This window comes from Leptonotus elevatus, chromosome 14, assembly GCF_054856555.1.
Source record: "Leptonotus elevatus isolate MCC_2025b chromosome 14, RoL_Lele_1.0, whole genome shotgun sequence".
NCBI classification, from domain to species: Eukaryota; Metazoa; Chordata; class Actinopteri; order Syngnathiformes; family Syngnathidae; genus Leptonotus; species Leptonotus elevatus.
This window is the reverse complement of record NC_141252.1, coordinates 8,443,007-8,578,372: the sequence shown is the minus strand read 5'-3', so window position 1 is coordinate 8,578,372 and position 135,366 is coordinate 8,443,007. Positions and strand designations below refer to the sequence as shown.

At 39.6% G+C, this 135,366-nt stretch overlaps 6 protein-coding genes, 1 long non-coding RNA gene and 1 pseudogene across 9 annotated transcripts in view; 6 read left to right on the top strand and 2 right to left on the bottom strand.

Moving 5' to 3' along the window:
* Positions 1-2,545: 2,545 nt before the first annotated feature.
* vsx2 (visual system homeobox 2) lies at positions 2,546-11,095 on the top strand. 2 transcript variants are annotated; one of them, XM_086094730.1, is made up of 5 exons: positions 2,546-3,376; positions 3,584-3,668; positions 3,957-4,080; positions 7,463-7,643; positions 9,344-11,095. In XM_086094730.1, exons 1-5 carry the CDS (start codon positions 2,935-2,937, stop codon positions 9,715-9,717), a joined length of 1,206 nt encoding a protein of 401 aa, XP_085950856.1. In that variant the 5' UTR covers positions 2,546-2,934; the 3' UTR covers positions 9,718-11,095. The 2 variants fall into 2 exon arrangements, with proteins under 2 accessions (XP_085950856.1, XP_085950857.1); XM_086094731.1 differs by having other exon boundaries at positions 2,548-3,376; positions 9,407-11,095.
* Positions 11,096-13,817: 2,722 nt separating this feature from the next.
* On the top strand, positions 13,818-20,029 carry LOC147162852 (uncharacterized). Its single transcript, XR_015097142.1, has 3 exons — positions 13,818-13,896; positions 14,053-14,186; positions 18,794-20,029. It is a non-coding gene; the product is annotated as an uncharacterized LOC147162852 (long non-coding RNA).
* Positions 20,030-20,697: 668 nt separating this feature from the next.
* LOC147162851 (synapse differentiation-inducing gene protein 1-like) lies at positions 20,698-32,976 on the bottom strand. The gene is made up of 4 exons (XM_086094899.1): positions 32,390-32,976; positions 30,046-30,511; positions 21,931-22,068; positions 20,698-21,458 (listed from the first exon to the last, which is right to left on the bottom strand). Exons 2-4 carry the CDS (start codon positions 30,457-30,459, stop codon positions 21,300-21,302), a joined length of 711 nt encoding a protein of 236 aa, XP_085951025.1. The 5' UTR covers positions 30,460-30,511; positions 32,390-32,976; the 3' UTR covers positions 20,698-21,299.
* Positions 32,977-48,978: 16,002 nt separating this feature from the next.
* LOC147162850 (RAS guanyl-releasing protein 1-like) lies at positions 48,979-73,017 on the bottom strand. The gene is made up of 17 exons (XM_086095491.1): positions 72,763-73,017; positions 70,742-70,917; positions 65,265-65,373; positions 62,549-62,611; positions 62,334-62,465; positions 61,029-61,182; positions 60,710-60,883; positions 59,021-59,137; positions 57,351-57,626; positions 56,925-57,005; positions 55,923-56,027; positions 55,219-55,328; positions 54,782-54,926; positions 54,653-54,689; positions 53,131-53,265; positions 50,930-51,240; positions 48,979-50,696 (listed from the first exon to the last, which is right to left on the bottom strand). The coding sequence occupies exons 1-17, from the start codon at positions 72,897-72,899 to the stop codon at positions 50,562-50,564; spliced, it is 2,397 nt and encodes a 798-aa protein (XP_085951617.1). The 5' UTR covers positions 72,900-73,017; the 3' UTR covers positions 48,979-50,561.
* Positions 73,018-75,992: 2,975 nt separating this feature from the next.
* On the top strand, positions 75,993-80,088 carry exd1 (exonuclease 3'-5' domain containing 1). Its single transcript, XM_086094898.1, is given in 11 exon segments — positions 75,993-76,259; positions 76,409-76,477; positions 76,545-76,578; positions 76,647-76,717; positions 76,787-76,857; positions 76,971-77,057; positions 77,473-77,577; positions 77,645-77,795; positions 77,798-77,958; positions 78,037-78,225; positions 79,398-80,088. Coding segments are annotated over 11 exon segments (1,536 nt in total). The 5' UTR covers positions 75,993-76,129; the 3' UTR covers positions 79,866-80,088.
* Positions 80,089-105,633: 25,545 nt separating this feature from the next.
* LOC147162848 (delta-like protein 4) lies at positions 105,634-118,231 on the top strand. The gene is made up of 11 exons (XM_086095755.1): positions 105,634-106,009; positions 106,094-106,345; positions 106,877-106,931; positions 108,286-108,549; positions 110,095-110,155; positions 112,155-112,285; positions 112,359-112,528; positions 112,781-113,000; positions 114,272-114,989; positions 115,960-116,068; positions 116,901-118,231. The coding sequence occupies exons 1-11, from the start codon at positions 105,956-105,958 to the stop codon at positions 116,904-116,906; spliced, it is 2,040 nt and encodes a 679-aa protein (XP_085951881.1). The 5' UTR covers positions 105,634-105,955; the 3' UTR covers positions 116,907-118,231.
* Positions 118,232-119,940: 1,709 nt separating this feature from the next.
* Positions 119,941-122,014, top strand: LOC147162847 (glutathione-specific gamma-glutamylcyclotransferase 1-like). Its single transcript, XM_086095109.1, has 3 exons — positions 119,941-120,252; positions 120,341-120,376; positions 121,524-122,014. Exons 1-3 carry the CDS (start codon positions 120,082-120,084, stop codon positions 121,890-121,892), a joined length of 576 nt encoding a protein of 191 aa, XP_085951235.1. The 5' UTR covers positions 119,941-120,081; the 3' UTR covers positions 121,893-122,014.
* A 9,500-nt stretch (positions 122,015-131,514) lies between these two features.
* LOC147162846 (rho-related GTP-binding protein RhoU-like) overlaps positions 131,515-135,366 on the top strand; it is a 5,615-nt pseudogene continuing 1,763 nt past the window's right edge. Inside the window, exons 1-4 of the transcript XR_015097114.1 lie at positions 131,515-131,564; positions 134,728-134,995; positions 135,055-135,113; positions 135,188-135,366. The exon at positions 135,188-135,366 is cut by the window's right edge and continues 206 nt beyond it. The product of XR_015097114.1 is annotated as a rho-related GTP-binding protein RhoU-like (transcript). The remainder of the gene's footprint in view (positions 131,565-134,727; positions 134,996-135,054; positions 135,114-135,187) is intronic.

The following is a 135,366-nucleotide window of genomic DNA, read 5'->3' as shown; positions in this document are numbered from 1 at the left end:
AAGTTTTCTTTTTTTTTAATCTTTTTTTTTTGCAGTCTTAGACAAGTTTTAAAAGTAATACGTGATCAGCACTGCATAAAGGTTCCCAGTTTTGAGTCCAGGTCTGAACAACCAAGTTACAGAGTTTTCCCCACAAAATTTGCAGTTACAAGTTGAGCAAGTCGGACACTTATTGATTGATAGCGGATGTACGCGGATCACGCCACATGCAGCGCTGACATGAAGCTACAATGACACCATCAATGTGTCCTGTCACCACCTTTGGCTGTGTCAGTGTCCGCAGGGCCTGCTCATGCAGGCAGACAGCCTGCATGGCGGGTTTGCTTCAAGCCTTAACCCCACATACCCTCTGAGCCCCAACAAATGTCAGTCCGATGTGCCCCCCCCCCCCCAGTCCTTAAATTAGCCGCCAATTAGTGCAAATTAATCAAGTCCTCGCCTAATTAAGCAATGTCTGCGGGCAGCTACCAAACATGGCATTAATTGCGGTAGGGCCATGAGAAAGCTGCTGACCTTGCAAAAACTTTTTTTTTCTTTTTTTAGGGGGAAAGGGGGGAGGGTGGCATCTTTGGGAAAGCAGCGGACCGCTTTCTGACTCTGCTCCACATGGGTGCTGTCATCAAGTTGAAGCCGTCTCACTGCACCATCATCATCATCATCATCATCATCCGTGCTGATCTTATTCCTATTCCGATTTTTTAGTCACAACAGCTGTTTATTTCTTAATCTGCATGCTCTTGATGGACACCGCCATGTAGCTACTGTAAATCTTAATCTGGATCTTTATTAGTCTGCGTCTCCTCCGCATGCAAGAGATTGGTACAAGCCGAATAGTGTTGTCCATCAACAAATAAACAAGACGCTTCTTAAATGCAATAAAAAGCGCTGGGGGGGCACTAAGTTGTCTGTAATTGACAGGCCATCCGGACATGGCAACCCCCCCCCCCGCCCCCATCCCTTTCCATGTTAATAAATGGCTGCAACCCAACAGGCTGAGGTGTTATTAGCATACCCTAATAACATTGATTTCTTCGTTAATGGAATTTCCACTAAATAGGCCCTAATTACTTTGAACGGGCGCAGCACTAATTGGAGCAGCAATATGTTCCTGCCTCCAAATCAGCGTCTCATTTCCAAATGTTTGATGTGAATTACGACTTTGTTAGCGGATCAGTGGATGCGCACGCAGCGATGGCTCTATAAGTCAATATTGCACTTTATCAGGTGTACGTGCTCAAGATGATATGGTAATGTATGCAACGGAGCACCTGAGGTCAGTATTATAGTAAATAAATACTGTGCCTGCATGCATTTAAATGCGCTGTTAATTCTCAACAGGATTGCTTTGCCCAACAAAGCATTGACGTGTCCCGTCTCTGCCAAGTGAGTCAAAACACATTAGGAGGCACGTTTTACTGCACAGAGTGTTTTAAAAGTCAACATAGATAATACACACGTTTCGTATCGCCTACTGTTATTATTATAACTACTTCAATTAGGCTATTGCTGGCAATAGTATAGTAGAAGATGTGTAAAAAAAAATGTTTTTTTTGCCATCAGGCTCAGTTTCAGTTTTTTTTAATCAAAATCCGAAAGGGACTCCCCCAAAAAAGGCCATCCAAATAATCATATAATATATTAACCTTCCGGCCCCCCCCCCCCCCAATAAAAACAGAAATGTTTAATGTTTTTGGGAGGCAAAGTAAAAAAAATTTTTTTACATTTTCCCCCCAAATTAGTGTTCATTTTATATTCCAAATTATATTCCTTTTTTTCCCAATTAGTTGAGAAATATATTTGATACATAGGCTATTGTGTGTCTGTGTGTGTTTTTTTAAAAAATATTTTATTTATATTTGGTCGAAACAATTGGTAAGGGGCCAAAAAAAGAAGAAGTTTTTTGCATAGGCCTATATTTTTGATCCTGGAAACACAGGACTGCTATGAGGCAGATGTATTATCAATTTTCCCACCAATTTTTTTTGTCAACGGTGCAATGAGATAAGTTTCGTTTTACATATTATGCAATTGCAGTCAAATATTTCGGGAATGTGTTTTTTCCCACTAGTTTGGTGAGAAAAAAACATTTGGGAATAGGCCAAATTAAGATGACCAAAACCTTTTACTTTATCCTTTCGCTATTGAGGAGCATTTTGACATTTTCATGCTATTTCTTGGTGAATATAATCTTCAACGAAAATACATGTGGTGAGTAAATCAGCCTAATTCATATTATCATTATTATTATTATGCTATTATTATGTGACGTGGTTTGGCCATTTTCCATCCTCTTTTTTCCCCCCCCACTCAGCCTGCACGTGTCTCATCATCTTTTCTGTCCGCGGAGAGTTTCCTGCTCTTTAATCTGCTGCTGTGGGATTACCGCGCGACGCGGGGCCCACGCATGCAGCAAACAAGCACAAAGAACTCACTGGCTCCTCCACGCCGTCAGTCCACCTGTCGTTTTTGTGCGCGTGTGCGTGTGTGTGTGTGTGTGTTTGTGTGTGTGGAGGGCCTTTGATTATTTGACAGATGAATTGTGCGTCGATGAGCTGCAGAAAAAAAACAACATAGCGATGATTTTCCATTAAGAATGTGATGGTTACATGTACCTAATTCAAAAGGATATTTACTTTCCTATCGTAAAATGTTAGTGTGTTTCTAGTCATATAAGATTTAATGAGTGATGAGGAAGGGCGTCTGTCTAAATGCATCCGTGCAGATCCACAGGAATCCTGAATCCTCGCTGCTGATTGGCTGCTGGGCCCTGCCTCTCGTCGGGATGGACCTGTTGGATAAAGGGACCATTTTGTAAAGAAACCACCGCATGCACTTGTGCACAGAGGACCATGCACTGGGGAGCAGACTGTTACTTCCACTAAAAAAAAAATAATTAAATTTTTTTTAAAAAGTCCGTGCTGAAGCCAAGCCACCATGACGGGCAAACAAGGCGCGGTGTTGTCAGCAATGTTGAACCCCGCGGAGACGAGAAGACCTCCTCTGGGTGCAAATGGAGGCGGCGGCATCAACAACCACAACCAGCAGCATCCCGCCAAAACCACCGTCATCCACCCGCCCAGCAGGTGCACGGGCTTCGGCATCCAGGAGATCCTGGGGCTCAACAAGGAGCCGTCCGCGGCCCCCCGGAGCCCGCTGAGCTCCTTGCCGGCAGGGGCGCATTTCATCGCGGCTCGGTCGGTGCTCGGCCACGCCGGCGTGGGTGTCGGCATGGGATTAATCGGCCCCGCTGGGATTCCCGCGTTTTACCGCCAGCCTGCATTTTTGGAGGGCGTGCTGGACCCGCAGGATGTTCACCTGCAGCCGCGCGACAACTCATCTGCGGGGCGTATGGACGCCGGGCAGTCAGCAAGCTCCGGTCAGCCTCTATTTTGTTGAATATGGAAATCGGACCACTTATGCCTTAAAAAAAATGAATGTGAAGAGACACGTTAAAACATAAACATTCGAGCATAATGCTGTTTTGATTTGTGCTGTACTAAATTTCACTCCACACCCCCCTCACGTTGAAGCAAATATATGCTATTTCATGTGTGATCAAAATATTGCCATTTTCCGTGTCCAGATTCTGAGGATTTGTCTTCCAGTGAAAGAAAGATGTCCAAGTCTTCAATAGCTCAGAGCAAGAAACGCAAGAAAAGACGTCACAGGTCAGATTTGTCAGTTTTTAAAATCTGCATTCATAAGATAAAAAGATAAAAGAATTCAATGGCAGTTGCAGCGTTATTTAATTTTGCACTATTGCGCCATTTTGAAGAACTAGAATAACTCAATTAGCCATTTAAAAAAAATGCTAAATATAATCAACCCTTGCCTAATAAAATGTGTCTGTACGACGAGTCCAATTGTGATCTTTAGGATTTTTGTTGAATTCAACAAAAATCGGAGTTGATTTGTTGTGCCTGAATTGAGCGTGGCTGTATTTTCCTGACAAACAGGACCATATTCACATCGTACCAACTGGAGGAGCTGGAGAAGGCCTTCAATGAGGCCCATTATCCAGATGTGTACGCCCGAGAGATGTTGGCCATGAAGACAGAATTACCTGAAGACAGAATACAGGTCAGACTAATTCAGAATGTTCCAGAATGTTACCTAATCATTTGGAATCTTCCCTACAGTTTCACATTTAACATTTTCCCACTATTTGCACCGACTTTGTCTCAAATAAATGTTTTTTTTAAATTTTATATTAGCCTCGAATTTTGAGCTAATTTTATATTTTTTTTTTTGCTGTATTATGAATTCTCCAGACACCTGTTAATGTAGGCTATTTTGAATTCAAGTCACATGTTTTTTTGTTGTTGCCTATACTCCTATATAGCAACCATGTATTTTTTTTATTGTGCAATGATTAATCGATAATCGAAATAATCAATTGCCAAATGAATTGATAATTGTTTTTGATAACCAACTGTTTCAGCCTCTCAACACTCAATATTCTCAGATATTCCTCCATGAAACTAATTATCCTTGTGTTGGATCAAAATTAGATAATTGCAAATATCTGCTTTAACCATGGCAAGCAATGATCAACGTTTTTTTTGTGCCCAATTTCTGACATGCTACACACTAAAATAACTGAATCTGAATTTTGTTGCATTTTCAATAAATGGATGGGGAAAAAAATCTGGTTCATTGATTAGTCAACAAAATAACTATACGTTAATTGTGTGTTAAATTGTTAGTTGCAGCCCTAATACTGCTTTTATTTATTTATATTTTAGCGAATTAGGCCTATTTTTTTTTAAAGCGTATACATCTTTGCCAAAGGGATTTAATTGAAATTGTGCTATATGAATGTGTGTTTAAAAACAAACTAAAACATTTGCCTCTTTTTTGTGTGGAAAATAATTGCATGAAGTGTATCGAAGGTACATTCAACACTTTTATTAAAAACTAGCATTTGCACGAGATGATATAGTGCATGCAATCGACCTTTTATAGCATAATTTTCCCGTTTGGGTGTTTTTATTGTGGATATAACTCTCTACGTCACCAGCATCAACTATTTCAAATTGTGCCTATATAAGAGGAGCAAACGTCAAGCGCAATACTAAACATGGCAAACATTTAAAAACATATCTTTCACAAAGTGTACCTAATGGTATGGCCTCGTACACGTCACACGTTTTTTTTGGATGCGACGTTTGCACACGTTCCCGCTTGCCCACGTGACGTCGCCGCTCATCTCTCCGAGGGCTGAGTGATGCCTTCCCCCGGCCCAGGCAGGCAGGGACACATCGTTTCTCATCAGGCTCAACTCGGAAAGTGAAACAATTTGTTGTGTGGAAGCAGACACTAACGACCTAATCAGGCGATCAAGGCGGGAGAAGATTGCGGTGTGACCCCTGCACCATCCATCTGCCTGCTCACGAGCACGCCTTTTAATCTTGTTTCTCATTAAGGGCCCGCAACATCTCCCAATAAATAATAACACATGCAAATAAATAAATAAATAAATAAATAAATAAATAAATAAATAAAGGATCGGCCTGCCCCCCCCCCCCCCCCCCGCTAAATGAAAATTAACACCCAATTTTTTGCTCATTGAGCATAATTAGTTAAATGAGACCGGCTCGGGGGCTGCAGGCGTGGAGAGAGCTCAAATGAAATAACTACATTGAATTTATTAGCGCAGGTCAATAGTGTTGCTCCCCCCCCCCCCCCCCCAGGAGTCCCGCTAGTTTAATTTCCCGTGATATTTGCCCGCCTGGCTGCCATCGATCGGGCCTGAAATTAACTTATTTTTCAATCAGACGGCGGTGTGCCCCAGGGTAGCGTGGCTAACTGCTCTCTTTGACGTCCAGCTCCGTACCTTTGACGTCATCCTCACGTAGTGTTGACACAAACATTTGACATTAGAACAAATGTTGCCATACCTCTAAAGGAAAATGTCACGTGGGCATTTGACATCAATAGAAACACCCTGAATGTCAATGGCATTCTTTAAAAAAAAAACAAAAAAAGTTATTAAAAAAATGTCATGTGCAGGTGCTACAAAGTTTGTGTGCACTGGGGCTGTTTTAAGTAAAAATTGATCTGTCAACTAAAATGGAGTCCGATTTAAGGTGGAGATCTTGATTCTTGAAACTGTTTGCACAGGTTCCTGCAGAAAAACAAAACATCTGTTGGTCTTTTAATGGTCATGGGGGAAATCTCAAAACTGCAAAAGTAAAAGAGCATAAAAATGATCTCACATACTTAAGTAGAAATACTGATACTTGAAAGACTGGTATAAGTGGAAATATTGATTAAACGAATTAATTGAAATAAAAAATACAAACAGCCTCTTATTGGTTGTTTTTCCTCAGGCAGAGCGGTTTAATGTAAATAAAATGAAAGGCATAAGGTAATTCCAGAGATGGCTGTTTTTTTTCCCTCAGATAATATTCTTTATGTACTCCTGTTGAACATAAAACAAAATGTGATTTAAAAAAAGTACAAAAGTCAAAAGTACTCTTTTTTCTCTCTTGTTAATTTTTTTACCCCCCCCCCCCAAATAAAAATAAATAAAGGAAGAAACATTTTTTGCTTTCCAACTCACTGCTGCGACTCTAAATAGTATCATTTGTCTATAAATCTTCTGTAAGTACTCCTTTTGCGCACTCTCTGACAATGAGAGCGCCACTGCCACCTACTGTAGTGGATGTGCAATTACACTTTATTCTACCAGGGCAAAAAAAAAACGAAATAAAGTTCCCTGGTGTTACATCTGAAGAAAACAAGTAGACGAGACTGTCGTCCAACTAAACAAATTCACATTAAAGACAACACTTGGAAAAAGTTAACGTATACCATCTTCACTCCTGTTGAGAAATGTGAGGACGAATGATGACTTTATTTAATCTCCCTGCTAATTCGACTGGTTTGGGCAAACTCGTTCTCATTCATTTTTCATCTGATTGTACAAATTGCAATTGAAGGAGAAACTGACACAGTGAACGTTACAAACTCCTGCTTCTATCTCAATGTTGTATTGAGCAGAAAAATCAGGAGCACCTTTGCTGTTTCCAACCAAGTAGCGCGCTCCATTTTGCCTCAATTGCTTCGCGACACGATCAATCAACAATTCATTTCGCACAATGGAACTAATCAGTTAATGGACTAATTGGTCATTATGTCTTTCTCCAGCGTGGACAACTTTTAACAGGTCCATCATTGTTAATGAGTTCAACATTGCTGTTTCCATAATGATTGAGAATGTACTTATCACTACCATATTGAACACACTTTATCATCTACTGGACTTGGGGGACTCGAGTCACATGATTTAACTCGAGTCACGTGACTTAACTCGAGTCCGACTTGAGTTGGCAGTTTTGGAATTTAGGACTCGAGGGGGCGGACTGTGAATCGAGATTTTATTCAACCCGCTCTAAAAAGCAACAAAGTGCAGTTGTGAACTACAAGCACAGTAAGGAACGCGTTTGTGTCGTTCCAGGTGTGGTTTCAGAACCGCAGAGCCAAGTGGAGGAAGAGAGAGAAGTGCTGGGGTCGCAGCACCGTCATGGCCGAGTACGGCCTGTACGGGGCCATGGTCCGCCATTCCATCCCTCTGCCGGAGTCCATCCTCAAGTCAGCGAAGGACGGCATCATGGAGTCGTGTGCCCCCTGGTTGCTCGGTGGGTCGCCTTCTTCGTCGTCATCCTCTTCCTCATCCTTTGCGCGGTCAACCATCCGAGCTGCGTTTACTCCCTTTCTGTCCTTCCTTCCTACGTATCGGCTGTAATTTGCTCTCGTTTGTATGAAAATGGAACTGGTTACCTCTGTGATATGCTCCTTGTCTTTGTTTTTGTCATTTTGCATTCGCTTTTGACAACCCTACATCGCTTACCATTTTTTTCCACGCCATTCACAAATCCACAAAGGTTTTTTGGAGACACTTACCGGAGGAGAAGCAGCATTCTATATGGAGAATAGAAAGGCAATGTTTGACAGCAAAGACTTTAGAACTCCGTCCCCTTCCGGTTCATCTCGCAAACCTACAGTTCAGCTTCTCCTCACTTTGTACATTCTGCCACTCCCTGCTTCACTGAAACGGCACTACAGGAATGTTTGGACTGCAGTGACTGGAGTGTCTTTGGACAAACAGTACGGACACCGTAACATCGTTGTGATTTTGTGAGGACATTTGTGTCCCCACGAAAGTGTTCTGCTCATTCATCAGTAACTAAGTGTGCTTGACTGCCAAACTTGGACAACTCAGGAAGTCTAAGCAGGACGCCTCTTGAAGTGGGAACCGAGAACTGTAACTTAAAGGCCCAAAACCAGCTGAGGAAGAAAATTAACTTCGCAGGAGAAGCTGTACAAGAACCATACAAACAAATAACCCCCACCCCCCAAAACGCGCCAGGTTAAGGTGGATTGATGAATTTTAATCCTGAAATTTTAACACTCTAATTTTCGCTGCAAACTTTTCTGCACTGGTTTAATACAGCGTTATCACTACTTTCGTTTCCATTACAGTTTTTCGCAAAAATAAAAGTGATATTGTACCATTTCGATAAAGTACAATTTCAATTTGCCAGCGTTTCCATTGAAGAGCGTTTTCCTTCTGGGGCGCAATTCTCGTAATGTCCAGTCTCGCGAGATCTCGCAGTTCCGCAGGAAACGCTCACGATGTTTACGGCAGACAGACGCCCGGAGTTCTTAATATTACTTTATAAACATCTCCCTCATTCCATCGGGTGGATTCGGGCATTTTGTGTTGGAGTTGTGTGTGCGCGCGCTTATAACTCGTGTTATGGTGCGGACGGATGGATTTCAACGACGACGTGCGCCATATGTTGCTGGTTTGCTCGTTGCCCGGGGCAACGGCCATTTCTCATGCAACGATATGGAACGTGCATTGAACGGCGGCATGTTGGCTCCATAGCTGAATCGCTTTGTGCTTAAAACGACTTGTTATCCCCTCCGACACGAAAGCGAGTGGCCCCGTACTTCCTACTTCCTTTCCTCCGTGCCGGGCGGGGGTCACGTGACTACAGGGAATGCGCAAAAAGTGTTTCCATTACACTTTTGCGAAATACTCAAAAACCACCTCATGAGAGCGTAATTTTTTTTTTTTGTTTTTTTTTTTTTGGGGGGGGGGGCGATATTTGAGGGGGAGTTCTTCTTTCGAAAATCACGTGTTTCAATTACCGGCAACTTTTACGAACGCACCTAATAATGGCACGCCTACCACACCGTCGTGTATGTTTTCAGCAAAACATTCCACATTCTCCATTCCATGAAATACGCTCACCCTCTAAACTTGTTCCTTCACTGCTGTTGTCTTTTTGCAACATTCTAAACCACAACCTTCTTTGCTTACTGTTTTCAGTTCAAGATGGCTTACCAATCAACAGACGCTATTCTAAATCTGAATGCCCGCAACTCTTTGCAGGGATGCACAAAAAGTCCATGGAGACCCCGGCGCCCCCTCAGCCGGCGGCCGCCAAGTGCGACGAGCCACCGCCGTCGCGGCCCAACTCTCAGAGGGCCGAAGAGTCTGAGGCGGAGGAGAGGAGGTCGAAGGGCGAGTCGGCCATTTCTAAAGAGGAACTGAGAGAGAACAGCATCGCTGCCCTCAGGGCCAAAGCGCAGGAGCACAGCGCCAAAGTGCTCGGGACGGTTTGTCACGACAGAGTGGACGAGGCCGAGCAGGAGAAGACCTGCGCTCCTCTCAGTCCGGTCGAGGAGGCCCACAGCCCTTAAGACTGAACACTCAATGCGGGGCGATCACCTCTCACCTGCTCTTCTATGGCAGTCGTCATCTGGACTCTCGTGAGGATGATTCACTGCTACACAGAAGATGCCAACGCACTTTTTTTTTTTGGGGAGGGGGTCTACTTCCAAACATTTCACATTTTACATCCTGAATGGTGACATTTTCAATGCAAACCATCCTGCCGGGTCCTCTCATAAGAGGAGGAATGTAATTGTTGTTCTGTGTTCTGCTCAATGTCAGGGACTCGTGACAGTGTAAAAAAAAAAAAAAGAAGAAGAAGAAGAAGAAGGATCCCCTCATAATCATGACACCATTGAACTATATCTACATGAGCCATGGGAGTTTCTTTTGAAAATCTTTTTCAAGCAAAATTATGACCTGAATTCAATTCAGTATTTGTCCATTCTAACTATCTTAGACTGACTGTTTACATTTGTAACACGGCAATCACACAGTGTTGCCATCGTTGTGAGTTGTATGCAATATTTCGCAACTTTTCTGCGACTGTTTAAAAAAAAATATGACTTGCAAATGTAATTCCAACTAAGAGAAACACGATATGAATGGGATCATTTTCCCAAATGTTTTCGCATGACAGCAAAAAAGCCCAGGTGAAGGTAATCACTGAGTCAATAGTGCTAAAAATTGCCAAAGACAATTGGGGGCTTTTTGAAGATTGTCGGAATTGACATGTCATTAACTCATTCACTGCAATTGACGGCTATAAACGTCAAAAATTCATTAAAAATTTTTTCCACTTTTTGTTAACAAGAGTATGAAAACCTAGAAAAAAAATATTGTACATTTAGAACAGATATAACATGTGTGATTAATCGTAAGTTAACTAGCGAAGTCATGCGATTAATTACAATTTAAAAAATGTAATCGCCCGACGAGATGATTATTAAAAATTAGGGGCGTCAGGTGATTCAAATTTGTAATCGTAATTAATCACATGACTTCAATAGTTAACTCACGATTAAGCACAAATGTTATATCTGTTCTAAATGTACAATAAAAAAAAGTCTACATTTTCATACTCTTGTTAACAAAAGTAGAAAAAAATGTTAAACTAATAGAAATAGTTGAAATGATTTTTTGACGTTTATAACCGTCAATGGCGGAATTAGTTAATTGGCTCAAAGATGAGGTTGGCAGGAATAATCGATATTAAACTGTATGTTCATTTTATTGGCACAACAGTCCCCATATGAAGGAAGAAAAAAAAATCTAATTATTTTGTGGACCCCATTTACAGCTCATGGACCTCCCGGAGTCACCGACCCTCAATTTGAGTACGACTGCTGTATATAACTGATGTATTTCATGGAACAATTTGTGATCCACTTCCAAAAATGTATCACTCACAAAGCATCAAGAAGAAATGGTCTTTTATTATTAAATGTGACTTTCTTGGTGTCCGTCGTGGAACTCTACTTCTGCCTCAAGTGGTCTGACAGTGCAAATCACCTCTTCGGTGCAGAAGCTACTTGTTGATGCTCTGTTGGCTCGCCTCATTAGCACCAGCCCCTCCAGCCCCACCAGCCCCACCCCCCCTGTTGCATGCCTGGGTTAGCTCCTATAATCCGTCGCATTTGAGAGCCTTCAATTTCAGATGAAATTGGAGGGGAGGGGGAGGGGATGTGCAACGAGAGTGAAAGCAGCCACAAGCAGAGAATGTCTGATTTGAAATCACTTTAACAGCCAACACTTAAGCCGCTCATCTGTCCCTCTTATCTACATCCAAAGACTGACAGCTTGACTTCACACGGCTCCCGGTCCTGAGTGTTCAAATATCTTGTATCAAGCTACTTGAAGGCCACTTGCACTCACATAATAAAAGTGACCTGGAACTTCACATTGCAAAATCTTAAACACTCGGAAAAAGTAGCAATGAGCTTTGGGTAAGTATGCACACACAGCCGCCCTACAAATAAATTATAAATAAATAAAATATTGTAATATTTAAATGCCATAATAATAATAATAATAATAAATTATAATAAAGAACATTTAATATTTTTGAGACATTTATTCCTTTACAATTCAACATAATAAAAAAGGCAGTAATAACAGCTATTTTAATATAAATATTTTAAATTTTATTTTTTATTTGTTTTTGTGTATAAAATGTGTAATATTAAAATGATTAATATTCATTGTACTGATGTAAGACACTTGCATCTCAAATCACCTTTCCCCATCGAAATGAATAGAAATTAATATTTTCAAAAATCACCAGAAAAACACCTACATGTGTTTTAGCCCCCCCCCCAAAAAAAATACATTAAAAAATAAATAATAATAATAATAATAAATAATAATATATATATATATACATACATTCTACTGCAAGGAAACCAATGTGAGTTGATGGTGGCTATATGTTGTGAAGTTTGCTATTACCATCTAGTGGTAGGTGTCTGAAGCACACGCTTATCACGAAAATATTCTCGTCTCTCAAGACAATGATAATAATAATAATTATTAATAATAATAATAGTAATAATAATCAGACAAGTGACTTCGTATTTCATAAAAGTCGTAAGTCAAGGGACCTCAAGGCATTACTGTAGTCTTAATTAAATTTAATCTGCACACTAAAAGCTAATGTATCAAAACAAACAAACAAATAAATAAATACATAAACGAAACTACGATTGCCATGGAAGCATCTTAGCATTTTTTTTACTGTAAAAAAACAACAACCCACAAATATAAAAATACAGTAAAAAGCTAAACAATATATGTTGTAGAGGGTCGACTATTCCGTTTTTTTTATTTATTATCAGAGTTTTTCGAAACATTTGCAAAGTTCCATCCAAATTCATCTATTGAGGCCAAGACATGCAACTGAGTGAGGATTAGTCCTCTAAGTGCAAATCTATTTAATCCTCTGAGAGAGAGAAAGAGGAAGAGGTTATGATAGATCAGATTTGTGTAAGATCCAGCTGTTTACAGTGCAAGCCACGAGGTCATTCACAGCGCTGTGTGTTTTGCAAAAGACCACCACAAGATCATCTCAATCCATGCAGAGTGAGTGAGATCAGGGGAGGGTTTAAGAGAAGATTTTACACTAATGCAATATTAACATTCAATTTGCCTCGGGGCAATATGATTGACATTGGTGAGATTAATAAGTGCATGCAGCTCATTTTGGGAAGCTCCTCAGCTCGAGTCTCATCAAAATAGAAACGTACTGTTGCTGGGATGACGTGAGGGTGCTACAAAGTGGTGTTATATTGCCCTCTACTGCTTGTATCGATAACTGCATATATATGTATTATATATTTTTTTAATTTTAATCATATTGCTATATTTTTTTTAAAGTGTGGGTGCTTGACCAAATGCATTAACACAACACAACATCTAGGCTACGTAATACAGTGAATTATGTTTTTTTTAAATTTATTTTTTTAACATTGGGACGTCTCAAAAGCACCTTATTGTGATATTGACTCATTTGGTAAATATTAACTAAATATTGGAATTAAAATGTCCATTAAACATTTTTTTTTGTTAAAGGAGGAACCATAAACTTGATCAAAAGAATGAATCAAAAATACAAAATAAATACAATGAAAATAAATGCAATGTAGTAAATAAATATATATAACACAAAATAGATTAAATAAATAATAATAGTGTATAAACTGGTATGTATTGTGTGTGTGTGGGGTGGGGGCTATGTCTTGAAAAATGTTTTTTATTTTTATTTTTTATTTTTTTGGGGCTCCAGAATAGACAGTTTGCAACTCAGAAGCATGAATTTTTAGCGGTAAGCTTAAATTGCAAGTGGCCATAGACTGTAATTGATGATGTCACGCTATCTCATTTCTGATTGGTCAAACTAAGGGTGTTACGACAATCCCTTTATTACAACACTCCCCGGTCTCCCCCAAATACATATATACACACACATATATATATATATAATTTTAATTATTTTGTATTTATGTATTTTATTTTTTACTACAGTGTATTAACCAGTTATGTATCGTACTTGCACTTTTGTGCTTTTACTTCTATCAGAGGTAAAATAAACATTAGGTTGCCTTTTGGTGCAATACAATAGTAAACCACATGAGGGCAATGTTGCGTCAGCATTACCAGAAAAAAATGCATACACCGCCACACTGCTCAAAACGAACATCAGCATTTGGCGTGTAAGTATAAGTTTACATGTACTGTATATTCGAGTTGATTTACTTTTTACAAGCGAAAGGGCAATCTTGAAATAGAAAGACTTACACTTAAGTCGTTCTAGTGTTGAGAAAAGACATGATGTAATGTGTTGATCAATGTTTGTCATGTGTCGTCAGGCCTGCAGAGACGAGACTGTCTGCTGTGTGTGGATTAATGGCGGCGGTGAGGAGACTGTGGCTAAATGATCAATCCTGACTTGGAGGGAATGAGTCCATCATCCATCAGGATTCGACCTTTCCAAAATCAACAGGTAACACTCGCCAAAAACTGGGCTTAAAAAAATAATAGTAAAAGAAAAAAGGTAACGAAATGAGGGATAGGTGACTTAATTGAAGCAAAATCAATGATCTGACGTTAGTACAGGCAAATTACATTTGGCGTGAATCCACATAACAATAAACAAGCTCACCTGCCACCATAATGAGGATTAATGCCACAGAAAATGGATGGATGGATGGAAATGTGAGTTGTGTTATGAAATGTCAGTTTGGGTTTGCACCAGTTGTAAAAGTGGATGTAATTACAGCCACCTAGTGGCACCCATCTTTCCTCAGGCAAAATTGGAAAAAAACAAAAAACCCATCAGTTTGACAATTTGAAGAATGCATTTATTTGTTCATTTGCATAACATATCCATCAATCTGTTAGATTGGAATTGGAATTCAATTACACATAACAAGAGCGTATTCATTGGCTTTCAGTTGAGTCCAAATGACAGTTTGCTATCGTGTGGATTAACGATGTCCGCTCTGTCGTGTCCCCGGGTTGGCCTTTCAGCCGCCCCAGGTGGACTTGAGAGCGAGTCTCAGAAAGATTTATGATGCACAACCCGCACGTCAGCAGCCTCCAGAGCTCCGACTTGGGTCGAGGGATGTGAAATTAGTCAACAAAACAAGGCGTGTGGCAAGTCTGAAGTCCTTCGAGTTGAGCGTTGTGAACCAGAAGTAATTCAACTATCTGCTAAAGTGACACAATAAGAAAAAAAGATTACGTCAGAACAAAGGTTCCTTTAGGAAATAATGTTTAACTCTTACGTTTTTTTGTTTTCAGAAAATATGACTTGAAATGGTTGCGGATGAATTGTGCAGACAACCACACCGACTTCACAAGTAATCTTCTTCATCTGTTCGTTTGCGCTTCATATTCTCGGCCAATTAAAATGACATCACCTCTTCCTGTGAAAAGCCCAAAAGCAATTAACAGCCTGCCAGTCTTACCCCCCCCCCCCCCATTGAAAATAAGTGAAGCCCCGCCCACCTAGCACCTCCTAAATGTAGCCACTGTGTACTTATCAAGTTAATATTCAACGCTCCAAGTGATAAGTGAACCACAAGATGAGGCCTCTTATCAGAGCGGAGAGCAAACAGTGTGTGGCTCCGCCGTGGGGAGCCACGTTGCTGTGTGACGAAGGTGCGAGGCTAGATAAGTGTGTGTTTGATCATGCGCTTGACTATATGGAAAAAAAAACGTGTAGGAAATCGTGACATGTTGACTTAAAGCTGCCGAAGCAAAGGACAACATGATTTACTTCAACAGTCACACTGATATGTTGATCACCGGTAACGCAGGATTATGTTAAAGATTGAAAATAAGGATCTTTGTTGTTCCAATTTATACTCACAATCCATCTTAAGTATGTGAAAATAATGCCGCATAACACTAAATAATGCAGTGCCTTAGAGCAGCATGCTTGCTACTTGTTGCCATTGCCAATATATCGGCAGGCGAGGGATGTGCATTTGGAACCCGAGCCTTCAGTGGGAATTTCCCAACGATGTTACAGAACAAAACAACATACAACTGAACCACATACCACCTCCAGTTCAGAATTTCAAAACGTTTTTCAACTCAAGGCTCGGGGGCCATTTGTGGCCCACCGCATAGTTTTATGCGGTTGTAAAAACAAATGTGATCCTTGCTTAAAACCTGTGTCAAAATTTCAAAAGGTCACGTGTGACTATTAAACAATAATTGAACAAACTATTATCCTTGACTTCTGCTTTCAAAACTAGCAATCTATCTGTTGTATATTGTCGGCGATCTGTTTTTTTCTTCTTCTTTAAATTTTTTATTTTTTTTACATTTATACATAAATGTAATGAAACTGAATGCAGACATCCCCAAAATGTAAAAAAAACCCTAAAACATAAAAATAAAAGACAAATGTTTTTCACAGGACAGCGACGATATGGAAAACAATGCGCCAATTATTTTTTTTAATTTGGTTTCACTGTCATAAAGAACCTCAGAGGGAAGCCGTAACTACAAAGTGGCCCGAGACAAAAATGAGTTTGACGCCCCTGCCGAAGATCCACCTACGCATACTAGAACCAGTGCAGGCTAGAGAAATGTTTAGAAATGAAGACAATAATAGACTGTTAGCATTAAAGTAATACAGTTTAACAAACATTGTATGTATTAGAATTTAGATTGTAAATATAGATTTATTTGAATCTCCACACAACGCCATATTATATGTAACATTATATATGTATGCACAGTTGCAAAGCATACCGGTTAGATTACATTTATGTCACTGAATGTAGCGTATACGTTGCGGTGAACAGAACATCACTTGAGGGAACGGCATCATAGATTTCACTAAGACAATTTCAGAGGCGGGGGCTGGAAGTGGTGGTGCTGGGGTGGGCTGTGGTACTTAAGAAGAGTCTGTCACCAAACGTCTGGAGTTTGTTGTTTCCAGACTATTAAGCACTATATTCCGAGGGAGGGCGGGGGGGGGGGGGGGGGGGGGGGGGGGTGGGGGGGGGGGGGCTGCAAAAGTCTATCTCAGAAAGTGGCACATGGACTGATGGGAACCCATTTCACGAATGCTTATATTTTATTTCATTTCAAACGTAGTCATCCATTACAGAGCCCCAAGAGAACTAGAGCATTACAGTGAATCTAACTACACAGAATCATCTGTATTTGACTCTGGTGAATTGAATGCTGAGTAAGTGCCCCCCCCCCCCCTCCCCCCCCCCCCCCCCTACCCCCTATTCATTGTTAGTGGACTCACTGGTGCTGACCTAGAAAGTCTCTCTGGAATAATCAAATATACATTAAATGTATCTGCGTGCATGCAGGAATAATCTCTGGATCAGCTTCAAACAGCATGTGCGTATGTGTTATCTACGAGATTAAATGAGGGATTTTAATTGAAAAGATTGTACACAGTATGGAGCTGAGCGGTTTGATGTTTTTTTTAAATATATTATTTCCGCAAGACGCATTCCAAAAACATGCATCTATCTATCTATCTATCTATCTATCTATCTATCTATCTATCTATCTATCTATCTCGCTAGCTAGCTAGCTCGCTAGCTAGCTTGCTAGCTAGCTAACAAACATCACATGACCAAACCCAGAAAACAGGTGAGCTACGATTGGTTGTAACTTGTTACCTGATTCGTTTGGCACTTTGATGTCATTGTCAGTCATGACAAAATGGCCGCCCCCTGAGATGGATAAAAACGGGTGGATTTTGCCACTTAATTCATATTCTACAAATGCAGTTTTATTCAGAATGCCGTGTTTAGACTAGTGGCGGAGCATTGAATATATTATTGTACTTTGGCTTGATTTCCCCTTTTGGTACAATTGAATCTTTAAATTTAGAATTAATAATATAATATAATATAATATAATAAAAAATGAATCTTTCAAAACTGTATTTAGTAAGTAACAAGTATTTATTTACACCCAAATTATACATTGGAATTGAATCATTAAGTATAGTTTTTTATTTTTTTATTTTTTATTTCTCTAAGCACAAAACTCTTCATAATACTAAAGTGCCTTACAATAATGCCAAATGCACTTTTTAGGAATAAAACCTCTACTTTGCTTTGGATTTACACTCGAGCCTACTGTATTTCAATTTTGATTATGATAGCAGTACTTGGTCTCAAAAGTTTTACAACCACTGTCCATTTGTTTTAAAAATATAAATATGGCCCTCTGGTACAAAATGTGCCCTCCCATCATCACTATGCCACTGAACTAATTACAATTTCTAATATCCCAAACAACTGCAAAAGTTAGCGTTCTTCTCTTGACTAGTACATCTTTGTCAAAATATTTGGCGGCTTGGAGTTTTAATTTAAAACCACAAATGCGCCGATTTGTTTTGTGCAGCAGTTTGCAACAAGTCATGCGTATTGTTGATGCGTATATTGTCTTCAGGCTCGCTGACAGGTATTTAATTTGAGCGGCGATAGGAATCGAAGGAATGTCTTTCAGACGAGCGAGCGGCGTGCTCGCTCCTTATAAATGTAGCACTCGGCTCTAATCTCATTTCCTCTTCCCGATGCGTTACGCTTTATCAACTTCACCTCAGCCCATTCATCACCGTTTTCCTCTTCTGCCCTAATGTCTGTCATTATCAAGATGTCGCATTTGCCGTCGCGATGGCAAGATGTCGAGTAAGTCGCCAGTTGCAAAAGCTCGGGACTAGCTTGGCTAAAAATTGATGAAAGACTCAACTTGGCTTGGTATTCTTGTTACATGATTTACTTGAACTGGCATGTTTACATCATCAGAATCACTCAGTCAACACAGATGCTAATTGTTAGCACGTGTGCTAATGGAGTTTAGGGAGATCAAACATATCCACTTTCCCGCGTATATTGTTTTCTTGCTTGAACCAAGTATGATTCGATTTGACTTGAAGTTTTGTAGCGACTTGCTTGACTTTTGCCTGCTGTGACTTGTAACTTGTACGTGAACTTTGAAAGGTAAGACTTATGACTTTTGACACACATTTGATGAAAAACAGACGAGATGATCACATTTTCAACGCTGAAATCCTGCAAAGGCTTAAGGCCTCGTTGCGCTGCTGTTATATATTTGCAGAGGTTGTGATCTGACGGTGCAGCTGCAAGTGTTGTGTTCACTCGGGGGTGGATGACTAATAGGAGCGGCCTAGCGAGCGTGGGTGAAGCCTCCTCCTGAATCCACAACGCCGAGGGAGAGAAAACACGCCGGCGAACGAGCCCACTCCAGCGCCCCGTCGAGCTCCCGCTGACGCGAGCGCCACTGTCAACCCCCCCCCCCCCCCCCTTCCCCCCACCGAGTCACATTTCACGCTTGTTTGGAGAGACGACAACATGAACATCTTCTTTAAGGCGCACCGGACCTCTCACTGGATGTTTAAGAGATGCTCACATACGGTCTAAATTTCGAGGATTAAATAAAAACGAATGTCAGCATTACCGTGAAAGTTTGCGTTGCATTTTCCGAGGCAAACTTTGTGACTGGCTGTCAGTGTCAGGTGGTGCAAAAAAATGCAAATTGCTGAGTCCGACTGCTGGGAGGGAATAAAGTGCATCCTGACATCCTAACTGCTGAGAGCAGTCATTGTTCCCGAGGCGCTGCCAAAGTCACCTCAAGCGTTGACAGTGAGTGATGCCAAAAGATTGCCGGCAAACAATATCAGCATGACGGTCATCCAGGATGTCTCGAGCTCACTGCAGCGACCTCAGACAAGGGTACAAATAAATGTCTTACAAAGATAGTCATATGTGGTGTTTGCAGAGTTACTCAAAAACTTTCCATCACATTTTGTAGAGGTTTGGTGAAACACATTACAGAGCCACCATTTTATGTTGCCCTCGCTTTGCGATGTTGTCTTTTACATTCCCACCGACTAATCCATGATGGGCAACTCGGTGGGCCTTGAGGTTACACACGAATACTTCTGAGGTTCTGGGTTCAAATCTTGACTCCGATCTTTTTTAACTGTACTCTTGCTTCCATTCACGTTCCCAAAAACTTTAAAAAAAAAAATGATTGAAGACTGCAAATGATTCTCAAAGTGTGGTACAGGTGCTGCAAGTGGCACACGGGCTCCCTCTTGTGGTACACAAAATAATCACATCTTACGTACAGCTAACTTTATTATATTGAATGTTTGAAACGGTTGGCTTTCAAATATTTATTAAGGTACAATTCTAATCAAAATCTTATGTGTAATACATCTCAATTACGTCATTATTTAAATGAAATGCTGTACTTAAATAATTATTCAATTTAAATGTATTGCAAATAAAAGTTAAATAAACTGTTCTTAAAGATAAAATGTATTTACTATTTTACAGTTAAATACAATTGAATTGTACTTGGGAAGTGATTATTTCGTGTACCACTAGAGGGAGCCCAAATACCACTAGTGGTACACATACTAATATACAAAACTCAACACATAATAATAATAATAATAATAATGTTGCAAGCATCACCGTGTGTGATTTCTCATGAGACTTCAAGTCAGTGAGCTTCTGAAGGATGAACATAGCAAGCGTTTAGTTTTTTTTTCTTAGCGACCACAAAAGAATACCATTGTTTTCGTGTCACCCATGTGTCGAGCAGGTAGTTTTACTTTTTTGCACAATAGTTCTCGTTGCCTGTACATCATTTCTCATACTTAAGTAATTGTTTTTTTTTTTAATGGGTTTTTATACAGTATACTTACTTACTGATGCCCTCACATGTGGGAAAGGAGAGCCACACGCACTGATGTCACATTCCCCGCCTCTTAAAGGGACATGCGCGTACACACGTACTGTATTTTTTGGAACAATATATGCTTACAATTAGTTTTTTTTCCCAAAATATTTTTACAAAGTGTGTTTCAAAGTGATAAACACATATTTTAGGTTAATGTGGTGGATCTGGAATGTATGCCCCATGACAATTGGGGAGGGGAGGGGGGGGGTAGGTACTGTCCAGTTAATAAAGGTTTTATGACACTTTGAGAGTGGAATAATTCACCTTCCTTTATTTCCTATAGGAGCAATAGTTATGAAAGGAGAATAACTTGCATCACGGAACAGATTGTGTTTGACTGTCATTTACAGTCAATTAGAATTTTTTTGCTTCTTCTGCTTTTGTTTTTCAATTAAAAATAATGAATGGCGTAAACATTACCGTACAAATGACATCACATGCGTACCAAGAGGAGAAGATGAATTTAGTTTCATTATTCATGCCGAAACTGTTTATTTAATTTGGTGTACAGTACAGAATAAACACAAATATCCCTAGCGACCACTGCTCAGCAGCTTTGTCCACACAAAGACATTCTAAAATCATGTTTTTTCTTCATCCGGACATTATAAAAACTATAATTTTTTGGACTCTGCAATTGTATTGAGATGGGAATACATCAATTATAAATGAAGTAGGGAAAGATAGTAGGTCCTTTCTTCTTTTAGGAAGCGTCCATCCCCAAAAATTCAAGATCAATATTTAGTCCAAAACAGCCTTGAAATCCCTTCTTGTTCTTCATCTTATTCTGCCGGCAAGAGTGATGAAGTCCGTCCCCTCCTCTCCTCCCATTTGTCTGCCTCAATTGTCAGTGTTATACATGTCCGGGTTTGGACAGGTAGGCGATGAGGGCCACCACCACCCCCACGTACATGCCTGTGCCGATGGTAATGGAAAGAGCAGCCAGGAAAAGGGCTCTCCTGGAGCTCATTCCCGCTCTGGAGAAGTCTCCCTTAGCGACGGCCTTGCCGGTCTGACAAAAAAAGAAAGAAATAAATAAAATAAATCAGAGAGTGAAATGAGTTAGTCATCATCCGCGGCGAGTGCATGAGTAGGTGTGTTTTGGTCCACAGTTAGCGGAGAGAAAACAAGAAATCTCTCTCTGCTATTTGTTGCCATGGCAATTAGGTCATGGCTCTGACAGTGACGAATGGCTTGTTTGGGTGTTTTTGTGAGCCATGAAAAAAATATGCCCTCCATTCTAATTGTCACTGTGCGGTTATACAGGAGGGAAACACTCCGGGTACGTCTTGCTTTGCAAAGTTGCGGCTAATGCCCGCAGCTACTCACTATTCATCACACATTAGTATTAGCCGTTCAGCGTTAATACTGCCCACGCTGTAACATAATCAATCATGCGGAGCGAAAGGAAGGTACTTGGGTCTGCAGTGTGACCCGGAACGCAATAACAGGCTGTAAAGACATGCTGGAGGTCATCTTTCTACCTTGTGAGAGTAGCAGAAGGCAACAATGCCCAAAGGCCAGAAGCAGCAGAGCATGGAGAAGATGGTCAAGCCCAAGTAGTCCCGAGGAGGAAGCACCAGGAAGTTGTCCTCGCTCTCGCTCTCACTCGAGCTGTCGCTCTGCGGGAACACAACAGGAAATATCATCTGGATTATGTTTTTATTTGCTTTTTTTTTTTTTTTTTTGCTTGCAGTCAGCAATCTTCACTGTCAAAAGAGCCATTTTAGGCGAAATAAACAACCAAATCTGTCTGGAGCCGCAAAACATTTGAAGATTGTGATTCGTGTTAGTCTAACGTACTGAGGGCCAAAGAGTTAATTAATCAGAGTTGCACCATAACACAAAATGACAGCAGCATCTGGTACGTAGACACAAATTTTCTTCTACCTTTCTTGGACTTTTTCGTTGTTGTAATTTTTTTTGTAATGTTGTTTTTAATAAAAAAAAATTACTTTTCTGCCTGTCTGTCAATTAAAAAAAAAAATTCTTTACATTTTTATTTTATTTCCAATTTATTTAACATTTGTTGGCAATTTTATAGACATATGGTCATTTTCTGCCTTTCTTCCTTTATTGGGGGAGATTTTTTTGACATTTTCCTCCCTGTCTTTCAAGCAATTATTATTTTTTTGACATTTTTGGCAATTTTGTGGACATTGTATGGTAATTTTGGGGATTTCTTGTGTTTTTAGACGTTGTATAGTTACCTTTAGAACATTTTCTTGGCTGCCTTTTACTTAATCAATTGTCTGTTTTGTTGTTGTTGAATTTTTAAAATACATCTTATGGTCATTTTCTGCTTTCTTTCTTTTGTTTTTAGACATATTATGGTTTTGGAACATTTTCTTTTCTGCCTTTTTTATTCAATGTACCAGTTTGTTACAGTTGGACATTTTATGCTAATGTTCTGCTTTTCCCTTTTGGACATTTTTAGGTAATTAAAAAAAACTTTTCATCTACCTTTCATCTCTCCTTTTCTTACAACTTTTGGACTCTGACATTTTTTGAATAATTAATTATTCATTGTTTATTCTAATCATTAATTCATTTAATGAATATTTTATATTAAAAAAACAAAAATAAATATGTACAAAAATATTACTTTCTACTACGGTGTCATTACATTTTTTAATCATAATTTATCACATTACTTTAATAGTTAACTCATGATGAAATTAATTAAGTTTCACACTCTGTTTTACATAAAAGTGGAAAAAAATGTTAAACTAACAGAAATATGGCTGCATCCTTTAGTTATAGATACAGTAATTTTATAATAATTCATAAATTGAGTTAAAATTAAAAAGATGTACTGTAAAAAAAACATGTGCTATTGATTTGCGTTGGTCATTTTTCTGCCACTAGATGGCATAATTGTATTTGTAAGATGTTGGTGACACCCCCAGTGCATTTTGCTTTTCAAATGAAGACCTATCTAATCTTTACGTAACCTGTGAAATTCGGCACACTTTTAAAATACAACTTGAAGCCCAGTCTCCACAAATATATGCATTATTATTAAATTTATAAATACTACATTTACGTGGACATGTCTTTCCAAGTGAGTATTATTCGTGCGTAAAAAAAAAATAGTGGTGTTAAAGGAACTTCAAATTAACTCAGAATGCCTGACGACAGAGTCTATCCTGCCCTTGTTGCTGGACCACCAACACAGGACGCTCTTAGCCCACCGGAGTGGATTTGGAGCATCGAACTGGCCGTGAGCCGGCTGACAGATAAGGCGAGATTAACGAATTGTTCCGTCATTGCGAGGTGACAGGGACACCGCCGGAGGACAGTGCCATTTATGTGCTAAATTGCTTCTCCGGCGTGACCCCCCCGCCACTCCTCCGTCGTCATCGTCGTCCACCCCGTCGCAACGTACAGCCCGACAGCCAAAGACTCCCAGAGAGCGAGCGGGGCTAATTAATGACAGACAGACATCGATCGGAGAGAGGAGAGCGAAATGAGGATGGAGACGCGAATGCCGGGGGTGACCTTTGAAGAGGTCGCAGCCTTTGCTTGCCTCAGCTGTGGCGCACGCACGGCGAAGGATTGCACACATCCAAAAGTAGAGAGCGGCTTTCATTAGTTCCACCGCCTGCAGCCATCAGTCAAGGTGCGAGCAACATACAGTGGAAAGTGTCGGTGCTACAAAACCTCAGATGATGTACAATCGTCTGTTATTGATCAATGTCGGCATTTTCATTAGACAACGGTGGGAGGTCATGAAGAATAAAAAGGCTACTTTAGATTTTCCAGTTGTCCTAAATGTACTGGTGTATTTATTTTTCAGATATCCTTTCACTTTTAATCCTTACATTTGAAAAAGATAGACTGTATGTATATTTTCTCCCCCTTGCTTTGTCAAAATAAGATTGCTACTTTTTTTTTCAACTTCCATGGATGATTGATAATATGACAAGAAAGATGTCAAAAGAGGTCAAAGTCAACCAAAGTTACGAAACAGGGACAGCAGCACCGTTGAGGGTCGTGAAGCAGGGATGGCAACAGATTCAGAGATCCAGCGAAGGTGTTTTTTTTTTCTTCCACTTAGTATCATTAGCTAATCAAATTTTTGGGGGGTTTTGCTTTGCTTATGCAAGACGTGTTTTGTCATCATCTGCTTTTTGTTGACGTTTTTGATTTGCTAAGTTTTGATCGGATTTGATTTTGTTTCCCGTTGGCCTGTTTGTGCTGATCCTGTCTGGTCATTATGTCTTCTTTTCTCATGTTTGTATTTAGCAGTGTTGCCGCAGTTACCTAAAAAAAAAAGTAGCTTAGTTACTTTTTTTGATTACTTGAGTTTAAAAGTAACTCAGTTACTAGACTGAATATTTGACTATAAATGTAAACTAGTTATTTTAAAAGTAACTTAGCTGCAGTACTGATTACTTGATTTTAATTGTAAACTAGTTTTTTTTAAGTAACGTAGTTACTGTATTGATTACTTGACTTTAAAAGTAACTTATGCTTTACTGATTACTTGATTTTAAAAGTAACTTATGCTTTACTGATTACTTGACTTTAAGTTAAAAGGTAGATTATAAATTATTTTATTAGTTACATTCAGCTGATTAAATAGCAAAAATAAAAAACTTAGTTTTGATTTAACATAAGTAATTTTTTTAAATTAGTCTATGGATTATTTACGATTTGCTTTTAAGTATTTCTAGACCTTTCTAGACACTTATTATTAATATTTTGAGTCTGTTTTGGAAAAACCTAAGATTTTTTTTTATTGTATTTTTTTCTGGAGAGCTCAGTTCATTCGGTAGTTTTACCGATTTGACATGTCATCATCATTGCGCTTTATTTAAAAAAAAATTATTTATAGATTTTTAATACATTTTTTTTTTGTATGTGGGTGTGTATGTGCATGTGCATGTGAGTGTGTATGTATTAGTTCACCTAAAACCTATTTAAAAATCCCATACCGCTCACCTAAACCGAACACAGAATCCAGCCTAAGATTTATAATGTACATTGTTTACATAGGGGACCTCTAACAGTCACACAACCTTGTGGTCTTTCTCTATAAGCTTGAATGCTGCGATCCATATTATGTATGTGTGTGTGTGTTTTTTTTAATGCTCTGGTAGTTAAAATACATTCCAAGAATATTGACCAGAAAATGTCACCTTCCATTCCACTCCACAATAAATGAGCTCCATTGTGACCATGACTCATATTTATTTAGACACTGAAGCGCTAGGCTAAATCATGCAGACTTGTTTCCCCAACAGCTGCCCCTGTGCCAAAACAAGATTACGAGGCTCCCCGTTATCTGCTTTATGAACACGCCGCACCTGGACAGGCGGCTGTGATCCATCACCACGGCGACTGCTCATAACCACTCCACGATGTGACACCCCATGAATAAAGCAGCGAGCACACAGTAGCCCTAATCTACCTTTATCTGGTGAGCCGCGCCGGATAAGGACCCCGAGTGACTGTTGCATCGGAGGCCACTGACACAGACGGGAGACGCACTCCTGCCGCGCTTGTTTGTTTGCCAATGCGGCCGCTTCTCTTGTCAAGACACGTGTCATCCTGAGCCAACACTGTCACAGGACTCTCGGATATAACAGTCTGTTGGCTTTTAACCACAATGTCACTCAGTAGAGAATTCTGTCAAGGTGGGACTGTCATAACAAAAGCTGCGACACGTGGCATTTATCAATCCGAAATTTTTTACAAATGCCGACAGGTGAGACATATCAGGACGAAATTGAGCAAACTTGAGCAAAGTCAAGCTCCGTATTGACCTCCAAAAAAAATCGCAAGTTTTCAACACATGGCTGGGTATGCAAACATTTTGAATATTGTTTAGTAGCAATTAAATTACAACAAAACTGCTAGGAACATCGAGCTCAAGTTTGTTTTGATTTCCTCTACCTGACTCAGATCTAACCATAAGAAAATTGAATAGTCTATTGCATGGGAAGGACAAATCATTTTTAAAGATAATTGTGACAGTTTGGCCTTGCGCTGACTTTGATGACAATGGAGAGCAAATGTTCAAATTTTGTTTGATTATCAGTATGTGCATACCCTGTTTTAGTTAGCAGGCTACTTCAAGGTGACAAAACTATACAATTTTCATGACTGGATGCAGGGGAGAATGGTTCCATGTGAAACATTAAAAACAATTTGTGTAAGAATTTTGTGAAAAGCTGAATTGTGCATTCATATTTTGCCCATTAACGTTCATAGAGAATCACGAAAGAAGAAAAGACGAATTGGTCGCTACCATTTTAAAATCTGCTCCATGATGAATATCATCTTTTCACATTTTCCTTTTTATTTGCACCGTGGTACACCTTTTATGTTTTTTTTCCATTTGCATTGTAAACAAAACGGTACCTTTCATCTTTGTGCTTGGCAGAGGTACAGTGAAGTAAAAAGTATAGCCTGTGGACCACATACAGCCAGTTCCAATTTTTATGGCCCAACCAGCATTTACTTGACTCATTATCAAAAGCCCTGAAATATTTGTTGTATTAATGTAGCCATTTTGACATATATACATTATACAACACATACAACTTGGACGTTGGACCAGAGAGACAAAGTCTCTCAGGTTAGCTTAGCGCTAGCTAGCTATGTAGCTAGCGCTAAGCTAACCTGAGATACTTTGTAGCTATGTAGCTAGTGATGAGTTATTAACATTGTTTTTTAGTTTTAATTTATATTTTAGCCGTTTTGGATTTAGTTGACTCAGTGTAGGCTCAATGAATTGTATTCTTGTCTGTGTTACTTTCATGAGGAAGGGCAACGAGTTCAAACATTCATTCGCTATCTCTAAATGGGAGGGCCGGTCTCTACTGGTCGGAAGGGAGTCAGGCTTATTATTATTGTATTTTTTCTAATCTGATTTATACCCATGGGAACAGATTCTCTTGTATTTGCTGAGTTGTGGATGGGTGTGTTGTGGGCTGATGGGAGGAGACTTCTAGTCTCCCACTTTTTTGAATAAGTATTGATGCCCCACGTTGGACGAGACAGACAACCTGATAGAACACGGCTTCAGTGTCATCAGCCTTTTGTCCTCAGAAGCTTCTGATAATTATTTACCTTTGCAAAGGGACTTCTTCACCAGAATCTCACCATTCAGTTAATTGAACACGCAAAGAGTACAATACTTAATATTGTCTACTCTAACACTAGCTAGCTGCATGGTATGACAGAACACGGATGAATTCAAAACGTTACCAAAATCGGAAAGAAAAGAAAACACCCTAGGTTCTGCCGGTGTACAATGAGGCATCCCTGAGATTAAATTAAGTGGTTTTACACTAAAAAAGAAAACCTTTCTATTGGCTGACGGGGCTGGGTTATAGATAAAGTGCTACGTAAACTCACTCAATTCATAATTTACTATATTGAGAAAATTAGATTTGACATTTTTGGGACTATGATGTGTTAGAGAGAGATTTTACACACACATTTGACCTTATTCATGTATATTTTTTTTTTATTGGCTCATCTATTTGTATTAGAAATCAGTGGCCCTTGAGCACAGAGTTTCTTCACTACAATATGTAATATATCATTCGTTGGCGAATTCATTTCGACTGCACAGGTGAGCTACCGCAGGCTGAAGATAAAGGTCAGTGGCCACACCAGAAGCTGGAAAGGCAACTCTTACTCGGCCACAGTTGGTCTGAAGAATTTACTCGGTTGAATTGACGGAATAACCTCAGCCAGTGGCCACCTGCTCCGGGGACTCTTAATGCACAAACTGCATTACTTGCAGCAATGCCACATCTCTATCTGTGCGCCAGAGGAAAAGGAGAGCTCTGATCAGGGCGCGTGAGTGAAATGAGATTTCTCGCACATCTAAAATGACTTTGCTGCTTTGTTTTCATGACTTTTCTTTCATGCTAGTCACCCCGTAGAACAATAGCCCGGATGGGGGGGGGGGAGGGGATCACATTTTGGCAATTACAAAGCCCAGAAAACTTGAAAGACTTGCAGTGAAATGACCTTTCTGAAGAGAAGGGAATGCAAACGGAGTGCGAATGTCTGCTCCGGTCTCTTAGGTTGTTAAAATAATGTAAATGACAAAACACCCCCATGGCCGCCTGGCTGCACAGAGTCGGGCTGACCCCTTATAACTTATTGTTAATGAACTAACTGACTTGCCGGAAAGCATTCTTCTATCCCTGTGCACCAAGGCAGCCAGTGAACTTCAGAAAATGTAAACTGTCTTATTAGGAACTCACTTCTGCCTTTGAGCTCATTACCCTTTAAAATGAACCTACTTGTATTTTTTTCTTTTTTTAATCTCTAGTGATTGTGGAAAATAACATTTTTGACAATTTTCAGACTTTAAGGCCAGCGGTCTGTAACCTGCGGCTCTGGAGCCACATTTGGCTCTTTAGTCTCTCTTCTGTGGCTCCCTGTGGATCTTTAAAAAAAGTTGTATAAATATTATTTTTTACATACTTATAATACTGTAATTTAATGAATGATTTATATAGATTTTTAAGTTGTCAGGAAACAAGAGACAAAAGGTAAATGAAAGAGTTTTTTAAAATTACCTAAAAATGCCCAAAAAGTGACCATAAAATGTCCCAAAACAAAAGTATAAATCCCCAAAACTACCATACAATGTACACAAAATTGCAAAAAAATTCTGAAATTTCATTTTTAAAAAAGGCAGAAAAGTCCATCCATCCATTTTCTTAACCGCTTATTCCTCACAAGGGTCGCGGGGTGCTGGAGCCTATCCCAGCCGACATGGGCAGTAGGTGTGGTTCACCCTGAACTGGTTGCCAGCCGACCCAGGGCACACAGAGACAAACACCTACTCACAATCACACCTACGGACAATTAGGTTCAATTAACCTGCTGCCCATATATTTGGAATGTGGGAGGAAACTGGAGAATCCAGAGAAAACTCACGCAGGCACGGGGAGAGTATGCAAACTTCACCCAGGAAGCCCGGATTTTATCTCACGTGCTATAACCAGTCAGCCACCAATTTGTAATTTTTTTTTGTTTTGGTCCAAAAAGTAACTAAAATGTCCAAAACCAAAAAGGAGTACCAAAAATTAAAATAAAATTTAAACAAAAATTGCCAAAAAGGTCAGAAAAAAGAGGGGGTTGGGTTGGGGGGTGGTTGAGTTTAAAAAAATCGTCATAAAGTGTCCAAAAAAGGAAGAAGAGGCAGAAAATGATAATATGTCTGTAAAATTGTCCAAAATGTAAGAAATTTGACAGAAAGGCAGAAAATTCTAAAAATTTATGAAAACGAAATATGAAAAAAATTAATTTAATCCAAAAACGGAAGACGAAAGGTCGAAGAAACTGAACCTCAAAGTTTGTTGTATATTTTTCTGCAAAGGTGCAGCTTTAATGAGCTCTTTGGCTAACATGAACACACGGTTTCGTTCATCACAATGTTCGAATGTTTTGTGGATCCAAACAGATTATTTGTTATTTGGCCTGAAGTGGCTCTTTTGAAGAGTAAAGGTTTTAGGCTATAGGGGCGGGGTCCACCCTGGACGGGAACAGAACATTTAGAAAACCAAGCATTCACTGCCAGACAATTTAAAGACATTATTTAAAGATATGATGATGTGACTGACCTCATACTCAGGAACCCGCTCATCCTCCACCTCATACGACACCGTCTGGATCTTCTCGTCCTTCTCTTCTTGCGTGCTCCCCAACCGTGCCTCTACGCCGTCATCACCTGGCGCCGCGTCCTTATTCTCGGTGAAGGTGGTCTCCAAACTTTCGCTCTTGGAGTCTTTGCTGTGCAGGCTGACGTCGTCCTTGCACAGGATCAAGTCGGGCTTGTAGAAGGCCTCCACCGCCAGATGCAGCGAGGTGGCGTCCAGGAATTGTTGGGACTTGTGCTCGTCATGGCTGCCGCTGTACAGGAAGCCCGCAAGGCCGTTCTGCTGCTGCTGGCTTGGGTAGTCGCCATGGTAACCCTGGACGAGGTGTTTGCTGCTTTTGTTCAGAAGAGGATTTTGGAGCTCACTGAGACTCTCCATAGTGATCCTGATCACACGGTTGCAGTCCAAGGGGACTTAGGCAGTCTGGAAGCTGAAATGACACATATGACGAATATTTGCAACTGACAACATAAAAACTTGCGTGAGCTGAGATCCTTATTCCAGCACTTTTCATAGCATTTTTATTTGGATAAAGGTTCTTCTTGTTTGTCTCTCTCTCTCTCTCTCTCTCTCTCTCTCTCTCTCTCTCTCTCTCTCTCTCTCTCTCTCTCTCTCTCTCTCTCTCTCTCTCTCTCTCTCATCAACATGAAAAAGAGAACATCCTCAGTCCACAGTGATAAGCAGCAGTCGTTTGCAGGCGCTGAATTTGGATTGGTTTTATCTGCGGAGTCACTGTTACGAGCATTAGCTGAAGAAGTACGGTATATATGATCAAATGCATACCATATATACTAGGGGTGTGCCCCCCAAAAACCGATTCTCATAAGAATCGCGATTCTCATTTAGCACAATTCAGAATCGATTTTAAATGTCCCAAAACCGATTTTATTTAAATTATTTTATACTGGAGCGCTGTTCATGTTGTACCCGGTTTGGCCACTTAGGAGCAGTGTGGTTCCACGCGGTCTAATACACTTAAGTTGTAGCCACATTAGAGAGTAGAAGGAAAAAGTCACGATCAAGTTATTCCAATAAAAAAAAATAATTCTCAGTGTGGAGCCGTTCTTTTGAGTGCTAAAAGTGTCGCGAGTAGTGCGCTAATTAGCATTAGCGAGTCAGACTGGAGAAGATACAATTCCTTGCACATCAATAGATTGAAGCAAAAATCATTGTCAATCAAATCATTTTGAATCAAAAATCGTTCTAATCGAAAATCGAGTCTGAATAGAATCGCAGACCCAAAAATCGGAATAGAATCGAATCAGATTAATCAAATACAATAGATCCTCGGAAAAAGTCACAGGACTCCGGCCCTCAAGGACAGAGTTTGCCCACCACTGGTCTAGAACATAGGTCTCAAACTCAGGTCCTCGAGGGCTGTAGTCCTGCATGTTTTTGAGATTTCCCTCCTCCAACACACCTGAATCAAATGATCAGAATCATTATCAGTTGTCTGCAGAGCTTGCTGATGAGCTGAACCTTTGAGTCAGGTGTGTTGGATAAGGAAAACCTCTAAATCGTGCAGCACTGCGGCCCTCGAGGTCTGGAGTTTGAAACCTATGGTCTAGAAACAAACCCTTGCCTGAATTCGACAATGTCTAGCGGTAAAATGAGGTCATAAATCCCAAAAGTAGCTGCATCACACTTTGGAATTAGGCAGCAAATTGCTTGCATTGTTGTTAGGGTTGTAAGCCAATAAAAAGTGCATAATAGAGATTTATTTTCTTTTTCTTGTTTTTTTCCCCCCCAGGAGGAGGGGGGGGGGGTACCCCATCAGTAGCAACACAGATATGCATATTGAGTTCCCATGTGACTGTTAGTGTGCTACCATGTGTGATGGCATGCTTGCAGCCAAGCTTGTGGCCTCTGCGCACAACACAATAACAGCACCAGACGCAAATGTTCTGCCTGGACAAGCGCGAACGATGTGGAAAACGTTGTTCGTGTGAATGTGAACACGCACACACGCGCGCGCACAGACTCACTTATCTTGGACACACACACTTCCATTACACACAACATTAGACAACAAAATCCCATCTCACGTGCGCAAATAATTCATCAAAACACCAACGATGTGCACTTAGCAGGTACGTGCGCGCGCGCGTGTGTTCCTCGGTTATGAATAATACATGCTCTCGATCTCTGCCATCTCTTTCCCTCATCCAAAGCACACTTTAAAAAAAAAATGTAACTCTAGATGGCATCACACCTGTTAAACGCCAATAACAACAACAAAGAATCTCGGGTAATCAGCTGAACGCAAAAACAACTGAGTACAGTAGTAGCCTGCTAAAGTGTCTCTCACCTTGGTTTAAATGTCCTCCCGCAGCCTCGCTCAGCATCCTTCCTCCGCTTGTGACTTCACATCATCATTTCGGGGGAAGCCGCCATGCACGCTGCAGCTGCCACTCGTTAAAAGCAAGTTTGCCCGTCGGTGTGTGAGAGGAGTGTGCAGCAGCGCCGCGCCGCGCACGCACACGGCTCCATTTTACGCATGCACGCCCACCGGGGAGGCTCACGTAGGGATCCCGATCACGACCTATTTTGCGTGATCTGACTCTAGGAGCCGGCTGGTTGGCAAGGATGTCAACTCTCGACTGGGGATGATCGCGGATTTTGGCCGAAGTTCCTCCCCTGTTGCATCATGGGTTGGATCCGGTTTTACGCATCGGTGCGTGGAGTGCTCATCAGTGGAACAGGTTGGGTGGGGGTGGAGGAGCTTCTCCGAATAAATTGCAACAATCAACACGACAATTTTTTGTTTGTTTGTTTCTTTTCAGCGGTGGCCAACGTCTACTCACACTGTACTCAAGTAGAAGTATAGCTAAATATATGTGCAAAAAAGAAAGAAAGAAGAAACAATCAGAAATATAAGTCAACCTAAAATGTTTCTTTACAATAATATGTTGTAGACAGCCCTACTAGTTTAAACACGTTATTGCGTTTGTGGAAATACACCCGATATATCCATCTCAGGGGCAGCCATTTTGCCACTTGCCGTCAACTGAAAATGACATCACAGCTCAAGGCCGGTAACAACCAATCACGGCTCAGCTTCAGAAACAGGTCAGTCGTGATTGATTTTTGAAAAAAAAAAAAAAACTGTTTTTGGATAGCCTTCTCCTCTAAGTAAAAGAGTGCAGACTCTAAAATGAACAAAAGTAATAAATAAATACATAAATAAATAAATAATTGTTTTCCTAAACGTTTTTCCTCATGGGTGGGTCAAAATAAATAAATCATTTTACACACAAAAGGTGTATTTGCTTATAACTGCCACAAGATGGTGAAAAAACACTTTTTTTCAAGGCTATGGCCAGACTAAATGAAAGTCCTCCCCAAAATTAAAAAAAAGACTGCGCCAAAGCAATATTTTAGACATGGCTTTGACCTGAGCTCAAAGACAGCAAAAGAGACGATATAGTTTACCCCAAAATGTGATTAATTAACAGCTGAGTTTACATGAAGCTTTGTATTCCAATTAGAATGAAACCAAATGACCAAACGGAATGAAAAGACCAAATTGAGTTTAATTCAGAGTCACAGGTGGGGTAGTATATATTCCTTTTGCCAATCAGAACAAACGTCATGTAAGCATTTCACTCACACCAGCCAGTCTGCTGGAGCCTATCCCAGCTGGCTTCGGGCAGTAGGCGGGGTACACCCTGAACTGGTTGCCAGCCAATGGTCAGAGATCTTCTGTTGTAATGACAAAAAAAGGGTAAACCGGGCTACTATGAACTGGATAAAAGAAAAAGGAGGGAAAAAAAGCGAAATTTGCTAACGAAAATTCCTGAAAAAAGATGTGTTTTTACAAAAGGGTGCCCCATGGCTAAGCTAGCATACATTGCTAAAAACATACATCTCTGTGATCAGACTCTAAATATAACACACAAAGAAACATACATAAATTCATTGCTTCATTCATATTTGATGAATATTTTCGACAATTCCATGCATTTATCATGAGCCTGCCTATTTGGTTGTGGCTTTACAGCGTCCTCTGCAAAGCGTCTTATGTTTTATGTCACCATAAGCATTTATCACCATAAACACACTTTACATAACATTCATATAAATCGCCCGCAAATAGATGTGTGGCAAAATAGATTAATCCGTCAGCCTAATTTATTTGGCTTCCGCCAGTGAATAATTATGACATAATCAAAGTATTTAAAGGGCTACAATCTGTGGATTAAACACAGTCAGGATGAGTGATGTGATGAGTGATCGTCAGCCACGCGGTGGACACATATCTTATGCAGAAGAGCACACTTGTGCGTTGCCCAGGCTCATAAAAACGTCTGGAGTTAATAATGTGCAAAGGCGAGGCTCTGTCACTTTCAGTGGGAGATGCATTAAGGCCCTGATGGACACGTTACAGCAGGAACATGGGCTTGCATTTTACACGAGCGCGACTTGCGCCATGTAACGTGCCATAACAGCGCTGCCGTCTCCATGATGGATACCGCTCCCTCCGGGGACGGGGATATTGGAAGTGGAGGCTGGAGAGGCGGTGGAGGGCTTGGGGTCAAAACCATGTAGTTTCTCTTCTCATCAGCCTTCTACAGCGGAATACCAAGATTTTTTTTTACATTGGCATCAAAATAAAAACGTGTGTTTTTTTTTTTTTTTTTTGAAATTTGTGGTGATATTGTAGATTCATCAAGTTGAGATCTTCCATGTATAGAGCACAGGATTTATTTTTAATCAAATTGAAATTTCATGGAACGATTATGATAATTGATGCTGGAAATGTAGGTCAGTGCTTCTGATAGTGTTAAGGCCAGCAAAGAAGGCCTTATGGACTTGAGTGTGTGAGTGAATAATTTTCAATAGTGAGAGCATTTCTATAATTAATGTGAGAGCATTTCAATAGAGTGTGTTTCATTATGGTGTGTGAGGAAATACAATTTTCAGTAGAGTGTGTGTGAGAGTGTGTTAATAGTGTGAAACAATTTTAGCGGTGTGTGAGAATTTTCCCCCCAAACTTGTGTATGAGAGCATTTCCGTGGTGCTGTTGACTGTTCTAGTCATGCATGTGAGAGCGTTTAAATAGTGTATTTAAGCAAACACCTTTTCAATAGCGTATATGAGAGCACTTCAGTAGTACATGTGAGTGAATAATTTTCAGTAGTAAATGAGAGAATTTTAGAACATGAACGTGAGAGTATTTCAATAGTTTTTGTGAGAGTGTTTCATAAGGGTGTGTGAGGAAATACATTTTTCAGGAGTGTGTGTGAGACTGTTTCAATAGAGGGAGAGCATTTCAGTAGTGTGTGTTTTGGTGGATCATTTTTCAGAGGTGAGTATAAGAGCATTATGGTAGTGTTTGTGAGCAAAAAAAAATTCAGTAGTAAGTATGAGAGCATTTCACTGGTACTGATGAGAGACATGCACGTGAGTGTTACAATAGTGTATTTAAGCAAACACACTTTTTCAGTAGTGTGTGTGAGAACACTTTAGTTGTATGTGTGAGTGAATATTTTCCTGTAGTAAGTGAGAGCATTTCCATCATTAATGTGGGAGCATTTCAACAGTGTGTGTGAGAGTGTTTGATTATGGTGTGTGAGCATATATTGTATCACTCGTGTGTATGATAGCGTTTCAGTAATGTATGTAAACAAATACTTTTTCAGTAGTTTGTGTGAGAGTATTTCAGTGTACCTACTAGTCAATGAGAGCAATGTTTGAGAGCAAATCATTTCTGGTAGTATGCGAGTGTTTTTGTCAAATGTGAGAACGATTCAATAATGAGAGTGAAATCTTTTTCAGCAATGCGTATGAGAATGTTTCAGTGGGATTTGACAGCATTTCAGTAGTGTGTGAGAGCGAATAATGTTTGTGTAGTTTGTGAGTGGGTTTTATTCGAATGTGAGAGTATTTCATTAGTGTGCATGAGCGAATACTATTTCAGTAGTGCATGTGAGAGTTTTGCAGTCATTTCAGTAGCGTGTGAGAGGTAAACATTAGGGTTAGGGGTTGATGGTTTCGCATAGTACGGACCCTTAGTAGAATGTACATAAAAGCACTGCACAAACACAACCACAACAGCACCATGTAGAGGTCCTAAAAAACTGGGTGTCGTAAAAGGCAAACAAACACGAAGTTCCTCTTTTGGTGTTTTTGTTTGGATTTAAGTCACGAGTGCATCCGCACATAAAAGTGAGCCGCATGTGAGCCCTCCTGTGTGTAGCCAGACTGTGAATATTTATGGTCCTCACTGTGCCCTTTTCCTCCGTTCCATTTTCCACTCTATATTTAGCCGTCATGTCACCACAGCGCATGCATCACGCTTGTCCATGATTGTTATACCGCCAGCATTCATCGCAAAAATATCAATTAGCTCTTGATTGGGTGCTAATTAGAAAAAGCAGCTCACCGGTATTATGACGTCCGTGAAGCTCGGTTTTTGAACGAGAGTGGCTGCAAATTAGCTTCAATTATGTCTACGCTCGTGGGAATGAGTCAGTTTTAATCCGATGGGTGTGGAAAGTAGCAAAGCACTTAAATTGATCTGCAGGAGGTGGAGCAACAAGTCATTTATGAAGCTTTTCACACATGGCGCTTCTGTACGTTATTACCTGCATGATGCCTTTAAGGAGAAATGTAGAAATGTGGCAAATGTTTCAAAGATAGAAGTCAACATTAAACATTTCTTGACAATAGTATGTTATATGTGACTTTACTAGCACACACATGACATTCTGACTAATATTACAATATTACATTTGTGGAATAAGAGTTATGAAGGCAAATCCAGCCACTTTTATCCATCTCAGGGGGCGGCCATTTTGCCACTTGCTGTCGACTGAAGATGACATCAATGTTGCTCAGGTCTATTAGGTAACAACCAATCACAACTCTGCTTTAGAAAACAACGACCAATCACAGCTCACCTGTTTTCTGAAGCAGAGCCGTGATTGGTTGTTACCTGAGACCTGAACAAAATTGATGTCATCTTCAGTCGACAGCAAGTGGCAAAATGGCCGCCCCTGAAATGGATAAAAACGGCTGAATTTGACTGCTTAACTCATTTTCCACTAACACATTAACCAGAATACCATATTTAGACCAATGGGGCTGCATAGAACAAATTATTGTCACATTTTTTTAATTTTGGGGTGTGGGGGTTGACTTCCCCTTTAAATACAAAATATTGATCGATTTTCCAATTATGACTTAAAATCACTCGCAGAATATTTACTTGGTTCAATTTCGCACTGGAGCCGATCCCGGCTGACTTTGGGCGAGAGGCAGGCTACACCCTAGGCTGGTTGTCGTAGAATTCAGGAGTAGATTCGGATATTAATTATTTATATTTCAAGTCAACTAAAAAAATTCTACCGAAAGTAAACATTCAACTCCAGAGAGATGAAATGTGCAGACAAACAACATTGTCTATGTCCACACCTCCGAATGGATCGGCAATGATAATCCATTTGGACAGCCGCGCTTCTGCGCCATGAATAAATAAAGCGGCCTCAAGGTTGTTAATATGACGGAATTCCTTTCATGTGGACACACTCTGCTAGAAGTCCACACTTAGGAAAACAACTATATACATTGCGTGCACGGCTGATTTGTCGATGGAAGTTTCATACCGTTTGACACGTAATGGCGCGGCACCACTTAACGGTTTTAAAGGAGTCTTGTAAAAGCAGCTATGATGTTCTCGGGTCAATCTGCTGGCTGACCCCTGGCTGATAGGAAAGTAAAGTAGTAATTGATGTCAAGGAAGTGATACATATGGACTGAGAGACTAAAAATCTTTCTATGTTACGAACCCCTCTTACCGACACAGCAGGCAGTGGCTATATAGTAGAAAACTTCACTCTGCCTGACCAGAGTCCCGACAGCACATTAAAAATAAAAAAGAGTTCCCCGGAGAGCTTTAAAGACACCAGGATGGTACCGCGTTCCGCTTCCTCTGCAGCTCTGCTGGATTGCAGCCACTTGATTGATGGCCGCGTATTCACCGAGGAAGTAGACATCCGTTATCAGCATGCAACACATGATTATGCTGTCATGCAGTAGACAACATCATCTTCCGCGCCGTATTGCGGAGCGGAGAACAACATACTTTACTCCAAGTAGCTTTTTGTTTTATGTGTTTTTATGTGCCCCTGCATCCACTTCAGGATTCAATCAATACTTTTCTTTATGTTGCTCTTTAATTCTTCCCACCGAGGTGCACTTCCAGGTCTGCTGCCCATGCCCTCTTTAAAAGAAAAAAGAAAAGAAAAAGAAGCCATTCTCAGTGTACATGGTGCACTTGAGAGCAGTAAACAACCTCGTAGAGGCTTTGGGATTCCGGTGGGTGGGGGAGGGGGGCTCAAAAAGGAAAGGAGGTCAGGGAGGGGTTCAATCTAAACCCTGCCTCACTTTTTGCAAAGCCTCAAATGGACAATTAGGAGACTCGTTTCCAGAGTGAAGAACCAAGTGGGACATAATTACGGCGCGCCACATGCTGCACCATCGTTTTTTTTTGTTGTGACTGCTTCACTGGATGTGTATTGATCTGAACAGCATATTGACAGCATCAGTGCCCGTGTACTCATCATGACTGTGTGGTATCCATCACTTTGCAGGACCAAAAATCTTGTCAGGTGAACAAAACATCAGGCCCTCAAAAAAAAAGAAAAAAGGAAACATATTAATTTGGGTTTTTGCTGTTTCTTCAAATAGTCGAGCAGTTTAACTCATTTACTGCCATAGACGGCTATAGACGTCAAAGATCCAATTTAGCAATTCAGTGAATGACACCATTGGGATTTCATCATCTACGGTCCATAAAGATTCAGAGAATCTGGCAAAATCTCCTCAGGGAAGCGGCAAGGTTGCAAACCACCATCGAATACCCTTGACTTTTGATCTTTCATTCCCGACTGCATTAAAAACGGACATCATTGTGTAGAGGATATTTCCACATGGGCACAGGATCGCTTCAGAAAACCAGTTAACACAGTTCATTGCTACATCTATGAATGTATAGCCATATAAACTATACCCAGAAACCCTGCTGGATTCTCTGGATCTGCATCTGACAAGTGTGTCGTGGTCTGACGAGTCCACATTTCAAATTGTTTTTGAAAATAATGGAAGACATCTAAGAAGGAAAAGGACCGCATGCTAACCTCTTATACAGGAACATCCCAGATTATTTCAGCCAGACAATACCAAGCCACATTCTAAACATGTCAGAGTGGCTTCGTAGTAAGAGAATACTAGATTGGCCTGCCAGCAGTCCAGACCTGTCACCCGTTAAAAATGTGTGGCATTGATAAAGCCGTGAGTTTTTAGAACCGTGGTCCATTTAACATTTCCGTTGGCACACGATGGCAGGTGTAGATAATTACTGAAAACAAAGCTGATTTCAGAAAATAAATAATAACCGCTCCATAGATCATATTTATTTCACAACATGTCTGCACTACCCCCGTCTCTTGTCAAGCCTAATAATACATGTCCCGCGGTGCATAATTAATCAGAAGTAGCAGTATTTGGAGCGTCCCCCCACCCCACCCTCCCTCCCATCCATCGAGTTGACCGTGTAGTTGTTTGTTGTCATCATAAAGTGAAAAATGGAGGCCATCAACAGAATGTCATGACAACATCACCGCCCGGTGATTACATTTTGTGTACAGAATTCAATCGCGGTATTTTGGAGAGTTTCATTTAGATAAACATCCGTCAAAGTATTAAGAATGTATACAAACTGAACATTCATTAGGCTACTTGTGTATTGAATTGCTTTAGATTGTTCAGGCAGTCTTAAAAAAAAAATCAATACAAATCATTGCCTCTACGCAGAAGTACAGTATGCATATTTTATTGCCATATGTAAGTGTACAATTAAATGCTCATAATGTTGACTGACGACTCATGGGGAGATTTAATTACATCCACTTAGCTTCCCATTCATCTAACAGAGATTTCTCACGCTGCGCTTTTTTTGTCAAAGGACGCTTTAGAAAAATACAACCAGATTTTTGTTGACATATTTCCATTATTTTTATCTCGTCAAATTGTGTTGTTTGCGGTTACACACTGCATGGAGATTTTATCATTAAATAGTACAAGGACGTGTGCTCTCATCCACTCGTGTGGCCAAAAATATACTCAAAAGGGCGTCAAAGTTAAAAGTTATGCAAGTCTAAAGTATCCGCATGACCAACTCCCTCCTACAATTTCTGTACGTGTGTGTGTGTGTGCGTGTAGTACAGTGGATGATTATAGTTTCTTAAAATAGGTTGACAAAATGACACCTAAGGTAGCCATGGTTACCAAGTAGGTAGAGGAAGAGCTTGCGGAGGAAACGCATGGATGGCTTTTTTTGTGGCTTACACTTTCTTAACTCATTAGAGACCGTGGAAAGATATGTAAAGTGTGTACACGACAAGGTGTGTGCTGGATGATATGCATGCATTTAACACACTTTAAACCACTTGAAGGCAGTTGACTTTCCTCGTTTTCAAGTCATCGTTTCTGCGTGGAGGAACCTGACACAATGCAATAGTGTGCGAGGGAAAGTGTGTGCGCGTGAGACAGGAAGTCACAATAATCGCACAGACGTGTAGGCAAGCAACACATTTGTGTTTTCACACAAACATCTCCAGACAGCCTGGCGATAAGACTAATAAGTACTGCAATCTATTTACACGCCATTAACTCTTAACTTCTTTTTAACAGAGATTGGCAGAAGTGGAAGGCAGCGAAGCAGCAGATTTGAAAGGTTTCTAATTACATGCTCTGACGTGAAATATTTATCTTTATCAATAAATGCAGTTGTATGGATAAAGTTATGTCGTCATCATCATCATTATCATTATTATTATTATTATTGTTGTTAGATACAACCTACATACGGTACATTTTGTGTGGCTGCTTACGTATATTTATGAGGAAAATAAAGTAACCATATTTGGGACCTTAAGTTCCATGGACTATACTGTATTTGGTACCATAACTATGAGGAAATGAGCCTATTTCAGTGCTTTAAGTACAAGGAAAGGAACCATATTTGGTATCTTAAATCTCAGCAAAAGAAATTTGGTATATTTCACATCTGTAAATGAAGCATATTTGGTACCTTAACTGTACTGTAAGTACCAGGAAAGGAACCACTTTTGGTACCCGATGATCAGAACAGAAACCACCTTTGGTACTTCATGTTTCAGGGACTACACACACATTTTGTACATTGACTATCTGGAAAGGAATGATATTTGATATCTTATGATTACTCAGGATAGTAATTATATATTTTTTTTGAGGAAAGTAACCATATTTGGTACCGTGATGATCAGGGAAGAAACCATATTTGGTACCTTAAGTAGTAATCATATTTTCTACTGTATGTATCAAGGACCATATTTGGTACCTTAAGTCTTGGGAAAGGAAGCAAATTCGGTTCTGTTTGTTTGGTAACTGTGAGAAAAGTAACGACATTTGGTACCGTAGGTTTCAGGACAGCAGCCTTGTTTGGGACCATGGGCCATATTTAGTACCTCAACTACCAGGAAAGTAACCGTATTTGGTACCGTGATGATCAGGGAAGAAACCATATTTGGTACCTTAAGTAGTAATCACATTTTCTACTGTATGTATTAGGGACCATATTTGGTACCTTTAGTCTTGGGAAAGGAAGCAAATTTGGTTCCGTAAATGAGCCCTATTTGTTACCTTAACTGTGAGGAAAGTAACCATATTTGGTACCGTGATGATCAGGGAAGAAACCATATTTGGTACCTTAAGTAGTAATCATTTGCTCTATTGTATGTATTAGGGACCACATTTGGTACCTTAAATTTCGGAAAACGGTTTTTTTTGTCAGGGCTTTGCCACACAGGTAATAAACCACAAGTAGCTGCTGGCGAGGAAAACTGTACCAATTGTCCCGACTACCTTCTAATGGAATTGACGCCTCAGAGCAACGACTACACGTCTGACCTTTTAACGTGACGTATCGGCACCCGGCAGTGAGCCATTTCCGGGGTTATGATGTGTCTTTGTATCTTTGGGGCATTTCAGGCTGAGAGCTTTTTCAAGCCAAAAGTGTCTGAGGTCGCTAAGGAAGGCGACGGAGGGTGGTCACTGGTCAGCCAACAGCAGAGCCTTTAAACAGCTCTAACGTTCTCCATTTAAGTCCCGTGGCTTTAACGGCTGCCGCTAATGGGGAAGCAACTAAGTGTCGGCGTGAGGAAACGGAGATAGGCTACCCAACTTTGTGAAAAATAGCCAAAAGCAACATGGTCTGCACAGCGGTGTAGAGGTTAGCACGTAAGTTTTGATGTTCGGGTTTCGGTTCTGGGTCAGGCTTCCTTCCACATTCCATTTGGACATGTAGAGAAAAATCAACCATTCGTACTTTTACTTACTAGATAGAAAGCATCGGAAGAACATACAAAACCCCACACAGGAGGACCCGAGCTGAGATTCGAACCTAAGAAGCTTTTGAAGTGCTGCCCTCAATGCAGACATAAAACATAACTGAAAGATGAGATTTAATTTGAGTTTCATTTGACTTTATTTTTACACGCACAGTTATTACATCCCTCAGTTTTATTCATAATGTGCTCTGAAATGCTCTTTGCACATGTAAAAGTATCCATTTGAATTTTAATGCCACTTTTATTTGCCTTCTGATGTGGAGCCTAATGCGGCCTAACGGATCATTAAAGTTCTTGTGAATTCAACATTAAAAAATGTCAATCATACACAACCACTGCTACATTAAAAAAATATATTTATGAATGTTTTGTTTTTTTTGATTAATACCTAACAGCTCAACAAGCATCTAAATACTTTTAATTAATAATAATTACATCGTTTCATCATACTACAATAAAGAGACTCAATACCTCTCTGACAGTGTCAATGTAAAATCATTATCTTTGTAAATGATGATTAATGTAACTATATTGGATTTTGTGAAGTACCTCATTGTTCTGTTTTGGTGTTTTACATTGGTAACATGAATTGCATCATATACCGTATTATTGATAAATATTTTCTATCCATTATTTTATTCATATTGTGGAGCGTTCATATATTGCGATGATCGGTGTTTGGGGACTTTTGCATTCTTTTCAATAGATTTAGTTTTGTTAAATATTTCATGTTGTTTCTCTATGTAACGATTTCATGTCTGGTTTGCCTTGTTAGGTTTTCTCTTCCGCCTGCTCGTCAGCCTTGTTCTTTGTGTCTACCAATCAGCTCACTCCGGTCACTGCTGTCCTTGTCGAGGTGTGCCTTGTCATCCTCGTCAATTTGTTTGTATTTTAGTTCACTGTTTTCTTTCTCATAATGTAATGCAATTGGAAAGTGGATGTGGTTTTGAATTTATTATTTACTTTACATTATTGCATTAAAAAAAGAAAAAACGCCTCATCTACAAATGACCTGGGCCCTCTTATCCATCTCTTTGAAAAAACAACAAATGCATTTCACCAAAACTTGGCAAATAACATCCACACTTGAATTTATTCCTTCTTCCTGCGGAATTCTCTGTTGGGCTGACTTTGTCCCATCATCCTGACCTTCTGTTTCTGACAATTCTTCACTATAGACTTTTATCTTGAAATGTGTGTATGTGTGTGTGTGTGTGTGTGTAGTTTCAGTCCATATTTGCATGCATAAGCTCATCTTCGCTCAGCACTCCTTTTTTTATTACTCAACTCTGATGTTATGCTTACTTGTTCTAAGATACTGTATCCACCCCATCTCTTGGCAGGGATGAGCAACTTTTACACTTTGAAATCGATTTGTTTTGATTTAGGCACATTGGTATCGCGCCATGTGTTGGCAGGCGCCGCTGCACAATACAAAACAAAGCAGTCTGCTTTATGATTCAGCTCAACTACGATTGCGAATATGCATCATTGTGTATTCCTGTTTTGGGCTTGGAATGCATGATGGGAGCAAAAATATTAGCATCAATCAACAAGTCAAATATGAAATTTGCATGCACCTATTATTAAATAAACTAAATATTTTTTTTCCTGGTGCCTATCTCAGCTGACTTTGAACAAGTCACACTCACATTCATGCCTATGGACAATTTAGAGTCTTCAAGGACCATATAACTAATAACTATGCATGTTTTTGGAATGTGGGACGGTGTTGTGGGACGGAACGCAGCCGACTCCTGGCAAATTGAAGCAGCTCCCCTCATTCCCATTCAAATAAGGGAAGTGCACAATGTGGAAGCAGACATTGACGTGCATGAGATTGGCGCATGCAAAGTGTGTTAATACGAATGGAAACCTTTTTTTTCCTTCAAATTGAGCCGTCCTTGAATCATTTCGTACCACATATATCGAAAACCGTATCAAATCGTCTTTTGTGGAGAGACACATAGCCCTAATATTGATAATAATGTGTTCAATGAATTGATTTGTACAATGATTCTGAGAGATGGTTGTCATATTTATGAATGAAATATGATGACATACACCACACATGTCTGTGGAGCGTCAAATCTGTCTGCCTGTGGCTTGCTTAAATCCACCAAAATCTCATTACACCACCTGCACTCTAAAAAAAGAATTGTTGAACCAATTTAAGTTTAGATAGAGAATTGTTGACCAACTTAAAAAAAAATTGCTTCAAGTGGTAAAACGCGATTGAATTTAAGACAAACATTGGATTAACATCAAATTTAATATATTTACTTTGGATTAACTTAATTACCACTTGAAACTTTTTTTTTTTTTAAATTGGTCAACAATTCAATTTGTAATCCTAAATTCTAAGTGCATTGCAGTTTTCATAAATAAAAAAAAACGCCCAAGGAGATGTACTGTAGTGTGTCTACCAAAGTTCCAAATATGCTAAACTGGACTTGCCCAAGCACGTAAATGAAGATGTTTCGGGCCGCAAGATTCAAACCCCCAACCTCAGAATTGTGAGGCAGGTGTTTCACCATGCTGCCCTTTCACATAAACAATATACACAACATTACTGCGCAAAAGTATGGGGCATCATTACATCTGTTTGCCATAATAACCACAGAGAATTCAAAGCGCTCATTTCGCAGAACTCTGAACTGTTAACAAGCACACAAGCAAGCGTTTGAGTTTGTTTGTTCATCAGTTTATAAAGCAGACTACTTCCTTCCTACATGGAGGATGTTGAACAGACAGAGTGACCTAATGATTGTTTCCATAAAACATCCACAATGATTTGTGGAAAAAGTTTGCATAATCCTCCTCTCCGCCCAATTACTTACTCATTGTCAAAATGATTGCTCCGAAAAGGGATCATTAAAACAACAAAGCTCGTGCCTGCCAAAGAGCTTTGCACAGTACCCGCGCATACTATATAAAAAGTAACCACAAAATGCGACGGATGTAAACAGTGAGCGATGTCGCCATGCCAAATGACAAACGGAAATGAAATGGCTAAATGGCATCATGATTTACAGCAAATTCACAGCTTTTGCATTTCACCATCCCTAATTACTTCATTTTTGCACTTTTCCTCCTCTAGCACTTCTCTGACACGCGCGTCAAATCCCATAATTATATTCAAATGAGATACGCCGATGTTTCTCTTGGCGGACAACCTCTTCATCCCAATAAGGTTAATTAAAACATTTCCATGTCTTCATGCAATTCTGCTTCTTTTCAAGTAATTCTTCTTTTGATTATCACTTCAGGCTCCCTCTGCGGTGCCCGCGCGGCTCCTTCGACCATCATTAAGAACCTAATGAACTCACTTTCATAATCAAGAGAATTAGAGCAGCTTGGCAACACCCCGCAGTCACTGTTGTTCTTTTGTGTTCAAATGTGTGTTAAAGGTACTTTGTTGTCATGGTGTTTTGTGTGCCAGGGGGACACAATGACAATTTTGCCTAATTAGTTTAAGAACGCATTCATTCGATGACTGTTAACTTGCGAATGTTTCCCACTAGCTCAATTCCACAAGCGCAGTGGCACCAAGAAACACAGTGCAGTGAGCTGGTTGACTTTCAAGTTGCTCTAATTTACAAAACTCTCATAGGGAATAATGTACAATGGTGCCTTGAGATTGACCCCCACTTATGAGTACGCCCATTTTTTGGCTTTGACTTTTGAGCAAAAATGTGTTTAATGCCACTCCAAGTTAGTTTGCTGGCAAACTAATCATAAAACAAATAGATTCCATGTTGTGTATCTAAAACATCCATATAACGTCTTTAAGTAAAAAAACAAAGGAGATATAACGCAAACAAATTGTAATGTTAGCATTGAACGAATTTTTGAACATTTCTTGGCGTGTATGATAGATAATAAATTAACATGAATCCAATATATTCATTACATCAAAGGTGACATTTCTAAAACAATAGCATTGAGTTGAGCTATCTTTTAAATCAAAAGGCCTTTTACACCATTTATTATTCTTTGATTTTCTATCGTACTGTGTGGGGGTCGATTAAACAAGAAATGCAATTGTGGTTTTGCAAAAACAATTTGTATGTAGCCTATTATTAACTCTATCACTGCCATTGACGGCTATAGACGTCAATTTTTTTTAAAAATTATTTCTATTAGTTTAACATTTTTTCTGTTAACAAGAGTATGAAAACCTAGAAAAAAATGTATTGTACATTTAATTTGTGATTAATCGTGAGTTAACTATTGAAGTCATGCGATTAATTACAATTAAACATTTTAATCGCCTGACGCCCCTAATTTTAACAAACTCCCCCCCTCCCCCTAAAAAATATATATATATTAAAAAATGTCTAGGTTTTCATACTCTTGTTAACAAAAATGGAAAAAAAATTTAAACTAATAGAAATAGTTAAAATGAATTTTTGCCGTTTATAGGCGTTTTAATTTTTTTTTATCAAAGCAAATATATGTTTGTTATAAAAACTGAAAACTAACCCCCCCCCCCAAAAAAAACAAAAAAAACAAAAACAACAACTGTCCAGGCTTAAATAAGATTGTACTTCTTCTTCTACTGCCATTTCTGTCATGTATGATGACTGAATAAAAATGTCTAAGTTTTCATACTCTTGTTAACAAAAATGGGGAAAAATGTTAAACTAATAGAAATAGCTCAAATGAGTTTTTGCCGTTTATAGGCGTCAATGGCAGTGAATGAGTTAATAGGACTTATTATGCTTACTGACCCACTTTTAATTATTATTATTATTTTAATCAAAGCAAATATATGTTTGTTATAAAAACTGAAAACTACTTCTACTGCCATTTCTGTCATGTATGATGACTGAATAAAAATATACTACTTCTAAGCTGCTGGAGGTCGGACTCCAAATTGTTCCGCTTTCAGGGTGTTAGAAAGGAGGTTCCTCTACACACAGATGTCTTGGTGATAAGTCCTGTGTCTGTCTGTCTGTAATTAGGCAGCCTGTTGGCTGTTTTATAATGCAAGTTTCATTTAGCCAACATATGTCCTTCAGGCTAAACCATAATGACTTGTCTGGGTTGTGGGTTGAATATTGATTTTTCAACTGACTGATTTGTCAATAGATCCAGTAAATTCTCATCTTCAGCATGGTGTAACAGCCTTTTAAAGATGTCTTGAAAAGACCCCGCACCCTATGAGCCAGCATGATATTGGAATCTATTCAGTATTTAGTGTGCATACAGCATGCTGGACTGGACTCGGGCTTGTGTTATTTCCCTCTTTCCCATTCAAATGGAACTAAATGAGCTGTCAGTGGCGCGATAGGCTTGGGAGGCGCTGCAATACACCTCAGAGGCAATTCTGCACACGGCATTGCAAGAAATGCACACACAATGACTTTCAATGAGAGCTTTCTTTCGTTTATGGGATGAATGTCTCCGGTAGGCAATGCAAAAGACAAAAGGATAATTCACTTGGGGCATCTGATGTAAAAAATAAATACAAATAAAATAATAATAAAGTAACTATTTGTCAATTTGAAAAGGTTTCTTCAAAAGCAAACCAAAACTGATGGGATAAACACAGCCTAGGATTTTATGAGGCTTTAGTGCCCCCCACTGATGAAATGGAGTGACACAAGTAATGCTTTTTTTACACTGAATGCCCAGCAATTATTATTATTATTATTTTTTTAAACAAAAAGCTCACAGTATTGTCATGAAAGATGAGCAGGTAGGTAACACAACCACAATTCCCATTTACAACACTGGCCATAAAACTAGAAAAGTAGAGATATGCCATGCACAGATAAGCAAAAAATACATCTAACAGTACCAAAATACAAAAAAAAAAATTTCACACTTCATATGAACTGTGTAGTGTTTTACATAACTAAAAGATGCACTAAAAGTAGGTAATTAGGTGTCATTCTACTGCAATTATAACCCAATACGAATAAATATTTTTACACTATTATACATATTCCACAGGCATGTGAGTCTCAAAATCAATTGAATATAAATATCTTGTTTTTCCCTTTACATTATGGCACACTTTTTTCCAGTGTAGTACTACAGTGCATGACTTTAATGTCCATAATTTGATACTAATAGCACCTGACCAGTTACCAGTTAAAAAAAAGTACAATGGCACCTCCAAAGTTGAATGGCGTATGGCATTTTCGACAGCGTAAGTCTTCACGTGGTAAAAGAAGGCACACCCAGTTTGCACCATGTTTACAGTTTTTTTTATTGGATTGTTTTATATTTGTGACCTCAATGTGTTTTTCATATATATATATATATATATATATATATATATATATATATATATATATATTTTTTTTTTTTTAACGGTATGACTTTATGACTTTTTTACTGCATTAGTGTAGGTTAGTGATAAACTATGACACAAATTAGGGTTAAAATCCCCGCCTCAGGAAGCGTGAAATATTTACGTAATGTCACATCCCAGGGCAAAATTGTCTTTTACTTGGGGATCCCCCCCCCCCCCCCCCCATTTTGACAGGCATGAGTCATTAATGCTTGGGATGTTAATGCATCTTCCAGCGGCATTTAAACAGATGCTCACATCCAAAATACAATTGTTGTTTTTATAGCATATTTATTCTGATAGTGTGTTATACGGCTGTTTTGGTCTGCAACCTTCATTTCCTAAAATGAAGATGATTGATGTTGCATTTTCCTAAAAAGATTCTAAGGTAATCTGAAAGGCAATTTGAATATTTACGCATGTGTAGTCATGCATGAAAAAAATATTTTTTTCATTGGAACATTATATGTTCCTTATTGTCATGGGTCATGATTTTGCAATATAGGCAAATGCAGGTGGCAACTGGATTAATTGAAATTAACATAAGTGTGATTTGCTTTTTTGCCACCAAGGGGATGAGCATTCAATCAGAGCTGGGACTCAGTGTGGCATACATTCAGAAAGAATCTGCCGGTTCAGTACAATCCCAGCAATAATATTAATTGAGAATTTAGAATCAGGTTTTATTAATTCAGGCAACCGACACTAGGTGACAGTATCACTCTGCAAACTACTTCCTGTTCACTCTCCATTACTGTCTGTACTCTAGTGTCCTCAAAGGGAAAGGGCTTTTACTATAGAGTAGCCTATTTTAGAAGCAGTTAGATTGTTACTGAAAACATTACCTGTATAGCTAATTAAGGATTTGATGATTACGGAAGCGTATTGCATTCACTTAAAAAAAAACATAAAAACAGTTTTTCTGACTAATTTTGGGGGGGGGAGCTTTGTTTTTTTGAGTATTTTTTTTTTATTAAAATTTCAGTTATTCTGAATATTTTTTTCTGTTTAACTTACTTTTTTTTTTTTGTCCAAAAAAATTCTGAAAAACCGGCTGAAAAAAATAATTCAGAAAAACAGGGGGGAAATTATTTTTTTAAACTTGAATAAAAAAAAAAAAATCCGAAAAAAAGAGCTGGTGTTTTGTTTTTCTGACAATTATTTTTTTTTGACCTCTGAACTCCAAGTGATTAGCAGACTCGCTAATAGCGGAAGCGGACGCTTTCCCGCATATACTGTATTGTGGTTTGTTCTCTAATCTCTAAAGGGAAAAAAATATATGCAGAAAAACAACAACAAAAATATTCAGGAAAACTGAAAAATTATTATTTTATAAAACAGGGAAAATTATTCAGAAAAACTGAGTAAAATAAAAAAACATTTAAACCGAATTTATTTTACAAAAAAAACAGGGAAGAAAAATATTCAATAAAACAGAAAAAAACTCAAAAAAACAAAGCTCCCCCCCCAAAATTTGTCAGAAAAACAGGACTATATATTTTTTCAAGTGAATGCAATACGCTTCCGTAGATCATGGCTAGTTTCTATTACACTTTAATGACACTATTTCCTGTACGGGAAACAACTTGGAAGTCAGCCTCACACAGTCACTTGTTTTCAGCTTTGGAGGTTTCACTGCTTCATTAAACTTTATCAATTGTTTGTATGTATTAGGTGCAAGTACTGATAACTGCATTCTGTGGCAATGTTTCATCTAAAAACTAAATATAAAACAACATAACTGGCCGTGTGCATCTGATACTGTATTGTACTTGTTGTTTCTAGTAGGATTCGTCCTCCTCCACAGGATGGAGCGCGTGCCTCTTGAGCAGCAACTTTAACATCTCCACTTCCTGCTCGGTCTCCTTCAACTTCCTGTGTAGTGTCTCGTTGGCTTTTTGGAGCCTGTCATTATCCTGATTAAAATAAATAAAGAAATATTATAAATGAGTAGCAACGCGTGAGTACCGATAAGCGACACTCGCAATGGTCAAGAACGAGAAATTAGAAGAATAGAAAATCGCCCTTAATTTTAAGCTAAAATGCTATACGCAAGAGTTGAGTACTCACGCTGTAAAAAAAAAAAAAAAAAAGCGGTATCAAACATCCCAACAAATGAGATTATAACGACATGTGGTGCCACACTCACTGATTGCAGGGCTTCAGTGACGGATTTGTTGTCCTCTTCTGGCTCTCGGGGCTTCTGTACAACAGAAACTCGGTTCTCCCACTTGGCACAGTGGCGCAGTTTCCTCTGGGGCAGCGGGCTGGGACACGTCGTCGAGGGAGCGGGCGCCGACGGCATCAGCAGGGAGGGGTGAGGGTGAGCGGCATCGGGGGACAGCGGCGGACCCTCGGTCTGAGTGGCGCTGTGGACCTGGTTAAGCCTCAAATGGGAGGTGACTGGAGAGTCTGGACTCCAGTCTTCAGACGGGTAGTGGAAAGGACACTCGTCTGAACCTGAAGAAGACACAGGGAGGCAGTGGTGGATAGTTAAGCGGCATTGTTGTGTTTGTGTGAGTTCTCTGTGGGCATTTCCTCCCACTCTACAAAAACGCTCACAATGACAGTACAGTAAAACGGATTTGGTTGGAAATTACAAGCAAAAGACAGCACTGTAACAGAGATATTAACGAGAAATATTTGCTATTTTCCTTTTTTTTTTTTCTTCAAAGTTATTCATAAGGTTATTGGACAATTTTAGCGGAAGTTCAAACTTTTGCACCATTCTAAAGGATCCTGGTTTTAGCATAACTTCTTATCAAATACTCGCTTGTCATTGGGTACTGAGTTTCCATGCATTTTCTATTGGGCTTGCAGGTGAGCAGGAGTTGTGTCAGGTGACTTTGAACACCCTGGACTAGTCCCCAGCCAATCACACTCTAAAAAGAGAATTGATTACAAATTAAATTTACTAACATAAAACTTAAAATTGCTTCAATTGGTAACACACGATTGAATAACGTTAATCCAAAATCAATATATTAAGTTTAATTAATGATAATATTTTTTTTTTAAACTTAACATATTTACTTTGAATTAATTTTGGATGAACTTAATTCAAATGAATATATAAAGTTTAATGAACTCATAATTAATTAAACTTAATATATTGATTTTGGATTAACGTAATTTTATCGTGTGTTACCAATTGAAGCAATTTTATAAAGTTGGTTAAAAATTCAATTTTTAATCTTAAATTGGTTCAACAATTCTCTTTTTAGTGTGCACAGGGCACATATAAGCAAGCATCCATTCACACTCACACCTATAAGTAGGGCTGTGCAATTAATCGAAACTCAATTACAATTTCAATTATTACACTCCACAATTACAAAATTAACACAATCGTAAAAAAAAAAGGATTATGAATACTAATTTTGAGTTGTTTGAGTTATTTAAATGCCTACATTTGCACCTTTTTATTTTATTCTAAAAAAACAAAATTAATAAATTTACAGTAGTTTCATTCAAAAGGAACTTGCATAGTTATAGTGTTTCAAATAATTTTATTTACTTTAAGATGTTCTTGTTTTGTACCAAAAAATAAATAATCACCCTAATTGTAATTTCAATTATTACCAACATAATTGTGATTAATATTTTCTTCATAATCGAGCAGCCCAAGGCAATTTTGAGTTTTTCAATTTTTCGAACCCGGGACCTCGGAATGAAAAGTCAGAAAAGCTAAGCACTACTCAAACTGAACTGCCTAACTTCAGCTGTGTCAAAGAGGAACATTTTTATGCACAGTCAGTGTGGACAGTATTGATTATTTTGGAGTCAGACACACTGATGTTTCTCAAAATTAAAATGGATTTTTTGAGCATTGAAGTAGGGCCATGTTTTAATTTGGTAATAGGCTCATTGTCTTACACTGTTAAATTTAAACACACACACACACACACAGAAAACATGTGGCCTTTGGGGGAGGTCATGAATGCAAAACAAAATGACTCAGATGAAGTGTTAAAATACAGCATCACTTCTTTTCTTTTTTTTTATAAGTCTAACCTGCAGCTGAATAATGCAGATTTCTTGTCACAGGAGGGCAGCCTGCTCACTTTTACAGTAAATGAAAGATAGCTAGAGGGAAACCACCCACCCATAACAGGCAAGAGCTCTGAAACCTTTTCAACACTTTTCGTAAGAATAGATGAAATTATATAAATAAGATGGTGCTAATATTTCAAGGACGCTTGACAAAATAACAATGCTTGGTTGATTCTATGCGCTGCCACTAGATGGCCCGTTTCAAAGAGACTTCCTGGAGCCCTCATAATCCAGTTCTATTTCTTATTTGAATATAGATTGATAACATGCTGGGATGATTGTAGTGCCCTGACCCACCTTCCGAAGTTCCCATGGTAACAGGCGTGGAGCTGGGCGTGGGACTGCCAGTGGTGTTGTTGTTCACTTTGGCGTTCTTCTTGCACTCAAAGGCCACCTGATCCTTACACAGCTTGTGGCAGTTCATCCCGCAGTCTGTGAAAACGCAGCGCAAAGTCAGAACAGGAACTCGACTGTGTTTGAATCTCAGCTGCAAATGCAACTCTCAGAACTTTGTGTGCTCGCTTAGAAGAACGAATGATTGACATGGGTCTACTTTTAGCTAGCAACATGCGATGGGGGAAAAAAACACACAACTGACAACATTTAATGCAATGCAAGAACTTTGCCTCGCCTAACCCCGCTTTTCTTAACCTTTGTTGGATTTCATTATCAGGTTAAAGAGAGATGAAAAGGTGCTTCCGTTCGGACATAGGAAAGGATAGCACTGCTTCCGATGAAATCGACTCCCCTTTTCCTAACTGACGTCATCGCGTGATGGCGAGTTTTGGTGACATAAGTGTAGTTTGCCGTCTTTGCCTGCAAAGCTATTTGCTTAACTCATTCACTCCCAGCCATTTTCACTGATGCAACCCCCTTCGCTCCTGGCTGTTTTACTGGATTTTGACTGATCTTGCTATGTCCACAGAATATTCTGTTCTATTGCTATAAAAACATGGACCATGAACCAAATGAAAGATTAGAGTCTCTTCTTTCATCAGGAAAAAAAGTATATTTCTATCTGTTTCCGTTTTTGCAGCAATTAGCATTAGAATATAGCTAAGTTTCATCATTATTCACAAACCTGTTTAAAACGCTGGGGAAAAGAGCTTTTTGCAACATGGCCCTGGTTAATCTCTTATACTCTGCTGCCACCTGCTGGCATTTTTTGTAATAACTACCATTGCTTCGAGTGCATCAAAAACTTCTGTATGCTTAGCATGAAATTATTTTAATTTTTTTTAAATTGGAACCATGGTAATATTAAAAAATAGAACGCATTTATACATTTTTGGGAGCAAATGAGTAAATTGTTCATGAAAAGTAATTGAAAAAATATGAATAAAAATAAAATAAAATAAAAATAATTCTGAGATTCTACCCATGTAAAGTGTTTGATTGATTGATTAAAAAAAAAGATGATTGATACTAGTTGTCGAATATATTTTTAATTGATTTTCGAATTGTCCATCTCTAACAAATTATGGAAAGATGTTTAACATTATTTATCAACCACATCTTTCTCCTGGCTTTGAAAATATCGCTGGCGTGGCGCCGAAACCTTGTAAGTCAGAATTGAGCAAATTTCACATTTGGTCAAAAAAATATACTTTTTTTTGTCAGTCCACGTGTGGGTATTATTTTGACGAATTATTGGTTTATTTAGAGCTCAAGTACAGCACAGCTCTTGTATTGGCTCTAATAAGATTGTCCTGGTGGTCATAAGGTTGAGGGTGCTGGGTGTATAAATTGTCAGGAAAAAAAACTCAAATGTTTCTGCCCACACTAAAAAGACAACGCATGACTAACTCAGTAGAGTTACCTTTGCATCTGTATCCTTGCTTGATGACACCCCACAGCTGGGAAGAACATGCAGTATTGTCCAAAGTCAACACTAAAGAGGAGATTCATTTTGTTGTTTTGGTGCGTGTTGGCTCATTTGCTGACTTACAAATCCAGAGCAGTTGTCGCAGAAGGTGGGCTTCATGTAAGTGGTCTCCTGAAAGTTATGAACAAAGCCCAGGCCAAGTTTGGAGCAGATGACACTGGCCCGCATGAAATAAGCTGTGATCTCATCTCTGCTGACAAGTCCTTCTCTGTACATATACACATGACAAAAAAAAAGAAGGGATTACTGTCTGTATTGTATTACCAATGAAAAGCCTCACACTATTTTCACTGATAGTTTTTGCTTGGGATTGCATGATATTCTGTGGTCTGCAAACGGCGCACATAAGTGGGTCCGCATGTGAAAAAATAGACTAGAAAGCGGTGAGGTTAAGGTGAGTTGTGCAGCGACTTGACGCTTCCTGTTGCTCGTCACTACCAAAACCACGTTGCTCTCCCCCCTGCAGCTGCGAATGAGAGCGTGACCCGCCCAGCACTCACTTGTCTTTGTCCATGACACAGAAAGAAAAGGGGAAGCTGGCGGCAATTTTCTCAAAGTCCTCTTGGGAAATGAAGCCGTTCTCGTCGTGATCGTAGTTCTTAAACACGGACTGCGGAGGACAAGAGGTAAACAACGGAGTTGCTTGACAATAAATAAACAGCTGCACAGTACATTTCATAGAGTAAATTTGACTCTGAAAAAGACTATATTGGGTCCCAGTCTAAACAGAGAAAAGTAAAATAAAAATTAAATTAAAAAATACTCGTTTTCAGGAACAATCCCCTCAACTTTCAGCATGGGGGACGGCCACTCTATCACTTGAGCTATGCCACGCCTACTGTCGGTGTGTCCAAAAGGAGCCCGAAAAATGGTCGGAGGTAGGATTCCCCTTGACACCAGCGATATACTGACTCACAATAGGACTGGCAGGGCTCAGCGGGTTGATTGGCCATCTCCCAACCTGAAGGTTCTGTGATTGTTCCTCAGCCCTTGAGTGATTTTTTATTTTATTTTTTTAAATAAATATTTCACTCTCTTCCAGGTGTTTGACCGAATATAGTATTTTTAGAGTAAACATTTCTCTGTCAAAATAACCACCATGCTCTTAATAAAAAATAAAATAAAATAAAATAAAATAAAATAAATTAAAATACAATAATAATAATAATTTAAAAAAGAAAAAAGAAAAAAAGAAAAGACTTACGTCCACCATTCTCTGCACATGTTTGCTAATGGTTCGAGGATCCGGTTTAGGAGCAACTCCTGATACCCAGTCGACGACCACTGGAGGTCTAGAGGGGGTGGCTGGCTAATGAAAAATTAAGACATAGTTGAAAAATAAATCTCGATAAGTGAATAAGTATATTTTCTCAAAACTGTTTCCCCTCAAACAGTAACAGGGGGTGCATATTTACGCAACTGCAGAGAGTTCCAGATGTTTATTTGAAAAATGCATCTATTTGTACAAATGTTTGTGGTTTTGTGGTCACAGTTTTGGCACTCCTACTCAACCGGCAGGTAAATAAGCTAGCTCTTTTACCTACCGCTTAATTAGAAGCACCTGTCGCTAAAGAATGTCGCGTTTGCGCCGTTGTGGGTGTGAACACAGTTGACTTGTTTCAGGCCAATGAAAGGTACTTATTCCCTTTAAAATCAGCCTAAGAGACACACACTGGGTCACTGGAGTCCATGCAGAATATCAGAGCTCACTAAGTACGTTTATAAGGAACTGCAAGCAGACCTATCAGCAGGGCTATCACTAGTTCACCGCTGTGAAGTGCACACTTGGTGACCACCTTTCACCCTGATCGTTCATGCCTGTGACACAATGTCATATTTACACTTTCAACCTTCCTGGGCCTTGATCAAATTCACCAACATCGCATTAGACCACCTGCGCCACAATTTAGACCTGACTTTCCCGGGTTTAAAGTCCAGTCAACTTCCAGCCACCAAATTGTCAGGTGTGACAGGGGCATGGAATAGAAAATAGATTTGGCAGCCGGGAAAGGTGGCAAATTTCCAAACACTGTAAACTAGACTTGCTTCATTACGAAAATGAAGATCCACTTGTTCTTACGTCGAGCGCAATTGCACCTCTCTACGAAAATAGGGTCAAATATATTTTCTTGTGTTAGTTTCTCGAATGTTGTGACCATGGATGTATGCAGCCATGACTTGTGGGTGTTGTGGTTCTATCACTCACAGGGGCTTTACAGTTCTTAGGCTCCCGGACATAAGACAGTTCGTAGATTTCATCCTCGGTGTAGTACAGGTCCAAGGACAGCTAAATGGAGGGGGGGGGGCAGAGAGAGGGAGAGAGCGAGAGCGAGAGAGTGGACAGGTCACGTGGTAGAAGAGCATATTTTACTGCATTCATGTAAAGCACCGCAAGGATGGCACACACAAGTACAGCGCAGCAATTTAAATTCACTCTCGTTCACACTCAGATTGTCACCCACACACTCATGGATCCTAGACTCTCATCGCACCCACGCGCGTGCAGACAAACCACATGCGGGAACACACTCATCTGCCTCTGTGCTGGAATCATGTTGGATACAATGTGGTGAATCACACAAATGAGAGAGTTGGATGGGGGGGGGGAGAAGAGGTTAGGGGGTTACCATACCGTCAGGAGGTGGACCAAGTCCTTGTTGGCGTCCAGCTTGGGAGGAATCTGCTGGAGCTGCATCAGCTCATTGATATGGCTGTAGAGGGCCTGCAGCTTCTGCACGTTCACTTTATTGTCTTCCACGTAGTCCGGCATGGCCTCGTTGACTGAAATCATGTCTTTAAGGTGCACGCCCAGGATGGGGATTTTAAAACCTGTACACTTGTTGTATGCTTGTCTGTAATTATCAAAGTTTCTGCATGAGGAGAGCAGATCTGTCATTTCATTTAACACCTGAGGAGGAAAAAAGGACAGGTTTACTCCCCTTGAAAACTCCTGAGTACATATGGAGAGCTTGTAAGTGTATTTTCAGAAATGGCCCGCGCCTTCATGGGGCCTAAGTATTTTAGTTTTTGTTTGGGGCCCTGTATTTTTGCCAATGATGTTGTAGGTTCATCATACATTGTTGAATTTCCCCTTGAGGAATTATCATGAGTAAAAAATGTACTCATTCACTGCCATTGACGGCTGTAGACGTCAAAAATTCATTTGAACTATTTCTATTAGTTTAACATGTTTTCTACTTTTGTTAACAAAAGTATGACAACCTATATTTTTTTTATTGTACATTTAGAACAGATATACAATTTGTGATTAATTGTGAGTTATCAAGTGAAGTCATGCGATTAATTACGTTTACAAATTTGAATCGCCTGAATCTTTAAGTCGAGTTGGGCGATTACAATTTTCAATTGTAATTAATCGCATTGACTATAATAGTTAACTCACGATTAATCACACATTTTATTTCTGCATTTCTAAAAAAAAAAAATTCTAGGTTTTCATACTCTTGTTAACAAAAGTAGAAAAAAATGTTAAACTAATAGAAATAGTTCAAATGAATTTTTGACGTCTACAGCTGTCAATGGCAGTGAATGAGTTAAACAGGTTGATTTGCACAACATTCCAAGTGACAAAGCACTAACTGGGATACAAAATGATATCAAGTAGGCCTACTAAAAGTAGCACAAAATAAACCAACATTTGTATTGGACATTTTGAATCACTGAATCATAACATTACTATATTTTACATTATTATAACTTTTTTTTTTGCACTATCAATTTGAAATGTCATGTTTTTTTGTTTTTAAAGGGATGGAAATTGACTCATCGATTACTTGGCAAAATAAGTTAATTAAAAAATGTTAGTTGCTTGAAATTTAAATATTAAAATAAAAACATTTCAAAATATACGTATTCCTATTTTTAAATGAGCAGTATAAAAAGTATTAGGCATGGTTAATGATGAGTTAATTTTTTTTGTTCAGCTGCCTGATTTCATGATATCTTTTTTTGCCTGGGGCACAATCTTTACACATCAAAAGTCTGGCGTGCAGCAGCTCCTATTTGATGCAACAGATAGGAGGCCAAGGTTAGGCGCAGCATTGTTATGCAAATACTTCTGACAAAAAATTTTTTAAAAACAAAGAGAACGTTTAAAATTGACGTCTTAAAACTATATAAAAATGGGCAAAACCTTTAATAAAATGTAAATCGAAATAAATTCTGTAATCCAAACATTTAACTTTTTTTTTAATTAGCCTTGCTCAATACAACCACGAGGCCCGAAACAGGTGCTTAGTTCGCTTTTGCCTAGAGCCAGCCGGCTCTGTGATTATTCATTACCTTGATGACCTCACTGGAAACATGGGAGGTGGTGTCCTTCAGTCTTGATATGGAGCTGTGACAAAGCCCTCCCACCACTGCCATTAGCGTGTTGTAGTTGTGCATGAGGTGCAAACCCTGCGGACGCACACACAAACACATACAAGGTCATTCGACTAGTCAATGCGCAATCCATTGAGATCCAATACAAAAGTAAATACATTTCAGTTTAGATGGTCAGAGAGGTATTAATGTAACAATAGATTCATGATTGCGGTTCTAGTTTGCAGTGATGATAGATACAAGTTTCAAGTAGTTCTTGTTATATAATACACAAAAACCACAGTTACGTAAACCACTTAAATTGTTGTTATTTTTCACACACTTTTATTTATTTATTTATTTTAACCGAAGCGTTTTTCCCATCTCTTCTCAGCTCTCTAATTCCCGCTGTCCCTGGTGAATGATGGTGTGAAATTTGTCTCCACACCCCATGGACTTTGTGCTCAGCAGCAGGCTGGTGATTTAATGGTACAGACCAGTGTAGGCTCACAAGACCGCCGAATGAAGCACTGCTTTGGTTCTAAATTACACCCAACCATTTTTGGCAGCTCGTTAATATGACAAATAGATAATAGCAAAGGAGTGTGAAATTTCTAGAAACATTCACTGCATTTACAGTTGTGCTTATGACCACAACTGTAAATGTACAAAAGCTAAATGTCACTTAGAGGGGAAGTCAACCTTAAATATTTCTTAAAAAGAATATGTTATATGCGACCTCACTGGTCTAAACATGACATAATATTGCATTTGTGGAATATGAGTTATGCAGCAAAATCCAGCCGTTTTTTATCCATCTCATACCCAATATGAGTAAAGCAGCAAAATCCAACAGTTTTTATCAATATCAGAAGGCGGCCATTTTGCCACTTGCTGTCGACTGAAGATGACATCATAGTTGCTAAGGGCTCAGGCAACGACCAATCACAGCTCACCTGTTCTCCGAAGCTGAGCTGTGATTGGTTGTTACTTGAGACCTGAGCAACTTTGATGTCATTTTCACTTGACAGCAAGTGGCAAAATGGCCGCCTTCTGGTATTGATAAAAACTGTTGGATTTTGCTGCATAACTCATATTCCACTAACTCAATATTAACCAAAATACCGTATATAGACTAGTGGGGCTGCATAGAACATATTATTGTCAAAAAATGTTTTTGGGGTGTTGACTCCCACTTTAATGACACAAAAATGCAATGAATCGTCACCAAAATTTAACATGCAAATCTGTACTCATGTCAACTTCAACCTCATGTCAACAATTGACACAGTATTTTGGATTGTATAGGCCCTTCTTCTTACATACAGTGCAAATGTGTCAAGATCCGGTCTTCAAGGGCTTGAGTCCTGCATGTTTTTGAGGTTTCTCTACTCCAACACACCTGATTCAATGATCAGGAGAGGCTAAAAGGCTAAATGATGATGGGCTTGAATATGAATCAGCTGTGTTGAACGTGGGAAACCTCTAAAACATGCAGGACTCTGACACCACTGCCTTAGGGTATGTGAACTTGCAAGCACAACCGTATTAGTGTAAGTTGTGTTTTGTTTACAACTTTGTTGGAATAAAATGTTGCCTTAAAAAAAAAAAAAACCTTTGAGATCTATTCTCAAATGTTTGCACTTTCAGAATCTAAAACTACTCTACCTGTGCCACGTGGATGAACTTGGTGAAAACCTCAGCTCTAAGCTGAGCCGTGGGCCTGCTGAGCACCATCAGCTGAACCCACTGGGAGACCCCATTGCACAGGGCGATGGAACGCTCCATCACAGGAATATCCTTTATGCAGCAGTTGCGGATGTAATTCTGGTAGTCTATAAACTGGCGGCGAGAGCAGACAGTAAAGAGGTGAACGCAACCCACTAGACATTTCCTCTGGGAGGAAATATGCACCTTGCATGCATGCCAAATACACAAATCACCAGCGCACCAAAAGTCTTTTATGCTGTTATGAGCGAGCACTCACGGAAATCCTGCAAAATGATTTAAACTCCAGGAAGGTGAGATGCTCGGCCAGTTCAATGGGCTCCAGGTGGTCAAATAGAAGAGATACCTTCCGCTTTTTACTGCTGTTGGCTTTGATCTTTTGACTGGCCTTCCATGACCAGTCCCGTTCGTTTCTAGAACACAAGATGGCAACAACACATTTGCTATGATATCATCGTATTTATTCATGAAAATCGTACTGGCCCGGCATGGGGCAAGCAGGTGACTGTTAATGTCGGACCCTGGAAGATGAAGAGGAATTTCACCTTTTAGTGTGATAATGAACCAAAACATACATACAAAAAAAAAATGCATCTTTAAAATCAGAGCCCAAATTATTCAGTTCAGTTTTAATTCACAACAGTAGTTGTCTCAGGGCACTTAACATTAAAACCAAACAATAACCATTAAAAACTCCCTCTAATAGAATTATCAATAACGACGTCATTGTTATTAGCTATTAGTTATTATGAATTGCATTTTAATTGCAGCAGAAATTGTCTCCATTTTCGGTTGCAATTCTGGACAAGCACAGCAAAGTGCCTCAAGGTTCGCAAATTGCCTTTGACTGGGTGTCCACACTATGGCCCGGGGGCCATTTGCGGTCCAACATGTCATTTTTCCTGCGGCATATACTAAAATGACTTTGGGGGGTGGAGGTGGGCAGAGTGAGAAGAAATGGTATCGAAAAATAGGTACCACTATTACTAATAATACAAATTGGTATATATATATATTGTAAAGGTTTTCTAGAAATGTAAAGCTACAAATAAACTATTTACAACTAAAATAATACCAACAATAATAATGTGGCGAATAAAGGTAATTTAATTTTCGGAGCAAAAATTGCTTCTTCCACTTTCTGTTTTGTGCCAAGATCTGATTTATGAACACTAAAGATCCTTAAGTCACTGTTTTAAAAATTGTCAGTTTGCTACAGTTTGCTCTTTTAATTGTTTTGAATGTGGAGATGGGATTTGGTCGCTGTTCAGTGCAGGGGTGGAGCTAGTCTCGTGGGATACAGGGCCAAGGCCACCCCAAAAATCTTGATAACCCTCAACTATTTGCCTTATCACCTTCATCAGCTGGGATGGGCTCCAGCTCACCAAAAACAAAAATGAGTGTAAGACTTAAAAGTCTCGTAAAATGACAGATTTGAAGCACTTTTGGAAGGAAGTGTGCTCTGTTATACTACAAAGTTTTTATGATCGTGACTGTATTATTATTTTTTTGCTGATTCTTGAGTCGTGTTCAGGCCTCTCAGTTGACAGCTGGTCACACTTACATCCATTTTGTCTCTAGGAAAGAGCAGAGATGCTCCTGTGCCTGCTCCCTGATCAGCTCCCGGAGCTGATCCAAGCTGTCTGACAAGCTGTGGTGCAACCTGAACATCATCCAGAATTCCTGAATCCAATGCCTGGAGGTAAAAAACATGACATAAGCAAAACAAAGCAAAGGGAGTAAAAGCTGTGGATATCAATATCTGGTGAATGATCAAACCTGATGAAGTAGCATATTCTCTGGCACTCTGCTGGCTGCTCATTGTCCATGGCACTTTTAAATGTAAAGGTTATGGTTAAGGATGCTGAATGATGATGAACTGCCACTGAACTCATGTTATTCATATGGTTTTTATGCACATTAATATTACAGAAAGTTACTGGCACCAAGCGAGTCATTCATTGCCAAGGATGAAGTAAAAATGTATTTTTGTGTCATTTTGTTAGGGGGAAAAAATCTAAGTTTTTTTAAATTGGCTCACATTTTTAAATGAGAAATGCTGAGAACTCAAGCAAGCTAGTCTTTTTTTTTATTTCCTGAAAAGTTGTTATTTTGACAGTACGAAGATTCCACTCACTAAATTAGATACCGGGCCGATACAGCCTTATTTTAAAGTACTAGGTACTCATGGAGCCTGCCGATACCGGCCACTGATACTTGAGACAAAAAAAACAAAAAACGAATCTGACATTGTGGAAGTCCTCCTCTGCAGTAGTTTGTCGCTATACATGCAGATTCACACATTGGCGAATCATCAGCTGCACAAGAAAAAAAAGGTCTTATTCTTCATTCGTTTTTTTTTTTTGACATTGTGTTTAATTACATTTTATATGTCAAAAACGCAAGAAGTATCGGTGCTCGGTATCGGTGCGTATCCATAATCCCTAATATTTTCTTGAGGTTCTCTAAAATACATTTCACAATTCTTATGAAATATAAGTTCATACGATGTCATCCCCCCCAAAAATCTTTGGTTAGATTAGAAGAATTGTAATTGAGAATCGTTTGGAACCGGAATCAAAACCAGAATGATCCAAATTACAATTCCAAACCGTTGAAATAATTTGGTGGCATGCTGGGATCATTGGTTATTGCATTTATGATCATTTATGTGTCATTTCTGAGGGCAGTTTGATCATATCTTGCGAGGCTCCATTTTGACCATTTGCCATACTGTAGATGGAACGGCCACACAAAAGGAGATCAAGACAAGGTGTGATGTGAGAGTCAGCGCTCATTAATAAATGGACTGAGACTACGGCTCTCATTTGGCAGGAATCATCTTGAAGTGATGCACATAAAAAGGCTAATGTCGTCATGGGAGCAGAAGAAGCGCCCACGCAATCCCAGGACCGGACTGTGATGATGAAGGCTGTTAATGGCCCCCGCGTCTCCTTCCTGATCATAACACACACTCTCAATCTATTTGATGGATCCTTCTGGGGCTCGGGTTCCGAATGAGAGAGTTAAAAATAGCAGAGGGACGCTTTGTATTGTGCACTCTGACGTCGTTTGCGCGAGCAGGCGCCTCTTTAAGCTGCAGAAGTGTTTGTATATAGTTGAAGAAGACGCGTGTGTGTCTATGTGTGGGGGAAAAAAACCCACAGGTAATTAACACCAGAAACCCTGAGGCTGCTTTCTAAGCCGGTGCACTCCTCTGAGAGGCTTTAACACCATCGCTAGGACTGAAAGCCCTCCACACCGATTACACAACGTAAGAAAAAAAGGAAACGATCCAACGAACAAGACCAAACAAACCATTAGTTCACAGACAAAGGTTTCTTTAAAGTGGAAGTCAACCTTAAACATTTATTGACAATAATATGTGACCTCAATAGTCTAAAAATGACATTCTGACTAATATTACATTACACAGCAAAATCCAGCCATTTTTTTCCCATCTCAGGGGCGGCCATTTTGCTACTTGCTGTCGACTGAAGAGGACATCACAGTTGCTCAGGCAACGACCAATCACGACTCACCTGTTTTCTGAAGCTGAGCTGTGATTGGTGGTTACCTGAGACCTGAGCAACATTGATGTCATCATTAGTCGACAGCAAGTGACAAAATGGCCGCCCCCTGAGATGGATGAAAACAACTGGATTTTGCTGTTTAACTCATATTCCACTAACGCAATATTAACCAGAATACCATATTTAGACCAGTGGGGCTGCATAGAACATATTATTTGTCAAAAAAATATATATAAATTGGGCTGACTTCCTGGAAAATGCCACACGTCAGCAATTAACACGATGGGGATAAGAAGAGGATACAACAAAGATTAGATGTGTTGGTTCAGCAATGCACAAATTGCAAATTGCAATGCATATTTGTGTTTGTTTGCCCAACTGTTTGTTAGATAGCAGGCTATTTCCTGGTTGCAGGTGGATGACTTAATGGATGGTAGGAATTGGGGGATCGATACTGCAGTAAGGTACAAGCCGGTGAATCCCACCACTTTGCTGAGGATCATTAGTGCGCCGGGAGAGATTGCGAGGTGTGTTGTTTTGAGGGTGATGGCAATACCCAGCACTAATCATTGGACAGGGAAACATATAAAGTTAAGTCATTTGTAAGGTAAGATGTTAGATAATGGAAACATGTTTCAAAAGACCTTGTGTTGGGGTGACATTAAAGCTATTGTCAGTGCAGTATATAGATGTGGAGGGCGCCAAATGACTAGTTACACCCCATGTCAAAATGACTGTGGTAAAAAAAAAAAAGAATAAAATTAGTACGAGTTTTGCACAAAAATGCAAGCTGAAATAAATCAATCCAAACATGCTGCTCACATTTTACACAGGCGAGCCAGCAGTGTGAGCCGAGCAGTAGCCACTTTTGGCAACCAAATACTAACAGCACACGACTCAGAATGCCTACAAATGTATCAGCGATATCAATAATGTCGTTCCGTAAGCTTGCTGAAGGATATAAATCGGTGAGCTTATCCAGCAGATCACTGGAGGAGATGAGGAGGCGATGCATGGTCAGGGTGACGTTCAACAAGTGGCTGCTGCGCTCACATGCGTAACCGTCTGAATCTGGAGGGAAAAAAATTGAATACCTAATGTGGAGAAATTGCTTGATACAAAACGTCAAAGATAGAATAAAAACCATCATCAATGATTCATGATTGTCCTTGTCTCACCAAGCCAGAATCTGTATGATTCATCACATCTGGATTGAACGGTGCGATATTGCACAAAAACAGTAATTTTCCTGCAGTCAGTACTCCATGTTAAATCTATCCCAAAAAAAAAGTCGCGCTCCTTAATAGGAGCTGAGAGAAGGAAAATAACCAGTTGAAGCCACAAAAAAATTGCAGGATTTCATAACAAAAGGTTGCTTTTTGGGTAGAAGTCTACCCCCCCAAAAATCTTTACAATAATACGTTCTTTGCAGCCCCATTAGTCTAAACACAGCGTTCTGATGAATATTTATCCATCTCAAGTGGCGACCATTTTGCCGATTGCTGTCAATTAAAAATGACATCACAGTTGCTCAGGGCTCAGGTAACGACCAATCATGGCTCAGCTTGCGAACGTCACACGACCAAACTCAGAGAACAGGTGAGTTGTGATTGAAACTCATATTCCACAAACGTAAAATTAATCAGAATGCGGTGTTTAGACTAGTGGGGGCGTATAGCATTTATTATTGTGAAGAACATTTTTGACTTGACTTCCTCTTTAAATTTATCACGCAACTTCAGAAATTCGAACAGAGCTTCAAAGTACTCCTTACAGCTTTATTTTTTGTTTGATTAGCATCAGTAATAGAGCAGTGGTCATGGATTTATGTTTAAAAAAAAAAAAGCATAATCACTGGTTGCACACATCTAAATCATCTTTCATGACAATTGCACAAAATTAAATCTGAGTCATGTTGGTGAAGCATAGTTTTAATGCATGCAACCAATACCCATTCATTTTTATGTAAATCCAACACTATTTTTTCCCCCCAGTGTACAATGTGATTTAAAGCCCCTGTTATGATGTATAAAACACAATTTGATGTGAAAATAATGGAATGTATTGACAAAATAAGAATAATACAACACAAGGGGCTTGTAATCCGTTTATTTGGGTGATGCAAACAATTTCCGTCCCTTTGCCCAGAGGGGAAACCACTGAGGGACACACGCCAATAAATGATGTCATAGGGTCCATTGACCTTTGTAACTACGTGGACGTCTGTCATTTGTGTGTCTGCACATTTTCTCTTCCTCTTTTCCTCCAATTTATACGGAATCACTTCCTCCAGACAGACACAAAGAATAAAAAAAGGACAAAATGCACAAAACGGTGCAAAAACCGCACAGCAGCAGCAGCAGCAGCAGCGCTGAGCTGAGCTACATTTTCAGAGAATGCAAACCTTTTCCTGGCCATTTATCTTCCGAGAAAAACCACCGCTGCATTCCACAACCAAGTGTTTACACAGAATGGAAAGAGGCTTGATGGTAGACAAAATGTATCACAATAAGATTGAACATTTTGATTCATGCTTCAGTAGCGTAGCTCCCCTCGAGAATTTAAGGCCATGGCGTGATTGGACACACTTTTATCACCTCGGATAGACTTTGCACACCATGGCAACACATTTTCCAATCTGCGTTATCTGTAAGCAACCAGCCTCTCCAGCTGCACTCCGGCCGTCATATCCTGCTTGGGCAGTGTTTCCGGTGGTGCCACTCAGCCATTACCTGCTTAAGACAGCCGCCTCACCAGTCCACAACATGGTGAATTTTCGCTTACAAGCATCCCTTTTCATTTCAGTGTTTACTATTTAACCTACTTCTATAACAATCTACATTCTGCTAAATGAAACCCATAAAGGCATAAATAAATGCACAACAGGAAGGGATGACTACCCAAAGATAAACAATTACCCAAAACACAATGGTGTATTCTCGGAAAAGTTTTTATGCCATGCCAGCATATTTGCTAAATGTCTTACCCACTTCTATACCCATTACAAGCTGCAAAGTGAGACCCATAAAGGCATAAGTGCACAACAGGAAGGGATGATTCCACGGAAGGTAAACAATTGCCCCATCCATGTTTTTACAACCACTAAACCTGCCAGCACAGCCAGTGTTAAAGTGGAGTTGGAAATCCCCTCTAGACTATCTGTTGGAGTCTGGAAAATTAGGAAAGACGCCCACGGTGGTGGAACTGCACGCCAGGCTAGCGTGCTGCTTTTAAGGTTATCTTAGACACTCATCAGCATACTCAAATCTGTGCTTCGCTTTTCCTTGTTTTGACAGATGTTATCAGACGGAATGGTCCTTTTATGGCTCTTCCTTTGAACTCTGGAAAACATTTAGACTTTGAAGGAGGCATTATGTATTTGAATATGAAACACTGGGTTAGTAAATTTCATTTTTTTGGCGTGCACTATAATTGACTTTTATGACCTAGTTTGAGTCTAACGTACATCCACTGTAAAAACAATAACAAAAAAACTGTAATAACAGAATTTTACTTTTTATTTTACAGTTTTTTTTCTTTATTTTAAAAATATCATTTAATTTACAAAAATAAACTCTGATTTTATATGTCAACTGTAAAATAACATGAAATCACTGTAACTGTAAAAACACACAATATTTCTGTTCTTTTACAAAAAAACTCCATTAGACTTACATATATTGATTGTTGAAATACATTCAAAAATTTATCGTAATTTCACAAATATTTGTCTGGAATGTAATGGAATAAAATGTAAAATTCCACTTTAACAACCCCCCCCCCCCCCAAAAAAAAAGAAAAAACATTTATATTTACTGAGAAATTAACAGTAAAAATGTGTAATTTTGCCCTAATTTCTTTCTAAATTGACAATAAAAAAAAAAGTGAAAATAAGTACAATTTCGGTAATGTCCTACATGGTAGCATTGATTGTATTAACTAATTTACGGCCAGCCCATTAAAATGGAACATTGACGTCTAGAACCGTCAATGGCAGTGAATGTGTTAACATTTATTTTGAAAGGACATCTAGTGAAATATAGGTAAAGGGGAAAGCTTGAGAGGGTGAATAATATGCAAAGCAAAGAATTGGACTTATGAATGCTGCCTCTGCTAAGGCATCAGCACTACCAAGTATACATTTCATGAGATCAACAGTGGCATCATGGATTTGTGGTCGAGTGGTCGTCTGGTGTCCCTGAGGTTGTGGGTTTGATCCCCTTGGTGAACATGTTGTATCAAGTATCCTTGAGCAAAATAATGCTGTAATATCAGAAGGTGAATAACTAGTCAAAATGTAAAGCGGTTTGAGTGCCTTGTAAGTTGAAAAATGCTATATAAATGAATTACCAAATTTACATTTTTAACCCAATATCTAGTTTTTCAACAGTTATAGGCCATGTTTTGAAAGATGAATCACATTTTTTGTCATTGCTGTTATATTACATACAATCTTGTTAAAATTACAGTTAAAATTTGTACCTTAATTATAGAAAAAAATGTGTGTTTTTACGAGAAAGTAATTTTCTGTTATTTCATAGTATTTTTCTGGTGCCCCAGCTGCCGGAAAATTACTTTCTTCTTCTTTTTTTTTTAACAATTTTTTTTATTTATTTTTATTTTTTACAGTGTATTACTGTATGTGAACCCCCATTTTTACAGTATATACAAACTGTCAAAACCTGTGACTAATTGAATCCCCTGAAAAAGAGTTGTACTTGACTGAAAATGGTAGTAGCTATGGTTAACGGTTTCGAATGGTGGTATACACTCTCTTGCAAATGTAACGCGTAAGCAGTCGTTTAGCCTATAGTGTAGGGTTTCAGTCGGGGGACAGACACAATCCTTTCTCTCCTGTTTACATGACCATGTTGTACTGAAACAATAATCAACTGACTTGAATGATAGGGGATGTATCGTAGAAAATCCACTTTTGAATTGGATTTAAATGTGTACTTTATGAAAGCACCAAAAAGGCCCAATATGTCTCTTTTACATGTAAATCTGGCTGAGGTACAACAAGCCACTCAAAGCACAGAGTGAAGTGAGGTCTCGAGATTGATGGGTGATGATCTCAGGGACTATTGATCGACGCATCACCGTGGCGCATTCTTCAAAGGCCGGTCACCATGTGAGCGACGCGGTGTGGACAGTTGACCTTTGGGCTCAGCTGAGCCAGAAGGTACCATCGGGCCACCCTTCAAATAACTCTCACCTGCACGCTCGTTTTTTTGAAGAGCAGATGGAACTCGCCGACCTTAGGGGTCCCTATGTGATGTAGGCTCATGGAAACTAGCCAACCCCTCTTTAGTACTGATTAGGGTGGGACAAAATATTAACATCACGGTGTCTCTGATGGCATTGTCCTGTTTTTGACACTATAATAATCATGATCATGCTTTGTTTTTTTTAAATATATAGATAATTGCTTATTATTAATAATACTCGGGAAAGTGTATCTTCAGTAATCATTTAATGCCTTTTTAATGCCTATAAAAAAAAAAGTGTAACGTTAAGCATTTTAACCCAGTTGAAAAATACAACAAAATGTTGATGCCTCCTACAATCCTACTTTCATTTGTCCTCGAAATGGCCTCAATTTTTTGTCATTTTCGTTTCATACAATTTAATACTCTTTTAAAAGCCCACGCACCTACTGAAATTCTTTGTGGCAACAGAAAAACTTACACCTGGTTCTAGCTCGCCACTGACAAATGCTCTTTATGGGATGCCCTTTTATGTGCAGTCCATTGTAACGCCTCCCTTATTGCTCCATTTGTGTAACCAGGGCAACAGCACCATGAAAGCGTCTCTTTCCAGAGATATAATCACCAAAACTCGGAAACCTCTTCTGACAACTTAATGAAGCCAATTGTGTTGGCTTGATTGATCCAACCTACTCAACTGACCTGCTGTGCTGTTATAAACACCCCTCCTGCCAGGATAAGGCAAAAAAATATAATAATTCATCAACATCTGCAACATATAAAACACCTACTGGAGTCCATCTACAGATCTCAATAAGGATGACTGGAAGTCAAATCACAATAGAAAAACTTACATTAACAGCATTTCTTTAAACAAATGTCGATTTGAAAGATACGGCAGATATAAATGTAAACACACTTTGTGATATAAAAAATTAGAGCAAGTCACCATTGATGTGACCGATAACCTCTACAACTCAATTGAATGTATTTTGTTGTTCTTGTTTTTGAGAGGGCACGTAAAAAAATCAACAATTGAAAATGTGGTTGCGCAACTGTGCACAGCCTCTCATACAGTAACATGGATTTGACTGTGTTCACAATTGACCAATAATATTCCAACTCGTGTTAAATGGAAGTCACCAACAGGGGTGTTAAGACTTTTGATATCCACTGAACATCCATCCACATGTAAACAACATACCAAGGAAGGCCAGGTAAGTAAGGCTTACCAAAGGCCTGCAAACAAGCCTGGATGAGCTCCTCCCAGCTGGCCCCTTTGGCGAGATGTCCCACTGACATCATAGGTTTCTCAATGGGGGTTTGGACCTGACCTGGCTTGTGGAATCTTTGAGGACGTCCTGGGGGGGAAACTTTAGACCTGGGGCTGCATCCTGGAGTCCCTCTCCTTTTAGAAAATGCACCGACACAAAATTGTTAATGGGATTATTTTTATGACTGTGTATTTGATTGGGTCGTATGGAACAGTATTTTGGGTTGGGTCATGAGGTCATTGTGTGCCAGGATTGGGTTTTGTTTTTCCACTATAGGGGGTGCTTCAGAGCCATTTTCTTTTCATCGTTGTGACAACTTTAAAATGTATTTTTCTTTCACCATGCCTGAAGAGTGTGCAAACTTTGGTGAGTTTTCGTACATGTTTAGGTCACAAAAATGCGATTGATTTCAGAGAAAAAAAATAAAAGGGAAAAAAAAGAATTTCTACAGATACAATAGGGACCCTTGGGCCCTAACTAGAGCTGCGGCCACATTGGGGTACTTGCACGTTGGGGTACTGGCACATCGGAATTTTATTTTTTTATTTTGGCACATATAAAAAAAACTTTACATATGGATTTTTCTCTTCTTTATTTTTTTTGGGGGGGGGGGGGGGCTTGATGTTTATTCAGTTTCGTGAGTTTTCACACAGGTTTATGAGATAATGTTTTTTTTTGTTTTTTTTGCAAGCAGCATTCAGCGAAATAAAAAGTTTTACTTTTATTTTTCATTGGTAACATCTTTAGCTGAAACACTCACAGATTCAAGTCAATTGGATAAAATCTGTGGGAGGAGTTATTTTAAAATGTGACCTCTATAATAGGCCAAAAATTTGTAAAAATTTGAAAGTAAATCCGAAATGGCGGCCTTCCTGTCGAGTTTAACATATGGCTCCAAGAGACTTTTTTGTAGGTCTTGGGCTGTTTGATGGTTTGCCACTTGCCCAAAGTAAGCTGCGATTGGCTACAGCTTAACCGCGACTCACATGAGGATACACGTAATATAGAAAACAAAAAGAGGTATCACCATTTTTAACACATTTATGATATCTGTAACACCAGGCTTTATTTCTAATCCACTGGGGTGAAAATATATAAAGGCAAAACTCTACGATTGTCCAAATACTTCTGCAAATAACTGCAATGGTGTAAAGTAACCAAGTACAAATACTCCATTATGGTAATTAAATGATGCAGTCATTGGTAACTGAAGAAAGATGACATTTATGTAACTTTTTGAAAAGTAGTTATCCAAGATTTCGCCTGAAAAAGATGATGCGTAGCTTGTCTGATTATCTACTAACTCTGTGCGGTTACCCAAGTAAATGAAGCTGTATAATAGGCCGGAACTGACAAATACACATTCTTAGCTGTTTCGCATTCTCAGAAATTCGCACTCTTATACAAGTACACAAAAGCAGATGTGATGTTTTAAATGTTTTTTTCCCATTACAATAAATAGCTACTTTAAAGATTTACGTAAACAGCAGCTGATAGAGCAGATATGCACATAAAAAAAAAAAAAATGCTAACGCCATGGTTTTAGTTTCCCTTTAAGTGTGAGTTATTTTGCCACCACAGCCTAACCATAGCACAGCATCTATCGCACAAAATGTAAAGTACAAAAGTTGGCTTCTGTTTAAAGGAACTCCCATGAGATAGTTTGCATTGTTCTCATTTCCTTCCTTTAACTGTGGGAAATACCACTTAATTACGGACATCCACTTCAGCTTGAAGGCTGACCGGCAAATAATAATCTTTTCTATTAAAAGGAGAGGAAAGGGCAACAATTCTTCATTTTGGTGTTACAAATTTACTTAATAATGTCACATTAGATTTACTGTACTTACTACTAAAAGAGCATATGAATAAAGTGTGCATATACTCATTGAAAAGTAGGTAAACATACAGAACGGGTGACAGGAACAGGCATGAAGAAGCGCGAGATGAAAAGAGTAAAATATTACTGTGACACTTACTCATCGTCTTTCCCCTTATCGTCCGTGGCAATACTTTCACTTTTGTTGTTGTCTTTTGATTGACAGCCCATGGCGAGATACTGGGCGACGAGAGGCTGCACTAAGCTGTCCATCTGCGTCCTCCTCGTTGGGAGCATCTGATCCACTGTGCTCGCCTTACCGGTGCTTTGAGCAGCGTGCTGCGTGCGCACTCACACGCGCGCACACACACACACGCGCACACACACTCTCGTCAATGGACGTGACACAAGCAACAGGCAACATTCAGACGCAGCTTGTCTGTGGGCGGGAGGCAGCCTGCACTGTGGCCGGCATGTCATTAACTGCATTGCCGAGTGGGCAGAGGAACTCCTATGAGCGTCACGCTCTGTTTGTTGCAAGTCACTTTTCTTGACAGAACTTAAGAACAGGTGTTTAGGTTGGTGAAGAATCTCACAGGTTCCTAAAGTATATGATGATTGTCATCTGATCCTTTTTACCGGAACTCTTACCGTGATGACACCATGGAAAATATTTCCCTTTGTCATATTTGATCCCAATTAAAAGAAATGTGCAGTTGGTATGCAAATCAGAAATTGTGATGTCAAAATTGATTTAATCCAGTTCTGAACCTGATTGGATAGTTGCCAAAAAGAAAAGAAAAAAAATGAATTTAACATGTAAATTCATTATTAATAGTCAGATGCTTATGTCTCTGTCAACTCATTTGTACAAATTTGCTCTGTGTATGCTTGGCCAGAAGGTGTCATGTCAAGCCAAATTAATACAGATTAGATTCTGATTGCGCAATGTGACAACAATGTAAAATTACAAATACAGTTTAATATGTTCAATCTTCTATGTCTTTGTCATTTTTATCCCAATAGAAAAGAAATGTGCTTTGCAATGCAAAGTCAGATGCCCAAAAATATGTGAATGCAGGGGTCAGAGTTTGTGGTGTCAAACCAAGCTCCAGATCAGATCTAGATTTGACGCTTTTTATTTATTTATAAATATCTCCAATTAAACTTGTTCAGATACTTAATGTATATCTCTGTCAAATTTGAGTCAATTTGAACAAATTCACTTTGCACATGCTAGGTCAAATGGTGTCATCTCAAATTAAATGTAATCCAGTTTTGATTCTTACTGCGCATTATGCATGTGGCTACAATTTAAATTATTAATAGATAGAAAATCCAGTTTATGGTGTGATTAATCACATCTTAGTCTCATGTTTTATCTCAAGTGAAAGAGATGCTGTAATGACAAACCAATTCAATACACCACTGTTCCATTTTGTGAATTTGGCAGTAATGCACATTTAACACAAAAAAATCAAATTTAACATGTTAGGAGCTTAGGACACACCTGAACATCTGCATTTGAACTAAAGGCTTTGTGCAGGCAAGAGATGTGATCTCAAACCAGATGAGATCTACTGTAGATCAGTGATTATCAAATGTTGTCACTAATTTGGACTTGCATCTTTCCAACTGTGCAAAATCACAACCTGCTTTATTTGTTATGAACCAAAAAATACAAAAAACTTTGCTTGTTTGTTTAGAAATAGCCTCTGTACACTATGATATGCTACATTTTTAAACAGTTTAAAATGAGTTTGACATAAAGGCCAAATGCTGAGCTGCACTGTATTTGTTTACAGAGAAGCATAGTGACTAAAGCACAAGAGAGTAGCATTTCACATAACGCTTACCCAATAGCCTATTGTTTGTTCTAATTGGAAATTTGTTACGCTTCAGTATTCTGAAAACAAAATCTGAATAAAAATACTGTACATGTAATTTTTTGCGAGCTGTCCGCGACCCACCCAAAATGGGCCCACGACCTACTTTTGGGTGCCGACCAACCACTTGAGAATCGCTGATCTAGATTGCATTATATCTATATTTATATTTAACACGTTCTTCTATTTAAAACATTTGCTGACATATCTCTATCAAATCGTCTACATCTAATAGGTGGTCCAAATACATTAACATTTAAATTTAAAAAACTTCATGAATAAGTGGGCTCATGATGTACTATTCCTGCATGTGCACTGATAACAGCAGGTCCACATGATTAAAACCAAGCAGGTGGACATACAAAGGCCATAAAGCAGTAAGGAAAGACATACAGTAGGTGAAATTTGGCTTTTGCAGAACTGCAGAACAAACACACTAAACACTGAGCTTTTTCCACATCTTTTCTACTTATACAATGTTTATATTATAGACACATTTAGATACATCTATATCTCAGGATAGCATTTCCTTGTATAGTTTAATTGTTGCTTGCAACGTGCTGCATGAAATAAGCCTGCCCCCATGTGGCTAATCAGTAATGGCATTATGTGGGCTACTCTATTGTTCAGAGTCTGAACTTCAGACCAATAATGCTCACACGTCTATTAAAACAAAAAAATAAAAATAAACACACGTTTTCCAGGTATTCTATTTTTAAAAAAGAAAGAAAACGTTTTGTGTTTTTCTCCCAATCAGCAAATCCTGAATCCTGGCAAGTTGAAAAAAAGGTTATAAGAGTAAAGAGTTGTTGTGCACGTGCACACCCCACCACCACCACACACAAACACAATTTAAAACTGCTCTCACGTGTCTTGTCTGTGGTGGTAGGATGACAAATAAATTATAGACATGTTTTTCAAGCATATTTCTCGCCAATTGGGTGCTACTGGCTCGATTATTTTTGCCCCAATTGTGGTTGCAATTGAATTGCTTCAATTGGTAAAACGCAATTGAATTACGCTAATCTAAGTTAATGTTTTAAGTTTAATTAATTATGAGGTAAATTGAATTAATTGAGTTCATTAGGCCTATATACATTTTTGATTAATTTAAGTGGGTTGAAACTCGATGGCACCTTCCTGCCGGTGTTTGGCTGTCTCTTGCTTGTCTTGCTTCTACGAGAATGTGCAAACAAACGAGAGGCAATATGTCATAGACCAAATTATATCAAATGTAGATTTTCCATAAAATATCCTCTTAAAATGGCGGTCACGATCTGATCTATAGCCAGGTGCGCCTGAGGGACGCTTTGGTGTCACTTGGGAATTCACACAACTACTACGCGAAAGCCAGTGATTACACATTATATCAATCTAAAAACTCATCTATACCACCGCAGTTTTGCTAAATTCCCACATGTAATATTTGGGGGTGTACTATTTAAAACTGGAACAATGAAGCAGGGAATAGAGTCATTTTACTACTTCACTTTCCAAACGGGCGGGTTGCTTTTGAATGCAACATCGAGTTAGCTAAACTGCTTTTTGACAAAGTTAGTATCCGCGTTCAATAGTCAGTCAATTTAATTTACCGATGTGTTTATTGAATTTAACGACACTCGAGTGCTGTAGAATATCAAGATGGTAGACGACGATACCCACTTCACGAGTATATTCCAAGGGAAACGTATTAAACTTACCCTCAAGACGTCGTTTTGCTTTGGCTTTGTGCAGCGCATCACCTCCAGCAAAACATTGGTCCTCGCGAAAGGTTAGACAAAAACGGCTTTTTATATTTTAGTTAAAATGTTTTACTGGTGTAACTAACTATTCAGTTGAACAGGTTTGAAGTTAAATAATAATTCGTTGCGCTTAATGACAGTGGAAGTAAGCATCTCTTTATACATTTGATTGTTTCAGTCGTATTTGGCGACAATGGACGTGAGCTTCCCGGAATTAAATTATTTTACGGTCATGACATTGTGAACGGTGAGTAAATCCCACAAATATAGTGTTAAGTGAAAAGTCCACAAAATAACATTATGTGAATTAACAGTGGAGTTCGCCAACGAAGAGGACAAAGAGCAAGGGTAAGTCACGATCAAAGGGTCACTTTGGGGAGCGAAACATTCATCTAAAGTTGTTAAATGATGTACAGAAACATTCCTGAATACAAGGAAGACCAATTGAAGTTGAAAAAGTTCCAGCAGTACAAAACGTTCTTCCCACGTGAGTAACGTATCAACATTGTCATCCAAAATAGAAATAGATTGTTGAAAAATGTGTTTATTTTAATAGGTGATGACGAAGATGAAGAATACATCAAATTTGAAGTTATTGACGGGTTTCATGAGAAATTTGGACCCGCTGTAAGTAGTTTTCGAGTCTTTACATCTATTTGGTAAGCACTTTGAGTCCCTACGAAAATGCTGTGCTATCTCTGCAATGATTATTGAATGATGTTTGTGATGTTACATTTTAGGTGATGGAAATTAAGAAGCAGCATGTGCTTAGTGTTGGAGCCGACGGGGTGGACATGTACAAGCACGGCCGACTCTGTTGGCTTCAGGTGAGAACCCTGGTTTTATTCTGAGGGTCCATTTCGAGGTTATGATAAGATAGCATTTATTAGTCCCACAATTGGAGAATGGTGTGTGGTGAAACAGTATGTTATCACGCCACATTAAATGTTACAATCAGTTATTGCTGTACAATTAGCTCCTGCGCATGAATTGAGGAGCTTCATGTAGACAAAAGTAATGTTTTGTGGCCTTTTTGAGGCATTTACTTTTCTTCTTAACCTTTTTGGAGGGATCATCATTTACTTGCAGATTTTCGCTATTTGCATCAGTCTCTGTCGAATCGTTTATATGGCTTGTGAACTTTATACTTTAGGTGTATGTTTGGGAAAATTCCAAATTATTCAACATTAATGGCATTCTAACATCATTTGTATCTCATTATGTTTCCTGTTTCTGACTTAGATTGCCACAAAACACAAGGTTTATCTCTTTGACATCCTGTTGCTTGGAGCGAGAGCCTTTAAAAACGGTCTGTCCATGATTCTCGAGAATAAGCACATACTGAAGGTGAGCAGTATTCTCATGCGTACTTACCACTTTTGGGGGCCTTTGTTGATTGTGTTATGTGGCACAGGTAATTCATGACTGCAGAGCTATTGCTGGATGTCTGATGACACAATATGGCGTAAAGATGACTAATGTCTTTGACACTCAGGTACATGAGGGAAGAGTAGTGGAAATGTTTACCGGTACATCCTTATCATTCTACCAACCTTTATTTCTCTTTGACCTTTTCTGGCCAAGGTGGCAGATGTCTTGGGCTTTTACTCTGAGACGGGAGGATTCTTTCCAAACAGAGTGAGCACTCTTCATGAGGTGGTGAGTCGTCACCTGAAGGTGCCCTCCTCCCACCTCTTCGCTCTGGAGACCACGTCCCAGCTCAACGAGGTACACTAAAATTGAGGAAGGGATTAGACATGATCAGTCAGCTTTTAATGATGACTTTTTTTTTGTTTTTAATTACAGGAGGAAGCCAATGTGTGGTACAAGCGCCCATGTCCTATACCTGTGTTGAAGGTGATGGCGCTGTCAGTGATCCACTTGCAATCTCTCAGAATGGTGATGCTGGATTCTCTCCTAATGGACTACATGACCTTAGTGGACGCCTACCTCTCAAATAGCCAGTACCCGCTCGACTTGGAGAGCATTACTACGGTATGAGTGTGTTGTCCGGGTGATATTGCATTGAAATATACTGCAAATGTCATTCAAGCATTTCAAAGTGCCACAAATAGTGTTCAATGACGGGTTGTTATAGTGAGAGCCTTGTCGCTTTTCTCAATACAATGGCTGCATAACTTTTACGTTTATCCGGGAGTTTAATCACTTTACATTATTTCCTATGGCAAATGTATGTTTTTATTTTTAAATGAGAACAACTTGGAGGTCAACTGGGGGGTCACGACACGGTTTGGATTGTTGTACATTTCGGAGGTTCCACTTTAGATAGATTCCTGTATTAATCCTGTGAGGGAACTTTTAAAATTATGTTTTTTGTCTGTCAACCATACTTTTCATTAATTTTTGGGTTGGGTTATTCCTGGTTGCTGTATCTTCCGGGTATCAAAAAGTGACTGACTAGTGCTGACTTGAATGAAAAAATATGACTTTTTGTCTTTGGGGTTGCACAACTAGATAGACTTCAAAAAGTTGCATGTTTTTTTTTTCTTTTCTTGTTTTTTTGTTTTTTAATGTTCATTTAGAAAAAAATAAAAAATTAGTCCAGCCGCAGCGGACCCTGTGAGTGAAGAGGACACATTGAGTGGATGTCGCACAGTTGTACAAAGACGATCGCAAGTCTGCCACATAGTATTCATTTCTAAAAGGACAGACTGGGTATCAAACTGCAGACCCTTTCTCACAGGTATGTGTAAAACGTTTGACAAGGTTGTCTTTGAGTAGCACAGTAAAATATAATGCCTGCGAGCTAACTTGAGGTCTATAGTATGCTATCGTTTTCACACATCGGTGCCATAACAGAAAGGGAGAAAAAAAGTTCACCTTTCACTCATGGTAATGTCGTCTGAATTTTCACATCTGTTTTTGAATTAACTTACGAGTTACAATGTAAATTAAAGCTGGCATTCCATCTTTAGTTAAAGCAAAGCAATTTACCTTAACAAATTGTTTCCTACTAACATTTCACCCATTTTCAAACTGCCGGTAGAGAAGAACGCTAAAATCATCCTTCAAGCCAGTACCCTGTTTTCTCAGTCGAGTACTTGTAAGGGTTTCTTTACTAATAGTGCAATCAGAGTTGTTAAACCCTTGACGTGTGTGACAACAAACAGAAAAGATCTTTCTTCCTTTTTTTTCTATATCCACAGGAGAGTATGTTTGAGTTTCCGTCCGAGCTCATGCTGCTGGAGAAGATGCGCTGTGAGCGTCGGGATCATGCCGCCAAACGCTACCCCATCACAGAGAAAGGTCTGCTGGTTCGCTCCAGTCCTCAAACGGAGACCCCGCCCCTGACCTCAACTGTGGTCGAGGAAGACAAATGCATAGAGCCGACTGTGGAATCATCATTGCCACCCCCCATTAAAACTGATCAGAACCCGCTCCCCACAACTATGTATGTTGCCCCTCCAGATCCAGTCCCAAACACCTTGTCGGAGCCGGTGAATGAAATGCCTTTGAGTGGTATAGGCAGAGGGTTCACATCCCTTCTCATGGGAGTGATGGGTCGAGGAGTGCCTTTTGGGAAAGCGCAACCAGAAACCCGCCTACGTGATTCAGACACTTCCAGCACAGATCCCAAGAGGGAGATGTGGGAGCATGGTAGTATTTGGGATTGAGGCAGCTCCAATATCTGCTTGGATATTCCCAAGAAACAGAAACCTCAAGCCTCCAATCAAAGTGAGACCCCAGTCAGGATGTTACAAATGTTTTTGGGTACATAGGTTGACCACTAGATGGCAGTATACATTTTGTTTTGTTCAACGTGTGCATGAGGCTGTATTTGCTGTTCAGAATGTTGCCAGTTTTGAGTTCTGTATTCTAATTAAAATAAGATTTTCAGATTTGTGTGAAGAGTGAGTCTTACTCGGCAAATATTCTCCACAATCACCATTGAGACCACGTGGTGAAAAATAATGAGATCTGTTATAAATAAGAGCTGTACCCAAACTTTTGCCTTTATATTGAATGATAATGTGTTACTGATTATTATTATTTTTGTGGTTGTAGTTTGCAGTGCTGTAAAACATAAACCAATTAATAAAACATTGTATTGTTAAGTTAATATGAATAAAAACAGAATATTATTACCTTTGTAAAGGCAGACCTTTTTGATTGTGTATCTTTTTAAGTCATAGTTTGTGGTGGCGTATCCTGAATGCATTAACAGCTATATGTTACTTTACATAGTGTGATTAATATCCTGCTTCTGCCTTTCTTTTAATTGGTGTTGAAAAGCAGAACGACATTGATGGATGTAGTTTTAATTGAGAAAAACAAAAACAATTCAGACCTTAAATTTTTTCCCCAATTGACAAAACAAAAAAAGTCAGGTGGCCAACATCTGCTATGTTCTCCAAGGGTGCACAATGGAGATCTTATCCATGTAATGTGCTACATGAGGTGCCATGCTGATCTTGGCAAATGGGGGGGAGAAATGCTGCAATTTTGCCAGGATGATGGGGGTAAGGGGGAAATCAAAATAAGACATGGCCAACAACAGCAAGATGTGGCTGCAGCCTGCACCGCCAGTGGGCTGCCAGTATTGCCATACAGAGGGTTTGGCCCTTTCCAGAGCTGTCTAATTGAAAGCATGAGACAGATAAAGGAAGATTTTGATTAACGGGGAGGCGGCCCGCTACAAAGCCTTGCATCTCTCTTAGCAACCAGCCCCTCCTCAACGTCTGCTAAACACATGCCTCCATATCATTATTCGGGCTGTATAACAAACATCCATATCTGGATTTTCTTTTATTACACATGGATCTAAAGTAAAAGCACTACATCAACACACACACTGTTGGAGGTGTGTGTGTGTGTGTGTGTGTGTGTGTGTGTGTGTGTGCGTGCGTGCGTGCGTGCGTGCGTGCGTGTGTGTGTGTGTGTGTGTGTGCGTGTGCGGCAGTGGTGGTGGTGGTGGGGGGGGGGGGGTCTCTGTGGAGGACAAGTCCCATGTCATTGACAACCAGATTGAGGCTCCTATTTTAGAGGACCTTGCATTTCCTCTCCGTCACAATAATGCCTTGTGTGTAGCACTTCCTGTTTCCCAGGCCTGAGAGGAAGGAACAGGGCGCTTGTCACACGGTAGTCACCGTTTCCTTCTCCCCCTTCTCCCTGCTCCCAAAACTTCAGACAGTGTTGTGTCCTTCACAGGGAAAGATGACTGCACTGTTAGCATCCCAGCCGGATGCACACAAACTATTTTTAGCCTCAAGTTGGAAAGGTAGCAAACAGACATAAACACCAAAAGTTTTAGGGTGTCCAGCTGTGTTTATCTCCTAAAAAACGGAGGCTTGACTGCGCAAGGACAACGATTGTTTTGACTCCGATTGTGGTGTAAATAAATCATCCGCACTTCAGTACATTCAACTTTACCATGCTACCACAAAATCGTGTACAATTTAAAAACCAAACAAAGTTTTTTTTTGTTTTTTAATACCTAATATGCTTCAGAAGTCTTACTGACCGCTGATTATAATATTACTTTAGGTCATGCTAAATGCTATCTTGGTTGACAGTTCAACAGCACTAAACAAGGCAACGCAGTGCACTCACCATTATCCAACCTTTTTTGCTCTGATCATAAAACAGCCACAAGAGGGCAGCTCTTATTAAGATAGTCATCATGTTAATGATTTTTCGTGATAAAGGCAACAGATAAATATCAATAGGCAGCACTTTTAACGCTTAAAAAATGTATGGAAAATCTCTGCCAGTGTTCACATTTTCAAATAACCACTTCAAATAACTACAAAATTCCTAGAAAATAACAATGTCCCATCAGTAGTGAGCTATTTTTTAGAACAGGCCTGGTACTCATATGGACCTTGGGGGCTACTTGGTGCCCGCGGTTACCGTGTTGGCCGATGCCATCTGACATTGGGTGAGAGGATTTTTACTCCGTCTCCGGAAAAAAAAGACTTCAAACAGTCGTTTTTCTGACGCTCTGTTCGCTCTTCGCTCATTGGTTCATTCCACTGTCTGTTAGCTCAGGTTTGCACTGCCTCAGAAATGCGACTGATAGGGCGGTTGACGAGTGAGTCTGGATTTCCAGGCTAATTTGGTACAACCTAGACCGTTCGCTTGCCAATTCGAAGGGCACATAAATTCATTCATTCATTCTGTAGATATAAAATTTCTACACGGAAAAGTCGCTAAATATAGCGAACGCTACCTAGTGGGCCGGATGTGACCCCCCCTCCCCGGGCTGTCCTTTGTTCAGGTCTGTCTTAAAAAGTTGAAGAAAGGTTAGTTTAGTAGAGCACGCTTAGGCAGCAGCATGTCCAGGGTGCCGGGTAACAAAGCAAGCCAGACACGTGTCAGACTGCATTATTGAACACTTGGAGTTGTAGCACGCTTGCGGTAGCCCCCACAACAAAAGTCCCCGCACCCGTTGCCTTATTTACTTTCCACCATATTACTGTCACACTGCAGGGTGTCCAGTTACGATCGCCGCACAAGTGGCAGAACATACCGGCGCTCCTAAGCAACCATCCCTCCTCTTAATGAGCGCTCAGCCGCAGATTTGTTCATAATTGATGGACTGTCATTAAATATTAAGAGGCGTTTTACTCAAAAAGCAGCCCCTTTGTTTGTGTGTTCAGTATAATTATTTGTGGAGTTTGCTGACTCTGTGTACACTCGCACCACGTTGCATTTTATCATGACTGCTGAACAAAGGGAAAAGTTCCAAACAGTTTGAAGCGCTGGACCATTAATAAGCACTTTGTTTTTCCAGCTTGTTAAATATGTTCTCCTGATTGCACCTGCTAACGTGGACATTTCTCCGCTAATTAAAAGCCGCACTACCACGTGAGAGCCGGTCACAAGGAACTTATTTAATTGGCCCGCTGGAGGAACATGATCCGCTGCTCCTTTGTGGCATTCTGCAAGGCCACAACAAATTAGACGCATGTCAACAAAATAATCTCAAATTCATTATTCATGAAACCGCATGTAATCCTTTTGTATTTATAGGCCGGGCTGGATATAATCAGATATCAGGTTCTACTATGACACTGAACTATATACCCGCACACTATCACCCATCTGTTAGCCAAAGCTATTGTTGAATGCCGCTCAGTCCCCCCCCCCCCCCCCCCCCCCCACCACCACAGCAGCTCTCTCACGTTACAAAATGACCCTCTTTTGCTCTCCCCTGGTCACATTCACCAGGTCGTTGAATATTTAACGTGAGAAAGGACGACCTGTCCAGATGGCCACTCAAGTACAGCAAAAATGAAAACAAAACAGAGCATCAATATTTCAGGCTTCCTTATTAACGGTATGTGTACCTGCACTCAGGAAGTTCCCCTGAAAATGCATCAAAACAAAAAGACGCACACACAAACCTGAATACTAATCCAATCGAGACCATTGGTAGATGACAGCATGTTTTATACACAGCATGGTGCAGCATAGTACAGTCTGGGACAGTCAACCTGAATTTTTCACTGTGTGGCGTGTAGGCAGGATGACCGCATGTATGGAAACAGTGTGACATCATACCAGCATCAGCCACTAAAACAGTCAACAAAAAAGAGGAGCACAGTAAACAAAGGACCACATTGGAAAACATTCCACGTGTTCTTCCGATTGCTTTGCCAGCGTCAAAATTGAAGTGACGGCTGACTGCCAACTAATCAACGGCCTGTAGTGTGTTGACCTCCACTTATTAGGTACGGTACTTAAATGGGGAGGTCCAAAAGCCTATCCGTCTATTTTTAGTACCACTCATTGTGGGAACTGAAGTAGTTAGCCTGGACTAGTTGCCCAACAATTCACATTGATTGGGAACAGATTCCACACGTATGCACGATCGCAAGGGGAGATTTTGCAGTTTATCTGAATAAACGCGTCTCATGCTTAAACGCCAGCGAGTCCATTTCTGCTTCCGTAATGTCAAGCATCGGGTGCAGTTGTAATACCCTGGAAGGGGAGACGCTCCGATTGGTCGGGAGTTGCCTCAATTCCTCCCCACAGAAATATTTCCGGGTCAATGTCACCAAATTGCATTTGTTGATTTCCTTATTCTAGCTTGTTTCCACTTGTTGACAATCACGGCATGTTTTTGTGGTTCAACTGTGCCGACTGTAATTTTTTTCTGCAGTGGACCACTTGGTGTGCGGCGGAACTTTGTGAACTCTCAGTAATAAGAACCAAGTCTGATTTGACCTGATACAGTTGACAATGAACGTAGATGTAAACTGCTGCCACCTGGTTCACTTCTAACACAGTCCTGCACATTAATAATGCAAAAAACACACCGACAATAAAGCTGGATTAAATGGGTATTAAATTAAATTGTTATTATCATCATCTTGAATATTTAAACCTCTTTCCATGTGAAACAGGGTATGTGCAAAACACGTGGTGCTTCTGGGAGAAAGATGAGCGTTCCTCAAAGGAAACAGTGTTTATATTTGCTTAAAATTGTTAATTAGTTGTTATTATAGTGGCATGCCCAGCACATCGTTGATTGAAAAGATGAGAGATTAGCTTTTGGCTAATTTTTCATCATTAAAGCAGCATTGTGTGTGTTGTGCGGATGAGGGGTGGTTGTAGCCTCAAGGAGGCAGTGGGAGGACCAGGGCAGGATGGGGCTCCCTGCCGTTGCCTCAATTAGTGCCCGCTGGTTTGGGCCGGCAGCTGCTGCCCGGCCTTGGCACCCTGACAGCCTGGCACCGTGTTGAGGCGTGTTGTCAGGGCCAACCAACAACCCATGAGTGGTAGGGGGCATCGAGACCATGCACACCAAACTCTCACAACAGCAGTTTTTGTATTTCAGCCCGCTCGCCGTACTTGCTATGGCGAGTCCATTGGATTAGGATGAGATTAAATTTGCTCATTAAAAAATTACATTTACTGGAAAGGGGAAATGCCATTTTAAGCTGATTATATTTAACCATCATGAAGAAACCTGACCAAATGGTATTTTTGTTTTGTTGAAATAGTACAATGTGGGATTGTAGTTCATTTTAATTAAAAACACATTTATTATCAAGATTACACAAGGGGAATTATTAAAGTCAACATCTGCCCTTTACCATGTTTTGTCATGTTTCTACGAATCAGCAAGGAAGAAAAACAATAGGGCACTAAACAAAAACACACACAAAAAAAGATGTGAATTTTACCCATTTTTGATAGCCCTTATTCTCATTAGGGTTGCAGGTGACCTTTGGAGAGAGTGCGGTACATCCTGGGCTGGTCGCCAGTCAATTGCAGGGCACATATAGACCAACAATCAGTCACACTCACATTCATATCTATGGATAATTTGGACTATGACATGTCAAAACTAATTGTTAATCAACAAGTAATTGAATTCATTTTTATTTTAATTTTTTTATTTTATTTTTTTAAAGAGCTCAGTATTGTTCATTCAGTAATGTCATCATCATTGCTATTTTTAATTTTTTTGATTTTTCTTTTTTTTTAAATTCATTATTTAATGTCTGGCCATTCGTATTTTTCAACCTCTCAACAGTGTCTCAACAGTCGTCTCTTACTTCTATCGTCCGTATTGAAAACTGAAGATCAAGACATTTGCAGACATATTTGCAAACCAGCAATTGGGTCAGCTTCAAAAAGGTTGATGAGTACATCGATCCCTCTCGTGGGATATTTAACAGTAGCAAATGTACAACAAAAAAATGGTTAATAGTAATCTAGAAAAAAGGATTTTGAAATACATTTGAATGCAAAATGCAATTTTACCCAGTAATGCCATTCATTGATAGAAGAAGAAGAAAAGATATTCGATAAATATTCAATAGCGAAATCCCATTTTTGGAATCTTAAATTGACCTACCATCCGTGCTTTTTGGAATACTGAAAGAAGTCATAATAACCAGTCTAATTATATATCATCAATAATAATGAAAAAAACCCAACAACAACAATTTCCTAGGGTTCCTAAGAACTACGAGTAATCTGTCGTCAAAGTGGCCTCACACCGATCTGGTGGTGGGATTTGGCGAGGTGAACCTGGCCCCAGATGTAGCTGTCCATGTCCAGTCCAGGCACGACTTTGGTCTATTTGCGGGTCTGAAGCGCACCAGCTGCTATCGCCTTGCCCCAGACAGCTGTATGTGAATATTCATACAAAGCATGTTTGTTTGGCCCTGTTTGCTGCTAATTGGATCAAAGTGTCATATCGAGACATGCCAAAACACATTGTAGGTCTTTAGATCTTTGGCCAAGCAATAAATAAAGACTCAAAATACCTCAATCCAACATCCTCCAATTAAAGAAGAAATTTAAAAAAAAAGTTGATCAACAAAGCAATGTTGTATGTGCATACTGCCAAATCATTTCGTTTTCACCAATGTAGCCTGCAAGCTGACTGTATCTTGGCTTATACCTCAACTCCGGCTTTGTCCAGTTCTCCTTTGGTGGATGCCATTCAAGTCGCGCCAGGAGGAGACGGGGCAAGAACTCACGCATTCAAAGCGGCCGCATTCATGGCTTGGTCAAGCTAGCTTTAGATGTTTTGGAGGGAGTTTTACTAAGTGTTTGGTCAAATCGTGTGCTGGCAAACGACAAACGCGAGCGGTGAATGCGCATTATCGAGTGTTTTGAGGCGGGAGTTGAAATGAGCAGATGGTCTTTGCTTCTCGGCCTGAATAAGTGGAGTAAACCAGTTGGCACACAGAGGGAGATTTGTGGGCAAACTGTTTTTACCTCCCCTCTCTTTGTGCTGTAATGGGGAAAGCAAAATGGACGATTACCGCCGGTGGACAATAGCCGCGCTCTAATGGGACCAAAGTGTTTTGATGCTGCTGCTGGTGCTCACTATTTTTTGACAATCATTGCATTGCTTCACCACCACATGAGAGCCCCAAATTCCGCATGCAGAAAAATTAGCAGGATATAGCGGGGCACTTAAACTTTCTGCTGCTAACACTGGTATTGATTAATATTAAAAGACATTCCATATCAATCAATCTACAAAGTAATAATTTATTGTTAACCCCTAGTCAATCAAAAAATATTCTTCAGAAGGCCGTCCCATAAAGCACGTCTTTATCTAAATCCATCAAAGGATCGTTAAACAATTTATTAGCGCCAGGCGCGACTTGAACCCATGAGCTATGCTTGACACCACCGGCCACCAGCGGGAAAAAAAAGATTTATGGCATTCATTGTTACGTGTGGGTGTTCCTTCACTCTCTTCCACAACGAGGAGTGATATCTGAAACACAATCACTCGCACATCTGCACACATTATGTGTTTGTAAGAAGACTGTATAATACTTGCTTTGCAGTTGTTTATTATGTAGTCTAGTTTGGTGTCTTTACACTATGTGCCTTTTTAAATTGTGCCGAAAGCTGCTTGAAACGAAATTTCGTTATGCTTGTATAATGACAATAAAGATTCTTAGGAGAGAAAGTGTCTATATTCTGTAGTTAAGTATTGAAGCCAAAGTATTACTACAGTTTTCTATATGAAACTGTGAAGTTGAACACCACTGCAAACTAAAGCCGCAATAATAATCAATTGACAGAAATAGTGTCAAATTATAAACGGTTCGGAAAATTAATGAATCATCAAAACTGAGCAACAACAGATTTGTTTCAATTACTCTTTTTTTTTTTTTTTTTTTTTTACTCTTGATTTGTTTTAAATTGATCTGTCTAATTTGACAGTGTTTCTTATAATAACTAATATTAACCCTCCGCTATAGCATGACAATTACCAACAGAGTGTTTGAAACATGTCTGTCTGGGTTTTGTCCTTGTGTAATTAGTCTGCCACTCTTCTAATCAGCAGGATGCTTAATATTGTTCTTGAGTGCCATCGACCAGCCACAAACGTGCATGCTAATAATTGTCCTTGCATATAGAGCAGTAGTTCCCAACCAGGGTACTGTGGAGGTGGCACTTTATTGTTCTGTGAGGGATCATCAGGGGTGCCATGCAAAAATTATTTGCTGTATTCGTCTGAAAATGATGATTTATTCATTACAAATGCATCTTTGTTTATTAATTTTTGCCTGCAACATATAGTGAAAGTAAAAACAATTAAATGTTTTATACTATACTGGAAACCTTGAAATGTATTTTAAGTGCACAAACTGGGGATCATTGTAGAATAATGATTCACATAGCTTTCAAAGACAAGTAACTATCTGGTCCAAAGTGCCCCCCCCCCCAAAAAAAAAACTTATTGGCTCAAGTTGGCTTCCACTGTGAGAATTTACAGCTTTTTCTTTGTCATTTACATTCTTCCTTAGTTAAAAAAAAGGTTTTGTATAAATAAAGATAACAACCACTCAATGACTTGAGAACTTGTGACTACATTTTATTATGTGGGTGTTGGAGAGCTTCAAGTGCCCTAAAAGGAAACATTTTTGCAGACTTCCCATCAAGCATTGAGCACTTTCCCGTCATTAGAAAGGAGCCGCCTTACAAATGGCTTCCAGGTTGGACTTCAATGTATCATGATATTTGAAAACTTTCAGTGTGTGGTTGTACTAAAAAAAAAAAACACCACTTTTTGTGCCGGTAATCGATTTATCAAGTAGGGGCTGGTCTAGAATTAACCACTTGAATTTAACTGTCCAGTTTGCAATGGCATTTTGAACAACTGTAGTCCTACGCTTTCCTTTCAGGAACGGTTTTAGAAAGTCCAATGTCTATTCCCAGAGCACGCAGTAATGGCCAAGTGGTTAAAATTGTCACCTGCCGCCGTGGGGACCTGGTTCAAGACCATCCACCCCAAACATCCCCAGGACACATGGCTATGGTGTCCTTGAGCAAGACACTGGCTACGTTTTTGTGTAGTCAATATTCGGGTTAAGGTCAAAATTCCAGTTTCTATAGCATTCGGGATAACCTGTTGCGCGAGTGGACTTACTTATATATCCGGATGTAAACCGCCACACCGGCAATGCTATGACGCAAATAGACGTCATTTCTGATTCTTACTTTCTACCATCAATAAAACATCATATTCATGTCACTCACCAGACTAAATAAAGTAGTCGGCTCCCTCCTCACTTCATAAGTGTGGTTCTGTGCCGTGTCTGTGAATTTCGCCATGCTTGTGTACTTCTGGTGGGTTGCACATTAGACTTATGAACATGCATGTGCTCATAAGATCCAAGATTCCCTGCCAATAGAGCATGTATGCATTTAATTGACCTAGTATTTGTGTTTAAAAACCCAAATAACCCAAATAAGGGCATATTTGAGTTGCTCCAGTGTGTGCAACTACTGTGATAGGTCAAGGTCAGAGGTCAAATTTTGTGTACATGTGCGTACATGACAAATAAAGATAATTATTCACCTGTTGGTATGGAAGAACAGGAGATCTCTGACATCAACCCCATCAAACACATTTGCAATGAACGAGATTGCAAGTAATCTTTGACCATCACCGTGTTCACTTCCTGTAGGTGTAATGTCCAAATGATATTGTCCAGTACTTTATGCCTGTAAAACAATGCATATTGTGCAAAAACGTATTGAATTTGATGAGTTACACCCAAAGATGAACCCACCCTTGAGGAGAGAGGGTGGGGATGGGTGTAGTGAAGGGAAATGACACAGTTGTCAAACTCACCATTTGGGAGGTCCCATTGTGCTGTGGATGCTGGTTTGCTGAGTCGGTGGGTTTATGGACGGATGGACGGATGGATAAATGCCAGTAACTGTAGCTTACTCTGCAAACAAACAAACAAAAGGTGGCCGTCCGACAAGTCCCCCACCTCCTTCCACCCAGGCGAGAGTCATTATTGTCTGCGGGGGGGAGCCATGTTGTCTGCAAAGATTCTCATTCAGGCCATGATAGGTTTGGCAGCAGTAGTAATAGTCACAGTGTGGAATAAAGAGTCAGTATCCCAAAGGACAAACAGGAACCAACTTCAATGTAGCCCAGATGCTTATCTTGTTCTCTCGTGACAACTGTCTCGTCATTGGAAAATTAAATGTTGTTTTGAACAGTCCTTTGAGTCAAATGATGTATTGTGTAGAGTGGCGAAAAGAACACCAAAAGTCAGACTGTCTAGGACAAGGCCACTGGACTCGCAATTTGTATTTGTTATTAATTTGACCGAGTCCAACTGTGTTTTTATTTCTGAAAATGAATGTACTCCTTCAAAAGAGGCTTGAAATAAAGTTGATCAGATTATCAAAATAGTCCGGCATTGACATTGGCCACCCGGTGAGCATAATGAAATTTCTCAAATTTTGTGGTTGTGAAAATAGTATTTTTGTTTGTCTTAAAGCTACTGAATGAAGAAAATTCCATTTGAAATCGCTACTGCCACCTATTGACGAAAAATGAAACTGCACACACCCTTCTTCACATACACTATACGCACATGACGTCACATCCGCAGACAGGGGGCGGGAAATTCAAACCCGAATCCAGTCTGCACACTATTGGCCAGAGGCTTGCAAGAGTACCCATTGTGAACAGCTAAGGTGTTAATCTACTTATTAGAACCGTGGTTCTCAAATGGGGGGTACGAGTACCCCTGGGATTACGTGAAGGCACTCCATGGGGTACATGAGATTTTAAAGTATATTTTAAAAGTACATGTAAATATTTCTAAATAACAAAAATAATAAGTTAATAAAATGAATTTTATGTGTGTCTTAAAAACCCAGCATTTCACCCATACCAGAATGGTTTGACCCAACTTGTCATATGCCACCTAGAATCACCCATCAATCACTTGAAAACTTTATTTAAAATTTAGTTAATTACAGTATTTCTTTTTGAGAAGAGAGCTTTACTATGATCCTCTGAACAGATGACCCTTTATGTTGATAATAATAAATGCTTGGGGCATTTTGAGCAGGCTCGTCATGTTGAAGCAACTACGAGTTGTCCTACCGCAATGCTCGCCATGTAAGATCTTTTTGTAAACCTGCTGGTTGATTGTCTGGTCCACACTAAAGGGGAAAACTCGGAGTTTGAATTAGAAATACATTTTCTGACACCAGTCCTGTGTTTGTACTTTAAGAACAAAAGAAATCAAGTTTGTGTTGGTCTTATGGGAAGCCAATAAATGCAGTGCAAAAATAAATGCACACGCAGTCCGAATGTAGTATTTGTTCCTGTCCTAAACTGGCAGCACTCTTGTCACAAAGTGTAACATAATTTAAAGCAAACATGAAGCTTTACATAAACAATCAAAACTGGAGAACAATCCCACTCTGCTATAAGGAAGGAACTTGGTTTTGATTCCACACGCACACACACTCTTGTAAAAATACTGTTCTTTTTTCATGGCCTGTCAGAGCCATTTTTTCTTATCAAAGCAATTTTGTTAAATGTTACTTAAGTGGATTTTCTTTTTATCTTTTTAATGTGACAAGTTCCCAGTGTAGTCCATCTTGGCACGGCCTCTTTTGACGTGCTTGTGTGTGACTGCAGATAGTCCCGTCTGTGAATAGCGGGAGTTGGCCTGGGGGCGTTTCATATCACCGCAAAGGGCACACTGCTGTTGTTGGCATACTTTACTGCATGTTTTTATTCTCGCTCCTTTGACCTCCATCTTGACTCTGCAGAGACCTTTAATTCGCCATCCCTGTCAATCTTAGCATCCCCCGACGTCACGTCCAACCATGGGAACATTGGTCGTGACAGTAGGGGAGCCCCCGAGGGGAGAGCACAGAAACATTCTTGACAGAAACCAATCAGAGGCCAAAAAAAGAAGCATGCTTTCTAAAATGATCTTTGATGCTTATTGACTAATTTGCTTTAATTTCAAAACAATTTCCTCATACAACACAATTGGAATGTAAAAAATCTGTTTGAGAATCATTTTTAACATTCATTCTTTTCCACTGCACAATACAGGCTCAACTCACTTCAGTTTGGGGGGGCCTTCAAAAGAGTACAGGAAGTTAACCAAACCGCATTTAACGTATCATGAGCTGTGTTTCCATTACAGTTTTTTTTTGCAAAAATAAAAGCGATATTGTACTATTTCGATAAAGTATCATTTTGACTTGTAGGTGTTTCCATTGAGTGTTTCGCTTCTGAGGCGTCTCGCGAGATCTCGCTGTTCTGTCGGATGTGCTCATGATGTTTCACGGAAGACGGACGCCCGTTATTGTTAAGATAACAACAACGCAACTTTAAATAACTTAAAATGTCGTGATTGCTGTGAGAAATTAACAAAACAGAATGCGCTACGGACGAGGCACGGGCGCCGTAAAGTCGAAACGGCGTAACTCGAGGACTCTCTGTATTTGAGAGGCTTTCTAAATTGGGTGTTAACCTTTAAATATTCCTCTGTATTATTGAGCTTTAGCCAAACTGAGGTAGGTTTAGCTTTAATTGTACACTCCTTCTGCAGAGTATAAGGATGTGACACTGCACCCTAAAATAGGTTGCGACAGTACTATGGGACCTTGACGCTCAGAGGTGAGAGCACGAGGGTTGATTAAAAGCCAGGATGTGTGTGAGACATCCTCTAATGCGCAGGAATTCCCTCATTAAAGAGTGTCACGTCAAAGGTTATTAGGAATCCGGATTTGGGATAAACACAGGGTGGTCCCTCCTGAAATCTCAAGTAAACACAGGAGGTTACAGTTTCGCAACATGGAAGGGCATTAATGAGATGTGTAGATCTAAGAAGCCTCGTACTCAATTTTCTTGTGTTTGCCAAGTAGATATAGAAATTCCTTGAACGTGGTCGTTTTTGCTGCATGGGGAATAAGTCTGAAATTCCATTCATTTTGCTCGTACATGAGTGTTCTGGATAATAATACTTCTCCGAAAAGCCCGAGTGGCCGTAATCAGAGCACTCATTACCATATCTGTGCCATGTATGGTTCAGTGCAGGGGCCACATCAGGCCCCTGATTTTGTTGTTGTTTTTCACCCTTTCCTGGCTCTCATGTTTGACAAATCGCTTCCAGCTAATTTACGACGCTCAAACTGTGGGAGAACAATACCCCACGGACGTAACTCGGCACAAGCTCCACCGCATGCCCCAGAGAAGAGCGAGGTGCTCACAGGAAACACTTGCTGAGACAACAAGATAGTACGGAAGGCAGGGCCACTGAAAGGCCACGCGGGACTGCACACGGGGTGGGAGGCATCTGTGGAGTTAACTCGGCTAATATTAAATTCGATTTAAGCCATTTGGGTGTGTGTGGCATCACTTCAGCTGAAGCCCTGCCAATGCAATCACCAATGGGCAGTTATGACGGTTGCACCCTTCTCCACAGAATACACGCAAGTCAGCCTGGTCACAAAAAAGTGTGCATCTGCACTGCTTGATTATATATATGTATTCCGTCTAAATAATCATTTTGGGATCCCCCGTGCTCCACAATTATAGACGCCACCTGTGCCCGATCCACCTGCAGTCAACATCAGCATGCATGACAAAGCATAATTATATCAACAGGTGCGCCACACCTCAATAACACTGAATAATTACAAAGGAATAGAATACACTTAAAAAAAAACAAAAAAGAAAACAAATATTAGCTTTTGTATGACATTGATAATACACTACGTTTTGTAGTATTGGAGATATTAAAATACCAAGATCATGGTCCTGATGTGATCTTAGACCAAAACTGGACTCTCCATTGGTACCCTGAGAAAAATCCTCTGGTGACTTTGTGGCATTGTCAGCCTTTTGAGGAACTCTAAATGAGTAAATATGCCAACTAAGGTACTGTATGTACTTTATTTGTTGGGATGGGCGAGTAACCGGAAGTCCCGTCAACTGTGCGCCTGAGATGTGTGACTTAAATGTGGGCGGGTCCGAATGAGTGACGCCAGGAGCCTCTGGATGTGAATTTTGGCCCGCTGTAGCTAGCTGCTTGCGACTGATGAACGTTAGCAGTAAAAATGAATGAACACAGTGTAAAAATAATTTGAGCAATGAAATGGTGAGGCTCGGCTTGAAACGTGGCTGTGAGGGTTAGGGTTCAGCAATACAGGTGACACGGAGGACAGCAGGGTTAAGGCTATTCGAGGCAGGCTAATTGATGAGCCTCCTTGTTTTCACTGTGTCTGTATATAGGCACGCGGAGGAAAAGGAAGGCCGTCTTCAAGGCTGCCGTGTTTGTGTAGTGAGGACAGAGGTGAAATGTCAGGAAGAGCTTTGAGTTTGGGCTCATTAAAGTGCTCCCTCCGTTTGCCGGCGAGTTCCATCATGGTTAAGTGTCTCTTCGGAGGGGATCCTGGTGGGAAAATAGGAACCAATGCGAAGCGGGGCGTCCCGGCAAGATCAATGAATGGTAAAAGGAGTGGTCCGGGGCAGCCAATAGGGACCAAGCCAACGAGGAAATCACCTGATGTGAGCCGGCTGAGATAAATAGTGCACGCGGGCAGGTGCTTCCTGAATCCTGCGCCGACTGCCCTGCTTGCCGCACTTTTCCTAAAAGCGGCATTCACGGCTTGCTTGCGGCCTCGAACCTTCCATCCCTGAGTGTTTCCTCTTGATTGGCAGGACAGTAAAAAGCAAAATGCAGCGAGAATGAGTCAGGCGATGACAAATATACAAGGCAGTAAAGATAAGTGCACCTTGCAGGGCAGCATATTTTGTAGAATGTCTGTTTGTGCCGATAAAGGGAGATTTTCAGGGCATGATGATTGCCAGCAATATACGCAGCAAAAAGGGAAACACTTCTTCCTATTGGCCACCTCACTCGATTGCCTTTTTGTCTCCCGATCACCATTTTCCTCCTCTTTCTTTCTCTTCGGCTTTGCTGCTCGCTGCGTGATTGTTTTGCGCTGTCCAATGAGGAAGGAAACCAGTGTGAGAAAGTGCCTGTTCTTTCGGGACCGACAGGAATTGGCTTCATCACAAGCGGTTCTTTTTTTTGCAGCTGGAACAATGCACTGGCGTCACACCCCTCGACTGGACCTCGGCATTTCACATGGAAAAATGCTCACAGAATTCCGCTCCCAGGCTCGGCGTAAAAAGGCGGAGGATGGGACGAGGGTGAGAGGGCGGGAGGTGGAGGGTGGAGGGGTTACGGCCCGAGTGGGTGACGCGAGGTAAAGTAAAGCAGAACCCGTAGAAAAATTACGGCATGTCACAAAAAGAAAATAAACTCTTTTATGCCGCCAATGCAAACGCTACTGTCGGCATAGCACAGTCAGAATTGATGTCTGTGTCATAAATCCTCATTGACTCGCCAAGAAAAAAACCTGGGCAAGTTCAATCGAGTCCTTTCCCCAAACAAACAAAAAAAAAAGAAGAAGTGTTTTATTGTGTTGCAGGTTAGCTCAATTCTTCTCAAAGGTTGCATGAGATCATCATAGCACCGTGTTTATTATTACCGTGAGAGGATACATACCGCTGCTCTCTCAGGCATTATCACCGCTGACATATTTCACTGAATTTGTGTGCGGTATTTATTTGTTTTAGTTATTTTGATAAATCCTCAATTTTGAGTGTCTATGCCTAAAATACGGTTGTTAATATAAATGGTCATGTACTGATTCTCTCCTTTTCCCAGCAGATGACAAATATAAGATGTTCTCTCTCCTTGCAAAACATTGACCGCACCACATTTTTTGGATCCTGTTCCTGCTGCTGTGGATTGTAACATAAACAAATTAGGGCTCAAATGTGCCACACGTGCACTTGTACTATTAGTGTCATTCATCAGCTGCGGTAATAAATCACTGTGGAGCGCATGAGAGCTGAAATTCTTTTCCAGAAAGATTGATAATGGAGCGAATTGTTTGTCTAAATGCATTGGAAATATACCAACTTTCTGTCTGGATGTAGCTTCTTAATGTGTGAATGTTTCACGCTGGCAATCACGCCAGTCATTTCTTCCACGTATGGTCGAAAGATATCATTACCTTCGTCAAGCAAAACAGCAAGGCGAGAGGTATTGTTTTAAATGCTGTTTTTTATCTATTTGCTTCTTAGCAAGATTATGGGAAAAATTATACATCTTCCATAAAATGTAGTGTTAGGCCAAAAAACTCAAAACACACATGGATTTTTAACATCACAACCAATTGTCAAAATGTGAGACAGCTCACACATGACAAGAAAAAAAATCTGTTACAGTGTGCACAGCTTCCTGCTCTTAAAATGGATAGTTGTATTTGAGGTAACCAAAACAGCACATTGCACACAGAACTTTTCTCATCTACTGAGTCAAGAATAACCCAATTTTGGTAAAAAATAAAATAAAATAAAAAAATAAAAATAAAAATTGGACTGACCCACTACTTTGATCAAAAAAAAAAAATTAGGTTATGGGTTGTTTTGTAAAAAAACAAAAAACAAACAGAACATTGGGTCAAATTGACCGGTAGCGGGTTGGTCTAATTTTGGGCTATAATCGCTATACTTTTTGACCTAGCAGTTTTAAAAATGCTGACTTTTGAGAGGAACCTGGCAGAAGAATGACTAATAGTCGAAGAAGAAACCAACGAAGCCAGTCTATTAGCTTCTATCTGGTAACTACGATATGTTTGCAAATTCTTTGTCTTTTCTAACCCAAATATTTGGTCATATAAACGCGACCGGGGAGCCTCCTTTGAACGGAACATTGGTTTGTGTTCTGCGCATGCTCTATTTGCAAGGAATTTCGGTCTTTTAAGTAAAGGAACTATGTACGGCAGCCATCTTATATTGGCACTCGCTAAGCGAGCCTAACTTGAATACTCTACTGAGTGACCTTCCTACTAAAATGCAAACACAAAGCAAAAACAAATAGGACACATGGAAATTATCCAGGGTTCTTGAGAGATGTCAACAACTGGACAGAGACAAGAAAATTGCATCGGAGAGGCACGTCAGAGGAATAAGAACGTGACCAATTTAGGAGTAGAGGGTTCGGGCTGGAACAACACCCCTCAGCCTCTGTAGCCCAGCAGAGGCGGGATCTCCTCCTGAGTTACCTCAGTAACACATGGCCGCTTCAGTCCACTTATGGGAAACCCTCCATTGCCACCAACATGAGGCCCTTCCAATAAACGTCATATTTGGAGATCCAACGTCAGTGAGCCGTCACCAGACAAACAGGCCGCAGTCGGACCCCTCACCACAAGGCTCCCATAAGGAGGATAAATCGGGCGTCAAAGAGCACAACCTCAGTGCGCTGCTGAGTAAGCACGAGCGTGATCAAAAATGGCATCAAGCCCACTAAGCTCTATATCTAACATCTGGCCATCATGCTGACTTCAATAACAATTACTCAGCCCAAAAACATTTGCATGCATTGTTTGTCTTTCCCGAGTGGAGATGAGTGAATGTCCAGTATGTACAGTATGAGTTCATTTACAGTTCAGTTGCGCTAAAGAGGGCGGCTTGCATGACATCGTTTTCAGCATCGGTCTGTTTCGTTTCAGTGATGTTTTGCAGGCTTAAAAAAAAAAAAAACACATTCAACATTGGTGTGTTTTGGAAAATGGCGTAAAAATGCTACAACTGTGAAATTGAAGGATAATTGTATACATGTGCGATATTGAATCATCCGTTACTAGACTGAGAGTGAACATCTGTTCATCCTGTAGGATACATTCCAGACCCAACCACTTATGAGACCAAATAAACACCTTTTAAAAATATTTTTAACCACTCCCACACACTTTAAACATATTTGAACTTATTTAATGCCACTTTTTTTTTTTAAACACATTGCAAGCATAAAAGAAAAGATTATTCTGCGTGTGAGTATCTGGCCGTGAGCCGGGGCTGACAACAGCTCCTGCGTGAGTGTGTTTATTGTGTTTTAGATGAGTTAACTGTTTGCACAGTGTTCTGTCGGCTGGAAAGTGCATCAGTGACTGTGCCTTTCGTGTCCTAATGCATGTTAAGCACAACAACAACAAAACCTGCGATATAGCTGGCGGCTTTTGTTGAACTCAACCAGTACTCACTTAACTTGAATAATGACGAATGGATCATTCTAAAAGAGTCATCTGTAAGTGTAACTTTTTACAAGCTTAAAAGAAAAAAAACACATTTCTGTTTTTCATAGGCCGTTGCTGTGTAAATGAACCCTAAATGCTCAGAACAATTTTCACAATTGTTCAAAGGTGTGTTGCACCTCGAAAACGCCATCAATCATTCTCACAACGCCGCACCCTCACGCATCATCTAACCTCTGGCACTCAACAAGACGAATTCCACCGAAGCAAAAGTCAAAGGATGGTGACCGATTGTGAACTAAATGATGGGAAAATGGGAATTCAAGTAAGGGCAGTTTCAACATGTATCCATGTAAACAAGCGATGTCCCAGAGGAACTAAGTAGGTCATGTGCCCTTGGTCAGGAAATGTTAGAACAACAACAGATAAGACATCATTAAGCCCGTTTGAAAATGAAAGCAGATTCTGATCACACCAAAAACGCCAACAGTGAGACACATGCCAAGATTAAATGACAAATACTAATCACACTGATAGAGTTCGGTGATTACAGTAAATTTCCTGCAGTGACACAGATATCAAAGCATTTCCATGATTAATGTTACTTTGATGATGCAAGGTAATGAGATGAACAGATGAATAGACGGGAGCGGCCAATGTGGTGCCAGAAAACTGGTCAGTAACAGTCAGTCAGACCCAAAAAAGCCCCCCCCCCCCCTCCATAGAACAAAAATTCAGCTTTCAGAATGGCCTTTAATTGTGGGCAGTCTAAGGCACACCTGTGCACTAATCATGGTGACTAATCAGCATCTTGATATGGCACACCTGTAAGGTGGGATGGAATATCTCGGCAAAGGAGAAGTGCACGCTGTCACGGATTTAGACTGGCTTGTGAGAGAAATGGTCACATTGTGTATGAGGAAGAAGTTTTAGATCGTTGAGTTCATCTCATGAAAAATGGGAGCAAAAACAAAAGTGTTGCGTTTATATTTTTGTCGAATACAGATAACTATTGATGGGACATTGTGATTTCCTAATATTTTTGTAGAAATTTTTTTGAAAATGTGAGCATTGGCAGAGATTTGTTTAAAAAAAAAAAAATAATAATAATAATAATAATAATAAACGTTCATGATGCATATTGAGAGTAAAAGAATAAAAGTGAGTATGTTCACATCAGGTCTAGCAGTGTGAGAATGACAGTCGCGCAACAATTAGCACTCACCCCATGGTCCTTCCCAACTGTCTTTTTCACACCAGCACGCTCTTCCCTCTTGTCCATTTACCCCATTGTCCATTTCCTGTCACGGAGGGCTCGTCTCGTTCCAAAGACGTGGTGCTTTGACGCCGGTAAAATGAGGATTTCCTCAGTCCTAGTCTTGCTTTCAGGAATCATTATGGAGCTGCATCGGTTAAAAGAGCATTTGGTTTTTGTGGACTGCATTAAAGGGAGCATATTATGGACATTTGACTTTTTTGAACCATCTTTTTAACATACAACATAAAATAAAACATTTAAACAAAAAAATAAATAAATAAATCACCATTATTAATGGAGTGAACTGGCGATTGCCAATTAAAAAGTACAGCATTGCCTTGAAATAGTTTCATTTGATACCCGTTTTAATTTGTGACAGGAAGTGACATCATCTTTGAGCTAGAGCGTAGCAGGTGTGCTCATGCCTCCTCCATGTGTCAAAGGTGGATCAATAAAAGCGGTAGCGGGTGCTCCTTCTGGCCGGCATAATGACGCACATACAACTACTGGTTTGGCGATGTGTGAATTCTACCCGCAAGCCAAACTGACGCTATGATGCTTTTATCAAGCCGACGGCTCGAACGTCGTGTCGACGTACAATCTTCCACCAACATTCAACGCTTTCAATAAGCAGCGTGTTGTTAGTGGCAGTGTAAGGGTATAGAGGAGCGCTGACATGGCCGTGTTGTGGCAACACACAAGCAAGCGGGCGTCTGGAAAGTTCCACAACTTCCACGTGCTCTTATTATAGAGACAAGTGGAATCTCAACTTTGTTAAAGCAGATAGAAAATATATATACTCTTGAATATGAATGCATTGTTGGGACTTTCCTTTAAAGGCATTAACTGATGAACTGACGTACTGTATCTGGTAGGATTAGTCAAAATCATGTTGAGTAATTGATTGTTACGAATTTGGTGATTTAATCCAAATGGAGTGCATCACTTGGCTTAGCAGAAGAGCTGTTGATTCGGTCGCTACTTGGAGAGCCAAGTATTCTTTTTTACGTGGTAAGTGTAAAAAATTTAAGAACCACTGCCTTTAAATAAAATCAATTATTTTCAAATTATTTTACTACAGTTTTTTTTTTTTTTTAAGCATTTTTCTTCCCAGCTATGACACGAGGCAATTTCTCATCTTCAATGGCAGGTGAGTCAATCTGCTTCGATGCCCGACATCCGTTGGCAGCGCATCTCAAAAGCCTCATTGATTGGCTGAACAGATTGTGGCATAGAGAGCAAATGTGCTGTAAAGAAGTGTTAAACTGCCGCTCATTAAACATGGCAGGTGGGGCCATCTGTTAGAACTGCTAGTTCATTTCCTTTTTGGCCTTGGCGTGAAGGCTGGTGGTGCTATTTGAAAGAAGGGCCCACATCGCCATGTCGGGTCACCGCAGCTCAGCTGCAGAGGAGGTAAGATGAAGTCAGACATGGCATTTAAGTACAATTTTCTCGAGCTCTTACCACAATTTTGTGTTTTCAAAATATGTGACTATCAACAGTATGTCAATGTCACTGTCTGCTGATTTTTCACTTCTTGCCTGTCATTGTTTGAATGCGGCGAGGCTAGCGGTAGCTACAGAGTGTAGCCAATCAAATAACTGTTGAGTTCTATGAGTTCTCCCGTATGCATGTTTTTCATTAAATGTTTGTAAATGTGTCATATTTATGCAAATACATTAAGCAACTATAATTTCGTTTTACGTTTGCTGCTGCCAAAACTACTTTGAAAAAGAGGTTCTTAAACTCAATGGGGGAGAAAATAAAGGAAAAAAGAATGAAAAGTTAAATGAAATAAAATAAAATTGCTAAATAAAAAGTAAAATAAATTAAAAATAGGTAAATAAATATAAATGAAATGAAAATGGGAAATAAAATGTGTGTAACCCTACTTTGCTGGAATGAGTATTTTACGCTTTTACAACCTCCGTATGTGACGACACAATGTAAAATAAAAAAAGATGTAGACAGAGTGCCTTGGGATTCCCTAAAAAAGACCTGCACGAAGTGGCTAGGGGGGAGGAAAATCTGGCCTTCCCTGCTAAAGCTGCTGCCCCGACCCCGATTAAGTAGAAACAAATGGATGGATGAAAATCTCAGCAATTTTTGAGAAATTAGCAACTTCTTGTTGAACTTTTCTAACATCTTGACTTTGGCAGCTCCATGATTCAAATCCCTAACTAAGGAATATTGTTTGTAGCCGAACCAAACAAACTCAATCAGGCCGTTTCAAATCTCTTATAAAGGCACCCAACCCTGTCTTACACGAGAGGCCCTTATGTAACTCTTCATTTCCCCCAATCAACACGCTGTTTATAAGGTTTGAACGCCAGCTGAAAGGCCATAGAACAATTGCAAGTCAGCTTTGCAAAACACTTGTCACAGAGAAAAATGATTTCCTATTGTGAGTGCAGATGGAACCACGGACGTTCCGAAACGGTGTTTATTCTCGAGCAACACCATAGAAAAGAGCCTGCGAGATGATTGTTTGCACTGGCCCAGAGTGAATAACCCAAATGCACTTAATGCCATGTTTACATTTATTTATACAGCCAAATGTTCAATTGCGGGCGGCACGGTGGGTGACTGGTTAGCACGTCCGCCTCCCAGTGCAGAGGACGTGGGATCGAGTCCGGGCTTGCGTGGGTTTTCTCCGGGTACTCCGGTTTCCTCCAAAGACATGCATGGCAGGTTAATTGAACACTCCAAGTTGTCCATAGGTGTGATTGTGAGTGTGGATGATTGTTTGTCTCTGTGTGCCCTGTGATTGGCTGGCAACCAGGTTAGGGTGTACCCCGCCTACTGGCTGAAGCCTGCTGGGATAGACTCCAGCAACCCTTGTGAGGGCAAGCGCTTAAGAAAATGGATGGATGTTAAATTGCATAGATTGATAAAGAATGATCAGTTCTGGACAAAAAAATCACATAATTTTTTGTTACACCCCTAAAAAATAACCCATACATAAATTTCTATAATAAAAATCTCCTTTATGTTGCACCATGTGGTCCATGCGTTCAAATTTGGCAGCATCCTAAAAAGCGAATGAAACCTGAGCTACTGTTGAGAACTTTTTGGCATCAAATATTAACAATGTTGAATGTGTTTTTGTGTATCAGTATAAGGTGAGACCACTAGAGCTTTTCAAACTTTGAGAAATGTTTCCAAGGAGCCCCTCGTAATCCTAACGCCAATCAAACTAAACTGCAATGTGTACCCATGAATGCCATAAGAATTAAGAAAAAATTCTCGAAAACAAATCAGATTTTATTCACGTAATATTTAGTTTTTTTAATAATGCGTTAGATTTATATAGCGCTTTTTCAGACACTTTACAGTGGTCGCATTATTCGTGCACTCACACATTCACACTGTGGCGGTGGTAAGCTACTTAAGTAGCCACAGCTGCCCTGGGGGAGGCTGACGGAAACATGGCTGCCAGTGTGCGGCTACGACCACCACCAAACATTCGCACCTTCCATACACCAGTGTGAGTAGCACTGGAGGCTATGTGTGGGAAGTGCCTTGCCCATGGACAGCCGACCTTCTGGTTACTGAACCACCGTCTTTACACCCTGAGCCACGGCTTATTGACTGCATTCATGATATTTATGATTGATGTGATGTCGCAACCACATCAGAGCTTCTAATTGGTCCAAAGCTAAAATAAGGATTACATTTTGAAGACCCTCCCACCCCCAAGAGTTCCCGCAACTCCTGCTGTCAACAGCCTTTTCTCTACAGCACCTGTGTAAACCCATGGGATGAATACGAATGTCATTTCCACACATCGGAAGCTGAAAATTGGGTGAAAACGCTAACTGCTATTTAAAGACGGCATGTTAATGAGCCAGTCAGCGGTGGGAACGTCAAACATTTCAAGCTAGGTATGAATTATGCAGTCCTCTTACTCACACTGCTTTGGACTTAACAGTCCATTGTCTGATCCCTAAATTGGAGTTTCCAAGCATTAAGTCAAAGGCAAGTGGGGGCCGGCGATGAAGTCATCGCTGTTGGCGAGCCGTGGAGCCACGCTCCTTCATGGCCAGGGAACGGTGGCAAAATCCTGTTCCCTCACTCTCAATCCCGCCCGGACACGTTTGGCCTGTTGCAGGAGTGATAAAGCACACAATGCCCTGTGCCCAGCATGAGCTGAGAAAAAGTGTACAGTAGAAGGCATTTGAATTTGCTCAGAAAGCGTTTTATACTGTTTTCACTTGATTTTTCTCTTCCCCGTTTGGAACAATTGCTCACACTTGAAAGGAGATGAAAGTGTTCTTAAAGTGGCGCGAGTGGATGTTATTTCAGTAAACACGGTGCCACTACACTTTCCAATTGATACAAATGGCTTTTCAATTGCTGACATTATTGGTATGATGTATGATAATGTACGCATAACAGCTGGGTGCTTACAATTGTTTGGGACTTTCTTTTCTTTCTTTTATTTTATTTTTTTTACCAACCATAAACAATATAGTGTAGTCGTAGCTTTTCCCCACGCTATTCTCATTACTGCAGTATCTGTTGGCATGGAAACTTTCTCTTCTTTAAAGTTTATTTTTTAATAAGTGTACTAATGATTTAAAGATACTCACCAGCTGAAAACAATTTTAAGGAAAATCTAAATGTGTTTTTTATTGTTATTGTTGAATAAATGATGTACAATTAAAGTTAAATTCAATTTGAATGCTAATTTATTCTAGTATTACTCTAATTACATTGATAGGATTGCAAATGAATGCTTTTTTTTTTTTTTTTGCTAATTGCTAACGTTTTGCTCAAGAGTATACGTTAACTGTGTTAGCTGCAATTAGGGATGTCCAGATCACACTTTTTTGGACCCGAGTCCGAGTCACCTCATTTTGAGTCCCGATCTGATACCTCTTTGAGTGACACTCCCTAATGGCTGAAATCATGAAAAACAGAAGGAAGAACGTATCTTCGGTCTACCCAAGGTCCGTGAAATTAGCTTGATGATGTCATTTCTGCTGAGTCACGTGGCTCCGTTTTTTTCTCTTCCTGTAGATTTTCGTAGCAGGGCTTCAACTTCAGAGCCTATTTGCTATTATTTAAGATATGTCTGTTATAACTAAATATTTCACATGATTACTAGGAAGTCATCAACAAAATCATACTAACATATGCTGATTTAAAATATATTTTATTTGATATGTAAATTGGTCATCATAGGGATGGCCAATAAATCAATATCTGTATAATCTGTTTGGCGTAGTAGGCTATGACAAGCACTCGGACCCGATGAAGAAGTCGCTGAGCCAACGGACAGCATACACGCACCAAACAAAAGTGTGGCGTCACTTTGTTCAAATAAATGACCTCAATGCAATACTTGCGAGATTATATAGTGAAAACTAACATGATTAAACAACACCTGTGGTTGTTACATGGCTTATAAGGCAAAGAGTTCCCTTTCTATGCCATGCTAGCTTGTTAGCCGGCAGCAACACCCAGCGTGGCACTGAAGTCATGATCAGAAGTAGAACAATAAAATGTCTTACGCCAATAATGAGCTCGCTAACAAGTAAAATTAGACCTAAGACACTCCAAGAGAATACGGTACATTATTAGTTTGTGAAGATTTTTTGATTTTTTTCATTGTATGAACAATGAATGAATGTTAATGTAACAACACGTGCCCTGCTATTTTCTTCTGGATAGTGTTTTATCATGCATTTTTGTTATTTTTATTAGGTTAAAACAAATGTCATCTTAGACTACTATAAAAGACTTATGTCGTGATTCGTGATACATTTTTCAGCCATATCGGCCATCCCAAAAAAAGGAAAAAAAAAGGAGTCATTTTAGGGCCAGGGGGCACAAGTGCTATGTGGCATTTTCATATATATATTTTTTTTTTTATTAACTACTCCGTTTTACTACAGTTACAGTTAGATTTGGTTTTAGGGCAACAAGAATTTACACATTTGCATGTTCATGTATTTTATTTTTGTGAGTGGATTATTATCTCATAAAAAAAGCCCAAATTGCTAATAATGCATAGGCTAAATCTTCAACACATTTAATAGTTGCAAACATAATTTCCCTAAATGGCACTTTATTTGTGTAATAAATCAACAATACATTCTAAGTTATCTCAAAATGAAACACTGTAATAAAAATTAAGCACGCTCACACCGTGTAAAAAAAGGAGGTGGGGGTGGTGTGTGTGTGTGTGTGCGGGGGGGGGGGGGCGTAGATGAGAGAGGGCGGTGTTTATTGTGATGTTTCTGCCAGCTGGGGCATATATAAGCAAGAGGGGAGACGTGACAGAGTCCACAGTGGGTGACACCATGCACTGATGCTCGTCCTCATGCATGCACACGCATCACTATCGGCCACACAAGTGCCCCTAAAACAACACAACAACAACAACAAAGTAACACAATTGACCGGCACGATGGATGGACATCACAAAGACCGCAGAATGACTCACTTGTGGATATTGACTATTTTGATATTGGTCTAACCTCTTGTTTTGCACTGGATAACTTTCCCCCGAGCTGGAGCTTCTACCGCGGGATTCTATTTATTTGCCTTTTGGATCTCCTTCCCAGCGCCAGGATTTGTGGACTAAATACTTCCAAGGATACGCACATCAAGCTCTAAAGGATGGCCGTTAGGTTCACATCTATCCTCGCAATAGTTGTAACATGTTTTACTCAGGTACGGTGTCCGCTTTGTACAAAAGAAGAGGTGGTTTGTGTGAAAAATTGCATTTTCCTTGCTGAACTTTCGTCCCGTGTGTAGGTTCTGGGATCAGGTGTGTTCGAGATCGATCTGCATCACTTTGACAATTCCAAAGGTTCGCTGGCCAATGGGAAGAGCTGCAGCGTGAGCGGCTGCAGGACTTTTTTCACGGTTTGCCTGAAGAATTTCCAAACGGTGGTGACTCCCGGAGGTTGTCTTTTTGCCAAGGCCACTTCACCCGTTTTGGGCACCGACTCGTTCAGCATGCAGCCGGACTCCAGGCTGCGGTTGCCCCTCAACTTCACCTGGCCGGTAAGGAACTTGCTTGCGGTTATTGGCCGATTTGTATTTGGAGATGATTTTTAACTAAAATATGGCCAGCAATTTGTTTTATGAAAAGTCACTAAATCATAACTGCTATTTTATGTGGCTTGTTTTTTCGCAAATAATACCAACTACAATTAGAATCAATTATACGAAGTTTAAATGATGATCACGTCTATATATTCATAAATTCTGTAATCATATTATACAGATGTGATAGTCATAATTAGCATATATCATTTATTTTAATAAAAGTAATTGTGTTAGAAATGTATCTAAAACAGTATTTGTATTTTAAAGTCTGTGTATGCATAACTATATTTATTACGTTTCCATACTGTCCTTCTTGCTATTAATACATCATATCTCTAAATATCTATATGCCTACTGTATAGCTTAATCTATCCATCTATCTACAGATATTCAAACTGCAATGTGATCTTAGATTAGGCCTACGCGTGGAACTGCACAATTGCGCCATTTTTGATGAAATTTATTTCCCAATTTGTCCTTCCCTAGGGTGCCTTTTCACTCATTATTGAAGCTTGGCATTCGTCTGCGGAGAAGCCTGGAGGTAAATAGTTTTAATAAATAAATTAATTAATCTTTTTTTTTTTAAACGCAGCATTCGTATCCACTAGAGGGAGACATGTACAAAAACACCACTCATTGGCCTGTTACGTCATACCTATTTCCCGAAAATCAATAAGCAGTCTTCAAGAGAGAGGTCACGTGACAATAAATCCATATGGCATTGTCCGAGCGCTGCACTTGTGTCCACTAGGATGTCTTGTGACTCACAGCGCAGGCAAAGCTCTCCCAACACAATCGCAACTTCCTTTGTTTTATTTTGGCCCTGCGTGGGAAAGTGCACCGTGTTAAGTGAGCACATGAAGCTTTGCCAAAAAAAAAAAAAGTATCCCCACCCTTTCACATAGTCTCCACAATGATCATATTGATCATTAACAAAGTGTTAAATCAGAGGCACAGGCCAAATAAGCAACTGTCTGTGGTCCTTTCACCACGAGGGGGCCCCCAAGAGCAATTAACAGCGCTTGTATTTGTCAGTATTTTTTTTTTAAGTTTGTATTAGTATTGAGGAAGAATAGTGTGCTATAAAAAGTGAAATGTTCAAGAAAGTAAATTCAACATGTTTTCCACATAGTTTTAAGACTAAGGTATCATTTGTCATTTATATCAAATTTTTTAAGTAGACCTATTTGCTGTACATTTTATTACTTCGTCAGTTTTATTTGAAGCATATTGCATCCACTAAAAAAAAAAACATTTTTGGGGGGTAAAAAAAATTAAGTTTTATGGAAAATGTGTTTTTTTCTGTTTTTGTGTCATAATAATAATTTTTAAAAACTCGGGGGAGGGGAATTCAGAAAATCAGACAAAAAAATCCGAACAACATTTAATAGTAGTCTGAAAAACAGAAACAAAAATATTCCAAAAACACAAAAAAACGATCCCACATACACCCTACATAAAAATAATTTGATCTCAAATATTAATAAATTAAATCTCTTTTTTTTTTCTCAGTAATTTTTTTTTGCATTTTATTACTATTGCGTTGCAATATGCTTTCGTAAAATGCATTTGCAGCTAACTTGTATTTAACTTTTAAGTACGAGACCATACAATTGCATTTCATCTTTGAGAGGTTTTTACATTTTTATTTAACTCATCTGCTTTTTCTGTTTCTTTTAAGTTCAAATAATGTTACTGTGTTTTAGAATAATATTAAATATACTTTTATTATTTGATTTGATTATTAATGTATTTTATTGTTGGGTGATTGTGGCGGTCTGCAAATCAAGCCCAGTCCGTGGTGTATTTTATTTATTTTTCAAATGCTCATTATAATGCCTCAACATCAACTTCTCCTCATCTAATCAGTAACTTGTCTGTATTCTTTCCTCCAGACACCACCAACCCTGAATTGTTGATTGGCTCTTTTGCCATCCAAAGACAGTTGGGAATAGGGAATGAGTGGTCCCAGGATGTGCAGAGCGGGACGCAGACGGAGCTAAGGTACTCATACCGCTTCATCTGCAATGACAATTACTACGGGGACACTTGTTCCAAAATATGCGCTGCCAGAGACGACCTTTTTGGCCACTACACCTGCAAGCCTGACGGGCAAATAGCGTGTCTGCCAGGATGGAAGGGACAATACTGCCAAGAACGTAAGCACGAGTAAAGACACCATATGGGCACTTTTTCTTTGTCTGTTTTAGAAGGGCACAAGTCAGTAGTTTGCTTGCTCGGCTTTGTAGTAGTAGACATTCAGTTTGTGCAGTTTGCTCTGCGTTTGACTTTGTTTTTGCTATAAATGGGCTGCAAACATTTACTCTCAAGTACATGCGTTGTTACATTTGGACCTTTCACTTATCCAGGGATGTTTTTTTTCTGAACAGTTCGATTTGCAGGGGGGGTCAACATATGCTAAGCGTTTAAAGACAAAAAACGTAAATGTCATTTTGGTGGTAAGGCAGGAAGTTACTATTCATGATACCATTTAAAAAATGGTGTGATATCAATTTAATTTTGTATTTTTCACATTACAACTCAAAATTAAAATATAAAGTGTTGGGATGGGCGAGTACCAATACCAGGCATTGCACTCTAAAAACAGTTGGGTCAAAAATAACCCAACTATGGGTCAAAAATGGACCGATCATCTACTTGAGTCAAGAAATGGTTCTTTCAGCGTAAAACAACTCATAAATATTGGTCAGTTCCTTTACTTGGGTCAAAATATTGGGTTGTTTTGTATATCCACTTTATGGGTCAAATTGACCCATAAAGTGGATTGGTCCATTTTTGATCTATAATTGGGTTAATTTTCACCCAAATGTTTTTAGAGTGTGTATTTTTTTAAATATCGGGTACTTCTAGAGGCTGCCGATACCAGCTACTGACACTTAAGGAAAGAAAATCTGACATTGAGTAAGTCCTCCTCACCAGTAGATGGCGGTACAGTGTGACAGTTTGACACATCGGCGAATTGCTATGTGCGTCAGAAAGAAAGTTTTTGTTCACAATGTTTTGTCATTGCGCTAAATGAAATTTTATACAATAAATAAAAAATAATAGTAAAGTTGGTTAGCCGGAATTGGTGAGTACTTAAAGAGTGTAAACTCATACTGAAAAAAGTGGTATCTAACCCTCTATTTTTATTTTAAGCAATGTGCAATCTTTCAACATTTTAACATTTTGTTCCTATTTAGTTTTATTATCATGCTAATAAAAATGTGCAGCAGGCCCCAAATGGCACCCGAGCCAAACTTCGGCCACCCCCTAAATTTGACTGTGAGGCCAATGGGAAGAATTGGCGCACTTTCTCTCAGCGTTTAATCCAGTGAAGTGCTCAGTGAGCAGCACACGCCGGGTTAATCGCGGCATTATAGTCCGCCACGCGCCACTAAATTGCGGCCTCTATTGTTGCGGCCGTACAGGGCAGCAGCTGCAAACGGGGCTCGAACTGCCCACCGACAACAATGGGGCAGCTGTCATGCTTTTTTTTTTTTTGATGCTTTAAGAACAAGCATCTGCTCTGCACCAAAGCAACCAGCCATTTAACAGCATGCAAAATCAATGTCACATGCAGAACACAGTGGGAAAATTGTGCCTTTCCATTCAAACACCAGGAAGCAACTTTGACTAAGATGACCCAATACAAGGAAAAGGTTAACCTTTAACATCCTTCTATTATATATTTTTTCTCACAGCAATCTGTCTGGAAGGGTGCAATGAAAATAATGGAAACTGCACAATACCTGGAGAATGCAAGTGAGTATTAATTACAGATCAGTGCACTTTTCACGTTTCACACAGGAACTCAAAATTGCTATAAAGCAATTATTTGATATTGACTTTATTGCCACAGTCACGAGAACAATGAAAATCAGTTGGGCGTCTCACAATACAACAATGATAAAAAAGTTACTCATATTTCATAGAATATGATATTGGAGTAGACTGATTATTTGCATGTAGGTATTGCATAGAATGTTGTTCATTATGCAGTATTGCACTTAAGTGTGAGGGTGTTGTCATTAGTTTGTTACATTGTGGGGCCCAACCGTCCACGTGGGGCCATATTGCTGGGTCCCACAAGTTGAGACCTCTTTTTGAGGTTCAAGACTTGGGTTTAGAGTTTAGGTTTGAATTGGGTTATGGTTGGGGTTAGGGTAAGGAATAGGGGTAGGCAATCATTTTTGATGGTTGGGGTTAGGCGGAGGGGCTAGGAAATGCATTATGCCAATGAGATGGCCCCACAACGATAGTAAAACATACCTGTCTGTGTGTGTGTGGGTGTGTGTTTGTGTGTTGGTGTGTGTGTGTGGTGGGGGGGGGGGGGGGCAGACACATTTCACAGCTCGGTGGTAGAAGATCTTTTTGAGCCTCATGGTCCGAGAATTTAATGTCCTTTGTTGTTTTCCAGAGGGAAGGGGTTAAAAAAAAAGAAAAATAATTGGAGATACAGGACAATAGATGAATTTAATACTTAGCAAAGTTTTTTCCACAAAAAATTGTGAGACATTGGAAAACACATGTTCTCATAGAAAATAATGGGACAAACTGTCACCATCAAACAGGCCATTTTATTAAGTAAACTTGTAACTAGAGATGTTCAATAACACTTTTTTGCATACTGATACCAGTACGAGTACACTTGAATAGTTACCGACACCAAGTACCCAATACCACTAGTACTTTTGATACATTTACAAAATAATAATCATGATATTTTATCGAGTATAATATTTTTGTTTTATTATTAGATTTTATTGTTATTATTATGTGTTACTTTGATGACATGAATAGCTAGGGATGGGCGAGTACAGATACTAGGTAGAGGTATCATGCCGAGACTTGACCTTATTTCAAGGTATCGTTACTCATGACAGAAGTCAATACTAGTATAGCGCGCCCTCTTCTGGCTGTTTTACGATCAGGAAATAGAAATTGCAAAAAAAGAAAGCATTAGTTTCATGCATTTTAACTCATTCACTGCCATTGACGGCTTCAAAAATTCATTTGAACTATTTCAAATTTTTTTTTAATCTATTTTTGCTAACAAGAGTATGGAAACCTAGAAAAAAACGTATTTGGGTACATTTAGAACAGATGTAAAATTTGTGGTTAATCGTGTGTTAACTAGTGAAGTCATGCGATTAATTACGTTTAGAAATTTTAATCGCCGGACGCCCCTAATTTACGAAAAATAAAATAATTTAAAGAAAAGATTATTTAAAAAAAAATCATAAATCATAATTAATCGCATGACTTCACAAGTTAACTTACGATTAATCGAAATTTTTATATCTGTTCTAATACAATTTAAAAAAATCTAGATTTTCCAACTCTTGTTAACAAAAGTGGGAGCAAATGTTTTACTAATAAAAATAGTTCCAATGAATTTTTGACGTCTATAGCCGTCAATGGCAGTGAATGCAATAAGTACCGGTAAAAAAATTTTTTTTTATTAATGATTAATTTATGAAACAAAAGTACCAGTGATCGATGACTAAAATTTGGTATGAATCTATCGATATCTGGGTATATAGTGTATAAAAATAATGACCATGATATTTTAACTACCAGTAATATAAATGTTTCTTTGTTTTGTTTTAATTTTTTGTTATCATTACGTTCTTGTTATTATAATCTATTACCTAGATGACAATAATAACAGCATTGAAATGTGTAGTCATTAAAAATGCACTTAATGGTAGTGATGTTGGTCCAATAACAGTCGTTCTGTTTTGCTTGCCTTTTGTTTTAGATGCAGAGAAGGCTGGCAGGGCGTCTTTTGTGATGTGTGTAAACTGCACCCGTCGTGTAAACATGGTACCTGCACGGAGCCGTGGGAGTGCGCCTGCAAGGAAGGCTGGGGGGGGATACTCTGTGACCAAGGTAGGCGGACTTTTCCACTGCGAAACAGCGGCACGAATATCAAACGTATCTTTTTCCCGTTTCCCTTCCCCAGACCTGAACTACTGCACCCACCACAAGCCGTGCGCCAACGGGGCCACCTGCATGAACACGGGCCAGGGCAGCTACACCTGCGCCTGCCTGCCGGGCTTCACCGGGGTCAACTGCGACTCGGAGGTCGGGGAGTGTGACAGACGGCCCTGTCGCAACGGAGGCAACTGCTTAGTGAGTGCGGAAGTCCCTCGCTCTCCTTTCCCACAACACACACTTTCCTGTTTTTGTTGTTGCCGTTGCCTATCTGCGAGCGCAGGAGGATGCCATTGATTGTCAAGTCCTGGATGACCCGGTTCCCAGTTTACAGTCTACTGTAAATAGGATGCAAAGTAAAGGAGCGAGGGGGCTCGTTCAGGGGGCCGTTTGTGAACAGGATATGAAAGGAAAACATCTGACGCCGAGCTTTTTTCATATGCTTTTCAGGAGACGGAGAGTGGATACAGGTGCGAGTGTCCGCTCGGCTTTACCGGGCCGCGCTGTGAACAGCGGACGCTGACTTGCGAGGACGCGCCCTGCTTGCTTGGCGGCAAGTGCCGCGAGACCGACGACGGTCACAGTTACGTGTGCGAGTGTCCAGCGGGCTACACTGGACTCAACTGTGAGAAGAAAGTGGATAAATGCACCTGGCTGCGATGCACCAATGGTAAGGCACCGTCCGTCACGTCTGGATCGATAGAAATGACAAGTGACATTCACTTTGTTCTCCGTTGCTTTGTGTTGAAAGCGATTCACTGTCCGACACGCCAGATGCTGAACTCATTATTTTGTACTAGGAATTTTCTATACCACTTTTTTTCCAGATCGATACCAGTGCAAGTTCTCTTGAGTCGTCTCTGATACTGATACCAAGTACAGATACCATTTGTACTTTTGATACCTAAAATTTACCCCTAAAATTAATGACAGATCATTTTAAAGAAAGCCCTAAATATCCCAACGTAGCAATTTTCTTCTAATTTCTCGTTCCTGGTTGAACCTGGTCACCATTGCGTGTACCGATACCTTGAAGTAAGGCCTGTTTTCAGCCCTATACCAATACCTGCTATCGGTACTCTCCCATCTCTACTGAGTATTGTATCATTTGGAGTGGCTAGTACCAAAATACATAATACTTTGAGGCCTTTTTTTTAAACGCTTTTTTCAATATTTAAAAATAAAATCTCTTTTTTTTCCCCATCTTGTTATTATAAAAAAAAAATTTTTTAGGAGAATACCCACATTTTGGGTGGAAAATGTATATTGGAGTTTGATCAGCGTTTTTTTTCATTTCTTTCAATATTTAAAAAAAAAATCTCTTTTTTTTGTCCTCTTGTTTTTTTTAATTTATTAATTTTAGAAGGAGAATACAATTTATTTTGGGTGAAAAATGTATATTGGAGTTTAATCAGCTTTTTTTAATTGTATTTTTATTTTGGGTTTATTTATTTATAAATGCATTTAGAAATGTATTATGAAAATTGAAACATATTAAGTCAAATTTTACGCGCATGCACGTCTTTTGTCCATTTAATTTAATTTATTTTTGTCATGTATTTGGCTAGGAAGTGCATCCTATGTGGCCTCCCAGTAGCACTGATGAACAAAATCCTTCTTTTGTGGCCCCCTCCAAAACCTGCGAGAGCATCATAACCGTAAAATTAAGTTTGAAATGATGGAATTGGAAGTGTTAGTGGAAGAGACAAACAAACATATCACCGAATTACCGAAAATTACCAGATCACACCAGTTATTGTCAGGGCTGTAGCAACAGAGTTGAAAGGAGTTTTATCATACTGTAGGTGACATGGCATGACTCCTTCTTGTGATTTGCTCTAAGTCAGCCCATAGATCATTCATGTCTACACACCCCTTGTTGTATTTTGCGGGGGGAAGAAACTTCTCTTCCAAGACCGACGGATATTCTTTGTCCAATAGGTGGCCATTGCATGATGAAGGGCAACCTGCGCGTGTGCAGCTGCCGCGCAGGCTTCACGGGCCTCCGCTGCGAGATCAACATCAACGAGTGCGCCGCCAATCCCTGCGCCAACGGCTCCACCTGCCTCGACCGCATCAACGACTACACCTGCCTGTGCCCGGCAGGCTACACCGGACGCCACTGCGACAGGCCCGTGGACCGCTGCGCCTCCTGGGTCTGCCTCAACGGCGGCACCTGCGCCGCCGGCGCCCGAGGCCAGCCTTCCTGCCTCTGCCCCGCCCACTACGGCGGCCCTCAGTGCCGGTCCGCGAACGTGCCTTTACCGGACAGCTCCAAAACGAAGCTCAATTGGGTCGCCGTCAGCTCGGGCGTGGCCCTGGTGGCGGCCCTGCTGCTCTCGTGCATGCTCATCGTGGTCATGAAGCAGGTGAGGAAGCAGAGGAGCAAACAGCAGGCCTCCGAGACCATGAACAACCTTTCCAAGGCGGATTTCCAGAAAGACAACCTTGTATCCGCGTTGGAGCTCAAAAACACCAACAAGAAGATGGACTTGGAGGTGGATTGCTCGAGTGAGAAGTCCAACCACAAACGCATCAACCACTTCCACACGGACTATAAAACCTCCACGGGGTACAAAGATGAACAATGCCTCCTAGACAAAGATGAAAACTGTGAAAAGATGATAGAAGATAAAAAGCATCTGAGTAGAATGTACAGGTAAGTGCCCATATACACACACGTGAGTCAATACAGCCATACCTTGATTTATCTGAGCCAGACCAATATGGATATTTGGTTGAAATAAAATTCCGACAAAAAATATATATAAAATATATCATGAATAAAATAATATATATTTTTTGTGTTTGTTTCATTTTAAAAACGGGATTTTTTTCCCGCTTTTTTTGCTTTGAATGTTGATTGATGTCTTTGTTTTTCTTGTAATTAGGGCTGCAACTAAAGGTGCAAAAAAAAACGTGAACATTTAAAAGATATGACTGCATCGAATCAAATCGTATCGTTCCACTTAATAAAATATGTTAAAAAAAAGAAAAAAGGAAAAAAAAAGAAACACATTAAATTGTCTTTTAATAGAGAGATATACAGTCGACCGGTCAGGCCAGCCCGCAAATAGCGAAAATACGCTTAAAATAGACACCTATTGAATTGCAATGGGGGCTGAGGGGGTGATCGTTGGGATGGTTAGGTACTACTAATAACTTTTAAACCACAAATAAACATTCAATTTTCCATGAAAAAAAAAACAGGTGGCAAAATTTCCCCCAAAATGTACCCCAAAAATATTGAAAAACAACAAGAAAAATCTCTCGAACCGAATCAAATGGTAATCCCACTGAAAATAAATGTAACCGTCCTTGAATCATATCACACCCAGTGTATCCAGATGCATATCAAATCGTCTTTTACTGAAGAGATGCACACCCCTATCTGCGACTCATGCTTATTTGAACAATCGATTAATTTGTCACTTTTTCAAAATCCCTTGGTTCAACAATAGAGTGTCTCACGCAGACTAACCCAAGCAACTAAGCCAACCCCAAATCCAGCACACGACGTCACCTATTAAAGGGGCCAGAACAGATTAATGGCAGTTCAATCAATTTTCATTTTCAATCAAGCTTGTTTAATGAGTTATGATCTTGACCGAGATGATATGTGGTTACAGTGAAAGGCCAGAATGCAGAATATCAACAATATGTTCCTCCGGAGAGTCCATGTACCAGTCGGTCTTTGTGATAGCAGAAGAGAAACAGGAATGCATCATTGCAACTGAGGTACGTTTTTTCCATGCTTGATGAACACCTTTCAACCTGATTTCAGATGTTTAAAAAAAAAAAAATTCTGGTTTATAGTACCGATATTCATGACTGTAGTGGAGACTATCCCGTGCAGGAAGGTCACGACCTTTAGTGCTTCCATTGAATTTTTGCACAGATGCGAACGCACCAAATTTCCCAGAATGTCAGGAAGTGGAAATCAGTTCAACTTCCGTTTTTCTATTATCATTATTGTTGCAATCTGATTTATGACTTACTGACTCATGGTAGACCCAAAAAGTTATTCATAATAATAAATATGATATAGTTAATTTATGACTTGTGTTTGTTAAAAAAAAAAAATACACGGGAAGAGGTGTTTAACAAAATAATTGTATTGGACGTGATGTAACTATGATTTTCCCTAACTAAAAGAAATAGAAAAACAAACAAACTAAAAACATATTAAAAAAAAATATATATATATATATATATTTATTTATTTATTTTTTCAATTTCTTCATTTTTTTTCTTCTTCATTTTCTTCTTCTTTTTTTATTTCTCTTTTTTTTATTTAACATCAGAAAAACAAATTGCACTGGCGGAAATGGGTTTCTGACAAGTTCTTAATAAATAAATAAATACATCAGGGGGGGAAAAAACATTCCAGTGGTGGATTAAAAAAATAAAAATAAATCCCCTGACGGGACTGGGCTTCCTTAAGTTTGAAGTATCTGTTTTTCAGCACAGCCACCGTGTAAATATATATATTTTTTTATCAATTTTTCAATGTCTATCCCCGTCATGCCGTTGAGCTGACTAATGTTGTGTCTTTCTCTTGTGTTTTTAGGTGTAACCAATGGAAGACGTGACCACCATTTCTTGTGGACTGTTTACAAGCGTGGGGAGAGATACTGGGATTTATTTAATGCAAAGTTGCTGCTCTTGAAAACTTGATAACTGGACGGAGCCCGAGTGCTCAACGAATGCAATAGGACTGAAGCTACTAAACTCTGGAAGAATGTAAAGACTTTGGGACTTAACGTTTTGCATCCGGATGTTTGGGATTGTTTTTTTTTCTTTCCGACATCCGTGTTCGTGTGAAGATGAGGCCTGGAGGCTCATACTTTACTTGCATGTTAACAAGGACAAGAGGACTTTGTTGATGCCATCCCCCTGTAGCTTATTGTGACAATGAACACTTAAAAGAATGCGACAAGCCTGTTGGCTTTTTACTATTTCTTTTCCGGCCCCTCACGCAAACTAAAAACCTGCACGGCGCTTGTCTAAAAGCCTCCTGAAAGCGGTTCATTTTTGGCAGGTCAGGTTTGAAAAATACAAAATGTTCAGTATGCAGCCTCCAGTGCAAAGCCTTACATTATATTTCAGCAAAAAAACATTATGCCCCCAGCCTTATCTCATCTTGATTCCTTTGTAGAAGGAACACACACAAAAAAGATGCAAAGCGATGCAATGGTAGAATCACATGCAGGGAAACTCATGATAAGGCCTTGATAAGTTTTGAAATCTTATGCAAAAAAAAATCAAAAAAAAAATCAAACTTACGACAAAGAAATAAGTGACTATTGTACCAAGGACGCCTTCAACGGAAATTACGGAACCAATAATGTTATGTTATTTTAGTATTTCATTAGTTATTTAAGAATATGACGCACTGATCTTTTCTTCCTTTTTTTTATAAGATTATTTTGTACATTTGTATATTTATACGTTAAGATTAGAAGTATGTTTGTAAGGTGATGTACCAAAAGTGTGAATTTTTATTTTTCAAGTGTTTTTTGGTGTTTAATTATTATGATTATTTGGTTGTTATTATATAGATATACAAGGACAGAAGCCCTTACTACATAACTGGTACACTGTTTATTTGTCGGTCTTCAATGGTGGAGTGAATAAGTGGTCAAATAGAAATTTGTGATTTCAAGTCATCTAGAGTCTATTTGGTAGCATTTTATGGGTTCCATGTCTGTGTTTAATGACATCATTGTGAGTGTGACGTGAAATCAGTGTGCTAGCAATCATAAGTCGGTGGACTCCTCTATAATTGGCAGCAATGTAAAGATTAATCAATCAGTTATGAATATAAATATATAGAAAGAGATATATACTTTTTTTTTTTAAATCTGTATGCAGAAATAAATAATCATTGTCTTCTTTTAACTCATCTTGAGTGAAGTTTGTGTCCATTTGCAATTGGAGATTTTTGAATCTTGGTGTGTATGCCAGTGACTATTGCAGTTTTAGTTTTTTTTAAGTTTATGAACAAAATGTTATGTAAAAAAAAAAAAAGGGAAATAGTATGGCCCTGTGTGGCAGAAGGCAGCATAAACAATTTTTGCTGCCATTATTCACCACAGTGTTATGAAGATAAAAGTTCCCATTTTACTTGCACCCCGTACTATAGAAAAGTAAAAGTAAAAAATGTGTCCTCCGAGTAAATACGTAAGTAATTGGTGCAAAATTAACTGAGAGTAACTTCTGATTTATTTATTTTTTAAATCAAAGCATTAATAGAAAATGTTATATTGCTACTACTACTAATAATAAAAATATTTAATTTTATTAATTTTAAATAAAACACATTTATTTAAAAAAAAATTCTTATATTAAATTTCTTCATTTACACCAGTGGCTAATGAAACAGCACAGTGGGCTAGCTAGGCAAACACTACACAGAAAAAAGCGTGAAGAGAAGTTCTTGTAGGCTGAAATGTGGGCCGATATGACAATGTATGGCTTAGCTGCGCTTTTCTGTAGTTTGTAAGATAAACACAGCGTGAATATGAGGCAAGTGGTGGTGGTCTGCCTCATCTGCCATAAGTCTCGTAAATGAGTTACGTAGACGTATGTGGTCATGTGACTGCCCGGCCTCGTTTGATTGGTGAAATGAAGTCTAATGTCGCTCGTCAAGTTGCTCATATAAAAAAACAAAATAAACACATCATAAATGAGCAATAATACATGAAAATGAAAGTAGCAATCAGAATGTAAATCAGTGTGACCAGCCAATCGCAGGACACAAAGACAAACGCCTAGTAAAGACAATATTGCGTCTAAAATAGAAAGTGGGAGGTCGCAAACCCTATTGAGTTCATGCCGCAATGTCATCAGTCACCACTTGAGGGCACTAGCTTTTATATGAGTTGGATTTTTTTTTTTTTTCTTCCAAACGACAACTCCTCAAATATCTTGACATCATTGACAGGCAGAAGACATTTCAGGTGCTGCAGTGGCTCACAAATGACCGGTCTGCACCTGAACCGAGCACATGTAAGGAGCTTAAGAGAACACAGTGTGCAACACATCCTTTCAGCTCAATGGGTCTATTTGTGGGTAATGTGATTACCTACCACATGCAGCATCCTTCAACTATGCAAGATGTGCTTTTACTTGGAAAATAAGATATACAAGAACACTAACATTTGTTTTAGTATTGTGATTATAATCATTATTATTATTTTTTACATTTTAAGATATTTATCTGCTGCTACTGTACAAACATTATTCAACTTATTTTCATTGCATAATTTAGTCCTGTTAGTATATATTTTTTAATATTATATTTTCATATTCTATTTTTTTCTTCTTGATAACACAAACTATCCTGTCTTAAAAGTAGCTGAATAAGACCCAAACAAAGTCATAACGATACCAAACACTTGGGCTTTTCCTTTCCGATTCAGAATGAGCACAGGAGTTGTGTTTTGTTTTGACCTCATCGAGTGGAAGCTGGCAGCATCACCACTTTTCCTTGTGGATGTCTGTCCCAAACCCCGCCCCCGTCGCACTCCCATTGGCCGAATTCGCCTTAACGTGACGTCACGCGAACAACAAATACACGTGTTCTTCCAAACGAAAGAAGCGCTCCGGAATTTGAGATATCTTCTAAGTGCCTCCGACTTTTAGTTATTCTTTCAGAATGTGCCTCTAGAGAGAAACTTTTTATTTTTTAAAACACTTGAAAACATCACGTGTTCGCTTCGTTGTCGAAAGCTAGGCAGCTCGCTGCGATGCAACGTCAAGACATCTTGCAGTGGAAGGGCAACCTGTGGGTATTTGGTTATGGATCCTTAGTGTGGAAGCCTGATTTTGTCTATCAGAGGAGCAAGATAGGCTACATCAAGGGCTACAAACGGCGTTTTTGGCAAGGAGATGACTTTTATCGAGGAGACAAGGAGAATGTGAGTCTTTACACATCATTTTTGTCAACTTCTAAAATTGTCTCTATTTAATTCGTACTGAGCCCAGATGTGCTCTATATCTCCACAGCCAGGAAGAGCGGTGACCCTAGTGGAGGACCAGGAGGTAAGTGTCTTCATACATCGAGACACTGGATATCTTATGACAACTGTAAATATATATATACTATAAATAGCATGCAGTATAATATGCCACATTCACATTTTGACAGGTCCAGATTTTGAGGGTTAAACACGCTTGTGAGTCACCCCGGTGATCTCGCTGACATGCTGTGGCAATATCAAAATTATTGCTCAATTATAATCGTTCCGTACTAAGCCATTAAAAATAATTGAGCTATGCATTTCATGATCCTTGTTTTCACACGCTCACAAAAGCATATCAAATGAAGTTTCATGTTGCGTGCAATAATAGAATATGTATCTCAACATGAGACCGGAGTTGCAAGTATAAAAAGTATGCAAAGTAACACCAACAAAAAATATATTTTGTCACAATATTTTGACCACTTTGCCATAATTTGGTAACCTCATTCTAGGAAAGGATAAAATTACTCCACTGTAAACAACAAACACAATAATAAACATTTTCTTATTTTTTTTTAAATAAATCATTTGGTGTCAGTCAAAACTGATTATCATTGTTTTGTGTATTATTACATTTTTGTATTGGATCTAATTCATTGGATTATGCAGGTGTTCCTAATGTTGTGGCCTCAACAAACTAACATAACCAAATCAAATTTGTTTTTGTGTTTTAGAGGAAGAAAAAAAGTATTTTGAAGACTTGATTTGATACAGCAGGTTTTGATTGATGAGGTCCGACAATTCAAGGTTCGATTGAGTGGGATTTCGATGGAATGAGTTATATTGCTGCCATTTGTTTATGGGAAAATTGTGAAAAATGTAAAAAGCGGTTCAGAAAATGGATGGATGGATTTTCTTGAATAACAGAAAAAGCCTTTTTGCGTTTTCTATTTAGTTGCAGCTTTTTCAAATATTCAAAATATAATCAAAGATTTCACTTGATATTTTTGGACTCCTGTTAAACACATACATTCGAAAATTATAGTAAGAAAAACAAATCTGGCCTCTGTACTCAGCAGCTGGTCCACCGCTATAAAATAATCATCATGCCACTTTGCAAACATCAGGGACTGTTTTTTTTTGTTTTTATTAACAACAAATTACACAAGGGCCCGGCAATGTTTTCCAGTGAATGATTAGTTCCTGTCCACTTCTCCCCCTTGCAGGCTTGTACGTGGGGCGTGGCCTATGAAGTGGCACCCGATCAAATAGAAGACGCCTTGCAGTACCTTAACATACGAGAAACTGTGGTGGGAGGATACATAACAGAGATGGTGGAGTTCATCCCTCGGGAAAAGGACGGTGACGCCATCCACGCTCTGGTCTACATCGCTACGTCCGAAAACCCTGCTTACCTTGGCCCCGCCGCGTACCAGGAGATTGCCGACCAGATCGCCGTCTGCAGTGGCAAGGCGGGCCACAACATCGAATACCTGCTGCGGCTAGCGGACTTCATGCGAGTCTGCTGCCCCGGGGTGGAGGACAAGCACCTTTTCTCCATCGAGGCCGCCGTTTTGAACATTTGCCGCCATTGACACAAAGCACTTTAATACTCTCCTTCAGTTTAAATGCAACATGAATCGGATGTAGCAGATGTTATCACCAGAATGATAAGCACTTTTTTTACATTTTATTCTTGATTCATGTATGTGATGTGTTTTTTTTTCCACCTTACTAAATGCTTTTACATTTTCCGTTTACTGTATGCACTCAATTTTATTTCAATGATAAACACGCCTTAATCAAATGGTGCTCTGTGTCCCGCTTGGAATGTGCTATATGTTTCTGTCCAGCTCACGCTTACAAAACACGTGCCTCAGGAATGTACAGCTGCAGCCTTCTAGGAAATGCTGACTATTCAGGAGAGCGTCTGGGCAATACTGTATAAGCAAACACGACTTGAGGGCAAACTGCATTTGGGATTTGGACCCACTTTATATCCCTTTATGTAAAACCAAAATAAAGCAGAGTGAAGGTATGCAGAGAAATTTAATTTGAACCCAAAAGCAGATGTTTATCTAAACTGGCCTGATTAATACTACAACTCCCAGCATGCACTGCTCTGTCATTAGTGCTCAATCAGGGATTTATATACAGACTTCTGTTAGTACTGTACAGATCGGGTTACTCACCCTGTCTGGACTTTAATCGCAAGGTCGTAACTTGTACACGTGTTGGACTAAAAAAAAAAGGGGAAAAAAGAAAAAAAGTTGCACTCGTAGATAAACAAAGCAGCAGCAAACAGTAAGGACAAAATTCCCATGGTACATTGCTCTGTCTTCTGACTCGTGCAAGTACAAGTAGGCAAAAGGTCAGTTCTGCAATAAACCGATGTGTATATGTCGTGTACTGTTCAGAACGTACAGGGAGGGAATTTCTTGGTGTGTGCAGATCTTTTTAAACTAACAGAAGGAGTGTCATTGTTTTCACAACCGTTGGACCAAAGATGTTAGATGACTCAAGGAATTAGCCGTACTACAATACCCTATGTATATATATTAGGGGTGTCAAAATTAGTGCGTTCATTTTTAGTTAATTTAAAGTTTCTTTAACACCACACATTTTTTTAATGCGCGATTAATGACCGCCCCTTACTTGGAAAGCCAGTACTGGGGAAATTCCAGTCGCAATGCAGCAGATACGTCCATGTCAAAATTTTGCAGGAATACATTTAATAATAATGCATGTATTTGTGGAGACTGGGGTCAAGTATATTTAAAAAAAAATTTAAATGTGCAGAATTTCACAAGTTACTTCATTTTAAAGATGAGATATCTCTTAATAAGAAAAGAAAAATGCACTGAGCTGTCACCGTCTTACAAATGCAATTATGCCATCTCGTGGCAGAAAAATGACTTCAACACAAATCAATATCACACTCGTTTTTTTTACAGTACAGTACATCTTTTTAATTTGAACTCAATTTTATGAATTATTATGAAATGACTGTATAAATGACTACAAGATGCAGCCATGTTTCTATTAGTTGTTTATTTAGTTTTTCCACTTTTATCTTAACAGGAGTATGAAAACTTGGGGGGGGGGGTATTTTACATGTTATTGTACATTTATAACAGCTATTTAACTATTGAAGTCATTAAATACGGTTAATTATGATTTAAAAAAAATAATCACGCCCCTAATATATATATATATATATATATATATACTGATTAATTATTAAATTAATTACAATTATTATTATTATTAAATTAAAGGCGCAAAGTATCCCCTTAATTGTTTAAATTTTTTTTTTTACAGTATTTACAGATTTACAACATATTTTCCTCCACAGACATAAATATGTTTTGAATTGTTGCCCTTATACAAATATATGTAAATTTCCTAAACAGATTGAAACCGTACTGTACAATTAGATGGGGGTGGAAATGGGCTTCTTCTCTTGTTTCGCTTTAGGGAGTGTTTTGATGAACACATCTCACCAAAGTGCGTTACAAGTCCTTTGAAAGGTGCAGTGTGAATGTGCGCAAGAGATCCACAAGGCGTCCCACAATGTTCTAAATTTGAACACGATGTATCTAAAACGTGCTGGGCTGAGGTCATTTGTTGCCGTCTTGCTTATCCTTTCGGTTGAACATGATAAGGAGAAGGACAAAGACATAAGACAAGGGGAAACCTGACTTAACATAACCTAACAAGCAGCCAAAAAATAAAGAGTTAAAGAGTAGGCGATTGGGCTACTAATGGAGTCCATCCTCTTTAATGGGTGAAGAAGCCCCTCCCCTAATGTGTCTTGACACAAGGTCACTAAAGTGCATCGTAGCCCTTTCGTGGACCCCCATGTGCTCATGGAGACCACTTAGAGGAAGTTGGCGCATTCATAAAGTGGTTGTTCCTGTCATAAATATTTCTTCAGTCAGTGCAACAGAAACGCAAGCTAGTGCGACCTTCATGTTAAATTAAAAGCTACATTAGGTCTGGGTTACTCGCGTCATCATGCAAGATCCCATCCATCATTGTGCCTGTTGCTCTTTAATCCACTTATCATCACTCGCGCTTTTGTGTTTGTAGACATGACTCACGTTACACCGGCGCGTTTGTTTTTGTGTGAACCTGCTTCGACTAAATTAAAGGCCCAAGCAGAGAGCAGTCTTCTGCTCCTCCATCTCCGAGGAATCGCACTTCACGACGCACTTGATTTCATCTCCCCGAATCTCTATTTCATTGTTGTTGTTTTTTTTGTACCACCCGATGACATCATGGTGCCAAGTAAGCAATTTGAAGTGATTTGAGGATCTTCCCTTACAGAAAAATAGTCCTTTGATATTGCGTCTAAAAAACATTTTAGGAGGGGCGTCAATTAATCTGATGTTACTTTTACGCTATAGGCATAAATGAGCAAGGATGTAAATAATAAATTCAATTGTAATATGTTCCACAGCATGCCCTAATGATCTCTCGAGCACACAATGGTATAATGGGACAAGCCCCCCCCCCCCCCCCAAAAAAAAGTTATATTATCCACCTTTTGATCCTGGTTTTCACCAAAATGTCACGATTTCTTCCTCAACAGTTAAGCCACATCTTCAAATCTTTGTAGAAGTCAAAAATTCATTGCAACTTTTTTTTATTAGTTAAAATAATAAATCATTTTATTAACAGGAGTGTGATATAGTTTATTGCAATATTTTTGCCGGACTTTAGCAATATCAATATTTGATGTTGTTTCGACTCTGTACAGTGACAGATGATGCCATATACAGTATTGTGATATCCATATTTCTTAATCCTACTCATAAGCTCACGCACATTTATCATAAAGACATGACTGACCCGCTGACGTTTTTGACATGTGTTTGTTTGAGTTGCGCAACGATTTTTACACTCGTCAAAACTCATCTTGACACGAGGTTGTGGCCCATTCCTTTGCTCAAGTCCGAGCTGGGTTCAGATGTTTTTGCTTGGATATGCGTTTCAAAAAAAGCTTGGGTCAGCCCTGCAAAACAGTCAAAATGAAACAAAAAGCAAAACAATAATCCCCGTCCAATAATTCAGGGTCTGCTTCCCAGAAACAGCTGTCGCAATGAATCCATGTCTTGAAACAAATTGTGGAAGATGCATTTCATCTGACCAACATCTAGCTGCCAGTTTTAGTCCGTTGCAGGACTCTAACCGTAATGGATTACCATATTAGCATACAAGTTTCCTCTTTAACATGTTCTCACTGGCCTCATGGATTCCCACGTGTCTCACTCACTTACACTTAAGGGTCACTCTATCGGCCCAACAGTAAAAATGAAACAATAATCCCCTTCCTATAATTGGGAAGAATGTGCTGTGAATGAGTTAAGTCGGACCTTATTACACTTACTACTACTATTTGTTTTCATTTTAAGCTCTTGATAGACGTCTTTGATATCATGTGACCAAATATGGGAGGTCTCTGTGTCTCTCATGTTCGTACCACTTTATCAGCCTGAATAAAAAGACCCTAGAGATGAGTCATTTTTCTCTCAAGTGTTTTTTTCTCAAGCAAACGCAAAGCAATTTGGTGTTTCCCACACGCTCACAGACCTTTGGTTTCACGACTGCCCTGCAGCAGCTTGAAGATCTTGTTTCGGTCTTTAATTACGCCCATGATTCACTCCTGGGCGTTCAAACATTAGGTTTATGTTCTTCATCGGTGACACAATCTCGTTAAAACGTGAAAAACAAAAACCGCATCTGAGGCATTTTGACAAAAACGGAATGTGATGTCATTACGCAATGCACCCATTCAACTACTTGTCCTATTCCAAATGACAATGACAGGGTTGTCAGCCAATCAGAGGAATTTTGTGTCCTCAAATGTTTTGTTTTTGGAATGTGGGAGGAAGCCAAACTGCGAAACAGATGTGGCAAAGCCTTCGCTCTCTTTTTTATTGCAGTATTAGTCACAATGTTTGAGGCAAATAATTTGATGCTTCGGAATGTTCTATCCTGTAAAAAGTATTTCTCTTTGAGTGATAAAATAAATAAAATAAATGAGGTCAAATGGCAGCATACAAGATTGTGACCTAATTCCGATGCCACTTACAAATGAACACCGCGCCTTGTTCGCGCTCATTTAATTACATGGCGGGGAACTATTAGGATGGTATTCTACGGTGTACGTATCTGATGACGGAAGAGCATTGATGACAGATACAAAAGATATGCAATAGACAAAGCCTTCCAAAACAACAACAACAAAAAGGTTTGACGATTTACCTTCATTCAGAACAGTGTCAAGGTTGACTTGAAGAAAAGAGAAGTGTCCTTAGCTCACCTGTTTCTGAACCTGATAAGTATACTGCTCAACATTTTTTAATTAACTCATTCACTGCCATTGACGGCTATAGACGTCAAAAATTCATTTGAACTATTTCTATGAGTTTAACTTTTTTTCCCCCACTTTTGATAACAAGAGTATGAAAACCAAGAAAATATTGTACATTTAGAACAGATATAAAATTTGTGATTAGTCGTGAGGTAACTAGTGAAGTCATGCAATAAATTACGGAAAAAAATGTATCGCCTGAGCCCACAAATTTTTAATAATAAGTAATTTTATTTTTATTTTTTGTTTTTGAATATTTTCTTCTTTGTTTTTGGTTTTTAAAGAAAAGATAATTAAAAATTAGGGGCGTCAGGCGATTACATTTTTTAATCATCATCACTAGTTAATTCACGATTAATCACACATTTTATATCTGTTCTAAATGTACAATAAAAAATTCTAGGTTTTCATACTCTTGGTAACAAAAATGGGAAAAAAATGTTAAACAAATAGAAATAGTTCAAATGAATTTTTGACGTCTATAGCCGTCAATGGCAGTGAATGAGTTAATAATTGTTTTGAGCACTCTTTATTCTCATTAAACGTTTTAGTCACTTTTTTGTTGTAGTTTTGTTCGAAACAACTTCGAGAAGGATTTTGACAAGTTAACAAATTTAAGTTTCAGGCAGAACTTTTATTGTTTGGTTCCCTTATCTCATTTGCTCCCAATATGTTCTATTTTAAATATTTTAAGTGTCCCAAAGACATATTTATATGTTTTTTAATGGGGTTTTTTTATGCTAGAGCATAAAAAAGGCTTTGATGCAGCCTCTGAACTGCAGAGAATGGGTCAAGCAATGGTAGTAATTACAGAAACGGCCAGCAGGTGGCAGCAGAGATCAACCAGGGCCATGTTGAAAACAGTTCTAAACAGATTTGTGAATAAAGATGAAACTTAGCTATATTCTAATGCTAATTGCTGCAAAACAGAAACAGATACAAACATCATTTTCCTGGTGGAAGAAGAGACTATAATCTTTCTTTTGATCGGTTCCATGTTGTTATAGCAATAGATCACAATATTCTGTGCGCCTTGAAAATCTGTCAAAATACAGTAAAATAGTTGGGAGCGAAGGGGGTTGCTTCAGTGAAAACGGCTGTGAGGGAATGGTGTTATTCTAATTTATTTAATGCTATTGGTTTTTGTTGTTGTTTGTTTTTAAGATGCTCCCTGTAACAATTTAATATATCTTTAAAATAGCATTTTTATTTGACTAAACATCTTCTAATTAGTAGATTAACACTTTAGATGTTCACAATGAGTACTCCTGCAAGCCTCTGGCCATTCATTTTCAGACTGGAATTTTCAGAGTGGAACCAGGTTCCAATTTCCCCAAAAAAGTCCAACTTTGGCGGGCCGTAGCTCCCAAACCCTTGCTTCGATTGATCTAAAATTTGAGATTTCGTCTTGTGCCAGCACTATCAACAAGTACACCAAGTTTCATTAAAATCAAAATCTGCTTGGTTAAACCCACTGGGGGATTTGGAATAGAAATCCCTTGTAGAAAACAAATCTAGCTATATAGTATTTAAAATGAGAATTAACATATTGGGACGTTTGTTCCAACTAGCTCAGAATAAAAAAAAAATTAAAAAAAAAATGGGAATCCGCCTGCCCAAGACAGAATTAAGAACATTATAATTGAGTATTTAATCAATCCCTTTATGTAATTTAGATGCATATTGACAGGGTCCAAGTCATATGGCACATTATACGAAGGATGCACGCATGACAATTGGGGAGCAGGACTGCTGCATATCCCACGAGGCACCAGGGCCGACCCCCTGCGGCGCTCTCTGGAGGGTAAAGTAGGATTAGTCCTGCCGCCTCTGGACTCCTGCCGGGGTTTAATGGAGCAGGAATGGCTGAATTGACTGGGGGATGCTTGTTTAGTGGCCAACAAAGGCCTTAAAACACTTAGGCGTTACTTAGAAATTGGGACAGGCCGCTGGTTTACCCTAAGCTGGTTCTCATCCGAATGATACAAATAAAGGTTATGAAATGAATTCCGAATAACTGTAAATGCGCTGATCGAACAAAAAACAAACAAAAAAAAAAGACTACGATTTAGCGTTCCTTGTAGTTTCTTTTCTTTTCTGGCTACACCACCTGCACCACAACTTAGACCTGTCAGGGAAAGTTGATTCAGCACCATATTCGCCACATCAAAGTGGCAAGCACAATTGCCGCTGATGTCTCATACTTGATGCTATTTTTTGGTTAGCAAACTTTGCTCATGTTGACCCATAAACTCTGTTCTGCTTTCGGATCTATTTCGTTTGACCTTCTCATATGGGACTTTATCTGCTTAATTATTACTTTTTAATTAGTTTCAAGATAAAAAGGCAAAAGTGCAAACATGTTGCCATAACGTATGACAATAAATGACCAGATTGTGGCAGATGGCAGATGTCTAACAAATGGCAGATGTTTAACAAAACCAGCAACAAGAACCTAAATTGAGTACAAGTTTTTCCAAATGTGTTTTTGTGTGGCAAAGAAAAGGTGAGAGCACGTTGGGGTGTTAAGGTAAATGCTCTCAAATAGTTACACTACGTGTTGTTTTTATATTACACACACAGTTGTTACATAAACAGCGTTCCTTTGAATCTTCGTTGCTTTGTTATGACGTTTGTACTTCTTCCACTCTGACAGACGAGACATGTCATGTATACAGTAGGTATTCTTGAGTCATTAAAACAACATATTATTCATTTGTTGATACTGGAAATAGTTGAGAGCGTAATGCTGTTGCTACCATCATGCCAACAATGCCAATGTTGGGTTTAAATACGGTAATCAGAAGGCGGCCATTTTGCCACTTGCTGTCGAGTGAAAATGACATCACAGTTGCTCAGGTAACAGCCGATCACAGCTCAGCTTCAGAAAACAGGTGAGCTGTGATTGGTCGTTGCCTGAGCCCTGAAAAACTTCAGTGGCAAAATGGCCGCACCCTGAGATGGATAAAAACAGCTGGATTTTGCTGTGTAATATAATATTAATCAGAATGTCGTGTTCAGACGTCACATATTGTGTTTATGTTTCGTGATGTCACATATTGTCAAGAAATGTTTAAGGTTGACTTCCCCTTTAAGGAGAACACGTATTGCAACTATGCTAGCTCTCCCTCCAATAACATGGCGCCTTGTGTTTGGGTGACATCTTAAGGCAGTGGTGTCAAAGTCCGTCCCCGAGGGCCTGAGCCCTGCAATGTTTGAGAGGTTTCCCCATGTTCAACACAGCTGATTCATATTTAAGCTCATCAGCAAGCTCTGCAGGAGCCTGATAATGATCCTGATCATTGAATCAGATGTGTTGGAGTAAAGAAACCTCGAAAACATGCAGGACTCAGGTTCTCGAGGACCGGACTCTGACACGTGTGTCTTAAGGCATCACAGAAAGCGCGCAAAATCATGGGGAAATGTATTTTTTCAATGTCCCGGAATTTTTAATGGAAAGAACTTTGCCTTTTTTTTCTCTTTTTTTTTTTACTTGTGGCGGTGTCGATGACACGAGTACCTTGACATACCTTGAAGTCAGGCCGGGTATCGGCCTATTATTGCTAAACTCGCCCATCCCTAATGTTTTATATTTAATCGTTCAAGAGAAAAATAAGTAGGTGGGGTTTTCTGTGTATATTTTTCTTGAAAAGCAGAAACCATTGTTCTTTGCAGTGTGACCGTTATCACATTTCTACCTACATTATCTGTCACTCTGGCCGGTGGCACTCTATTCAGGTTAAAACATACAGATGATGTAAATGGGCGGTTTATCCAAACGCAGGTCATGCAATTGTCACGCAATGCCTCCAACCATCCATTCATTTTCTATGCTGCTGATCCAGCTCAGGGTCATGGGGACGCTTGCAGCTTGAGGTGGGGTGAACGCCAGCCAGTCCGCGGGGCACATGTCACGCAATGTAGAAAGGGCAATTAAAGCAAACGACCGCAAGCACTCCAGTTAATCCATCACGGTGTCTATGTGGAATTCAAGCAAGCAGGTCGAGCCCTTTGACCTCATGACTGTAAACAATGGCAGATGAGATTAGGTTAAACATGTGCCGCAAGCAAGCGGCGGTACCCCAGTCACGACCCTGAAGTCGCGACCCTGAAGTCGCACCTAGCGTCCAGGAAGGAGCATTTCCGTAGCGCTGTCGCTCCGTGTGACGGGAGAGCCAACCCTGTGTAATCCCCAGCCTTTAAAAGGCGCGCGAATATCTGCTTAAAGCGACATTATGTGAGAGATGTTATGCAAATGGGGGCTTGATCACTTCATCTCTGTGCCAGCCACTTGTTTTGTGTGCTGTCTGCCATGTTGATTTTAGGCTTAGGGTGGGGCTTAATCCTTTAACACCTATATGACAGATTTCTCCATTGTTGTCAGATTTGTTATGAGACCGTGTTTGCTGGTAGCCGTTCAAACCACACACGGCAGCCAATTCAATATACAGTATTTCGAGACACGCACAAGTTAAATTGAATTCACAAGAAGCATTTGGAATTGTTGGAGGGGAGTTTTACATACAGGGGGTACCCTCCTAAATAGGCAGACCTATGCTAAAAAGATGACATCTTTCAAACAATGTCAGGATACATTTCTCCAACAGAACTAATAGCCACACTTGGTGGAGCGTGTGAGAATGCTTACAGACAACATGTTTACATTAAGAGATGTGCAGTCAGCTGGCTGGAGACGCTGATCGGTGCACTGCTGACATCTGCTGCATGGTACAAGTAATGCACACACACGCACACACACGCACACACACACACACACACACACACACACACACACACACACACACACACACACACACACACACACACACACACACACGCGCAGAGCAAGAAAAAGGAATGCTGACTGGATCATAGCCATGAACAAGCCGTAAGTCTTAAGTCAAGTCAAGATAAATTCGCACATTAGCTACTTTGCACTCAGTATCCATACTTTCATTAGTAACATATTCACAATCAGTCAATGTTTTATTAATGGTCTCAAAACAGTCTGAATATAAAGTATTACTTTGTTTTCTCAATTAAACATGTAGGTGAAATGCAGAGGTGGCAAATCCAGGTCCAGAAAGTAAAAAATGTGCCACAGTTTGGCTTTCGCCCTGATGCTAGTTTGCTAGCTCCCTAGCAGGTAAACGAGCACCAATGGAGTTAGCTAGCTAGCACTTGGGGCTAAAGCCAAACTGTGGCAGGGTTTTTACTTTATGGACCTAGATTTGCCACCTCTGCTGAAATGAAGCTTAGTTCATGTTTGACTAGCTATCCGTTAGCTAAACTGCTACGCTAACATAACTTACGTCACGTGTCTTTGTAGGTTTATCGTGATGGATAAAGATGTCATGAAAAACATGAATTCAAATGTAATTGACAATTCCAAACATTTGGGAATTTCCGCAAGGCAATGTTCCACGGCGTATTCTATTGCTTTTGCATACAAACCAGGCATATTGTAGTCAAACAACATTTTATCACATTTTCAAATCAAAATAATCCTCACACATCAAATTTCAATGATTTAAAGTTCAATGCTTTTCAATGAGCGGAGAGCATCCGTTCACCGAGGGAAAATGCTGCATTTGAGGAAAGGAAATCGGATCTATCCCACTCGGATTGTGTCAGTTGCGACCTCAAAGCTTTCAAGGCAAATGTAAATACAAAACATATGCTCACGTGACCCAACATGATGAACAAACAATTGATCCGAATCTGCCATTTTTGTTGTTCACATTTGCCTTGAACAGTTTGAGGCCAGAACTGAATCCAACTTCAAACCTTCCTCGAAGCATAAGACTGCCATTTTGACTTGTGACGTAAGCTCGGAATTGTCAATAATCGTCATTACTTTCTCCGTAAGATAGAGCACAAAGGTGGGTTGAAAAACAAAACAAACAAAACAAACGGCACACTATCTTGAAAATTCAAAATTGTCAAGTCATAAAGTTCAAGTCAAAGGCAAGTACAGTCTCATGAATACCAAGTCAAAGTCAAGTTTGACTCTTCCATGAATTTTTGCTGAGCAAGTCTCAAATCCTGAAATTGGTAACTCGGGTTCAGTCATGTGCCCTCTCCATAGCATGTAATGAGGGGAAAAGTTCTCCTTGAGAGGGGTGGGAAGGTAATGGTGCAAGGGTGTATTTCCTGTGTTGGACGTTTACCTTGAATGAAGGAACAGCATTGAAAGCAACAGCTGGCAGAGGGCGGCCCATGATGGGCGCCAGGGGACCCAGATGTTGCCCTCCTACCTTTAAAAGTGTGTAACACCACAGGTGGTGGGAAAGAGTGGGAGAGAAAGGGGCAAGAGAAGGATTGAGTTTGAAACAACGGCCAACAGGAAGCAGAGACCTTACAACACAATGCACGCACAGTTTCCTGCAGGAGTAGACAGATAAGGGACAACACTTTGTTTAAAGTCATATTTTCAGCCCCAAACATTTCCCGCTGCTCTAAAAGCACATTTTTACAATGTGCGTACAATTCTCAACCGTAAGTATTTGGAAGTGAAACGACAAGTTTGTTATCCGTCAAGAAGAAACAGTCACGTATATAAGGCTGTTAATATCCTCCACCGTTTGTGTGTCTGTGTGTGACAAGGTGTGTGCGATAGGTGAATGCCCAAATGCAAATATGCACATTCTATTTTGGGGGGTTGGAGGGGGGCATATTGTAGCAAGCAGCCAAGTTTGTCAACCTCTGTATAAAATTAAAATATTTATATCCTTCCATATACACTGCATATGTGTCAATGGATGAACCCATTGATAGCTATAGCTTTTGAGTGACTTCAGAGTCATGCTTTTCATGGTTAACATTTCGGTTGGAATTGTGTAATACTTAAGATGGACGTTTCACTGTAGCCAAATTACTTAGTTCCTTTGTGACAATGTCAATAAATATTGTGAATGTGAATTCATCTTAAAATGAAATTATTGTATGCCGCAACTGATGTACAGCAGCAGCTGCTGTTAATGTTAACCATAAATAAAATTGAGTTGAGCTGAGTATTGAGTATTTAAATCTGAACATAATATCAGCAATAGTGATAATGTGTCACAATGCAATACAGTAAAGCACAACCACGATACTTCAGATGAAGTATTAACAGTGGGGCACTGTGTATATAGCTTGAATAATTCTTTGGCGCAAGGGAGTAAAGTGCTGATGATTGTGGGGGACTAAGACATTTCAGTAATAAACGTTGTTTTAGGAGAAAGCGTAACAAGCAAAGAGGGGGGAAAGGGGGGAAAGTTGTTGTTACTGTACAGTCTCCAAACCAGAGCAACACTTCCCTCTGTGGGCCAAAACTGACATTGCATTATGGAAGTAAAGCCAAACGTAACCCTTTTTATTTATTTATTTTTGTTTCTTCTTCTTCTGCTGCTGCGTTTTCTTCTTCTTCTTCTTCTTCTTTTTCGTCATATGACTCTATTTGTTGTTCTAGTCATTCTCCATACATATATATTTATTTGTTCAATTGATTTAATAACTGTTTTGTTTTTTTGTCATTGTACTGTGACGAAAATGTTCTCGTAAGTGATCTGAGAACCACATTAAAAGATGTTTTTGACCAACTGAGGTGATCAGTTGAAGTTAAAGTGAAAGTAAACTGTTTCTTTACATTATTTGCTGTTCTGTTAAACCTTCCTATTATTTATTTATTTGTTTGTTTATTTATCCATCCATCTTTAGATTATCCTCACTTAGTTCACATGTGTGCTGGACCCTATCACAGCTGATTTTAGTTATTTATTTATTGTTTATCTTCACTTAGTTCACATGTGTGCTGGACCCTATCACAACTAATTTTATGAATTAATTTATTTCTTTATTGTGGAGAAAATTGTAAAAAGAAACATCTGAAAACAACATCAAATGGTGAAAGTGGGCGTGCCTATGCAAATGAGCAGCAAACGGAATCGGACAGTGACTGTTGGACATAACTCATCTGATTGGCTGCTTTTGTTCTTTTGAACTGGAAGTGTCCCGCTTCCCTTTTTTTGTGTGTGTGTGTGGGGGGGGGGGGGGGGGGGCACTCACAGGGAGAAGATCTCTTCATTACAGTAATGTAACCATGCTGTGCGGACTCTGACTAGTGTGGGATGCCGAGGATGTGTAGACAATAAGAAGGAGAAAAAATGATGGCACAACAGGCTCCTCAGAATCATGAGAAGTCCGGCTGGCCAAGGGAAGAGTTGAGCTGCCTCCTGGTTGGCGATGGAGCTGTGGGGAAGACGAGCATGATCATCAGCTACATCTTCAACGGGTACAACAGCGAGTACAGGCAGACGGCTTTCGACGTGTTTACTGGTAGGACCATATCATTTTAAAAAGTTGATATTGTAGAACTGATATTTATGAATTCACAGGTTTGGTTTATGTGAATGGAGTGCAAATACGACTTAAACTGATTGATACAGCTGGACAGGTAAATGCCTCACATGGTGACTGTAAAAAGTCTTCAAAAATGATATATGAATTTGTGTTTATGATTGTCAACAGGATGAGTTTGGCCATCTTCGCTCTCTATGCTACGCCCACGTGGACGTCTTCATCCTATGTTTCAGCCTCGTCAATCCTGTCTCTTTTGACAACATCGCTTCGAAGTGGATCCGGCAGATCCGTGCACGGAACCCCACATCTCCCATCGTCCTAGTGGGTACCCAGTCAGACCTTTGCCA

Bases quoted from the DNA above. Each gene is read 5' to 3' on its own strand.
- LOC147162850 (XM_086095491.1), bottom strand. From the start codon at position 72,899: ATGCTCCCAACGAGGAGGACGCAGATGGACAGCTTAGTGCAGCCTCTC. The intron at 57,006-57,350 runs GTATGGTAACCC...CCCTCCATTTAG, and splicing joins ACTTGGTCCACCTCCTGACG to CTGTCCTTGGACCTGTACTA. The intron at 55,329-55,922 runs GTAAGTCTTTTC...TGTCCTCCGCAG, and splicing joins ATGTGCAGAGAATGGTGGAC to TCCGTGTTTAAGAACTACGA.
- LOC147162847 (XM_086095109.1), top strand. From the start codon at position 120,082: ATGCAACGTCAAGACATCTTGCAGTGGAAGGGCAACCTGTGGGTATTT. The intron at 120,253-120,340 runs GTGAGTCTTTAC...ATATCTCCACAG, and splicing joins ATCGAGGAGACAAGGAGAAT to CCAGGAAGAGCGGTGACCCT. The intron at 120,377-121,523 runs GTAAGTGTCTTC...TCCCCCTTGCAG, and splicing joins CCCTAGTGGAGGACCAGGAG to GCTTGTACGTGGGGCGTGGC.
- vsx2 (XM_086094730.1), top strand. From the start codon at position 2,935: ATGACGGGCAAACAAGGCGCGGTGTTGTCAGCAATGTTGAACCCCGCG. The intron at 3,377-3,583 runs GTCAGCCTCTAT...TTCCGTGTCCAG, and splicing joins CGGGCAGTCAGCAAGCTCCG to ATTCTGAGGATTTGTCTTCC. The intron at 7,644-9,343 runs GTGGGTCGCCTT...TACTGTTTTCAG, and splicing joins GTGTGCCCCCTGGTTGCTCG to TTCAAGATGGCTTACCAATC.
- LOC147162848 (XM_086095755.1), top strand. From the start codon at position 105,956: ATGGCCGTTAGGTTCACATCTATCCTCGCAATAGTTGTAACATGTTTT. The intron at 106,932-108,285 runs GTAAATAGTTTT...TCTTTCCTCCAG, and splicing joins GTCTGCGGAGAAGCCTGGAG to ACACCACCAACCCTGAATTG. The intron at 112,529-112,780 runs GTGAGTGCGGAA...TATGCTTTTCAG, and splicing joins GCAACGGAGGCAACTGCTTA to GAGACGGAGAGTGGATACAG.
- LOC147162851 (XM_086094899.1), bottom strand. From the start codon at position 30,459: ATGGAGAGTCTCAGTGAGCTCCAAAATCCTCTTCTGAACAAAAGCAGC. The intron at 22,069-30,045 runs GTCAGTCACATC...GTGTTCCCGCAG, and splicing joins AGCGGGTTCCTGAGTATGAG to AGCGACAGCTCGAGTGAGAG. The intron at 21,459-21,930 runs GTAGAAAGATGA...TTTTTTTGTCAG, and splicing joins CCTTCTGCTACTCTCACAAG to ACCGGCAAGGCCGTCGCTAA.